The 144179-nt window shown below is 37.6% G+C and overlaps 2 protein-coding genes across 2 annotated transcripts; one reads left to right on the top strand and one right to left on the bottom strand.

Moving 5' to 3' along the window:
- Positions 1-40270: 40270 nt before the first annotated feature.
- TTC14 (tetratricopeptide repeat domain 14) lies at positions 40271-49569 on the top strand (the record flags this gene model as incomplete). The annotated part of the gene is made up of 12 exons (XM_080695694.1): positions 40271-40431; positions 40736-40860; positions 40962-41161; positions 42187-42271; positions 42463-42592; positions 42933-43088; positions 43506-43577; positions 44005-44124; positions 44228-44350; positions 46475-46592; positions 47512-47621; positions 48651-49569. 12 exons carry the CDS (start codon positions 40271-40273, stop codon positions 49567-49569), a joined length of 2319 nt encoding a protein of 772 aa, XP_080551820.1.
- Positions 49570-53243: 3674 nt separating this feature from the next.
- CCDC39 (coiled-coil domain 39 molecular ruler complex subunit) lies at positions 53244-141222 on the bottom strand (the record flags this gene model as incomplete). The annotated part of the gene is made up of 20 exons (XM_080696881.1): positions 53244-53400; positions 54835-54920; positions 55204-55383; positions 55506-55646; positions 57234-57340; positions 57750-57909; positions 62144-62267; positions 90289-90497; positions 95251-95388; positions 98293-98457; positions 100258-100452; positions 106649-106781; positions 107073-107176; positions 124036-124227; positions 126672-126800; positions 126893-126985; positions 127734-127892; positions 128964-129110; positions 130569-130688; positions 141133-141222. 20 exons carry the CDS (start codon positions 141220-141222, stop codon positions 53244-53246), a joined length of 2829 nt encoding a protein of 942 aa, XP_080553007.1.
- Positions 141223-144179: the final 2957 nt, after the last annotated feature.

Below are 144179 nucleotides of genomic sequence, written 5' to 3'. Positions count from 1 at the left end.
CCCCATCTGGCGTGCCCAGCCCGCGACCCCCGCCCAGAACCCAGCGTCTTACTGGGTCCGGTTTCTCCAGGGGTCTGGCGTGCTACGCGCAGTTCGGCAGGGGCCCAGAGTCCCGCGACCCGGGCCCCATTAGGCGTGCCCCGCCCGCGACCCCCGCCCAGAACCCAGCGTCTTACTGGGCCTGGTTTCTCCAGGGGTCTGGCGTGCTACGCGCAGTTCGGCCCGGGGCCCAGGGTCCCGCGACCCAGGCCCCGGCTTTTGTGCGCCGCGCGCGACCCCTGCCCAGAACCCAGCGTCTTACTGGGCCTGGTTTCTCCAGGGATCTGGCGTGCTACTCGCAGTTCTGCCTGGGGCCCAGAGTCCCGCGACCCGGGCCCCATCTGGCGTGCCCAGCCCGCGACCCCAGCCCAGAACCCAGCGTCTTACTTGGCCTGGTTTCTCCAGGGGTCTGGCGTGCTATGCGCAGTTCGGTCTGGGGCCCAGAGTCCCGCGACCCGGGCCCCATCTGGCGTGCCCAGCCCGCGACCCCCGCCCAGAACCCAGCGTCTTACTGGGTCTGGTTTCTCCAGGGGTCTGGCGTGCTACGCGCAGTTCGGCAGGGGCCCAGAGTCCCGCGACCCGGGCCCCATCTGGCGTGCCCAGCCCGCGACCCCCGCCCAGAACCCAGCGTCTTACTGGGTCCGGTTTCTCCAGGGGTCTGGCGTGCTACGCGCAGTTCGGCAGGGGCCCAGAGTCCCGCGACCCGGGCCCCATTAGGCGTGCCCCGCCCGCGACCCCCGCCCAGAACCCAGCGTCTTACTGGGCCTGGTTTCTCCAGGGGTCTGGCGTGCTACGCGCAGTTCGGCCCGGGGCCCAGGGTCCCGCGACCCAGGCCCCGGCTTTTGTGCGCCGCGCGCGACCCCTGCCCAGAACCCAGCGTCTTACTGGGCCTGGTTTCTCCAGGGATCTGGCGTGCTACTCGCAGTTCTGCCTGGGGCCCAGAGTCCCGCGACCCGGGCCCCATCTGGCGTGCCCAGCCCGCGACCCCAGCCCAGAACCCAGCGTCTTACTTGGCCTGGTTTCTCCAGGGGTCTGGCGTGCTATGCGCAGTTCGGTCTGGGGCCCAGAGTCCCGCGACCCGGGCCCCATCTATCATCTGCTTATTTTAATTAAGTTATTTATTTTTTAATATTAAGTTGTATTAGATTTTTCCATTTGCTACAACATGGAAGAGATGGAGGAGTTTGTGCTTAAGTGGAAAAAAGCCAGACACACACACACACACACACACACACACACACACACACACACACTGTATGATCTCAAAAAATCTATTTATTCAATGCAATCCCTATTAAAATACTACTTTTGTTCTTCACAAATCTAGAGAAATCAGTCCTGAAACTCATATGAAAAGACAATTTACACTGAAGAAATATAGCTTGGCAAAACATTAGCCCACAAAAAAAGTCACAGGCTAAAAAGAAATTATTTCACAAGAGAATTCTAGTGACCTTCCAAGACCAGATTATACCAATGCTTCTATGTTCCAAAGTAGAGGTGGGGAAAACAAAACTGCTTTACCAGTCCACCTAAAATCTCTCTAATTTGGCTTCATGTTCACAACTGTTTGAGTCCAGATCCTCCTCATAATCTCTTAGACTCCTTCTTCCTCCTCTTCCTCCTCCTCTTCCTCCTCCTCCTCCTCCTCCTCTTCCTCCTCCTTCTCCGTCTTCTTCTTCTTGTACACTGAAACTAGAATGAAATCTTTTTGAAAATAAAATCCTGACCACATCACTCCTCTATTTAAAATCCTTCAACAACTCTCTATTTACCCAGATATCTAAATTCTGAACTTTAATGGTATACAAAGTCCTTCAAGGATTGCTGCTTACTTTTTATTTTATTTTATTTTATTTTATTTTATTTATTTTTTGGTGGTGGTGGTACTGGGGTTCCTGGAAGCCCTTCTACCTCTGGGCTACACTCCCAGACCTTTTTTTATTTGGAAACAGGGTCTTTTAAGCCAGCACCGCTGGCTTCAACCCTGCTCGATCCTCCTGTCTCCGCCTCCCAAGCGCGGGGATTACAAGCATGTGCACCACACCCGGCTGCTTACTCTTTTAATCTAGCCTCCACCTGTCCTATGCCACAGGCATCCTAAGTTTCCACAAAGCCTTCAGTGTGCCATGTTGTCTCACGCCTCTGTGCTCGTTCTCCGTCTATCTGGAGTGCCTGCCCACACATTCTCCAGGCCCCAATATATCAGTTCTACTCACAATAATCCTTCAAGACTCAGTTTGTGTCACTGGCATCACTCTTTATATTTCTCATAAAACTTGCCACTCAGCACTGGGGTTGCTGAAAGAAACCAAAATGTTCTTGAAGAAATAAAAAGATAATACTTCAGTACATACAGTGTAATATCCAGTGATAAAGACAAAAATGAAGTATCAGGCTATGAAAAGTAATGGAAAAAGTTTAAATGAATATTATTAAGAGAAAAAGGAAATATGGAAGAGCTAGGTATTAAATAATTCCAAATACTGTATATGACATTTGGAAAATACAAAACTAAGGAACAGAAAAACTATCAGTGATTGCCAAGTTTAGAATAAAAGAAGAATGAAGAGATGAAACATATGGGATTTTTAGGGTGATGAAACTACTCTGCAAAATAGTATGAAATACATGACATTATGCATTTCTCAAAATTTATAGAACTTCAGCATCCAGAGTGAACCAAACTCTAATGTAAATTATAAATTTAGTTAATAAATCAATATTGGTTCATGTATAATAAGTTATACTATTGCAAGATGTTAATACTAGGGAAAAGAAGTAGGAGGAGGAGGCATATAGGAACTCTCTGTGCTATCTGCTAGCTTTTTCTGCAAATTTAAAACTGCACTAAAAAATAAAGTCTATTTTTATTGATATTCCTAATTCAAATTAACATAATTTTAAACTAACTTTTTTATTTTATATTTGTCTTTCTTTTTTCATATTGAAAATCATATTTCCTAATTTGCCAAAACACATATATTTACTTCCTTTTCCAAATTCATAAATAATTTCAAAATACTGTACTTTCAAAGTTGTATCAAAATTATTAATAACATTAAATCTACTGAAGTTTAAATTTCATTATTATTTTTTACAATTAAGATATACAAAGTATTCAGATGTACTGGTAATTGAAGTAGATAGGTGTAAAATTACAACTTGAAAAACTGGTAACAGATCAAATATACTCTGTCTACAAATCCAATATTAATTCAGTTCTTGTACATGTGGAGCTTAAGGGGCTTTTAGTACATCCAGATAGTTTCTTGTTTAAAAATATACTTTTATTGATGCATTGTAATCATACATTAAAGTGATATTCAAAGTCATATGAACAAACATAAACATGTCTTAGTGTGCTTCTCTTTGGATCTGACCCCACTACCCACCCCTCCCTGTGCGTAGCAGTGGTATTGATAATAATACTTTCATACATGGACACAGTATAATTTGAACTATTTCTTTCATCAGTTCTTCCTTTTCCCTTCCCCACCACCTTCCCTTTATCCCCTTCCACTATTCTACTGGCCACTCTCCTCAATTGTCTAAATCTCTTGTTTTGGATTTTCCACAGGTGAGAGAAAACATTCATAGTTTCTTTAGGAGGTATTATAGAATTCAAAAATAATATGGCTAAAAAGGTAATTCTAGAAAATATATTACAGAAAATTGAAGGTAAAAGAGAATAGATGTTTTTGTGGAGAAAACATTCACAGTATGAGACAGATCCTCCCAGTAATTTTGTGAGATAGCCAGGTAAGTAACTCTTTGAGACCTTGTTTTAGAATATTTAGCAACGTCAAATAACTAGCATGTGATGCAGCCAGGATTAAACCCCAGATTATAGCTATGACCACATTTTGCACACATTGCCTCTTTCTTCATTTAGTTCTCCAGTATCACTGACTTCTAAAATGCCCTAGTTTCTTAGACTGCCTGTGTTAAATACTTCACTTTTCTTAAATTAAATCACTTAAGATAGAAACTGTATCTTATTGCATTTTTATAACCAACAAAACCTAACAGAGCTCTATGCTGCGGGAGAAAAATAACTCCAAAGTAGATATGCATTAACTTTGAGTTTTTTCTTTATCTCAGAAAGTGAAATAGTTCTACCTGTTAACTTCCATAAACTGGATCACTAATTTCTGCTACAGAACTCTTACATAAGATTATTATTATAACATCTATTTTCTTTAATATTTTATTTGAAATATCTCTGAAGACTGGCACATATTTTCTAAATTTTTATTGCTGAAAGAGGTTAAGAAGAACTGTGCTATACGTATGACAGGGAACAATACATCTAGCTTGGTGTAGCGGCTTAGAGGGTTTTTTTCCTTAGGTCAGGTACAATTTTAAATATTTTGTTTGTTTATCACCATCAGTGGTTCAGAAAAATATAACAACCATATCTTTATTATTAGTTTTAACAGTTGTCCAAAATAAAACTGTGCTGTAAGCTGGGCATGTTGGTTCACACTTGTAATCCCAGTACTTGGGAGGTGGAGAAAGGAGGATCACGCAGGTTTGAAGGCAGCCTCAGCTACTTAGCAAGGTTCTCAGCAACTTAGTGAGACCCTGTCTCCAAATAAAATATAAAATAGGTCTGGGAGTGTAGCCCAGAGTTAAAAGACCCTGGATTCCATTCCCAGTACCACAAAAAATATAATAAAATTGTGCTGTAAAAAGCCAGAAAAGTTTAGATGAGGTGAGAAAGTAACTTATTGATTTATTAAAGTATTTCCAGTTCAAAGTATAAATAACATTTTGCTTCCTGTTGACTAATAAATATGCTCCATACCCTTGAACTGATATTTAATATCCATCATTGTTAATCTATTATATATTTTCAGTGTGATTATTTTAATATCATATCATTAACAAAGTTCATCAGTGTTCTTCAATTCAGATTAACTGAACAAAGGCTAATATGACAAAAAGTTTAAGTGATAAAACATCTCAAAATAATCTTAATACTTAAAATATACAAAGTAATAGCATGATACCTAGTTGAGTTCTTCATAAATTGTTTCAATTAATAAATTTTAAATTAGCATGTTTGCAGTTTTATCTTTCTGAAGTACAAAAAGACCCATAGAAGTTTGTTCTCATGAATAATTTTTAACATAAGCTTATGATTTTGCTAATAGTGTTAATTTCTTAGGAAACCTTTTTACATAGATGGTACAATAAAAAACGTTGAGCCTATCATGATGAGTATAGATGAATCATTCACTGAATACAGATGAATACTTGATTTGCATGCAATTTGTATGCATTTTTAATTTTTTTTTCAATTATTCAAAGAAATTCAAGTAGCACTTTTTCTAAGACCTGGAGACATGAAAACATAAATTCATGAGGACATGATGATGTTTACCTAGAGCTACTATGAAGTGTGTGTGTGTGTGTGTGTGTGTGTGTGTGTGTGTGTGTACGTGTGTGTATGGTACTGGGGTTGGAACCCAGAGGCTTTTCTACCTCCGGGCTATACTCCCAGACCTTTGTTATACTTTGTTTGGAAACAGGGTCTCACTAAGTTGCTGAGAGCATCACTAAGTAACTGAGGCTGGCTTCGAATCTTTGTGATCCTCCTGTCTCAGCCTCCAAGCACTGAGATTACAAGCATGTGCCACCACGCCCGGCAGGAAACTATGGATTATAAGGAAGGATGGTATTGTGGTTGCACTAAAGGATAAACTTTGGGAATGGTAAACTGAAAAGAATCCATATCTTAAAATGAGTACTATGTCATAAATCTCAACAATCCTCAATTCCCATCACCACTTTCTAAAATTCTGTGCATTGCAAAAAGTCTGAAAACGCCAGGTGGTGGAGCATTCTTGTAATACCCACGCTTGGGAGATGGAGACAGGAGGATCGCACAGGTTCAAAGCCAGCCTCACTCGCTTAAGAGACCCTGTTTCCAAATAAAATAGAAAATATGTCTGGGAGTGTAGCCCGGAGGTAGAAGTGTTCCATCCCCAGTACCAAAAAAAAAAAAAAGAAAAAGTCTGAAAACTTAGACAAATTTTATCAAGCAGTACACTATTCAAGTGGAAAATCTGATTATGTCTTTTTAAATTACTACATTTTTTATTTATTTTTAAAACTAAGGTGAATGAAATATGTATCAGTCTGGTCCCTGACAGAAAGAGGTAGTTCAAACTGGATAATTTAGAAGAATTCAAAGACTATTTATAAAGGTATAGAAAAGGTCAAGGAAAATCAAGGCGTAATGTTTTATCCCAGAGCCAGCAATAGTGAAAAGTATTACTCCCATAGGTTTGATGGTGTAAGAGAATAACTACTTAAACCTGGAGAGAAAATGGCACTTGACAGGATCAATAGCCTTTAGAATAGGGACTAGCTGACCTACTTTGATATGGCAGGAAGAGTTTATAGAAAATAAATTTCTAACCTACTCTGCTGGGAGATTTTATTGGCTAAACAAAACCAGAAGCCAATGAGTTTTTTTTATGTAGTCCATATAGGTCAGTCCCCTGGGACACAGAAATGATTGAAGAAAAAAGTGAATCTGAAAGGCAAATGGGAAATATATGGCATAGTGCTACTTTTTCAGGAAACAAAATTTAACTCAAATTTGTCTACACAAACAAGGGGATTTATTTACCTATGTATCTGAAAATTTAGAAATAGCTCTATCTTCATGTCCAGCTTGATTTCCCATCTCAATGGCTGTAAAAGCGACTCAGTATCTTTTCATTTCAGCTCTTCTCTTCCATGTAGACTTCACTCAGAGAAGAGTGAAGAAATTTCATTCCATGTGGCAGCAAGATATCTGATAGAAGTTTCAGCCTGAAGTCTTAAAAATAGCAAAATTAAGTAAAGTAATAAAATAATAAAAATAAAAGGTGTTATTTTAATAGTTATTTGGCTTGACTCTTACTAGCCTAAATCAAGTCCCCTGCCCATCCCAAAACCATAATTTATCACAGAAAATTAAATGGCATGATTGGCCTTTACAGAGTTGCATACCTATCTTTAAACTCAATAATATAGGCCATCCAAAATCCAATATCAGAGAATAGGAAAAACTTTCCTTTGAGGGAAATTTAGAGTACTGTTAAAAAAATTAGAAAAAAAATGAATGTTAGACTAACAAAGGAAAACAAATGACTATTAAGTTCTATTTAAAAGTCCTTACTTTCAATTATCTTTATGTTCAAGAATGTATGAATCTATAGGTTTGGTTTAAATAGTATTAGAAAGTATGGTAACAATTGCTACCTTCTGATTTCTACACTGTATACCAAAGAAACCATGAGTTATATAGTCTTACATGCACAAAACAGAGATGTCTGTATATAAATATATAACATTTCCCATAATGCAATAATTTGCTTTCCTGTGCCAATAAATACTTACATTAGCTTTCTAGAATTTATAAGCACATTTGCATAGCATAAGAATTCTCTCTAGGCTACTAACTCCAGAAAAACAAAGGCACCTATTTTTTTTTATTTTCTTTCCAAAGTATGAGTATAGAAGGATGAATTAATGAGTCAATTTGATGTTAACAATAAAATGACACTTTGTAATATTTTACTCTGAAAAGGCAATATTAATTTTTCTGAAATTAAATGGTTTCAAACACTAAAAAAAATCCCAAAGTCAGAAATTAAAGTAAAAAAAGAGACTCATGTTAATTTTAGAAACTTTAAGAGAAAACAAAGTTCAACTGACCCAAAACTAAATAGTATTTCAAATCAAATCATGAAGAAATGAAAGTCTATGTCCCAGGGAAATTGAACTATAATGAAGTGACAGAGTAAAACTGCTTTTCTTAACTAGGGACACTACACGATCTTTTTATTCATAGTGAATTTTATCAAGTAAGTGGCAAGGGGCTAATTAGGGCTGAGCCTTGATTTTTATTTTTGTTAAATCATTCTGAGTTTAGGAAAGAATAGCTTTAACCAGGTAAACATGGGATTCAGTTTTCTCAGATCCCACTGATAGGAGAAATGGTGATTTTTTTTAATTGCAGCTGTGTATATGCTGATAAGAGAAAGTGAAGTATCAAGTACTTAATCATCACATCTCTCAAATTAAACAGAACATTTATTTTAGCTCTCTACTGCATTTATTTACCTTTTACCTTTAATCTCAATAATGTAATTACCTATTAGTTTTCAAATTTCTTTTTTTTTTTTTTTTTTTTTTTTTTGGTGGTACTGGGGTTCCTGGAAGCCCCTCTACCTCCGGGCTACACTCCCAGACCTATTTTTACATTTTTTAAATTTGGAAACAGGGTCTCCAAAGCCAGCGCGGGCGGCTGGCTTCGAACCTGAGCTATCCTCCTGTCTCTGCCTCCCAAGCACGGGGATTACAAGCGTGCGCCACCACGCCCGGCTGTCTTTTTATTTTTTTTTTAATTTTCTTTTTCTTTTTTTTTTTTTTTTGCAGGTCTGGGGATGTAACCCAGGGGCATTCGACCTCCGAGCTACACCCCCTGCCCTAGTTTTTATTCTTTATTTTGAAACCGGGTCTCTGAGTTGCAGAGGGCTTCACTAAGTAGCTGAGGCTGTTCCCAAACCGCCATCCTCCAGGTCTCAGCCTCCTGAATGCTGGGATTACAAGTGTGCGCCACCACACCTGGCTAGTTTTCAAATTTCTTACCTACACAAAATGCATTAGCTTTTCATAGGTTTGCAGGATGGGTTTGTATTTATTTCTTTATACAAATAAGCACATCTCTAAAATTAACAAGTAATGTATCTGATGTTACATGCTTAGAGCAACTTGGGAGCAAAAAATCATTTTATTTTAGGCTGTTTAACAAGAAACAAACTGACATGTACCAAAATGAAAATTCAGTATTAATACTGCTTCCTCCCCGCCCCTTTCTCTTCTTTAGTTGTTGCTGAGATGAGGTACTTAAGTAAATTCCACTATGATATTCAGATAAAAGAGCTTTCCACTTTGTATCTCAATTGGTGTCATTCTTGGAAATTGGTTTCCTTGGAGATTATGTTTCCCCATTGTGTTTAAAATCAACTGGATGTAGTAGCACTTTCTTCTGATCTTTACCATCTTCCTTGGAGGTTTCCCAATCCCAATTAGGAAACCCTAATTTCCCAATTAGACTGAAAGACTAATAAGCATCCTACATGTCTGTTGATTTTTTTTTTCCTTCTAACCTATATTCTGTACCCTTTCTTTCTTCTGGAAATGTTCGCTGCTTTTTCACATACCTCTTAAAACTACAAAAGGTTCCTACACTGTCAGCAGACACTCACTGTGCCAAACCACACTTCTAGCATTTTCTGATTCAAGTTGCTATATTACAACCACAGTATTATAGGTAATCCTCTGAAAGCTAACTAGAGTTCTAGGGAAAGAGTATAAGGCCAAAGTGTAAACCCATCAGGACAAGAAAGAAGTAAGAAGCAATACACCTCCTCTTTTTGTACTTGCACCACAATTTATCCCAAGGTATAAACCTACAGGGAAAAAATGCTTTTCTTTTTCCTTGATTCCATATCCACTCCTACTATGAATCCTTATGCATTATTTATAATAACTTCTATATAAGTCCTGTCTGTTATCTCTATAATCTCATCTACCATTTCAGAATTATTTCTTTTGTTGGGACTTTCACCTGATTATGGTCCACATTTCTATGCTTTTAGTAGGACTAGTGACTTTTTTTTTTTTTTTGATGATACTGGGATTCCTGGAAACCCTTCTACCTCTGAGCTACACTCCCAGACCTATTTTTGTATCTTTATTTGGAAACAGGGTGTCTTAAGCCAGAGAGGCTGGCTTCAAACCTGCTCAATCCTCCTGTCTCTGCCTACCAAGCATGGGGATTGCAAGTGTGCAACACCAGGCCCGGCAGATGTGTGTGTGTGTGTGTGTGTGTGTGTGTGTGTGTGTGTGTGTGTGGTGGTGGTACTGGGGTTCCTGGAAACACTTCTACCTCTGGGCTACACTCCTAGACCTATTTTATATTTTTATTTGGAAACAGGGTCTCTTAAGCCAGCGAGGTGGGCTTTGAACCTGCGAGATCCTCCTGCCTCCACCTCCCAAGCACAGGGATTACAAGCGTGTGCCACCACGCCCAGAGACTAGTGACTTTTGATGGATGTTGAGACATCGTAAATTATATGGTTTCATGAGTTTTACGTATTTCTTTAAAGAGAGTTGGATTTTGTCCTGGCAATCAATTAATGTACTTGGTGATTAACTTGATCATTTTGAAACTTCTTTTTTGTTAATAAGGGTCTAGAGTAAAATTTACTCTAGAGGTTGTTTTAGCCCTTTTTCTTAAAATTAAAACTAAGAGTATGGACTTTGGAGGATCTCACATGGATTGCCTGAGCTTTTAACAAGGTCTTTCTACATGAGGTGGCCAGAATTCAAACCTCTATCATCTTGTCAGCTCTTAGCTTCCCAGTAGTTCTTCTTCCCCTAGGAGGTGTCTTTTGTCTACCCTTGTGGCATCTCATCCTATATATGTGTACTTTAGTATTCAGTCAAATACTCAAAGGGACACCTATGTAACTTTCTGAAGTTCTTGCTCTGCTTAACCTTCTCTAATTTTTCATTTAGCCCATTAACTCCAGTTGTTTAAACCTTCGTGTGCGTGTGTGTGTGTGTGTGTGTGTGTGTGTGTGTGTGTGTGTGTTACTAGGGATGGAACCTTGAGGCATTCTACCTCCAAGCTACACCCCAGCCCTATTTTTATCTTTATTTTGAAACAGGGTCTCACTAAGTTGCAAAGGGCCTTGCTAAGTAGCTGAGGCTTTCCTCAAACCATGATCATCCTAAGACTCCTGAATGCTGGAATTACAAGTGTGCACCACCATGCCCAGCAAGTATTTGTCTTCTTACTCTCAGAAAATCTGCCATGCTGTTTGGGTCCCACCTCTAGCAACATTATCTAATAAGTGCCTCTTATTGGCCAGAAAACTGGGCAATTATCTTTCCTCACATGATGGTGTTTAGTTTTGTTTATTATTGTTGGGATGTGGGGAGTTGAAATAGGTCTACAGAAATAGGAGTGAAATGGTTAATAGCAAAACTCTAAGCTTCTAGAATTAGAATTAATGTTTGACAGTTCAAAAAAGAAGTCACCTCAAGCCAATAACACATGCAAAATGAGGAAAATTTTTATTTAGAACTCAACATGGAAGTTATTTTTCAGAAGTCACAACAAAAAATAAGATATGTTCTTGAATTCTAGATCATTGAGGTAGCAAAATAAAAACATTATAATCTTAGAAAATGACCAGCTTAAAGTTCTTTAAATTAACCCAATTTTAAACCAGAAAATCAGGAGGCGGGACAAGATGGTGGCAGCCACCAAAATGAACATGCTTTCTTCAGACAAGCCCTGGACACCAGATTTTGGTTTAATACTTGATTGGGACAACTTAAGGAGACATTTCCAGCCATGATTTTCTACCTAGAATTCAGGAGAGAGAGTAGATAATGGCAGAATTAGAAGCAAAAGGACAATGAGGCGCCCACCACGCAAGAAAAGTGTTATCTATAAGAACACCCCAGAAGAGATTAGACAAAAGACCACTTCAGCTACGCATGCTAGGGACTCTTAACAGCACACCTTGTAAGAAAAATAATCCTGGTGTGGTGGAGGGTGCCTGGCAACACTGGGCAGGAAGCCGAACTGCGTGTCCCGGGAAGCTTAGCACAGGGACAGTAAGCCCTCCCACTGTGTCCCCAGAGCTCAGCCCAGGGACAGGAACCCCAGCCACGCGTCCAGAGAGCTCAGCACATGGGCGGGAAGTCCTCCCACGCATTCTGGGAGCTCAGCACATGGGTGGGAAGCCCAGCCACGCGTCTCAGGAGCTCAGCCCAAGGACAGGAAGCCCAGCCATGCATCCCGGGAGCTCAGGGCTCAGGCAGGGAGCCCTCCAGCATGTCCTGGGAGTTGGAAAGCCCAGCAGTGTGTGCTGGGAGCTCTCCGGCTGGAAGCCCAGCTACCATTACTCATGCTGGGGAATTTGGGACAATATGCTGTGTGAATAAGGTGCTCAGAAAAGAACCAAGAAGGCAGTGACAGCAGCAATGGTAGTATTGGGTAGAGGCAGAGATTCAATCCAAGCCACCTCATAAGTTTAAAGAAATACCCTCAAAGGTACACTGTTACTACCGCATATGCTAGGGAATTCTGGAAAACAAACTGTGTGGGAAAGGTGTTCAGGAGAGAACCGAGATGGCAGTGGAGGCAGCAGCGGTGGTGACCAGAATTTGGAGGGGCAGAAAGATCCAGTCCAGTCCACCTTGAATTTTTGAGGAAACCTCCCCAAAAGTAGACTGCTCCTGCAACACATGCTTGGGAATTCTAGACAACATGTTAAGTGGTAAAAGGGTTTGAAGAGTTACAGAGGGAGTCACTCATAGTTGGAATGGGCCACCATGCTGCGTGTTCTGGGAGTCATCAGCCCTCATGGCCACCGCGCTTCTCTGTGCACAGTGGGAGGCCAGGGTGCATGTGAAGCAGCAGAGTCTGCTCTCCGAAGTAAAGCTGTGGACCTCTGCCTTTGGAGGGAAGACAAAATTAATTGACACTAGATATTTGGGGTCACAGCTTTCACAAAAGACATATACTGCTCTCTCATATTTAAAAAAATTTTTAAATTTATTTTTTATTGGTGCAAAGAAAATACTTTTGTAGACATACATGCACACATCACCCAGTTAGCCCCTACCCGATCCCCACCCCGTTCCCTCCCCATCCCTCCTTCCCATGCTTGGCTTAGTGGTTGACATCTAGTTTTATAGCAATTTATCCAATATTAACGATGATAATCTCACATAACAGTTTCAATTTGTCTGATACCAAGCTTTTGATGACTTAAAGATAACATTTCAATATTTCTTTTTGCTTTCTTTCTTACCAGAGAATATTTTTTCTTTTTTTTTTTTTAGGTGAAACTATCATACATTTATTTATTTATTTTTCATAAAAAATCTATCCTGATATGGAATATGGACTCTAGATACCCAAAATAATCTCAAAGAAGAACAAAGCTAGAAGATATATATTTTCTGATTTCAAACCATATAAAGATACAATAATTGAAACAGTGTAGTACTGTTCTAAAGGCAGATATATAAACCATTTGAGTTAAATAAATTCTTCCATATATTGTCAAGTTATTTTTGACAAGGTTTCCATGAACATTTGGTGGAGGAAATACTAATCTTTTAACTAAATATTGTTGAAAAAGAATAATTACATGAAAAAGAATAAAATTGGACCCTTACCTAACACATATACAAATATTAACTCAAAATAGATAAAAGACCTAAATATAAATCTTAAGACTATAAACTTTTAGAAGAAAATCTGGGTCATAAAACCTCACAACATTGAAATTGGCAGTGATTTCTTGGATATGATTTTATTGGCACAGGCAACAGAAGAGTATACAAACTCCCTAAAAAATAAAAAAAATATTGTATATCCAAAGACAATGTAAACAGAGTTAAAAGTTACTGATAGAATGGGATAAAATATTTCCAAATGCTGTATCTGAAGGTATATTATTCCAACTAGAAATCCTAAAAATTAACAACAATAAAAGCAAACAATACAATTTAGAGATAGGTAAAAGACTAGCATAAATAATGAATCTCCACAGATAACCAATCTTAGTTGTCTGTTGGATGGAAAATCTTGTTTCTCTGGTTCTGGTGTGTGTTACCTATTTCTTCTTTGTAGTTAATCTCTTTGAGTATTTTCTCTAGCGCTGGTTTTGAAGACATAAATTCCTTCAGTTTCTGTTTGTCATGGAAGCTTCTTATTTCCCCATCTAATTTGAGAGAAAGTTTTCTGGGTAGTAAATTTTTGGCTGGAAGTTGTTTTCTTTCAGAGTTTGGAATATGTTATTCCAAGCCCTTCTGGCTCTCATGACTTGGTTTGGGAAGTCTGGAGTGATTCTAATTGGTTTGCCTCTGAATGTCACTTGGCCCTTTGTTTTTTTTGCCTTTAAGATTCTCTGCTTGGCTTCCACATTGGTCATTTTGACAATTATGTGGCGTGGGGATCCTCTTCTCTGATCCTCTCTAAAGGGAGTTCTATAAGTTTCCTGGAAAATTTTCTGCTATTACTTCCTTGAAAAGATTGTTGATCCCTTTGATTTCACCTTCTTTTCTCTCCTCTATTCCAATTATTCTTAGGTTAGCTCTCTTAAAATTTGCCCATATTTCTTCAATGTCAGATTCCTGCTGTCGGATTTTTTTTTTCTAAATTAGAAACTATGCGTTCATTTTTTGAATGATCATCTTCTAGGAGTGAGATTCTAGTCTCCATGTGGTCTAATCGGTTGTTTGTACTTTGAATTCAGGCCTTTACTTCATTAATTGCATCCTTTATCTCTCTTTGGCTCTCTCTGAATTCTTTTCAAAACACCTCTATTATTTCTACAGTTATTTTCCTTATTTGATCTTCTAGAAATCTCTGAATTTCTATTTTATCAGGTTCTGATGTTGTGGGGTTGTGGGCATTCATTGCTCCATTGTTATTCCTCTTTCCCATGATTTCGAGGGTTTGTGCCTTCTCTGGGTTCTTCCCTGGGTCACTATGACTTCACTTAAGGTGTTCTTGATCTCGAGTCTGTGGTATCTCAGTCACCACTACTCCTTTACTGGGTTGTATCGCAGAGTCTCAGACCCTGGGAGTCAATCGAGGCTGCTTTAAACGATGGGAGGGTGCCAGATTGGGCATTCTCCTATGGTGTGATATCTGTGCCACCACTACTCCCCCACTGGGTCAAGTTCCTGGAAGTACAGTACTGGGATTTCTCCTCTAGGGGCCACAATTTGACTCACTGTTGTTGAATGTGCAGATGGAGCTGTCGTGGACTCAGTGAATTCGCTGCTGCTGCCACCAGTAGCAATATGGCGCCACTGCCATGCCCTCGGCCGTGAGGCTGGCGTATTTCTTCTCTGGTTTTGAGCTCCACTCTGAGTCCCTGCAGGGTGTGCTGAGCCCAGTCTCTGGGAGCTTTAGATGTTCCCTGCGCCGAGAAATCTGCAGAATTCCTCCTGGCTGATCCGCAGTGGCTCACCTCGGCTCGCTGTCCACCGCTCCTCTCTGGAGCCTGGTGGGCAGTTGAGTGTGTTGGTCTAGTGCCGTCCGGTGAGCTTGCTGTTGCCGCTGGCAGTAAGGTGCTGCTGGCACATCCTCGGGTGTGAGGCCGGCGTATCTCCTCTGTGGCTCTGAGCTCCGTTATGAGTTCCCTTCCTCTCTGGAGCCTGGTGCTGCAAGGGAAAATGGAGCCCGCTGCTTCATACCATGGCTCCGGCTGCAGCACTGTGGTCTGGTTTCTGGTGTCTCGTTTTTCCAGCCTTCTTTTTCTCTGTCCCTTTAAATTACATTTTTTGTTTCTCTGCTGATGGTGTTTTCTGGCTATGAAAGGCACTGATTTTGTGGTAATAGAGACTGGTTGTTAGCGGGGCTCATAAGCCCCGCTTTTCTCCGTTGACATCTTCCCGGAAGTCTAAAAAAAAAAATTTAAAGAACTCCGGGTGAGGTGGCGCATGCTTGTAATCCCCATGCTAGGGAGGCAGAGACAGGGGGATCGCCCTGGTTCAAGGCCAGCTTCGCTGGCTTAAGAGACCCTGCTTCAAAATAAAAATACATTTTAAAGATAGGTCTCTGGGAGTGTAGCCTAGAGGTAGAAGGGTATCCAGAAACCCCAGTATCACCTAAAAAAAAAAAAAAGATAGAAACAGGGAACATCTGTAGATGACTTCCTCATAGTTACAAAGACCAGAGCCTGATACATAGCAAAGCCAGTGCCAGTTCTGGGGCCTCTGATGCCAGGATAGGAGCCTGCCAGGTGGCTAGGCCAGTGCAGGGACCAGTGAGGCTGGGATCAGAGGCTGCCAAGGGGTGAGGCCTGTGTTGGAACCAGTGAGGCCAGGATCAGAACCAGCCATGAGGCAATGGCGGAGCTGGGGCCTTCGAGGCCAGGATGGGAGCTTGCCAAGGGGTGAGGCTGGTGCTGGGGCCAGAAAGGCTGGAATCAGAGTATGCTGTGAGGCAAGGCCAGTGCTGGGGCCTCCAAGGCTGGGATCAAAGCTTGCCGAGGGGTGATGCTGGTGCCAGGGCCAGCGAGGCAGGGATCGGAGCCTGCCGTGAGGCAAGGCCAGTGCTAGGGCCTCCAAAGCCAGGAGTAGAGCCTGCTGAGGGGTGAGGCCAGTGCTGGGGCCTCCGAGCCTGGGATTGGAGCCTGCTGAGGGGTGAGGCCAGTGTCGGGGCCAGCGAGGCCAGGATTGGGGCCTGCCATGAGGCAAGGTCAGTGCTGGGGCCTCGGAGCCTGGAACCGAGGCCTGCTGAGGGGTGAGGACAGTGTCAGGGCCAGCGAGGCCAGGATCAAAGCCTGCTGTGCGGCAACTCCGATGCTGAGGCCTCGTAGGCTGGGATCATAACCTGCCTAGGGGTGAGGCCGGTGCTGGGGCCAGCGAATCCAGGAACAGAGCCTGCCATGAGGCAAGGCCAGTGCTGGGGCCTCTGAGGCTGGGATTGGAGCCTGCCAGTGGATGAGGCCAGTTCTGGGGCCAGCGAGGCTGGGATCGGAGCCTGCCATAAGGCATGGCTGGTGCTGGGGCCTCCAAGTGTGGGATCAGAGCCTGCCTTGTGGCAAGGCCGGTCCTGGGGCCAGCAAGGCCGGGATCAATGCCTACCATGTGGTGAGGCCATATCTGGAGCCAACAAGGCTGGAATAGGAGCTTGCCTTAAGGCAAAGCCTGTGCTGAGGCCTCCGAGGCTAGGATGGAGCCTGCCATGAGGCAAGGCCAGTACTGGAGGCAGCAAGGCCAGGATTAGAGTCTGCCAGGTGGCCAGACCAGTGCCGGGGGCCTCAAGAGTGGGATCAGAACTTTCAATGGGGCATACAAAGAGAAATATCACAGAAAAGGAAACAAAAAAAATTAAATGCTTTCCCTAATATTCAAAAACTAGGAAAAAGTGGGTAATAGGAGAAAATCTGATTGAAGAAGGGGCCCTATGGAGGAGCAATTAAGGTGACCAATCAGAGAGAATGGGATGGGGGAAGATGGAATCTTTTTATAACACATGATGTATGTAAACAAATATATCAAAGTTAATCACTAAATCAAGTATGGGATTGAGGGAGGGGGATGGAGTGGGATGGAGATTGGATAAGGAACAATTGGATGATGTGTACTTGGAAATCCTCACAAATCTTGTATTCTACTATGATGTTTGACTACAATACACCAATAAAAATATATTAAAATAATAAATACATAAAAATCTTGTTAAAAATAAATAAATAAACCAGAAAATCATAAAATCTCGTGTGTGTGTGTGTGTGTGTGTGTGTGTGTGTGTCTGTGTCTGTGTCTGTGTGTCTGTGTGTTTTACTAGAGATGGAACTCAGGAGCATTCTACCTGCAAGCTATACCCCCAGCTCTATTTTATTCTTTATTTTGAAACAGGGTCTCACTAAGTTGCAGAGGACCTCACAATTGCTGAGAGTAGCCACAAACCTGCAATCTTCCTATTTCAGCCTCCCAAGTATTGAGATTACAAGCATGCGCCACCACACCTGGCAAAATCTCTATAATTTATTATGTAACTCTAAGTTAGAAATAGAAAATGGCAATTGAGGGAAGCAGCAGCAGCACATCTCAGTCACTGTGAAACTCGGAACTCAATTGCTATGAAGGCAACTTCTTGACAAGAGAAAAATGCAACAAAAAAAAATTGAACGAAGCAGTGAAAAAATGGAAACACAGTAGAACAAAGCCAAATGACAGAATAGAGGATAGGAAAGTGTCCTGGGCATGCCTCACCTGGGTGAGCGGTGGTTGGCCACACCATTTTGGCTAGACCGTCCAGGACTGTTAGCACTGTGGACTCTAGAGACCCTCCCACCCCCCCACCCCCGCTGAAAAGAAGCCAACTGCTTGGTGTGAAGTAAAGAAGCCAACAACTTGATGTGAAGCCAGTGGCTGCAGATCTTCAACATCATAAGGATTTGATCCCATGCACCATGCTCAACAGAGATCAACTGCCCAGATGCCAGCCAGAACCTGCAGCAGTGGAGGCTGAGCCCACCTCATCCTCCAGAAATCCAGAGCAGCACTCAACAGTAAGTTAACTACTCTCTCCAGTGGGAGACTACCCAGCCATGGCCACAGGCAATCCCATTGCAGATGATAGACTCTCAGGGTATGAAACTTTGTGGTTCACCCCTGTGGAGGATGGATTGAAGACTGCTGTTGGAAATAGCAGAGGCACAGGAGAGACCCATAGTCTGCAGGGTGTAGCACCCTTGCAGGGCCTCTGGAAATTGCCACAGGATTCCCAGTTGTGGTACCTAGTGAGAAATCCGACCAACCCAACCCACTCTGTAGGAACAGAGTCCCACAGTTACACTGAACACCTACCACCTATATAGGCAGACACACACACACACACACACACACACACACACACACACCCCAGAGTTGAAAGCATGGAGCCCCACACTTACACTGGGTCTGACCTGCCACCTGCATAGAAAGAGAGAGACATGGGAACAAGCTCTGCAGAGAGTTCAGAAACCCAGGTATGCAGAAATAGAGGCACCAGCAGTACTCAGCACCTGCACTGACAGAGAGAGACACCAAGCCAGGATCTCAATGATTGTAGAAGATGCAAAAATGGGGCTGCAAACTGGCATCACTGCATAAGTTACAATGCAAATGAGAACACTTGGAACATACTTGAGAATCTACTATAGTGAGTGTACATTAAATGATTGAAATTATCCGTGCAAACATAGGAGAACTAGAGAGTCCAAGTCTGCTCTGTACTCATATATTTGCTGAATTTTTTTTATTGTTGTTCCTTTTTGTTTTGTTTTCTTTTGTTTTGTGGGTCTGGGGATGGAACCCAGGGGCATTCAACCTCCGAGCTACACCCCCTGCCCTATTTTTTATTCTTTATTTTGAAACCGGGTCTCACTGAGTTGCAGAGGGCCTCACTAAGTAGCTGAGGCTGTCGTTGAACCACGATCCTCCAGGTCTCAGCCTCCCGAATGCTGGGATTACAAGCATGCGCCACCATGCCCCACGTTGTTGTTCCTTTTTGTGCTTGATTGTTTACTCTCTTCTCCATCTCTTTTATAAGCCTCTCTCTTTGCTATCTACTTTCTTCCCTCCAACCCTTTTTTAAAAATTTCTTTTTGTTGTCTTGTATTAAATCCATTTTATATCATTATACCTAAATACTCTCCAATGGCTACTAGAATCCTCCTAATTATTCATTATCTCTAATCTCTACTATATTACCTTACTACACTCAAACTCTCATTACACTTGATCCTATCCTCTACTCTATTCCTGTACTCATTACCCCAGCTCCTCCCCCTTCACACAACCTTCACCATTAAATACACCACTTGCCCTGTACATATGAGGATTTAGACACTTCTAAATCCCTGCTGCTAAGATTCAACAAGAGAAGTGAACAACCAGAAATGATTGTCAGACACTAAAAACAAACTAACCTCAGCTGACAGAAAGATCTGCCCAACAGTCCACTCATTGAAGTTTAGAAATGTAGAGGGCACAACTGTTCTGCTCACACCTGAGCTGACTCCCTGTAATAGAAGTGACAGACAGAATGCCAGACCTTAACACCTGAAACCCATCAATGTCACTACTGCAGCAGATAGAAAGAGCCCCAAAATAACCACAACCCAGTACTAAGGTAAAACAACAGTGGGGTGATATGGGACACAGTTTTCAAGGTCAGCATCAAAGGGTGATAAATACACAAAAGAGATCAGACAAGACCTGAATAGTAGAGGATATTCAATTGTAAGACATACCTAGTGATAAATAGCTACCTCCACAATAAGCCCCAAATAACTCAACCAAAAGGTTTATAAAACAGATCAACAAATTCAGCAAAGTCTTTGGATACAAAATCAATCTTAAAAGACCATAAATTCGTTGAAAAAGAAATTCAGAAAACACTTCCACTCAGTATATCCCACAAAAGAATAAAATACTTAGGAATATACTTAATCAAGGAGGTAAATGATCTCTCCAAAGAAAGTTATAAAACATTTTAAAAAGAAATAGAAGAAGATTTTAGAATATGGAAAGATCTTCCATGTTCAAGGATAGGCAGAATAAATATCATCAAAATTGCCATTCTTCCAAAAGTGAACTTCAGATTCAATGCAATACTCAATAAATTACCAAGGTCATTCTTTACAGACATAAAAAAATCAGTTCTTAAATTTATTTAGAACAACAAAAGACCCATAATAGCCAAAGTAGTTCTTAGAAACAAGAACAATGCAGGAGGCATCACAATAACTGACTTCAAACTATACTACAAAAGCATAGTAATAAAAACAGCTTGGTATTGGCACAAAAACACAAAGACCCATGGAACAGAATAGAAGACTCAGAAAGAATCCACACGCTTATAGTCAATTGATTTTTGACAGAGGGGCCAAAAATATACACTGGATAAAAGATAGCCTATTCAACAAACAGTGTTGGCAAAACTGGTTGTCCATATGCAAAAAAAAAGGAAATCAATTCCATTTTCTCACCCTGAACAAGTGTCAATTCAAAATGGATAAAAGACTTAGAAATTAGACCATAGACCTCACAGTTATTTGAAGGGGGCATATGTATAATATTTCAACACATAGGCACAGGTAAAAATTTTCTTAACAAGATCCCAAAGGCATAAGAAATCAAAAGGAGGATCAATACCTGTGATTGCATTAAATGGAAGTGCTTCTGTGCAGAAAAATAACTATCAAGAGCCTCAACAAAGAGATAGCAGAATAGAACAAATTTTTTTGCCATCTACTCCTGATAGAGAACTAATATCTAGAATATATGGAGAACTCAATAACCTGCTAAGAAAACAAATAATCCAATCAAAAATGGGCAAGTGAACCAAATCGACACTTCAAAAATGAAATACAAATGGCCAATTAATGCCTAAAAATGTTCAACATCATTAGCAATCAAAGAGATGCAAATCAAAACTATCCTAAGATTTCACCAAACACCAATTAGAATGGCAATCATTAAAAACATAAATAGCAACAAATGCAGGCAAGGGTGTGGAGAAGTAAAAACTGTAATACATTGTGGATGGTATTGCAAATTATTGCAACCACTTTGGAAAACAGTATGGAAGATCCTCAGAATAATGGAAATCAATCTACCGTATGACCCAGAAATACCACTTCTGGGTATCTACTCAAAAGAATAGAAACCAAACTACCAGACTAATGCATTCATATCTGTTCCTAGCTGCATAATTCACAATTGCCAAAGTATGGAACCAGCCAAGAGTCCATCAACAGATGAATGGATTACAAAAATATGGGATATGTACACAATGGAATTTTACTCAGACATACAAAAAAAAAACCAATTACATCATTTACACATACATGGATGGAATTGAAGGACATTATGCTAAGTGAGATTAGTCAGTCACAAAAAAGTATGAAATCAAATGCTCTCTAATATGCAAAAGCTAGGAAGAAAATGGGACCTAAAAGAGACTCTAGAATAAGTAGATAAGTAAAGAAGGAGACCTAATTGAGGGAGAGAGGGAAGAGGAAGCACCCTAATACACATGGTCTATGTTCACAAACATGTCAAAGTCAATTCCTAAGCCAAACATAAGAAGGAGGAAGGGGGAGAAATTGAAGTATAAATTGTGGAAGGCTAAATAAGTGATGTGTGCATGTATGCTTCTACTACCCTGTACCTCCTTAAGATGTATGATTACAATGCACCAATTAAAAAAGTTAAAATGATGATTCAACTTGGACTGATATTGCATATGGACAAATATGGAATAATATAAACTAAATGATGTAGAAATTTTAAAACATAATTTCCTTTGAGGTAGAACAGAATAAATAATAAAGATAGGTAGAAAGGAGACAAAAGGAAGAAAAAGAAGAGTAGGCCTTTAATCTAAAAGCCTCATGCTAAAGTTTCTCAAAACTTCCCTCCCCAAGTCAGTGTTGTTGACACTTCTGCTCCCCAAGCCAATTTTTTCCATAGGTTTTCTATTCCCAAATTTCTGTGATATCTACAGAAAGACACACTTAAGATTATACTACAGAAAATTCACTTCTACAGAAGATTCACTTAAGATTTAAAGTTACTGTAAATTCATTCACTTAAGAAAATTACCCTGTGCAGTGTACAGATTAAGCAAAGGCATACAATATTTTAAGAAAACTATAATAATATAGGGTATATTCCAAACATCATTTATGAATCAGATAATAGACACACTGTCAAATAGACAAACCATCATAAACCCTCTTGTGATCACCAGACTGAAGTCATCCTCATATACTGCCCATGCCCACATCTCACAAAGTTTACTTTAAAACAAGAGCTTGAGACACCAAAGCAAAGCTCAGTTTCAGCACAGCCCACATTCTTCCTTGAATTTATACTCTGTTCTTTCCTGAATAAACCTCTGTTTATGCCTCTACCTGATACAACTTGAAATTCTTTTCTGTGATATTTGTCTAGGACCCTGTCATTCTGAGTTGAGAGCCTTCTCTGGTGACACCTTAACCTGTTTCTTATATAGCTTGGTTTTTAGCTGCATCATCATGGTGTTGTACTGCCCCAAATAGGATTCACTGTCTTAAAATATTGCATTGAAATAAAACCCAATATTGATGGCTAATTTTATATTTCCTCTTGGCTGGGCCATGGGGCCCAAATCTGTGGCCAAACATTATCCTGAATGTTTCTGTGGGGATGTTTTTGGAGATTATTATTTAAGTCAGGGGATTTTAAGTAAAGCAGATTGCACTCCATAATGTCAGTTGATGTCATCCAATCAGTTGAAGCCCAAATATAACACAAGATTGATCTCCCCCAAACAAGAGAAGTTCTGCCAGCAGGCAGCCTCCAGACTGCAGCATTAGCTCCTCCTTGGTCTTTAGCCTGTAAGGAAATCCCATGCATTATGACTTGTGAGCCTCCATAATCAAATGAACCACATCCATAAACTATCTATACTTAGTCACAAATACAATGAAATCAACAGCTGTTAACACAAGATAAAAAGGAAAAAATAAAATGAAAACCTGGAAATATAGAGTAAGCTGTAGGGGTGAAAAGATTATACATGTTTTTATGGCTATTAGATTATTAACTTATATATGTACTTACTTTAAAAAGAAATAATAAATAATCCTTCTGTAAAGTCAAATATTCTGAAGTACCCAGTCATCATGTTCCCTGTACCATTTTTTTTTTGTGGTACTGGGGTTCCTGGAAGCCCTTCTACCTCTGGGCTATACTCCCAGACCTATTTTATATTTTTTATTTGGAAACAGGGTCTCTTAAGCCAGAGAGGCTGGTTCCAAACCAGCGTGATCCTCCTGTCTCTGCCTCCCACGGGCAGGGATTACAAGCATGCGCCACCATGCCTGGTTTCCTGTACCTTTTTAAAAGCATTTCCATCTGCAATATGGACTACTTTGGGGAACAATGCTTTTGCTGCTATAATTTCTGAATGCCATGCTTTTTAGCATAAGTAACTTCTGAGCCAACAGATGATCCCATTTCCCAAAACAGGGGTTTATTTCCAGGTCCCCTCTCCATCCAACCTGTTAACTGAGCCTTGTTCATCCATAGAGACAACATCCTATATCCCATATCTTAATTCAGAATAAGTGCAATATCTGAGAAGATGGAGGTGGCCGTGGTCGCAGTGGCAGAAAAGGACATGCATTCCTCAGAGAAGCCCTGGACATCAGATTTTGATTTGATATCTGAGCGGGTCAACTTAAGGAGACATTTCCAGCTGTGACTGCCTACCTAGAATACAGGAGAGAGAGTGGATAATGGCAGAATTAGAAGCAAGATGACAAGGAGGCACCCGCCATGCAAGAAAAGTGATTTTTGGAAGAACAACCCAGAAGAGATTAGAGAAAAGACCACTTCAGCTGCACATCCTGGGGACTCTTAACAGCATACCTTGAAGGAACTCAGCAGAGAACCAGGAGGAAAGTGGCAGTGGCAGGGGCAGCGGAGGCCAGTATATGAGAGAGGCAGAGATCTGACCCAATTGGCAGTGGTGGCGGCAGCGGTGATGGCGACAGTGGTGGCAATGGCAGTGACTAGTACTTGGGATAGGCAGAGATCTGATGTGATATTTTGAAGAAATTGCCCCAAAGGCAGATTGCTACCACCACGCATGCTTAACAATTCTGGACTTTATCCCATGTAAGGAAGGATCTCAACAGAGAACCAGGAGGAAGGTGGTTGTGGCAGGGGTGGGGTTGGCCAGTATTTGGGAGAGGCAGAGATCCGACCCAACTGGCAGCAGCAATGGTGGTGGCAGCGGGAGCGGCTAGTACATGGGAGAGGCAGAGATATGACCCAATGCACCATAATATAAAAAAGTATAAAATAGGTCTGGGAGTGTAGCCTGGAGGTAGAAGGGTTTCCAGGAATCCCAGTACCACCAAAAAAAAAATTATTTTTAAAGAAATGTCCTCAAAGGTAGACGGCTACTGCCACACATGCTTGGGAGTTCTGAAAATCATACTGTTGGGGAAAGGTGTTCAGGAGAGATCCAAGATGGCGGTGGCAGCAGTGGTGCTGTTGGTGACCAGTATTTGGAGGGGCAGGCAGTTCCAGCCCAATCAGCCTTGAACTTTTGAGGAAATCCCACCAAAAGTAGATTGCTCCTGCCACACAAAATCGGGAATTCTGGACAACATGCCAAGTGGTAAAAGGGTTTGGGGGGTATCAGAGGGAGCCCTGCATAGCCAGGATGGGCTGCTATGCTGCGTGTTCTGGGAGACATCAGCCTTCATGGCCACCATGTTCCTCGGCACAGAGCGGGAGACCAGGGTACATGTGGAGCAGAGAGCCTGCTCTCCGAAGTGAAGCTGTGGACCTCTGCCTTTGGAAAGAAGACAAAATTCAGTGCCACTAGGTATTTGGGGTCCCAGCTTTTGCAAAAGACATGTACTACTTTCTCATATTTAAAAAAAAAATGGAAGAATGCTGGGTGTAATGGCACACACTTGTAATCCCCACACTTGGGAGGTGACACAGGTTCAAAGCCAGCCTTGCTGGCTAAAGAGAGCCTGTTTCCAAACAAAAATATAAAAATATAGGGCTGAGAGTGTAGTCAGGAGGTAGAAGGGTTTCCAGGAACTCCAGTACCATAAAAAAAGGAAGTAAAAAGGGAACATCTTTAAATAACCTACTCATAGTGACAAAGACAGGAACCCATGCACAGCAAGGCTGGTGCTGGGGCCTTTGAGGCCAGGATAGGAGCCTGCCATGTGGTGAGAACTGTGCTGGGGCCAGCGAGGCCAGGATAGGACCCTGCCTTAAGGCAAGGCCGGTTCTGGGGCCAGTGAGGCCAGGATAGGAGCCTGCCCAGAGGAAAGGCCAGTGCTCAGGCTTCTGAGGCCGGATTTGGAGCTGCCAAGGGGTGAGGCCGGTTCCGGGGCCAGTGAGGCCAGGATGGGAGCCTGCCATGAGGCAAGGCCAGTGCTGGAGCCTCCGAGGCCAGGATCAGAACCTGCCGAGGGAAGAGGCTGGTGCCGGGGCCAGTGAGGCTGGAATCAGAGCCTGCCATGAGGCAAGGCCGATGCTGGGGCCTCTGAGGCCAGGATCAGAGCCTGCCAAGGGCTGAGGCTGTGCTGGGACCAGCGAGGCCGGGATTGAATCCTGCTGTGAGGCAAGCCCGGTGCTGGGGCATCCAAGGCCAGGATCAGAGCCTGCCGAGGGGTGATGCCAGTGTTGGGGCCAGCGAGGCCAGGATCGTAGCCTGCCAAGGGGTGAGGCCGGTGCTGAGGCCAGCGAGACTGGAATCATAGCCTGCCATGTAGCAAGGCTTGTGCAGGGGCCTCCGAGGCCAGGATCGGAGCTTGCTGTAAGGCAAGGTTGGTGCTGGAGCCAGCAAGGCCTAGAACAGAGCCTGCCAGGTGGCGAGGCCTGTGCTGGGGTGTCCAAGAGTGGGATCAGAAATTACAATGCAGCATACACAGAGAAATATCACAGAAAATAAAAAATCAGATGCTTTCCCTAATATGCAAAAACTAGGAAGAAATGGGTTATTGGAGGAAATCTAATTGAAGAAAGGGCCCTATGGAGGAACAATTAAGGTGACTAATCAAAGGGGATGGAATGGGAGAAGATGGAATCTCTTTAGAGCACATGATGTACATAAATAAATATATCAAAATTAATCACTAAATCAAGCATGGGATCGAGGGAGAGGGAGGGAAGGGGATGGGGATCGGATAAAGGCTAATTGGATGATGTGTGCTTGTATACCCTCACAAGTCTTGTATTCCATTGAGATGTTTGACTACAATGCACCAATAAAAATATTTTTTAAAAAATAATAAGTGCAATATCTATGTATAAATTTTTGTATATAGTCATTCAACCATGTGCATTTAATGCCTGATAAGCACAAGGCACTGAGCTAGCTATTGGGTCATGAACAAGACAAAAATGGCCCTCTCTTCCTGGATCTTATTTAGTGGGAAACAAAGGTAATTAAGAAAATAAACCATGACAATATCATGATAGAAATAAATAGAATACCCTTAGAGAGAAGAGGTAAGACCTGAACACAAAGAGAAATGAAGGGCCTGGAGTAATATATTCCAAACTCTGAAAGAAAAAAACTTGCAGCCAATAATTACCCAGCCAGCAAAACTCTCTCTAATAATTAGAGATATAATTAGATGGGGAAATAAATATCTTCAATGACAAACAGAAAATGAAAGAATTTATATCTTCAAAACCAGCACTAAAAAAATATTCAAAGAGATTAACTGAGAAGAAATAAGTAATACATGCCAGAAGCAGAGAAACAAGAATTTCCATCAAACAAAAAATTAAGCAATGTAGAACAAACACTACATCAAACAGATGTTAAATTTCAATATGTTAGGAATTAAAAATCATCTCTAAATAATCACACTAAACATAAATGGCCACAACTTCCCAATGCAAAGACATAAAGTAACAAAATGGATTAAAAATCAGAATCCATCTATCTGCTGCCTATAAGAAACACACCTTACAAATGAAAATAATAATAAACAAAAAATGTTGGACAAGGTAATTTGATGTCAAAACACTCAGATAAGCAAGAGTAGCAACTATGATATCAGACAAGTTAGACTTCAAGTACAAGCTTATTAGAAGAGACAAAGCATGCCAGGCATGGTGGCACACGCTTGTAATCCCCGCGCTTGGGAGGCAGAGACAGGAGGATTGTGCAGGTTCAAAGCCAGTCATGCTGGCTTAAGAGACTCTGTTTCCAAATTTAAAAAAAATATGTAAAATAGGTCTGGAGTGTAGCCCAGAGGTAGAAGGGCTTCCAGGAACCCCAGTACCACAGAAGAAGAAGAAGAAGAAGAAGAAGAAGAAGAAGAAGAAGAAGAAGAAGAAGAAGAAGAAGAAGGAGGAGGAGGAGGAGGAGGAGGAGAAGGAGGAGGAGGAGGAGGAGGAGGAGGAGGAGGAGAAGAAGAAGAAGAAGAAGAAGAAGAAGAAGAAGAAGAAGAAGAAGAAGAAGAAGAAGAAACAAAGGTCATTTTTTACTGCTAAAAGGAACAATCCAACAAGAGAATATAATAATAGTCAGCATTTATGCCCAAAACAAAGGTGCAGCTTCTTTCATAAAACTCTTTGTGACATTAATTCACACATAAGTCCCAATACAATAATACTGGAAGACTTCAACACCCCTCTCACACCATTAGACTGAACATCTAGATAAAAGGTCAGTAAAGATGCCTCAGACCTAAAGAACACCATCAAACAAATGGACTTATTAAACACATACAGAGTATTCCACCCAACTTCAGCAGAATTCACATTTTTCTCAGCTGCTCATGGAACTTTCTCCAAAATAGATCACATCCTGGGACACCAAGTAAGCACTAGCAGATTTTTAAAAATGTGACATACTTCCCTGTGTTTTGTCAGACCATATAAAATGAAACTAGAAATAAACTATAAGAAGCCCAAGAGAAACCACATTAAGTATATAGGGACTGAACACCACGCTGCTGAATGCAGAATGGGTCACAAAAGAAATAAGGAGTGAAATGAAAAAAATTTCTAGAAACAAATGAAAATAGAAATACAACATATCAAAACCTCTGGGACACATTGAAGACAGTATTAAGAGGAAAATTCCTAGCACTGAGTGCCCATGTAAGAAAAACAAAAAATCATCAAATAACCTAATGGCAAACTTCAAAGCCCTTGAAAAACAGAAACAATCTAACCCCAAAGCCAATAGGAGATGGGAAATTATTAAAATCAGAGCAGAAATCAATAAAGTAGAAAATTTTAAAATATGCAGAAAATCAACCAAAACAAAACTGGTTTCTAAAAAATATTAACAAAATAGATAAACCACTAGCCAACATAACCAAAAAAAAAAGAGAGAGAGAGAGAGAGAATCAACTAAAATTATGAAGAGGTGAAAGAGGAGATATTTCCAATGACAGTGTAGAAATCAAAAGGTTTATAAGAAACTACTTTGAAAAACTATACCCCCAAAAAATGGAAAATCTGGAAGGAACTGAAATCTTTCCAGATAAATACAATCTTCCTAAACTGAGTCAAGAAGATATAGAAAATTTAAACCAAATAAAAGCAGCCAGGCATGGTGGAGCATACTTGTGATCTCAGCATTTGGGAGGCTGAGACAGGAGGATAGTGGTTCACAGACAGCCTCAGCTACTAGTGAGGCCCTATACAACTCTGTGAGATTCTGTTTCAAAATAAAGAATTAAAAAATTGGGCTGGGAGTATAGATAAGAGGTAGAATGCCCCTGGGTTCTATCCCAAGTACTTAAAAAAATCCCAAGAGCAATCAAATATATTGAAAGAGCAATAAAGAGCCTACCATCAAAAAAATCCCAGGACCAGATGGTTTCCCAAGTGAATTTTATAAAAACCTTTATAGGTTTTATAACCTATTTATTGTATACCAACAATAAATCCATTGAAAAAAATCAGAAAACACTGAGTGGAATATCCACTCAGGATATTCAATAAAAAAAATACTTAGGAATAAATTTAAGCAAGGAGGTAAAAGTCCTCTACAAAGAAAATTTTTAAAAAATTGAGAAAAGAAGTCAAAGAAGACCTTAGAAAATGGAAAGATCTTCCATGTTCACGGATAGGCAGAATAAATATAATCAAAATGGCTATACTTGAAAAGTGATCTACAGATTCAATGCAATACTTATTAAATTACCAACATTATTTTTTACAGACATAGAAAAATCAATCCTTAAATTTATTTGGAACAACAAAAAAACTAAAATATCAAAAGTAGTACTTAGCAACAAAAATCATGTAGGTTGAATCATGATACCTGACATCATTATTATTTTGGTGGTGTTACTGGGGTTCCTGGAAGCCCTTCAACCTCTGGACTACACTCCCAGACCTATTTTTATATTTTTATTTGGAAACAGGGTCTCTTAAGCCAGCAAGGCTGGCTTTGAACCAGCATGATCCTCCTGTCTCTGCCTCCCAAGCGCGGGGACTACAAGCATGCGCCACCATGCCCAGCTGATACCTGACTTTAAACTGTACTACAAAGCCATAGTAATATAAACAGCGTGGTAGTAGCACAAAAACACATACATAGACCAATGGAGAAAAATAGAAGACTTGGTAATTTTCAATTTTTCTTATGTGAGCACTCAGTGCTATGAATTTTCCTCTTAATATTGCCTTCAATGTGTTCCAGAAGTTTTGATATGTTGTATCTCTATTTTTGTTTGTTTCTAGAAATGTCTTGATTTCACACCTTACTTCTTTGATGACTCATTCTTCATTCAGCAGTGTGGTGTTCAGCCTCCACATGTTTATGTGGTTTCTCTTAGTCTTTTTATAAATGATTTCTAGTTTCATTCCATTATGGTCTAAAAAGACACAGGGAAGTATGTCACATTTTTTGAATTTGCTACTGCCCACTTTGTGTCCCAGGATGTGATCTATTTTGGAGAAGGTTCCATGAGCAGCTGAAAAAAAATGTGAACTCTTCTGTAGTTGAGTGGAATATTCTGGATGTGTTTAATAGGTCCATTTGTTTGATGGTGTTCTTTAGGTCTGAGGCATCTTTACTGACTTTTTTTTTTTGGTACTGGGATGGAACCCAGGGGTATTCTATCTCTGAGATATATTTTTTAATTCTTTATTTTGAAAACGGGTCTCACTGAGTTGCAAACAGCCTCACCTAAGTAGCTGAGGCTGGCCTCAAACCTGCAATCCTCCTGTCTCAGCTTTCCAAATGCTGGGATTACAAACATGCACCACCAAGCCCACTTCACTGACCTTTGGTCTAGAAGGTCAATCTAATGATGTGATAGAAATGTTGAGGTCTCTCAGTATTATTGTATTGGGATTTATGTGTGAGTTAATGTCACCAAGAGCTTGTTTTATGAAGGTAGTTGCACTTATGTTTGGTGCATAAATGTTGACTATCATTATTTTCTCTTGTTGGATTATTCCTTTTACCAGTAAAAAAAAAAATGACCTGCTTTCTTTCTTCTAATAATCTTGCACTTAAGTCTAACTTGTCTGATATCATGGTTGCTACTCCTGCTTGTCTTTAAGTTCCATTGGCATGGGTTACCTGCTCCAGCCCTTTACCTTAAGGTTGTTACTATCTTTGCTTATAAGGTGTGTTTTTTGCAGGCAATAGATAGATGGGTTCTGGTTTTTAATCCATGTTGCCACTTTATGTCTTTTTATTGGGGAATTGAGGCCATTTATGTCAAGTGTGATTATTGAGAGATGATTTTTAATTCCTAACATATTGAGATCCACTTTTGTTTGAGGTAGCGTTTGTTCTATTTTACCTAATTGTTTGCTATATGAAAATTCTTGTTTCTCTGGTTCTGTCACTTATTTCTTCTTTGCAGTTAATCTCTGAGTATTTTCTCTAGTACTGTTTTGGAAGACATAAATTCCTTCCGCTTCTGTTTGTCATGGAGGATTTTTATTTCCCTGTCTAGTTTGAGAGGTAGTTTTGCTGGGTAGAAAATTTTGGGCTGCAAGTTTTTTTTCTTTCAGAATTTGAAATATGCTACCCCAGGCCCTTCTGGCTTTCATGACTTGGTTTGGGAAATCTGTAGTGATTTTAATTGATTTGCCTCTGAATGTCACTTGGTCTTTTTTGTCGCCTTTAAGATTTTCTCCTTGGCTTCTACATTGGTCAGTTTGACTATTATGTGGCATGGTGAACCTTTTCTCTGATCCTAAAGGAGGTTCTATAAGTTTTTTGTACCTGTGTATTGACTTCTTGCTCTATGTTTGGAAAATTTTCTGATATTGCCTCTTTGAAAAGATTATTGATCTCCTTGGTTTCACTTTCTTTTCCCTATACTATGCCTATTATTCTTAGGTTAGCTCTTTTAAAATGGGCCCATACTTCTTTAATGTCCCATTCATGCTATCAAATTGCTTTTTCTAAATTATATACTATGCATTTGTTTTTGGAGTGATCATCTTCTATGAGTGAGATTCTATTCTCCATGTGGTCTAATCAATTGTTTATAGTTTGACTTGATGCCTTCACTTCAATGATTGCATCCTTTATTTCTTTAAGAGTCTCTCTAAATTCTTTTTGGAAGTCCTGTATTATCTCTACAGTTATTCCTGATTTCACTTTCTGGAAATTCCTGCAATTCTGTTTTATCAGGTTCTGTTACTGTGGTGTTGTGGGAGCTCATTGCTTCTTTGTTCTTCCTCCTTCTCATGATTTCAGAAGTTTGTATCTGTTGCTTTTGATAGATTTCTCTCAGTCTCTAGGTGTCAGATGGTATATACAAGGTCAAGTTGTACTGTATTCAATAGTGAAGGTTCCACAATGGGGGAAATGAAATTGTAAATGCAAGAATAGGGTAAAGCCACAGATAGGATCAAATAGAATGAGAGTATGGGTTTGGTAAGGTAGTAGAGAGTAGAAATTAGAGATAGTGAATATGTAGTGGTATTCTAGTAACAAATATAGAGTTTTTAGTAGAGTGATATGAAGTGGATTTAATAAAGAGAGGAAAAAGGAAGAATAACAAAAAGAAGGGTGATGAGAAGAAAGCAGGTATATTTAAGGGAAGAACATTGGGAGAGGGCTTGGGGAGAGAGTCAAAAAGCATGCATACACACTCACACACACACACACAAAAAGAACAAAAAAACCAGAACAACACCAACAACAAATTAATGTAACTCTACAGATATATAAATACTCAGAAGACTGGGCCTCTGAGGTCTCTCTCTGTGCAGACACCAATGCCACTGGAACTTTTCCTGCTGTAAGCCTGGTTCTCTATTCTTTCTCAGTCTATGCAGATGGCTGGTATCAGTGGGGTTGGATCTAGTATTAAATCCATGTCATCCTCCATGCTTTACACAGATGTGAAGTCTCAGTCTCTCCTTGCCTTCGTAGGTGTCAGATGCCTCTGAGGCCAAACTCAATGTAAGAGCATCTGTTCTCCACAGATAGGGTTGGTCTGGTATGTATTCTCCCCATTCACCATGATTAGGTGGTCCGTGGTGATTCTGAAGATCTTACTAGTTGTATCTGGTATTAATTGTAGGTCTCCTCCTACACTTTCCACTGATGCAAAGCCTAAGTCTGTTTGAGCCTCTGCTATGTCCAACAGCAGACTCCACCCCCACCTTTGGGTTGAACTGCAAAGTCTCAGACTCAGGGAGTTTATTGTGGCTACACAAGTGCCTGGGGGTTGCGGGGGGGCACCGCAATGAGTGTTCTCCCCAAGGGACAGTGGCTTCATTCATGGTGTTGCTGCGCACTGCTCTGGATCTCTGGTAGGTGTGGTAAACTTGGCCTCCACTGCTGTAAATTATAGACCCTCTCCCACCTTCTCTGGGTTGAACTACAAAGCCTCAGACCCAGGGCATTTATCATGGCTGCACAAGTCCCTGGTCGTGCCATTCTGTGCATTCTCACATGGGGACCGTGGCTTCACTTACATTGTTTTGTAGAAATGGTCTGGATCTCTGGAGGGCACGATGAGCTCAACCAGCACTGTTGCAAGTTGTAGCCAATGTTTGCACAGGAGTAACAGATGATCCACAATTCTGATGATCCACAGCTGCCCATTTCAAGCCCCTTGTTAATCTCTGGAGTCAGGTGCTGCAAGGCAAGATGGCACCAATGTGGTGCCCACTGCTGGAAGGTGGGCAGGTGTCCCTTCCCATGCTTTGGATCCTTAGATGGCACAGTGTGCTTGGCCACCACAGCTGGAAGCTGCAGCCCATGTTTGCATAAGAATAACTTATGGCTTACAACTCTGATTAGCTACAGCCACTCACTTCAGTCCCTTACCTGTTTTCCTGTTTGTCTCCGGAGTTGGGTGCAGTGAGGCATGTTGGCGCTGCATGCGGCGCCCACCACCACAAGGCAGGCAAGTTTCTTTTCTGCTCTCTGATCAGTCTTCTAACCTTTCTTTTCCTCCAGCCTTGTACCTATCATATTATTTCTCCACTGGTAGTATTTTCTGGCTTTGTAAAATGTTGTTTCCAAGGCAATGGAGATCAGGGGTCAGCAGGACTGATATGTGCTGCTTCCCTCATCACCATTTTCCCGGAAGTCTCTCTGATCAACTGCTCTCATTCTTTTTCTGTACTGGGTGTTGAACCCAGGAACATTCTACCTCCAAGCTACATACTCAGACTATTTTTATTCTTTCTTTGAAACAGGGTCTCACTAAATTATGAAGGGCCTCACTAAGTAGCTGAGGCTGTCCTTGAACCTGGATTCTCGTATCTCAGCCTTGCAAGTACTGGAATTACAAGTGTGTTCCACCACACTCAGCTTATACTCGTTTTTTAAAAATGTCTAAATGTAGGTATCAAAACAATCCAGAAATATTAAAATTTTAATTTTTCATGGTATAATCTTCTCATGTTCTTGGTTTTTTTTATAAAAAGTAAGAACTTAATAACTTACAAAGTGTGTGTGTGTTGTATGTGTATATGTGTGTATTTTTATGAGCAGTCATGATCAAGTACCATGAGGATCAGCATACTATATCACTATTGTACACATCTTTCAACGTTTCTTTATGATGAATTTATTCTGAAATATCTTCATTCAATTTCCTAGTCTTTTTTGTAAATAAAGACAAACATAAAAGAAATGCTAGCTGAGATCAGCACTACAGATGGTCACTACATATGGTCAAGCATTTGCATATCTCTAATAATATCACAAGCATCATAAGTGGTTTATGATGTATGTGTATCTCTACTCTGCCCCTCATGCTGGAGTTGTACAATGTTCAATCTGTCTTTGTTCAGAATCAACTAGTCTATATTGATAGTAATGGCACTAGTTTTTTTTTTAATCTCCTAGAGGAGATACTAAGTTAATGAATCCTAGGCAATGAGATATAAACTTATTTATATTCAAATAATATTCTCAAAATATTTACCAGTCACTAAAAGATAAAGTGATAGAGACACAATTATCCTAAAATAAATCTGTATGATAGATTATAATTGCCCTATCCCTGCATCCTTGTTTAGTTGTCAGGGTAAAAGATACAAAATCTGATACCACAATGATCTTATAGCACCCTCAAGTGGATTTAACTGACAGTGTTCTCATTTTTGAAGAGATGTGTTGTTCAGTGCTAGAAAAAAGACAAATGAGAATCGTTTCAAACAAAATCTACTGAAATGAATGGAAATGTACCAATTCTTATCATAAGGCCTATAGTTTGCCTCATTGTTCTAATAATGGGAATGGATTTTTGGCTGATTAGCTATACATTTCATTACTATTTCTCATATTTCCTTAAGTTATTTCAAAGTTATTTGGAATACAATTTTGAATCAAGTAAGCTATCAAACTAATATGGTATCAAAACTGTAATCTAAGCCTCTTACACTATGTGCTTAGGAATGAAACCAAATAGCTGCATTATTAGAAAAAAAGGTTCAAGGCTATCTTTGGATATGAACATAATAATGGATACTTGTAATAGGGTTCTCCAAAGAAACAGAATCATAGGAGATACACACACACACACACACACACACACACACACACACATCATGAGTAATTGGCTAACATGATTACATGATTAGTAGAATATTAGGGAGACTTAGAAGTCCTCTGATCTGCCATCCACAAGCTGGAGACTCAAAAAAGCTGGTAACATAATTCAGTCTGATTCCAAAGACCTGAGAATGAGGAGTTAACAATGTAAGGCTCAGTCTGAGGACAAGAAAGGATGAAATGAAATGTCCCTGCACATGCAGTAAGGCAAGAAAAAGGCACAAAGTTCTCCTTCCTCTGCCTACATTCTACTCAGGCTCCCAGTAGACTAAATGAATCCTATCTACACTGGGAGAACAATCTACTTTACTAAGTCCACCAATTCAAATTATAATCTCATTAAAAATGCTAATCTCATTTGAAAATATGTTCACAGACATGGCCAGAAACAATGTTTAACCAGCTATCTAGACATCCCCTACTGCAGTCAAATTGAAACTAAAAAAAATCACAATATCTTAAACATGAAATTTAAAAAAATAAAATATACATACATATATAAATATATACACATATATTTAAAGATTACATTCTTAAGGAACACTCAGGTAATCCTTCAAACTGCATGGCATGTAAGACACAAGTCCATATATATAATTAGACAACATGGATTCTAAAGCTAGTGTTTGAACAGCAAAACATGTATTAGCCTTTCCATATTTATTTCTTCTTTTATAAATGACAGAATAGAAAAGATAGAGGCTACAAGTTGGTGGGTTCTTAATGCATTAAGACTCTTGGTTCTAACCCAAAAATTTACTCAAGCTGGCTTTAACAACATAAGGGTATTTTTTTTCCTTCAGGAAAAATCAGAGAGGCTGCTAAAGAAGAAAAAGTTGGACAACTGACACTATTCAACGTCAAGACTTACTATAAAGGTACAATAATCAAGACTGTGGCATTGGTGAAAAATAGACAAATAGATCAATGAAACAAAATAGAGGACCTAAAAACAGATCCACATATGTACAGTCAACTCATCTTTGACAAAGGTAATATAGTAAAGATAATCTTTTCAACATATTACCATAGAACAACAGGACATCCAAGAGTAAAAAAAAAGTGAATCTATACAGACACCTCACACACTTCAGAAAGGTAGCTTAAAATGGATCATGAATGGAAATGTTAGAGCAAAAAAACATAAAACTCCAAGGAGGTAATATAAGAGAAACTCTAGATGATCCCAGTTTTGGCAATGGTGTTTTAGATACAATATTAAGGACTTGATCCATGATACCAAGAATAAGTTAGACCTCATTAAAATTAGAAGTTTCTATTGTAAAAAAGATACCATTAAGAAAACAAAGCAAAGACTTGATGAAGAAATGAGTTAAAATAATGCTATGTTAATATATGAACTTAATTAATGTTAATTTCAATATTATGTAGGAGGTGGGATCTAGAGAGAAATATACCAAGGATGCATGTTCTATGACTTCAAATTTTATTACGATGTATAATTATGGTGCCCCCCAAAAAGTATATTTTAAAAAAAGAATATAAAGAGATAAGCAAAGGCTGAGAAAAAATATTTACAAAATACATACACAAAGAATTCTTACAACTTAACAATAAGAAAACAATTAAAAATTTAAAATGGAGCAAAGAATTTTTTAAGGAAACCACTACCATACCAAAGAAAATGTACAGATGGTAAATAGTATATGATAAGATGTTCACATCATACATCATTAAGGAAATAAAACTTAAAACAACAATGAGATACCACTACACACCTGTTAGGACAGCCAAAATCCACAATTCAACAATACCAAATGCTGGTGATGGTGTGGAGCAACAGGAATCTTCACTTATTGTTGGTGGGAATGCAAATGGTATAGCCACTTTGGAGGACAGTGTGGTGCCTTGTAACAAAAATAAGCATTCTTACCATATGACTCAGTAATTGTACTCATTAATGTTTATGTTCATATAAAATCCTGAACATGGATGTTTAGAGCAGTTTTATTCATAACTGCCAAAATTTGGAATCAATTAAGATGCCCTATAGAGCCAGGCGTGGTGGTGCATGCTTGTAATCCCCGTGCTTGGGAGGCGGAGACAGGAGGATTGCACAGGTTCAAAGCCAGCCTCACTGGTCTAAGAGACCCTGTTTCCAAATGAAAATATAAAATAGGTCTGGGAGTGTAGCTCGGAGGTAGAAGGGTTTCCAGGAACCCCAGTACCACCAAAAAAAAAAAAAAAAAAAAAAAAGATGCCCTACAGTAAGTGAATGGATAAATAAACTGTGGTATATTCAGACAATGATATAGTATTCAACATTAACAATTGAGGCATCAAGCCATGAAATGACATGGAGGAAATTTAAATAAATACTGCTAAGTAAAAGAAGCCATTCTGAAAAGGCTACATGTATGAGTCCAACTATCTTATGAAAAAGGAACAACTGCAGAGACTTTAAATATTTAGTGGTTGTCAGGGTTTGGGGGATAAATAGACCTACTCTGGAAGATAGTATAATGACAAATGCATGCCATTATACATTTGTCCAAATCCATAGAATGTTCCACACAAAAGTAAATTTTGTGGTAAACTATGGAGTTTGAATGATATGAGGTGTAGGTTCATTAGTTGTAACAAATATACCATCCTGGTGGGGGATACTGGGGCAGGGTATGCATGTATAATCGTGGAGCATATACAGTAAATTTCTGTCCCTTCCACTCATTTTTTCTATGAACCTAAAATAGATCTAAAAATAAAATCTGTTGAGAAAAAAAGAATCATAAAAATTCTAAAAAATGAAAGGGACAAGTAACATAATATACTCCCTGGTGTCTTATTTGGTACCTACCTTCTCGAACAAACACACCTCATCTTTAACACTGAATAAGGATGAAGACTTGTTAAAATTATTTGCACTAGGATGGAGAACCAGAAAAAAAAGTGTCTACAAATACCTCTATAAAGTCATAGATTACTTGTATGCCCTTTATTTTAATATAAAAGGTTTTGAGGTTAAAAAAAGACTTTGTCTTTTGCAGATAAACTAGCAGCTGTACATGTTATTTTGGAAAACTTAGAAGATGCCAGAAAAGGTACATTGAGATATCCTGTTTTCCCCCTGCTTGATGTGGCTACCTTGCTTCAGCCAACTTTCTTTGCTGTTTGCTTAAATAAATCATGAATTTAATCTGTGTGTAGTGGGTATGTGCATGTGTGTGCACATGCAGAGAGGCAGCCAGGGGTTTCTTTTCACCAATCTGAAGCCCTTCTGAAATGACATGCCTACCTAATGAAAATGTCTATTATCTAAAATATCCGTCCCTGCCTCAATGTCACACTTGTAGTTTCCAGAATGTCCCCTCACATTTTCACACCTCAACTTTAATTACATTGTACCCTTGTGCTTGTCTTACCCTCTCATATCTTACACAAGCAACTCCTACTATCTCACTTCCCAGAGCAAAGTTACCTAAGTAGACACCCTAGCAAGTGTCTATTGCAATAGAACTTACCACTGTGCCATATTTCTTTCTTCTTCTGTCTACTCTATCACTAGGCTGTGAGCCACTAAACTATCAGAAGTTTTTTTTTTTAATCTTTGTATCTCCAGGGTCTAGAGTGTTTGTTTAAGAATGTACATACATTTATTTAGAAATGAATCACAATAGAGAGTGCCAGAAACCAAAAAAAAACATCAAAGGTCTGGTTCAGATGCCCTGCATATCCCAGTTCCCCCACCTCCATTATCACATTTCGCCTCCCATATATTTTTTTAACTATTTATATTGCTTAATCTGGAAGTTTCTTAGAAAAGATAAAAAGGTTTTAAGTAAAACAAAACATAAAAAGAGAAAAGAAATACTTCTGTGACCACCATGAGAAGAAACATATGTGAGACTAGTTTCTCCAGAAGAGAAACAAAATTAGTCTTCTCACTTCCACTGCTCGCCTCTTTGGGTCTTGCCAAAGACCTAGTGTTCTAACCCCTTCAAAAATCAAAGGATGTCTTTCCCAACAAAAAAGGAGTTCAAATACGCATGTAAGTATTATACAAATATAACAAATATGTAACATATATCACAGGAAGCCCTCTGTGTTGAAAGTGGTATTTAGGAAGTGAAGAACAAGGTTGTCTTTGATACCTAAGTAATGTGGCCACCTCCTCTTAAGTTCAACACTAACCAAAGTTAGAAAACCCTAACCCTACGTTTGAGTACACTTACTTAAAGATCATCTCTTCTGTCACTACTCTATGTACAAGAGCATCCAATAACTATTACTCTTAATAAGTGCTGCTTATTCTCTAAAAGGGAAAAGCGATTAAGTAGAAGTAGAATGGCATATCTATATCTCTAATACATTGAAGTTATTCTGATTTTTTTTTTTTTTTTAGGTGCTGGGAATGAAACCCAGGGGCATTCTACCCCCAAGCTACATCCCTAGCCCTATTTTTCCTATTTTTATTATTTTTTTATTTTGAAATAGAGTCTCAGTGAGTTGCAAAGAGCCTCATTAAGTTATTCTGAATTTTAAAAATTCTAAAGTTGCTAAACAGCAAAAGGGCTATGTGTGGCGAATACAACTTCAGTTGCTTAATTAAATATTAGTTTCCTTCCTTTCTTCTGCTCTTTTGCTAACCAAAAAAACTTTCCAGAGCAGCCGTTCTACTTTGATTATGTTCCAGATAATAGGTATGGATTTAACCAGCAGACTTGGGAAGAACTTTGTGCGACTCATTTGGGGCTCTCAGACACTAGCACTTAGAAGCTCTTTAATAGGATAATGATTTTTTGTCTTAGAGCTCGTGTTATTTCGACGTATTAACGACACCACGTAAGATTTAGAAGCCACTACTTGAACCTAATCAACCCTTACGTCGTTCGGGATATCCCTTCCGGCTTCCGTAGTCTCGCTGGGTCTCGCGAGAGCGAAGCTGAGCCGCGTCGCGCGGCCGCTGGGGGCCGCTCCAAAGCACTTCCGGCAGGCGACCATGGCAGTGCCTGTGATGTGGGGTTCCGGCGGCCGCTAGGCTGCTTCCCCAGCCTCCAGGGCCGCCGGCTTAAGTAGTGGTCACCGAGCGAGGCCTCGGCAGCCCCGGCCGCGGGCCCGCAAACCCTAGCCATGGACCGGGACCTTCTGCGGCAGTCGCTGAATTGCCACGGGCCGTCCTTGCTCTCCCTGCTCCGGAGCGAGCAGCAGGACAACCCGCACTTCCGGAGCCTCCTGGGGTCGGCTTCGGAGCCCGCCCGGGGCCCGCCGCCCCAGCCGCACCTCCAGGGCAGGTAAGGGCCCGCGCGCCGCCCGTGGGGGCCGCCCCGCCAGCGAGTGCGCTCCGCGCGGCAGCCTCGGTCTCCGGTCTCCGCGGCTCACACCCTTGGGGCTCGCGCGGCAGAACCCGGAGCCGTCGCCCGCTAGGTTTCCCCGCCCTGGGCGTTTTGGTTGGCAACTGAGGGCATTCCTGATTAAAACTTTTTCCGGAGGAGGGGAAGGGTCTGCAGTTTGGAATGATTTGGGCAACGACAGCAGACGTTTAGACAATAAAAAAGCTTTGCAGGTGAACTGACTTCCATAACTTTTCTTTTTAAGAAAAGAGAAGAGAGTTGACAACATTGAAATACAAAAGTTCATTTCCAAAAAGGCGGATCTGCTTTTTGCACTTTCCTGGAAATCAGATGCACCTGCAACTTCTGAAGTTAATGAAGACAATGAAGGTGAGTTTGGTCTAGACACCTTTTTTAAAATGGGTGGCATAGCAGTTTTATAAGTGAAACAGAAGTCAACAGCTTTGGTTAGTGATGTAAATTTTTTTCAGATCATTACGCAGTCATGCCACCTTTAGAGCAATTCATGGAGATACCCAGTATGGACCGGAGAGAGCTTTTTTTTCGCGATATTGAGCGTGGTGATATAGTGATTGGAAGGATTAGTTCCATTCGTGAATTTGGTTTTTTTATGGTGTTAATCTGTTTAGGAAGTGGCATCATGAGAGACATATCCCACTTAGAAATCACAGTAAGTTCCTCGCTTTTCATTTACGAGAATTATTTGTTTCAGTACAAACATTAAGTATTGAAAAATAAACTTGCTTTTGATTTTAAAAAATTAGTAAGAAATTTACAGCTTCTTTTCTGGTTTTGAAGGATTTGTGGGCTTTGGTTACAGGAGCAGTTTCCTTTTTTACATGTTCAAAGATAGTAGTGGACACGGTTAGGTTGATTGGCATTCTAGTCGTATGTCTTTTAATTGAACATATTGTTATTTACATATTGACAAGTATAAGAAATGTATGTACTTATGAGATATTTTGCAGTTGAATAGTCTTGAATATGAAACAGTGTGTCCCTTTAAAAGATTTGGTCTTTGCTGTCTGTCCATACAGATGGAAAGAAAGAAAAGAACTTTGGAAATTTAAAATTTTATATTTATTTAAATTCATGTACTTTATGGACAAAATGTACAGTTTTTGTTGTGTGGGAGGGTACTGGAATTTGGACCCAAAGGCATTTTACCTCTAAACTACACCCCCAGACCTTTTAAAATTTTTGTTTTGAAACAAGATTGTTAGGTTCCGAGGCTGTTCTTGAACCTGTGATCCTCCTGTCTTTGCAAGTACTAAGACTATGGGTGTGTGCCATAACACCTGGCTTAATTTTATTCTTTATTGGGTTCCTAAAATGAATGGAAAGTTTCATGAGATTTTATCTTTTGATCTGAACAAGAAAATAGGTTTATTGTTTTGAGACACAGAAATTACATATAACTAAAATCCTTACTTAAATTTAGACTTCAGCTAAACCACGTTCATCAACAGATGGATAGATAAGAAAGTATGGTATATATGCACAGTGAAATATTACTCAGCCTTGTAAAAAGTAGGATACTGTTATGTGTGATAACATAGATGGAACTAAAGGGCACATATATTATTAAGCCAGGCATAAAAGAGCTGTGATTGTTTCTTAATGTTCCTAATATAAAAGATACTATTCTCACCAAAGAGTGAAATGATTGGTTTTTTCAAATACTTGTTATTGTAGGCTCTTTGTCCATTAAGAGATGTGCCTTCTCATAGTAACCACGGAGATCCTTTGTCATATTACCAAACTGGTGACATCATTCGAGGTGACTATTTTTATCATATGCATTTTCATTTTTTCATTACATCACAGTTATTAAATTTATTTTTTATTCATTTTGAAGATGTAATAGGTGTAGTATTTAGAAAGAATTGCATATTTTTTATAAAATTTAAGTATTTTGTGTTGGTTTATGTTTTCTTACTAATCAGAATAGTTCTTTTTTTTTTTTTTAAGCTGGAATCAAGGATATTGATAGATATCATGAAAAGCTTGCAGTGTCTCTTTATAGCTCATCTCTTCCACCACACCTATCTGGTATTCAACTAGGTGTAATTACTTCTGAAGAGCTTCCTTTGTACTACAGGTATTTTTCTACTATTTTAACAATAGCTCATTATAAGTTTCTTGGATCAAAGTAAGCAAATATTGTCAAACTAAGTTTCTTGAATCAAAGTAAGCAAATATTGTCAGACTTCTGACAAAAAATCTGGAATTTCAATTTATTTGTAAAATGTGTTCATCTTATTTTCTAACCCTTAATTTACTTCAGATTTGGTAGGAAGAAATACTATTAAAGTTCCTCACCTTCATATATAAAAATGGCATGAGTATTTAAGCCTTACATGATAGTTATTTAATAAAATGAGCTGTGCTAATTATTTTATTCATTCTTATATTTTTGTATGTGTGGGTTTTATTTTAAGGAAAAGCATTGAACTAAATAGCAATTCTTTGGAATCCTATGAAAATATCATGCAGAGCTCTCTGGGATTTGTTAATCCAGGAGTGGTTGAATTCCTTCTAGAAAAACTAGGAATCGATGAATCTAATCCACCATCTTTAATGAGAGGCCTACAAAGGTATGGTTGTTCCTTATATTGTCCTTAGATGGTAAGGGGAAATGGTGCTAAGTTCAGAGGCTGAATAACTGAGGAGTATATTTGACCATGGTAAAGCTAGCAATGGACATATGCCAAAGAGTAAATGAACTGGGTGATCCATTACTTTCAGTACTGAACTCTCATCAATCATTAAATGAATGTACCATTTGACCAAGTTAGAGAAGCATACAGATAGTTTTTTATAATTATTTAGTACATAGACTTAAGAAATATACTGTTTAATAGTAGTATTCATTTCTGACAGTTAAAAGATTTTGCTCTGTATACAGATTTCTTATTTGGGATTCATTCAGTGGTGATTGCCTATATTTCAGGTGAAGCTAAGTATAGTTATTTGAAAAGTATTTACAGTCTGACATTTATTTTCTTTAATAGCAAAAGTTTTTCTGAAGATGATTTTGCTTCTGCATTAAGGAAAAAACAATCTGCATCTTGGGCTTTAAAATGGTAGGAAGATATTTTATTTCAACAACTGCATTGTCTAGTGTAAAATGTTAGTGTAAATCAAGCATTCTTATTTCAGCATTAAGACCATACTTTGTTTATACATGAATTAAAATAAGACCTTTTGTCATCAGCTTTTTTTTTATAGATACTATGTTTAGGTTGTAAACAAAACAGACAAGTTTTATTTAGAATTTTTAATTTTTTTCAAAATTATTTTGTGTTATTACCTCTGCCAAATCTGCATTTCATAAATATTTGTTATGAAAGTAGCAAAAGGCAGAAAGTGTTTCTTGGGTCTATTGAGAATATTTTGACAACTAAATATTTGCCAAATTTGGAGACATTTGCTTTTAAAAATTTATGCACATTGACATCTTATTTTGATACTTTGTGAAATGTTTGTGATGCTTACAAATATATTTTGTAGTGTGAAGATTGGAGTTGATTATTTTAAGGTTGGGCGCCATGTGGATGCTATGAATGAATACAATAAAGCTCTGGAAATAGACAAACAAAATGTGGAAGCTTTGGTAGCTCGTGGAGCATTGTAAGTAAATTGTGGATTTTAAGGAATGTTTACAAGGTACGTGTGAAAACGATTTATAAACAGATATGGTTAAATTTGTCTTAATTATATTTAATGTCTCTAGATATGCAACAAAAGGAAGTCTGAACAAAGCAATAGAAGATTTTGAGCTTGCATTAGAAAACTGTCCAACTCATAGGAATGCAAGGAAATACCTCTGCCAAACACTTGTCGAAAGAGGAGGACAGTAAGTATTGGATTTTGTTCAGTGGAGGAGGTCTAAGTCTGAGCCAACTATTATGAATTCTTGACCTTTACCTAAGGAAACGGTGCCTTTAGTTACTCAGTCCAGAAGACATTTCAATTTTATTTTTTTTTTATTTTTATTTTTATTTTTTATTTTTGGTGGTACTGGGGTTCCTATTAGCCCTTCTACCTTCGGGCTACACTCCCAGACCTATTTTATACTTTTTATTTGGAAACAGGATCTCTTAAGCCAGCAAGGCTGGCTCTGAACCAGCACGATCCTCCTGTCTCCGCCTCCCAAGCACGGGGATTACAAGCATGTGCCACCACGCCCAGCTGAAAATATTTTTAAATGTAGTCATTTTAAATTTTTAACTGTTTTCAACCTTATTATTGCTTTTTTTTTTATGATTGGAGATTTTGATGTCTCAAGTTCATTGCTCTGAATATTCCCACTACATAGAAATGTAAATTGAAAAGTACAAGAAATTATTGAAGTATTCTTTTTGGAAAACTTATTAGAGATTTTGTTGTAATAATGAATGTATTTTAGTTCATTGTATCTTTCTAATAGTATAATGTCAGAAATCTGAATTGTTTTGTAGTTGTGAATAAGCTTTTGCTGTTTTATTCAGTTTGTAATATAGCTCTATCCAGTAAAATCCACAAGCTCAGATTAAATAGTAGAGTAAAAACATAATATTTGAGATACTGGCTGGCATAGTAGTTGTATTGCAAGTATTTAATGACTAACAGACTAATTTATAGAGCATGTTGATGAAATGTAATAATTTAAATATAATTTTATAATAGCCTGTTTTAATAATTTAGACTAGTTTGTGATTAATAGCACCTTTTCCTACTACAGTTTTTTAAAAAGTTTTTTTAGTACTAGATATTGAAACCCAGAGGCATTCTACCTTCAAACTATATACCCCCACCCTCCACCCCTGCCATTTTATTTTATATTTTGAAATGGTCTTGCTAGGTCATTGAGGTTTTGCTGTGTTGCTAAAGCTAGCCTCAAAACCTGTGATCTCCGATCTCAGTTTCCTGAGTACTGGAATAACATACCTGGTGATTAATCTCTTTCCTGTTTCATGAATTTCCCTAGTCAGTCCTTTTGGTATGATCATTTCAGTTAGGATTATCTTAAATTCCAAACTTAAGAGATCTTGCAATACTTATTTTGAACTCATATGAACTTCTAATTAGGTTTGAAGCTGCTTTTTATTTATTCACTAGGTAGATAGCTAGTAGCTAGCTGCCAAGGTGTGGTTTTCTCATTACCTATGTATTACTGTCTTAACTGAGTAAATGGCTACTTCAACTAGTTGTCTAAGCCAAAAGGATATGATCTTTGATTTGTCCTTTACTCCCCACACCCATTTTTCTGGTGCAAAATTGATCCCAATGTTTTTTGGGTTTTGTTTTTTTATTTTTGGTTCTGGAAATGGAACCCAGGAATGTTCTACCTTTGAGCTACATCTCAAGTCAGATTTTTTGTTCTTTATTTTGAAACAGGGTCTCACTGAGTTGAAAAGGGCCTCATTAAGTAGTAGCTGAGACTGTCCATGAACCGTGATCCTCCTGTTTCAGCTTCCAAAATGTTGGGATTACAAGTGTGCACCACCACGCCCAGCTTGATCCCAGTGTTTTACAGTACTTTTTCTTTCTATGAACTAAAAATTATCTTGTAAAGTCCTTTTACTATTTTATATCCAAACTTTCTAATTTTGTTTTTTGGCAGAATAGACTTGTGAGTTTTAATGATTATTCTATCTACAACTGATTGTATGTATATTGATAAATTATATATATATGACGATATATATGTTTTGGTATTTCCAAAGACATTTAACAGTGGGCTTTCTACGGAAATTTTTAGAAATGCCCAGTTAAATAGGTATTTCCCTGTATTTTATATTAAAAGTGCCAGTGCTATAGTTACTAGTAATGGACTTTTATTTATGTAGTCTCTTTACCAGGTAAATCACAGTAAGAAACATTATTTAGGTACTCTTCATTTTGGAAAATAATTTGTCATATAAATCTGTGACTTAACTGTATATTTGGATACTTTCGTCATTTTTACAAAAATGCTAACTCTTTCTTTAAAATTTAGGTTAGAAGAAGAAGAAAAGTTTTTAAATGCTGAGAGTTACTATAAGAAAGCTTTGACCTTGGATGAGACATTTACAGATGCAGAGGATGCTTTGCAGAAACTTCATAAATACATGCAGGTGATTCTTTATTTCCTCTTAGAAATTGTAATAATATTTAAAACTAATGCCAAAACATAATTTTCTTCTGGGGAAAACTGGATTACTTAAGTAAAGCATTATGAAAGGTCTCCTTTTTGATAAAACTTTTCTAATTGGGTTTGACATTGTTTTATAGTGTTTTCTTTTTTGTTTGTAAAAATAGTAAAAATAGCCCTGAAAGGAAATTTTAACCTTAATTCAGTACAAGACTTTGAAAACTATTCATCATAGTATGTTTAATTTAATGGATCTAAAATTTTCAGTATTGCTACTATAATTGAGCTAATTATAAAACTTTTTTGAGACATTTTAGTCAGCCCTTTCCTGTAATACTGATGATGATGTTTTCTCATGCATTTTCTTCTGACTTGGACCATTGCTGCTGTGTCTGTGACATCTGGTGCTGCTCATCCCCATCCACAAACTGGAAAATGATACCTTATGTAATCATGCATCCAACTGGGCTGTGCTATTTTTAAAATGGTTTGTATTTGAACATGGTGATTTCCCCCACCACAATTCACCTTAATGGAATGTCTTTAATTTGTAAAAATTGTGTCCTTTTTCAATATTTTAAAATAATTTTTGTCATGTTTTATATTTTTGCCTTTATTGCACTGTGGGTCATTGGTACCACTGCAATGGCGTCCCCTTTTTTCATGGGATACCAACTGCAATATGGTCCTCAATACTGTTCTGGCCATTCCAATGATTAATGCCAAACATCTGTATGACTAATTTTTTATGTTAAAAAAATACTTGCTTAATGCTGGCTGTATGGTGATTTGGTTATACTAAATTGGGTTTCTGGTTGGGGGCGGTGGTCTTTTGAATACTGGATTTTGTATATTCTGCTATTTTTAACGTGTGGTTTTTTCCGATATCTGGGTTCTAAAAGAAATCTTTGGAATTAAGAGAAAAACAAGCTGAAAAGGAAGAAAAGCAGAAAACAAAGAAAATAGAAACAAGTGCAGAAAAGTTGCGTAAGCTCTTAAAAGAGGAGAAAAGGTAAACTATAATATTCAGTATTTTTTAACTTAAAGCAACTACTGAGTTGAACCCAAAGTGCCATATGGAAGCAAAGTAAGTAAAAAAAAAAAAGTATTTCAAGTGATAATGTCTGTTAGGAATTTTCAGCAAGTATGTATTTGGCATATTTTTTCTATAAAAGAAATTAAGCAAAGTAGAATCTAAGGCTAAAATTCTGTTAAAAAATATTAAACAGCCAGGCGTGGTGGCGCATGCTTGTACTCCCAGCATTCAGGAGGCTGAGACTGGAAGATCGCAGTTTGAGGACAGCCTCAACTACTTAGGCCCTCCGCAAATTAGTGAGAGCCTGTTTCAAAATAATGAATAAAAAATAGGGCAGGGGGTGTAGCTCAGAGGTTGAATGCCGCTGGGTTCCATCCCCAGACCAACCAAAAGAACTAACCTTAGAATTAAAATAGAGAATACGTTGTTTTAATTATCCATATGTTAGGGAGAACTGTTTTAGAACTAGAGCAGTGGTTCTTAAGTAAGAATGGTTTTCTTCCCTAAAAGACATTTGTCAATGTCTGGAGATATTTTGGTTGTCATAACTGGTGGCTCTCTACTAGCATCTAGTAGTTAGAGGTCAAAGATGCTGTGAGACATCGTGCACTGCTCAGGACAGCCCCACCTTTCAACAAAGAACTATTTGGCCCAGAATACAAGTAGTGTTAGAGTCAAGAAACAATGAAACTAGACATAGATAAAAACTTGAATTTTCTCCGTATATGTTTAGGTAGTATTAAATTTTTAATTTAGTGTTGGAAAACTACTATGTCTTTCAGAAATGATGGATTTGCTTACAGTGGTACCTGTCTCCACAGGTATTTTTCCCAAAAGGCACACTAAATGATAAAAATGGATCTTGTAACTGAGGTTGTTGTTGTCATTTATCTGAACCACAGCTTATAGGGAATTTATAAGGGAAACAAAATGGGATCAGAATCTTTATGGATAATTTGGTAACATCTTCGTATTTAACATGAGTTAACTACATTTAATTTTTAGGCTAAAGAAGAAAAAAAGAAAGTCCTCTTCTTCCTCTTCAAGTGTTTCTTCTGCTGATGAATCGGTTTCTTCCTCATCTTCTTCCTCTTCTGGTCACAAAAGGCATAAGAAAAGAAAGAGGAACCGTTCAGAGTCTTCTCGAAGTTCCAAAAGGCATTCATCTAGGGCATCCTCGAGTCAGATAGATCATAATAGGAAAGATGAGTCCTACCCAGTTCCAACAAATACTTCGGCATCTTTTCTTAACCAAAAACAAGAAGTGGAAAAACTGCTGGAAAAGCAGGATAAGTTACAATATCAAAAAACACAGGTAAAAGAGAAAGACAGATGCTCACTCTTTTCATCTTCAGTTGAAATACCAGAAGATTTTGGAGGTAGGTCTGAAGATCCAAGAGATTTTTACAATAGCTATAAAACCCAGGCAGGTAGTAGCAAAACAGAAAAGCCATATAAGTCAGAAAGACATTTTTCAAGTAGAAGAAATTCCTCAGATTCCTTCTATAGAAACTCAGAGGACAAGATTAAAATGTATGGTTATAAGAGATTTGAAAAGGACATAGAGGGAAGAAAGGAACACTATAGAAGGTGGGAGTCAAGTTCCATGAAGTATTCCACTTCACCAGCAAGTTCAGACTACTCTTGGAAATCAGCTGAAAAACACAAAAAATACACTTATTCTGGATCACGTGGTTCTAGTAGGCATGAGCAAAGATGCCAGGTAACTACAAATGAAGGAGAATATGAAAGAGGGGACAACTCTGGGGAAGATAACAAAACAGAGGTTCCAGAAGAAGATGGACTAAGTAGCAAAGAGCAGACGGAAAACAGAGTTAAAAAAAATTTACCTCAAAACTTACTCAATATTTTTAATCAAATAGCTGAATTTGAGAAAGAAAAAGGAAATAAGCCTAAAAATTAATATGCCAAGAAAATTTGCACTAAATGCTCAATAAAAGTTAACAGTTCAGTGCTGAAATACCCGCTCCTAAAATTATTTATAGATTTACAGAAACCTCAATTTTTGTTTCAGTTGATGATCTCCGTGTCACAGCTTGAAGTTTTAGTCTTTTTTATGTATATGTTTATGTACAGTATCTTTCTTATTTTAACAATTTAAACTTCTTTACCTAAAGATAATTTTCTGAAAACATTGTTTCTTCATTGTGTTACAGTATACATGATGGGCCCACATTCTCTTGCTGTAGAAAAAGATTTGTGTTAAGCATTTGGATCATTTTTATCAAAAATTACTATATTCTTCTGTTCAATTAAAAGCCCTCAACTTTTGAAAGAGATTATATGTTTGAATGTTTCTTGAGCATCGTTTTATATCTATCACTTGTTTATTTTTGCAGTTTTATTTAGAATGATAGAGACTATGTCTTAATTTGCCTTTAGAGCCCAATATAATTAGAGGTGGTTTATTATTGGATTCTACCCAGCTTAACAAATACCTTAGGAATAAGGTGAAAGTTGTTTAGAAGCCTGTTTTGCTTATTTCTCCACTATTTTTTTATTTATTGCTATATTATAACCCTAAGAAATTTTTGCTTTTAATACTAGCAAGATACTTAGAGACTGTATTCAAGGCATGAATAGATCTGAGTAGAAAAATACGAGTGGCAGAGATACATAGTATGGATCTGGTTTTCTGGGTATAGGAAATTCTTCTAGTATTACAAAGTGATTGGGAATGTTTTTATAGCCTAAGGTTGGCCTGCATTTCTACTTCCTTGTTATCACTTCTCCCTTATTGTCATTTTTCTCAGGATTTGAATAAATGGCTAGAAGTCTCGAGCAGAGCTCAATTTACTCAAAATATATTCTAGCAGCTAAGAGCTAAAAAAGGGAAGAAACTTTGATTTAAAGTTTCCCAAAATCACTGAAAATGATACAAGATACTTTTAGGAGATACTGATAGGATTCATAAGGGTAGGGCTTATTAATTTTAGAACCTTTCTAATTTATGATTCTAGAAGCTATAAATGCACTGGTCTCTTAATCCTGTCACTGGTGATACAGGATGGATATAGTACAACAGGTGAGTAGATGGATATCTGCCTACAAAGTTCTAAAGAGAATAGATAGAAGAAAAGGAGACTGGCTGTTGTTCTGTCTTAAGAGTTCTTGATGCCAGTAAATTATTACAGTTTTTAATACTGGTGTAGACTGTGGCCTTCAAGTTTTAGTAATGAAAATATAAAATGGTTAAGAGTCATGGATAATGGTAATAAAAATAGCATTAGTTTTTACACCAAGAAACTTAAAAGTATCAGTTCTAGTATTATCCCTCCAATGTCCTACATAATCATATTTCCCCCCCATGCCAAAGAGTGAAAACTACCTCTTGGCATAGCTCTTGACCCTTGGGAATCCCTAGTATAGCTTACAGTCATACACATACCATATTATTATGAGCTGGGTATAGTGGTATATACCTATAATCCCAGTACCTGGAGGCTGAGATGGGAGAATTGCAGGTTCAAGGCCAATCTTAGCAATTTAGTAGGATCCTGTTTCAAAATAAAAAGTAGAAGCTGGGCGTGGTGGCCCATGCTTGTAATCCAGTACTTACGAGGCTGAGACAAGAGGATCACGTAGGTCTGAAGCCAGCCTTAGCTACTTAGGCTCTAAGCAACTTAGACCCTGTTTCCAAATAAAATAGATTGGTCTGGGATTGTAGCCCAGAGGTATGAGGCCTGTGGGTTCCATCCCCAGTACCACAAAAAAATACTCTTTAATTAAAAATAGGGCTATAGGTCTAGCTCAGGTAGAATCCTCTGGGTTTAATCTCCAGTACCAAAAAATTATGATAGTGCCTTATTTGTAGTCTGCCTGAATTTAGAAATTTTGTCTCCTAGGGCATTTAAGCAGAATGCACACACCAGTTTCTAAGGGTGTGGTTAGGAATCCCATCACAGCAAAAGTTTGGGAGGGATATAAATTGTCAAGAATCCCTAGTTACATCCTCAGCAATTTTTCTTACCATCAGTATGTGTAGTTTGTACATACCCAGGCTGGCTTTGTTTTGGACTTCCATCAGCAGAAAAGGCATGATTTTTGGATGTTAGGTGGAACTCCAGGTTTGAAGGGGTACTGATTTCCTGGTCTCCCCATTTAGCATTATTATACTGAAGTGAGAACTAAAAGTTCAACATAAGCTTATTTGTTGGCCTAAGAACCTAATCATTACACAAATACTGTGCTAGGCTCCAGGTAATGACTCAGAGTACAAGCACTGTGTCAGGACCTGTGTGTTTTGTTTATATTAACCAGTTATTTCAGCAACTTGTGATGTAGATAACTTCATATCTCTATAAGGGTTATGAGAAAGCATAGAGAAGTCCTGCCCCAGGTCACAGAGCTAGTAAGATGTAATTCCTGCCTTCTTCATAGAACATGTTTCAGGTTCCAGGTAATTTACAAAATAATATATAGTTGGGAGTAAGAACTTTGGTAAACAAAATGATCAAGTTAAATCAGTTTTTAGCTCTTATAAATTTCATCCATTAGAGTAGTGTTTAAGCTCAAAACTGTCCACCTTTTCTTATCATTAGACTTTACTCCTATGCCTTTTCCTGACTATTTTTAAAACAAAGTAATAGTCAGGAGAAACATTTACTATGACTACTGCTTTTCAGAAATAACTGAATAATGGTTCTAAGATGACAGTTGTAATGAATATTTTTCAGTGTTTGAAGGAGACACCATTTACATATATATATTCTAACACATTTATTTGAAATCTAGTTTTATATTTCACACTCTATTCCAAGAGTTCAAAGTGTTGGACACAAAGTAGTAACTAGGAAACCAATTCTAAATCTGGTTTTTTGATGTAAATTTATGGAATTCTGATTCTATGCAAATCAGATCATATCTAGCTTTCTAAATTGTTTAAATCAAGAATATTTCAAAAATTTATTATTTATCCTTGGTTGACTATATCTTCAGAGCAAAATAGTGATTTCTTTCGAGATGAGAGTGCAGTATCTTTTAGAAATTTAAACTACATTTCTTTTTGACAGCAGTTTCTCATCAGTTTTCTTGGAGAGGGATATATGTAATGCTATCTTTTGGTTGCAAATTAATACCAAAAGAATGAACTGCTCTAACAGATTTATTTTTCCCTAAAGTATGGGAAATTCATTTCTTTGAATAATGATAACAACATTGGGAACTTCTGAGGCAAATAAAAATTTTCTTACTGTGATTGTAATGAATCTTCAGAAATTTCTCCCTGAAAGATTCTTTGTCATTAGAAATGTTTAGTTTCATGAAACAATGAAGTGGACTATTATCTAATACTACAGACATCAAAATTACAGTGTAAAACACCACTGTCCATATGCTTCTACTAAATGTAACCTTGTGAAGAATCTGCTATTACTATTTTCTCTATGAATAAAATAGGAAGATTACTTTCTTGTTTTGCTTTACAAACTACCAATTTTTACAGTTTCCACTGGATAAAAATTTATTGTCATTTTGTATTTCTTAATACTATTTCAGTAGGCATTTATATCATTATTATATGTGACTGTTAGAAAGTATCTTTTTGTGTTTAAAACTAGTTTGAAGAGATTAAAATCCTCACTTGGTGCCCTTTTTGCTTTTACTATTACTAGAGCTACTACTAGCACTAGTTGGCCTAGAAGTGGTGGCTACTGGTAAAGAGTCTGGGAGGCTGAGCTCTACTACTTTAATTGACGTCTGAGAAGCAGAAGTACTTGTGGAACTCTTGCTTGACCTACAGGGGGAAAAAATAAATTATTAGAAATTTAATGCAAACTTTAGATTTAACACAGATTCCCTCTTAATAACAAAAGACTATAAAAAGTACTCATTTAATAGTGTTAATGTTTATGGTCATTAGTAGATATCAAAATTAATAAGTAAACAGTTTCAATAAGTAGTTTAATAAAGGTTTCTATGTAAGAAAAATGTTTTCTGCTTGCTATCGTCTGGATCTGGAAGTCCCCAAAGGTTCCTGTGTTGAACCTTTCATTGGCTTGACCCCCAGAGCAGCAGTATTCAAAAGTGAGGCTTTGGGGAAGTGATTGGATCATGAGGGCCAAACCTCATTGGTGGATTTATCCATTAAGGGATTCATAGCTGAATGGCCTCTCAGAAGGGGATGGAAACCAGGAAGTGGGCACAATTGAAGGGAGAAGGTCCATGGGAGCATGCCACTTTCTGCTTCCCAGCTCACCAGGAAGTGAACAGCCTTATTCTGCCACACACCCTCCACTAGTATGCTCTGCCTTGTCACAGGCCTCAAAGCAATGCAGCCAGCTGACTATGAACTAAAACCTCAAAACTTTAAGACAGAATAATGTCTCCCATAAATTGTGTTTCCTCAGGTATTTCTCATAGCAACAAAAAGCTGACTTACAACTACAATATATTTCTTAGTGTTGGAAGCATTATACATTAAAACTTTGCAAGGCAAAGTGCTTTGAAAAATACTCAAAATGATAGCTAATGTAATGGTAAGCTGAGAGGATAATGAGGTGTGTTAACAGGGATAAAATTGTGGAGTTATTTGAAAAATAGCTATATGATTTCATTTTAGGTATATTTCATGACTATATAAGGAAGTGTAAGTAGCAATATAATATATTTATGTAGAAGCAGGTTTTTTAATACATAAATCCTATCTCTTGGGGCCACTGTTTATTCTTGAAATCTCTACATGGACTAATGGAAAGTAATAAATATCTGCTGATGGTAGAAGATTGGAAATTCTAAAATCAGGGCCATCAATAATTTGGTTTTGCTAACAAAGCAAGTATCTCTAGTGATAGAATTCTGGTTAACAACTACAGAAGAAAAAAGATTCCTCCTTAGCAAAATGAAATACCATAAATGCTGATTATATAAAAGTTCACAAATGCAGTTTTAATCACAAAAATCATACTCCACATGTCTATGCATCTAGGTTGCCTTTTATGGTTTAAAAAGATTTCTCCTAACTTGGGGTCCACCCCACATGATAGCTCTTTTGGGAGGATTCACCCCAAATGCTAGCTTTTCATAGGATAAAACAGTTCACACTGCTGTATCCTACGAAAATAGCTGTTAGTACACTGCTAGTCCAGCAGCTATGGTGATACAGAAGTGATTGAATTCACTTTGATTAGCAGCATTGAGAACTGAGATACTGTATTAGTCTGCCACTTACCTTGCTGATAACAGCGAAGTCTGTGAAGGAGATCTAGAGCTCTGATTATTGCTTTTGGTGCCAGCTTTAGGTAGTTCTAACCCATTCTGGAAGAATATTTAATAGCAATTAGTCCTACTACATTTTAGAAGAAAAATATTTTAATTACATTTCACTTTATGATGAATGACAAATTTTTTATTTTCATGAAGTGTTCAAGAAATAAGGCTGGAGGTGTAGCTCAGTGGCAGAGCATTTACCTAGCATGTACAAAACTCTACATTGAATCCCCAGCACTGCTAAAAAGAGAATGAGAGAGTAGGGAAGGGAGGGAGAGAAAGAATACAGGAGAGAGAAAATAAACAAATGTATTAGAAGATACTGCATTACCTGCTGGAAGTATGTTTGAAGGATAATACCAATCTCAGCATTTTCTTCTATGACACTAACTAACATTTCATCAATGACCTTGTGAAACTCTTTCACTTCTCTGAGTTTAATGTCTTGTTCTTCTAGTGTTTCATCTTTAGTTCCTTTCAAAAGACGGATTTCTTTTGTGAGTCTTGCACACTGTTGGTAAATAATAGTCAATTATTATATAAACCTACTCCCAAAGATAAAGGAGGATTTGGGCTTATCATTTAAGACTTAAAAAATCATATTACAGATTAGTTTTAAAAAGATACAAATACCTGTTTAGTTACTCTCTCTAATTTTGGTTTTTGCTCCTCAGTTTCTCTACGTAGTTGAAATGAATAAGCTTGCTTCTCTGATAATTTTTCTTTGACATTACTTGATAAATGTTCTATAACTTCTAAAGTATTTCCCATGCTCTGCAGAAAAAGTATTAAATATACTTATTAAGAATAAAAACTGACTTATTTGCTGTTGTCATGTATTTATTTCATTTATTTTTCTGTAATACATTATTGGTGGATAATAACTATAATGGTCTTATGGATTAAGCTTTGTATATAATTCTACTGACAAGTATTTTCATGGTACTTTAGGAAAAGTAAACAATGACCATTGAAATGCAATTTGTGTGTGTGTTACTGGTGATTCAAATTGGGAAATACCTCCAAGCTACACTCCTAGTCCTATATTTATTTTGAAACTGGGTCTCACTTGCAGAGGCTGTCCTTGAACCTGCAATCCTACTGTCTCAGCCTCCCAAGTATTGGAATTATAGGTGTGCTCCACCACACCTGGTTTGAAATGCAATTTTCAGTGCCGGGCGTGGTGGCGCACGCTTGTAATCCCCACGCTTGGGAGTCGGAGACAGGAGGATCACGCAGGTTTGAAGCCAGCCATGCTGGCTTAAGAGACCCTGTTTCCAAATTTAAAAAAATATAAAAATAGGTCTGGGAGTGTAGCCCGGAGGTAGAAGGGCTTCCAGGAACCCCAGAACCACATAAATAAATAAATTAATTAATTAATTAATTAATGCAATTTTCAAAGATTTACAATTTATATCATCTGTTCCTTTGGCTTTATTTGTAAAATAAATAAGTTTTTACATAGGGCCTACTTAAAAAGTGCATTTTTTGCCAGCATAATAGCCCAGTAATACCAGCTATGCAGGAGGCTGAGGCACAAGGATCACAAATTCAAGGCCACCTGAGCAACATGGCAAAACCCTGTCCAAATATAAAGGACTGGGACTATTACACAGTGGTAGAGTGCCCCTATGCTCCATCCCCAGTACCACCACAAAAAAAAAAAAAACTGCATTGTTTTTTCTTTTCAATGATTTGCTTTAGTGGTGTATGTGTGTGTTGTTTGTTTCAGTACTGTGGATTGAACCCAAGGCCTCACAGGTGCTAATAAACTGTATATTTTTAGTACCTACTTTCTACTAGATTATTTTTATCTTGTAAAAGCTTTATATTGCTGGGGGTGGTGGTACACACTTGTAATCCCAGCACTTGGAAGGCTGAGACAGAAGGATCACACAGTTTTGAAGCCAGCCTTGGGTACTTAGTAAGGCTCTCAGCAACTTAGACCCTATTTCCAAATAAAGTATAAAAAGTAGGTCTGGGAGTATAGCCCAGAGGTGGAAAAGTCCCTGGGTTCCACCGAAGTACCACAAAAAAATATAAGCTTTATATTAAGAATCGATTTAATATGATGTAAAGGAATTAAGTAAATTTTATTATATAAGGGCTAGTGGATAGATCCTAATTTGCTAGATATGATCCATCAACTAATAACAAATAAGTGTCAGTGCTTAGCAATGGAATTTTCATTAATCACTTAGTACTTTGATCACTTGTTTTTCTTTCCTTTAAATGAGACTCATGTCTACTTAGCTAAGGAGACTGTAAATAACTCTCTTTGTGTGGGATCAGAGATAACAGTAGTTCTAGTAATTGTTGAATTTTACTGAGGGTTTATTCTGAAGGGTCTATGGAATTTACCTGGATGTCTTCTTGAAGTTCTCTGATTTGTCTTTGTTTGTATCTGTATTTTTCATCGGCAGCTCTTTTCTGCTCTTCTAGCTGAATTTTTAGTTCATATTCATCACCTAAAATTCAGAAGATTTTTAGTTTAAATATACTATGTAGAACAGTATATGATGGTAGAATGCAATTTTAAAATATTCTGTACATTAAACTTATAACATGTTTTGTTGTAAAAGGTTAACTTCCTTATATCTACTTGAGGAAATACAGTGTGGCCACATAAAATCCTTTTTGGGGGGGTTTGGCCAACAATATATTGCAATTTTTCATATTTGAAATTAATTTTCTAAAGAAGTGATATACCAATAGAATCAACAGTGTAAATAACAGCAGGCCAGTTACAAAAAAGTAGGAAAGAAGGATGACTGATTTTTCTGAATTAAAACACTGTACATAATGCCTTATGGTGTTCCTTTCCAAATGAATAACTATATATCTTTCATTGAATATATTTTAATAATTCCTACATACTAGATGGAGTCACTTTTTTGAAAGATTGTTTGTAATTGTTGTTGCAGCTGTTCAGCACTTGCAAGGTGTTTTCCAGAGCATAGATTTCCTTTTCAGCCCTGTTGATCTTAGCATCCAAACTGTCACCTTCCCTTTGAAGTTCTTCTTTTTCTTGAGCAGCCTATGAAGTACAGAACAGAACTAGTTAAATAAAGTTATGGGAAAAAATGTCTGTCTCTGAAGAAGAAAATAGCTGACTTGCAACAATATCAGTTTACCTTAGGGTATATAGATGGTATCAGGCATTTATTGCCAGTATATTTAGAAGACCAAGAACTCAGGCCTTCAAAATATGACACATAGGATTAAAAAAAGAGAGAGAAAATCATGATGGAAATGTAATAACTAACCAAAGCTTACATGAACTCTTCATAAAAAAGCTAAGCAGGTTCAGTTTTACTGAGAAAAGAAATGGAGTTAACTAGAGTATTAAATCAGAAGAATGATTAGTCTTCTGATGACACATTGGTCTAAAAGAGATTCAGAAACACTTTCTCATTTTAAGTCTTAGGAAGGAGTAAAAAGGCATAGCCAGAAGGTATGAATTTAGGTATATCCAGAAAAGTAAGAATTTCCTATGTATGTTTTACCATAATTTAAAAAAATAATTTTTGAAAAACATTATTTTAATAAATGTGACTAGAAAACACAAAATCCATGAATTACTAAAAACCCAAATTCTCTTTGTGAGTGCACATATTCAAATACCTTTTGCTGGGGTAATTCTGTTATTGGGCTCTTTTCTACAGTTCTCCCTAAACAATTTCAAAAGACTTCTTAGATTAAAAGTTGACAACATGCAGAAGTATTTTAAATGGGCCAGAAAAAAATCCCTTGTTAGACAAAATCAACTAGTAATTCATTTTTATTTGTTTAATTCCTAGGTACAGGTATTCAAACCAGAATGTAGTCAATGATAAAGATAAATTTTATTAATGTTTCAGACCTTAACATTTTCACTGGTATTTGTTTTACTATGCTTCAAAACATGGGTTACACAGTTTTATAACAAGTATTACATAATTTAAAATGCTTAGCCACAAAGAAATAGTAAATATTTGAGGGGAAAGATATGCTTACTCTGATTTGAACATTGTACAATATAGGCATGTATGGAAACATATTACTCCTTAAATATGTATAATTTTCATGTGTCAAAGCTTAGCAACGAAAAAGGTAAAAATTGTTAGATTAGTTATATCTAGAAACAGCAACCATTTCACTTGAAGTATAATAGTATAGTGGGAGAGAGAGCAGGAATGAATCAAAACAGCTAGAAATTAGTCATGGATTGAGCACCAGTGAGCTTCAGCACACTAGTAATTCACCTCCCTTTATAGAGCTTAATTTCTTCATTTTCCAAATGAAGTCAAATTTGTTCATCCTATACAAATTCCTGATCTAATTCCACATATACTTTGAAGTTCTAAAGTTAGTCCATGTTTCTAAATTGGAATTTATATAATGTATATTTTCTTGAAACATAACTTTCTAACATTTCAAAGCATTTTCAAGTACCTCAATTGGACAGTTTCACTAGAATATGGCCACAACTAGACTGTTTTCTTATAAAGACTAAGAGGAACTTAGAGATAAAATTTGAAAAATGCTAGATTGATAAGAGGAAAACAATATTGTATAGGTCCCACAGACCAGAAGCTACTGCATGACCAAAATATGGGGGGGGGGCCTATGGGTTGAACTGTGTCTATGGTACGAAAATATGTTGACGTCCTAATCTCCAGTGACTTTAGTCTTTACAGATATGTTTATGATGAGGTGATGAAGTCATTAAAGTGAGCCCTAATCCAATATAAATGGTGTACTTGTAAAGATGAGAAACTTGAGCACAAACCTACACAGAAGACTATGAATCTATGCAGAGATGTAGTAAAAGCACTATGTAAAGATGAAGGCAGAGGAACACCAAAGATGCCAGTGAATCACTAGAAGATAGGAGAGAGGCACAGAACAGATTTTCCTTCACAGCCCCAGAATAAACCAACCCTTGCCAACACCTTCATCTTGGACTTCTAGATTCCAGAGTATGAGATCTGATATTTCTGTTGCTTAAACCATTTAGCTTATGATCCTTTGTTATGGCAGCCCTAAGAAACTTATTAATAAGAGGATCAATAACCTTTTTATTCAAAGGACCAGTTATAAAATATTTAAGATATTATGGACCATTCAGTCTATGTTGAAACTACCTACCTGCCATTGTAGCATGAAAACACCAAAGACAATACATAAATAAGTTTATGTATTATGTCTTACAGTACTAATTTACAAAACAAGCAGTGGGCAGCATATGGTTAGGGTCTACTTTGCTGACCTCTGATTTACAACATGCAGAAAAGTTGTTAGCACTGAAACCAAATTCCTCTTATCCAGAATTGTATGATATATAAGATATATATGTATCCATCCAGAAAGATCCTTTTGTGAAGAATTGTAAGAAGGATAAGGAAGGGAAATGATTTTGAGCTGACTAAATTTAAATACTAAATCTACCACACTCAAAATCAGAAACACTGTAAAAAACAAAAGTTAACTTCTAATTATCAAGCTTAAGTTTTTCCTAGCAGTAGAAGTGCTAATATATTATTTTCAAAGGTTAAAAATTATTCTCATATGAATATAAAATGAATATGTGCCAGCTTACTAATGAAGGAACCAACTGATTGCCTTAATCCATCTAATATGCTCACTATATAATATTTATCCACATCTTTCACTGTGGACAGAAGAATATTCTTACTCATGTAAAGCTTGCTTGTCTTCTTAATTAGACTAGTAAGCAGCATCAGTGCAATAACAATGATGATACCTAATATTTATTGAGGGTTCACTTTGTGCCAGACACTGTCCTATGGGCTTTGCATATATTTTCTCATTTACTTTCCTAGGAAAGATAATATTGTCATCCTCATTTTGCAAGTGAGGAAAAAGGCCCCTGGTGGCTAAATAGAATATTCAATATCACCTAATTAGGCAATGGCAAAAAAATAGGATATGGACAAAGGCATTCTCAACACCAGCATACATAAGTAACCCATCACAGCTCTGTTGGTAGACAAACTTTATTGAAATCGCAAGATATACCATACTCCCAACATCTAAAAAATGAGAGCCCACCTCTTACCCTATGTAATCTTTTTAAACCTGAGAGGAGAAATGTTTTGTTAATATTAGGTAGAAGTTTGGGGTTATAAGAAAGGTTTAAGATTTAGGGCTGCTTTTCCATAGGTAAGGCAGACTCTCCACAGGTGCAGTTGCAAACATGCCACACTCAGTGTATGTGTGAAGGACAAACTTGAGAAGGGCTCTGGAAGAAAACTGGGGGTCTTAAGGAGATAGAAGCTGGAGCAAGCATCCACAAAGACCATCCTCTGAAGGACTGAATCTCTCATTGGGAACATTCAGAATTTGGAGATTCAAACCTTCAAAGGATGGTCCTTGTGGATGTTCCCTCCAACCTCCCACTTCTGTCCACATGTGGTAGAAAAAGTGAGTCAAAGTTATCACTTTCCTTCCTTTTTTGAAGTGTTTTGAGTAATTTATCATACCTTTCTATAAATAAAATCACACCTGTTCAAGGTATTTTCTACACGGGAAAGATGAATTTAACAGTACTTGGAAAGTACTGATTGCTTCTGGATTTTCTCATGAATTCTTCAGTAAAGGTAACTATGGGATGGCAGATAACTCTCAAACAGAAAGAAAGAAGCTTCACCTAATCTGTCTGTCTCTTGTATGGTATGAGGGGAGGGAACAGCCCTCTTTCTCTCTGGACTAGTGCTAAGCAGAACTGCAGTGATCAACTGGAGCTTAATATGCAGAGGTGGTGTATAGCTCCAGAAAATGACAAGGTCCACGATTTGGCATTGGAGAGGGTGTTTATAGTGAAATCAAACCTTGAGGTGTGAACAAGTCAAAAATATGTGGAAAGCACCTGGAATGATAATATGTCTTATGAGTATGTCTAAATAAGAAAAATGATACTACAGAAATGAGAGCCAAAAGAAATAGACAAGGAATGGTCAAGTAGAATGACCAGAACTCAAAGAGGAAGGACTTGGGAGTGAGTCAGCAGTAGGCTTGGGAACCCAGCAGGCAGTGCCTTGACCTCATGGACTGGAGTTTTATAGAACTGTTAGTGCTTCAGCAATTCCATATAACAATCACTGTGTTGGTTCTTACTAAGTACAATAGTTAGGGGCAATAAGTAAATAATATAGTTGCCATATTTCATGGAAGACATTTTCTATTTTTGGCTCTTAAGGATTACCACAAATGAGTTAATAAAGACATGATATATCATGCTATCACAATTGCAAATTAGTTATGATTACCTTTATTACATAATAGGCTTGTGTTTTCTCCTCTTCTCCTTCAGGAGGCAGCATGACAACAGTAAGAATTTCATATCTATTTTTCAGCTTGTCAATTTTACTTAGCCGATCATGAAACTCAGCACTAATATAAAGAGAAAAAATAAAGAACTATCAAGTGCTCTATTTTTTATTGGTACATTGTAATTCTACATCTTGATGAAGTTCAGGGTGATAGAGGCATAAATATACACAGTACTCATTGAGGACCCCCCACTTCCCACCTACTCCCCCACCCACACCAACCACTTCAGCACAGTTTGGGCTGGCTCCAATAAGTTTGTGTATGTACATCATGTCTATTGAAGTGCTTTCCTCTTTAAGTCTTCCTCTCCCTCCTTATTTCCCTCAGGTCCCTTCTTTCACTCCACTAAGGTTTCTCCTCCTATGTCTAAAAAACTTCTGTGTTTCAATTTCTCCCAGATTCAGCATGAGAGGGAGGACATCTAACCTTTCACTTTTTTTGACTGACTAATCTCACTTAGCATAATATTCTCAAGTTTCATTCATTTCCCTTGCAAATGACAAACTTTTGCTTTTTATGAATGAGCAAAATTCCATTGTGTATATATCTCATATGTTTGTAATCTATTCATCTGTTGATAGATATCACAGGTGGTTTCACAGATTGGCAATTATGATTTGTGCAGCTAGATATGTATTCATTACTATGGTAGTTGAGTTTTGATTATTTTGGGTAGATACCCAGGAATGGAATAGCTGGGTCAGAGTCAGTTCACTCTCATTCTTCTAAGAATCCTCCACACTATTTTGCAATGTGATTGTGCAAATTTTCAATCACACCAACAATGTATCAGAGTTCCTACTTCTCCATATCCTCACCAGCATTTATTATTGTTTGTGTTTTTAATAATTGCCATTCTAACCATAAATCCTCTGAAAAAGAAATCTAGAAAATATTTCCATTCACAATAACCTCAAAAGCATAAAATACTTAGGAATATATCTAACCAGGAAGAAAAAGATCTCTCTCTACAAGGAAAACTACAAAACACTAAAGAAAGAAATTGAAGATCTTAGAAGATGGAAGGATCTCTTATGCTCTTGGATAGCAGAATAAATGTCATCAAAATGGCCATCTTTTTAAAAGTATTATACATATTCAATGCAATCCTCATTAAAATACCATGGTCATTCTTGTCATTCTTCACAGATACAGATAAATCAGTCCTTAAGTTCATTTGGAACAACAAAAAAATCTAGAATAGCCAAAGTAGTTCTCAGCAATAAGTGATTCTTATTGCAGGAGGCATCACGATACCCTACTCCAAGCTATACTACAGAGACATAGTAATAAAAACAACATGGTATTGGCACAAAAATAGACACATAGACCAACAGAGAAGAATAAAAGATTCAGAAACAAATCCACACACACCCAGTTGATTTTTGACAAAGGGGCCAAAAACCTATACTGGAAAGAAGATAGCCTATTCAACAAATGGTATTGGCAAAACTGGTTATCCATATGCAGAAAAATGGAAATAAATCCTACTTTCTCACCCTGCACAAGAGTCAAATCAAGATGGATCAAAAACCTAAAAAATTAGCCTAGAAACTTTGCAGTTACTTGAAGAGGGTATAGGATCAACACTCCAACATATAGGCACAGGTAAAAAAAATTGTCAACAAGACACCAAAGGCAGAAGAAATGCAAACAAGAACTAATACATAGAATTGAATTATACTGAAGAGCTTCTGTGCAGCAAAATAACTGATAAAGAGCCTCAAGAGAGAGCCAAGAGAATTAGAGATCTTTGCCAGCTACTTCTCTGATAAAGGACTAATATCTAGAATACACAGAAAACTTAAAAAACTCACTGCCAAAAAATAACCCAATCAAAAATGTACAAGTGAATTGGATAGAAATTTTATAAAAGAATACATATGACTAATAAATATATGAAAAAATGTTCAAAATCATTAGCAATCAGAGAGATGTAAATCAAAACTACCCTAAGATTATCATGCGCTCTTATTGAAGACATTTGGATTTGTATTACTATTTAACTAAAGCAGGTTAACTGTGTTCTCACTTTTTAAGTCAATAATTCGGTGTGAAGGATCTCAGTATTTACCTACTTGAAGGCTAGCAAGTTAGCAAGCCATGCTTTCATGGATCCAGTCAGAAGACCTAAGATTTTTGTAGCAGAAGCAAAGGACATTTTTACTCATGGAATGGAAGCTATATGAACTTCTTGTTTGACTGCTTCCCCTTGCTTTTCCCCTCCCTCGAAACTCCTGTCCCATGGGGCTCAGGTGGATGCTATACAAACACAATATGTTTATGTCAGCTGAGGAACCTCCAGTTTGGGCAACACAAATATTTTCTAATGGTTCTCAGGAAGGTGATATGACTTTTGCTTTCTGAGGCTGTTTGTTATGCAAAGATCTTTAAAAAGACAGAACATGGCAGTCAGTATGTTTGTCCTTTGTCAGGTATGTGGAACTACAAAAAGCTCATGGGGTATTGTCTCCAGACATTTAGATTCAGAATCTTCAATTGTTAGTTGCTTTTTTATTTTATTTCAACAAATTTATATTTCATGAGCTGAGCTAATTTTAGAACTTATTTTATAATAATACTAGAAATACTAATATGTGCATAATAATATGGAGAATAATGCATTTGCTGCTAAAACCTCATGAAAGTAAGACATCCAACCATAATGAAAGAATATGTTCAACCTACCAGTTTTCTTGCCCTTATAAAAAACTGATGGCTAAATTTATTTAGTAGCAGAAGTTACAGTTTTTATTATTTTTATTGTAACTATTGTTTCATTGGAAAACATTTACTCATCCTTCATGTGACCATGAATGACTCACTAGCCTTCAACTTAAGATATCAGACTAAGAAAAAATATATCTTTCCTCCTTTCTGAAATAGAAAATATTTTAAAAAGGCATAATAACTCTGGGAATAAGATTTTTTTCATGAACTCATGGACAAATGGAAAAATGATGGTAGGAAATTAACATAAAAAATAAGCCAGGTGTGGTGGCTCATGCTTGTAACCCCAGCATTCGGGAGGCTGAGACCAGAGGATCACGGTTCACGGATAGCCTCAGCTACTTAGTGAGGGCCATCACAACTCAGTAAGACCCTGTTTCAAAATAAATAAAAAATTGGGCAAGGGGTATAGTTCGGAGGTAAAATGTCTCTGGATTACAGCCCCAAGCCCGCAAAAACAAACAAACAAAAAATAGATGCACTCATGGAAGATTATTACAGCAGCAAGAACCAATGTCCACCAAAGAAGTCTGGGAAAAATAGAAAAATTCAAACTCAATAATAACAAATAAAGGACTTCTGGGAACATGGCAACTGAGGGAAGCAGCACATATTAGTTCTGCTGACACTCAATTTCTATTGCTGTGAAAACAGCATTCTGACAAAAGAAAGAAAACAACATAGTAAATTTATGAACACAAGTGAAAAGTGGCAGAAAAAAAAGCTAAAAGGAAGATCAAAAAGCAGAAAAATACCCTGCCTCCAAAGGCTGTGGCCATGGGTGTCATCTTGCCTTATCACGCTAGACTGCCAGAGACCCACAGGAAAAAAGCCAACAATTTGAAACAAAGTAAGTGGCTGCTGCCAAACAGAATTGTAAGCTGTCAGTTTCTCCTGTACAAACACCGGCTACAACTTGCAGCAGTGGTAGTAAGCTCACCATGTCCTCCAGAGACCCAGAGCAGCACTCAACAATGCTTTAAGTGAACCTTAAAGCATTTCACATCCCTGTGAAAGACTTCACAACACAGACATATGGACTTGCACATCCAGCAATAAACTTGCAGGGTCAGAGACTTTATAGTTCAATTGGCAAAGGTGGGAGTGGACTCTGCTTTTGGATATAGTGAGGTTCAGAGAGACTCAGGCTCCATATTGGTGGAAAACATGGAGGGAGACCTAAGCTTAACACTAGATCCAGTCCCACTGATACTGGCCATCTGCACAAACTGAGAGAGACTCAAAGAACCAGGATTGCAGCAGGAAAGGTGCCAGTGACATTCAGTATCTGCAGAGAGAGACTACAAAGACCGAGTCGGCTGAGTATTCATATATTTGTAGGGTTGCATTACGGTGTTGTTGTTTTGTTTGGTTGTTGTTTTTTTATTGTGTGTGTGTGTGTGCTTGTTTGCTCTCTTCCCCACCCCTTTCACAAACATTTTATATTGTACATACCAACTTTTTTCTCTCCATCCTTTTTTCTTCTCTTTTTCTTGTATTACATCTAACTTTATACCACTATACTACTCTACATTGGTTACTAGCTTCTACTACATATTATCTCTAATATCACTATATACTACCTTACCAAATGCATACCCTCATTCTATTCCATCCTATCTGTGGCTTTACCCTATTCCTGCATTTATGAGTTCACTTTTCTCCTTACTCAACCTTCACTGTTGAATACAACACAACATATCCTTGTATTTATATCAGCTGACATCTACAAAAGCAACATATACAAACTTCTGATCAGGAGAAGAAATAAAAAGAAAGCAATAAGCTCCCACAAACCCAAAGTGACAGAACCTGACAATACAGAATGGCAGAGATTGCCAGAAGGACATATCAGAAATTTAACAGTAAAAATTATACAAGGTTTCCAAAAAGAATTTAGAGAGAGTCTGAAAGAAATAAAAGATGCAAGGCATGATGGAAAATCCTCTAATCCCAGCATTTAGGAGGCTGAGACAGGAAGATTGCAGTTTGTGGATAGCCTCAGCTACTTAGTGAGGCCCTTTGAAACTCAATGAGACCCTGTTACAAAATTAAAAATTAAAAAATAGGGCTTGGGGGGTATAGCTGGGAGGGAGAATGCCCCTGGTAACATCCCCAGTACCACAAAAAAGAGAAAAGAAATAAAAAATGCAATCATTGAAGTGAAGAGTCAATAAAAACTATAAACAATAGATTAGACCACATGGAGAATAGAATCTTGCTCTAAGAAGATGATCACTCCAAAAATGAACACATAGCATATATTTAGAAAGAAAAAATTAGCATGAATTGGATATTAAAGAAATATGGGCTCGGTCAGGGGAGGAAGATGGCGACGGAGTAAAGCAGCTTTTATCAGCACCCCTGACACTTGATCTCCATAGTGGCAAAAATAATGCCTTACAGAGTCAGAAACTACTATCAATAGAGAAATAAAAGCTATAAATACAAAAGACAGAAAAAAGGAAGACTAGAATAACCTGAGAAGCAAAAAAGAAAGCAGCCCACCATGGCGGGGGCCACTGTGCCAACACCACCTTGCCTAACAGAATCAGACTCCAGGGAGGAAAAGGAAAGGAGCTGAAGCGACCAGATGCAGTCCAAGTGGATGTAATTCAGCAGTTCATTCAGCACAAAGATTATCTAAACGTTTCAGCTGCCAAGCCCATCACAATCTCCAGGGATTCTGGTTTGGGCAGAGCTCAAACCAGAAGAGAGATATGCCAGCCTTACAGTCGAGGGTGTGGCAGTGATGCCATATTTCCAGCAAGCCAGTGAGTTGACCACACCCATGAAAGCTCCAGAAAAAGCACCAGCAGAGCACCACTACAATCTTAAGTGAAATGGTAGTCCCTACAGGAGAAATCCCAGCATTGCATCCACAGGGACTCAACCAGCTTTGATAAACTCTCTGGGTCTGAGTTCTTGTGGTTCAAGGCAGTGCAGGAATAGGGGTGGCAGAAATTATTATACCCTAATCGCAGTTCCCTGAAGGAAAGCTCCCAGCCCAGTGACCTCAGAGTCTGGCGCAGCTGCAACAAACTCACTTGGTCTGAGACTTTGCGATATAACTCTGGGAAGGAATGGTGGCAGCAGAGATAACCACACCCCCCAGAGATTCAGAGCACAATAAGTGAAGTCCTGGTAAACAGAAGAAACTAGAGAAGGTAGGAGTGGGATCTGCTGTTGATCATATCAGAAGCCCAGACAGACTCAGGCTCAGACCAGTGGAAAGTGCAGGGGGAATCTTATGCTTAATTCTAAACCCAATAAGCAGGATTGTTGGGAATATCACAGACATTCCAATTGTGGGGAACAGGAAGAAGTCAGAATAACCCATCCCTAACTGTGTAGAACTGAGAGCCTTACATCGAGTTTAGTCTCAGAGGCATACGCTGCCAACAGAGGCAGGAAAATAACTGGGCTTTAAGTCTGTGGAAAGTGTGGAGAGTGACCTTCACTCAATGTTAATTCCAACCCAATTGATATTGTCCATCTTCATAGACTGAAAAGACTCAGAGAACCAGACTCACAGAGGAAAAGGTCACTGTAGCAATCAGTATCTACATGAAGATAGACTGCTGAATTTGTTTGTAGTGTCACATCAATTCATTGATCAGATTATTTGGGTTTTTTTATTCTTTTTTTTTTGTGTGTGTGTGTGTGTATACCTGATTGCTTTTTTGATTTTTTTTTTGGGGGGGAAGGGGTTTGTGGGTCTTTTGTTTTGTTTTGTTTTGTATTGATGATTTTTCTTTTGCTTTGTTTTTGTTGTTTTTTTAACCCTCATACCAAGTACTCTCCCAAGCTTCTTCCCTTATACAAATCTACTCTCACCTCTCTCTCATCTATCTTTTCTCTTCTTTGTATTGCTCCCTAGTCCTGTATTGAATACAATTTGTATCACTATACCAGAAACTATACATTGGTTACTAGAATTCTACTACACTGATACTATCTCTAATCTCTAGTATATACTACTTTAACACACTCAAATACTCATACTATTTGACTCTATCTGACTTACCCTATTCCATTTGCTTCCTCTCTTCCCTCTTACTCAACCTTCACTGTAGATCACAACCTGCCCTTGAATATACCAGCTGACAACTAGAAACTGAAAAAAATCTACCAAAAGCAACAGGTACAAACTTCTGAAATCATGGGAAAGAGAAACAACAACAGAGTAATGAGCTCCCAGAATTCCACAACAACAGGATCTGATAACACAGAAATGCAGAGATTTCCAGAAGATCAAATCAGGAACAAAACTATAGAAATAATTCAGGATTTTAGAAAAGAATTTAAAGAGAGTCTGAAAGAAATAAAGGATGAAATCATTGAAGTAAAGGCATCAATTCAAACTATAAACAATCGAATAGGCCACATGAATAGAATCTCGCTCCTAGAAGACGATCACTTCACAAACGAATGCATAATTTATAACTTAAAAAAATCAGCAGGAATCTGACATTGAAGAAATATGGGCCCATTTTAAGAGAGCTAACCTAAGAATAATCGGAATAGAGGAGGAAAAAGAAGGTGAAACCAAAGGGATCAATAATATTTTCAAAGAAATAATAGCAGAAAACTTTGCAAACATAGAGCAAGAAGTTGATACACAGGTTGAAGAAACTTACAGAACTCCTTTTAGACAAGATCCAAGAAAGGTTCCCCAGGCCACAAAATTATCAAAATGACCAATGTAGAAGCTAAAGAGAGAATTTCTGTGTGTGTGTGTGTGTGTGTGTGTGTGTGTGTGTGTTACTGGGGGTGGAACCCAGAGGCTTTCTACCTCCGGGCTATACTCCCAGACCTATTTTATATTTTATTTTGAGACAGGGTCTCACTAAATTGCTGAAAGCCTCACTAAGTAGCTGAGACTGGCTTCAAACCTGTGTGATCCTCCTGTCTCAGCCTCCCAAGCGTGGGGATTAAAGAGAGAATATTAAAGGCAACAAAAATAAAAGGCCAAGTGACATTCAGAGGCAAATGAATTAGAATCACTCCAGACTTCCCAAACCAAGTCATGAAAGCCAGGATGGCCTGGAGTAACACATTCCAAACTCTGAAAGAAAACAGCTTCAGCCAAAAATTTCCTACCCAGCAAAACTATCTTTCAAGTTAGATGGAGAAATAAGAAGCTTCCATGACAAACAGAAGCTGAAGGAATTTATGTCTTCAAAACCAGTGCTAGAGAAAACACTCAAAGAGATTAACTCCAAAAAAAAAATAGTAATACATGCCAGAACCAGAGAAAAATACTTTTATCCAACAGACAACTAAGCAAAAAACAAACAAACAGTATTTCAAACTGAAATAAAATCTTAACATGATAGGAATTAAAAATCATCTCTCGATAGACTTCCGAGAAGATGGCGACTGAGAAAAGCGGGGCTTAAGAGCCCCGCTAACAACAAATCTCCATTACTACAAAATCAGCGCCTTTCAAAGCCAGAAAACAACATCACCAGAGAAACAAAAAAAATCACCAGGCTCCAGAGAGAAAGCGGACTGAGAACAGAGCCACAGAGGAGATCCTCACGCCCGAGGACGCGGCTTCATGCCTGAGGACGCGGCAGCAGCGCCATACTGCCGGCAGCACCGGCGAATTCACGGGACGGCCACAGCAAGCCGAGGGGAGCCTCTGCGGAACAGCCAGGCGGGATTTCTCGGCGCAGAGGGCATCTAAAGCTTCCAGTGGCTGAGCTCAGCACACGCTGCAGGGATTCAGAGTGGAAATCAAAACCAAGAAAAAAACACCAGCCCCATAGCCGAGGGCGTAGCAGTGGCAACATATTGCCACCGAATTCAGTACAGCTACATCTGCGTACTCAAGAACAGTGAGTCAAATTGCGGGCCACAGCGGAGAAATCCCAGTACTGTACTCACTGGGACTTGACCCAGTGGGAGAGGGGCGGTGGCAGTGATATCACACCATAGGAGAACGTGCAACCTGGCACCCCCCACAGTCTAAAGCAGCCTCTATCGACTCTCTGGGTCAGAGACTCTGTGATACAACCCAGTAAAGGAGTAGTGGGGTCTGAGATACTACTTACTCAAGTTCCAGAGCACCTTAAGTGAAGTCATAGTGACCCAAGGGAAGAACCCTGAGAAGGCACAAACTTCCAAAATCATGGGAAAGAGGAATAATACTGGAGCAATGAATGCTCACAACCCCACAACATCAGAACCTGATAAAACAGAAAATCAGAGATTTCTAGAAGATCAAATCAGGAAAATAACTGTAGAAATAATAAAGGTGCTTCGAAAAGAACTCAGAGAGAGCCAAAAAGAGATAAAGGATGCAATTAATGAAGTAAAGGCCTCAATTCAAAGCACAAACAACTGATTAGAACACATGGAGAACAGAATCTCGCTCTTAGAAGATGATCATTCCAAAAATGAACGCATAGTTTCTAATCTAGAAAAAAATATCCGACAGCAGGAATCTGATATTGAAGAAATATGGGCCCATTTTAAGAGAGCTAATCTAAGAATAATTGGAATAGAGGAGGGAAAAGAAAGTGAAACCAAAGGGATCAACAATCTCTTCAAGGAAGTAATAGCAGAAAATTTTCCAGACATAGAGCAAGAGGTCGATACGCAGGTCCAGGAAACGTATAGAACTCCCTTTAGACAGGATCGGAGAAGAGGATCCCCACGCCACATAATTGTCAAAATGACCAATGTCATTTTGCCAAGCAGAGAATCTTAAAGGCAACAAAAACAAAGGGCCAAGTGACATTCAGAGGCAAACCAATTAGAATCACTCCAGACTTCTCAAACCAAGTTATGAGAGCCAGAAGGGCTTGGAGTAACATATTCCCAATTTTGAAAGAAAACAACTTCCAGCCAAAAATTTCCTACCCAGCAAAACTTTTTATCAAATTAGATGGAGAAATAAGAAGATTCCATGACAAACAGAAACGGAAGGAATTTATGTCTTCAAAACCAGCACTAGAGAAAATACTCAAAGAGATTAACTACAAAGAAGAAATAGGTAACACACATCAGAACTAGAGAAACATGACTTTCCATCCAACAGACAACTAAGATTGGTTATCTGTGGAGATTCATTATTTATGTTAGTCTTTTACCTATCTCTAAAGGGTATTGTTTGCCTTTATTGTTGTTAATTTTTAGGATTTCTAGTTGGAATATTAATATACCTTCAGATATAGCATTTGGAAATACTTTATCCCATTCTATTAGTAACTGTTAACTCTGTTTACATTGTCTTTGGATATACAATATGTTTTTTATTTTTTAGGGAGTTTGTATACTCTTCTGTTGCCTGTGCCATTGAAATCATAACCAAGAAATCACTGCCAATTTCAATGTTGTGATGCTTTATGACCCAGATTTTCTCCTAAAAGTTTATAGTCTTAAGATTTATATTTAGGTCTTTTATCTATTTTGAGTTAATACCTGTATATGGGATTAGGTAAGGGTCCAATTTTATTCTTTTCCATGTAATTATTATTTTTCAACAATATTTAGTTAAAAGATTAGTATTTCCCCCACAAATGTTTGTGGAAACCTTGTCAAAAATAACTTGACAATATAGGGAAGAATTTAGCTCTAGGCTTTTATTTAACTCCAATGGTTTATATATCTGCCTTTAGAATAGTACTACACTGTTTCAATTATTGTAGCTTTATATGGCTTGAAATCAGAAAATATACATCTTCTAGCTTTGTTCTTTTTCAAGATCGTTGTGGGTACCTAGAGTCCATAGTCCATATTAGGATAGATTTTTTTTCTGAAAAATAAATATATAAATATATGATAGTTTCACCTAAAAAATAGAAAAAATAGATTCTCTGGTAAGAAAGAAAGCAAAAAGAAATATTGAAATGTTATCTTTAAGTCATCAAAAGCTTGGTATCAGACAAATGAAACTATTATGTGAGATTATGATTTTTAATTTTGGATAAATTGCTATAATACTAGATGTCAATCACTAAGCCAAGCATGGGAGGGAGGGATAGGGAGAGAATGGGGTGGGGATCGGGTGGGGGCTGACTGGGCAATGTGTGCATGTATGTCTACAAAAGTATGTATCCCACTATGATGTATGAATACAGTGCACCAATTAAAAATTAAAAAAAAGTTAAAAAAAAAATAAAAATAAATAAAAAAAATAAAAATCATCTCTCAATAATCACACTAAATGTAAATGGCTTCAATTCCCTGATAAAAAGACATGAAGTGGCAAAATGGGTTAAAATACAAAACCCATCTATCAGCTGCTTGCAAGAAACACACCTTACAAGTAAAGATAGAAACAAACTTAAAGGGCTGGAGCAAGGTAATCCATGCCAATAGAACTTGAAGGCAAGCAGGAGTAGCAACTATGATATCAGACAAGTTAGATTTCAAGCCAAGGCTAATTAGAAAAGACAAAGAAGGTCAATTTTTACTGGTAAAAGGAACAATCCAAGAAGAGAAAATAAAAATAATCAACATTTGTGTCCCAAATATAGGTACAGCTACTTTCATAAAACAAACACTCTGTGACATTAAACCACACATAAATCCCAATACAATAATACTGGGAGACTTCAACAACCCTCTCACACCATTAGACAGATTATCTAGACAAAAGGTCAGTAAAGATGCCTCAGAACTAAAAAACATCATTAATCAAATGGACCTGTTGGATACATATAGAATATTTCACCCAACTACAGCAGAGTACACATTTTTCTCAGCTGCTCACAGAACCTTCTTCAAAATAGATCACATCCTGGGGCACAAAATGAGCACTAGAAAATTCAAAAAATATAACATACTTCCATTTGTCTTTTCAGACCATAATGGAATGAAGTTAGAAATCAAATATAAAAAGACCCAAAGAAACCACATGAACATGTGGAGGCTGAACACCACAGTTCTGATTGAAGAATGTGTCATAGAAGATGTAAGAGGTGAAATAAAAAAAATTTCTAGAAACAAATGAAAATAAAGACACGACATATCAAAACCTCTGGGAAACTTTGAAGGCAGTATTAAGAGGAAAATTTATAGCATTGAGTGCTCACATAAGAAAAACGGAAAATCATTAAATAACCTAATGATACACCACAAAGCCGTTGAAAAACAGGAACAATCTAACCCCAAAGCCAGTAGAAGGCAGGAAATTATTAAAATCAGAACAGAAATTAACAAAGGAGAGAATAAAAAAAATACAGAAAATCAACAAAACCAAAAGTTGGTTTCTTGTAAAAATTAATAAGATCGACAAACCACTAGCTAACCTAACTAAGAAAAAGAGAGAATCAACCCAAATTATGAAGATAACGGATGAAAGAGGAGACAATACTACTAACAGCGCAGAAATCCATAGGATTATCAGAAACTACTTTGAAAAACTATATTTCCAACAAAATGGAAAATCTGGAGGAAACTGACAACTTTCTAGATAAATACAACATTCCTAAACTGAGTCAAGAAGATATAGAACACTTAAACCAACCAATAACAATAAAAAACTGAAACAGCAATAAAGAGCCTACCATCAAAGAAAAGCCCAGAAACAGAAGGTTTCCCAAGTGAATTCTATAAAACCTTTATAGAAGAAATAATACCAATACTCCTCAATCTATTTTGTGAAATAGAAATAAAACGGAATTCTCCAAATACATTCTATGAAGGCAACATCACATTAATACCAAAAAACAAAGATAGTTCAAGGAAGAAGAACTACAGGCCTATATCTTTGATGAATTTGGATGCAAAACTGCTAAACAAAATACTAGCAACATGCATTCAAAAACACATAAAGAAAATCATACACCATGACCAAGTAGGGTTCATCGCTGGGATGCAGGGCTAGTTCAACTTACAAAATTCAGTACATGTAATTCATCATATAACAGAACCAAAGACAAAAATCACATAATCATTTCAAAAGATGCTGAAAAAGCATTTGATAAAATCCAACATCCATGTATGATAAAAGCACTGCAGAGAATTGGAATAGAAGGAACGTATCTCAACATCATAAAGGCAATTTACAATAAGCCCACAGCCAACATCATACTAAATGGGGAAAAACTTCAAGAATTCCCCCCCAAAACAGGGACAAGGATATCCATTATCACACTTCTCTTCAATATAATACTAGAGACTCTAGCCAGAGCAATAAGGCAAGAAAAGGAAATTAAAGGAGTACAAATAGAAATCAAAGTAGTACAAAGAAGAACTCAAACATTCACTATTTGCAGATGACATGATACTATATTTAGAAAAACCAACAAACTCAACCAAAAGGCTTATAGAACTGGTCAACAAATTCAGCCAAGTGTCTGGATACAAAGTCAATCTTAAAAAATCAGCTTTTCTGTACACCAACCATAAATCCACTGAAAAAGAGATCCAGAAAACACTTCGACTCAGGATCACCCACAAAAAAATAAAATAAAATACTTAGGAATAAACTTAACCAAGGAGGTAAAAGATCTCTACAAAGAAAATGATAAAACACTGGAAAAAGAAATTGAATAAGATCTTAGAAGATGGAAAGATCTTCCATGTTCATGGATAATAGAATAATTTTTTTTTTTTTTTTTTTTTTTTTTTTTTGCGGGTCTGGGGGTGGAACCCAGGGGCATTCGACTTCCAAGCTACACTCCCTGCCCTATTTTTTTTTATTCTTTATTTTGAAAGCAGGTCTCACTGAGTTGCAGAGAGCCTCACTTATTAGCTGAGGCTGTCCGCGAACCGCGATCCTCCGCTCTCAACCTCCCAAATGCTGGGATTACAAGCGTGCACCACTACGCCCAGCTAGAATAAATATTATTAAAATTGCCATTCTTCCAAAAGTGATCTACAGATTCAATGCAATGCCCATTAAACTACCAAGATTCCTCACAGACATAGAAAAATCATTCCTTAAATTTATTTGTAATAAGAAAAGGGCTTAAAGTAGAAGAGCTAAAGTAGTTCTCAGCAACAAAAACCATGTAGGAGGAATCACAATCCCTGACTTTAAACTATATTACAAAGCCATTGTAATAAAAAAAACAGCATGGTACTGGCACAAAAAAACAGATACATAGACCAGTGGAGCAGAATAGAAGGCCCAGAAACAAGTCCACAAACTTTCAGCCAATTTAGCAATAAGGCAAGAAAAGGAAATTAAAGGAGTACAAATAGAAATCAAAGTAGTACAAAGAAGAACTCAAACATTCACTATTTGCAGATGACATGATACTATATTTAGAAAAACCAACAAACTCAACCAAAAGGCTTATAGAACTGGTCAACAAATTCAGCCAAGTGTCTGGATACAAAGTCAATCTTAAAAAATCAGCTTTTCTGTACACCAACCATAAATCCACCGAAAAAGATGAAAGGGCACAACAAACCAAAAGGCAAATCAATGTGTGGGATTGCATGAAATTGAAGAGCTTCTGTACAGCAAAGGAAACTGTCAAGAACCTCAATTGAGAGCCAAAAGAATGGGAGAAGATTTTTGCCACCTACCCTTCCGATAGAGCACTAATATCTAAAATATATAGAGAACTCAAGAAACTCAACACTAAAAAAAAAATCATCCAATCAAAAAATGGGCAAGTGAACTAAATAGACACTTCATGAAAGAAGAAATTCAAATGGCCAATAAATGCATGAAAAAATGCTCAACATCATTGGCAATCAGAGATGTAAATCAAAACTACCCTGAGATTTCACCTAACTCCAACTAGAATGGCAATCATTCAAAACATAAACAAAAACAAATGCTGGTGAGAATGTGGAGAAGTGGGAACTCTAAAACATTGTTGGTGGGATTGCAAATTAGTGCAACCACTTTGGAAAACAGTATGGAGAATCTTCAGAAGAATGGGAACAAATTTACCATTTGATCCAGCAATACCACTTCTGGGTATCTACCCAAAAGAAAAAACCAAACTACCAAATTAATGCATGTGTATCTATGTTCATAGCTGCACAATTCACCATAGCCAAACTATGGAACTAGCCAAGATGTCCATCAACAGATGAATGGATTACAAAACTGTGGGATGTGTACACAATGGAATTTTACTCAGCCACAAAAAAATATACAATTATGGTATTTTCAGGGAAATGGATGGATCTTGAGGATATTATGCTAAGTGAGATTAGTCAGTCACAAAAAGTAAGGAATCAGATGCTTTCCCTAATATGTGAAAGCTAGGGTAAATGGGGTCATAGGAGGAACTCCAGGTGAAAAAGGAGATCCTATAGAGGAGCGAATAAGGCAACCTAATGGTGGGGATGATAGGTGGGGAGAGGAAAACGCTTTAAAGCACATGATGTACTTATTCATATCGAAGTCAACCACTAAACCAAGCATGTGAGGGAGGGATGGGGAGGGAGTGAGGGGGGGACTGGGTGGGGACTGGCTGGTTGATGTGTGCGTTTATGCCTACACAAGTTTTTTACCCCATTATGATGTATAAATACAATCCACCAATAAAAAAATTAAAAATAAATAAATAAATAAAAAATGTAAATAAAAATGGGCTCATCTTAAAAGAGCTAACCTGCCGAGACCACCTGCTTTCTCTTGGCATCTGCGTAAAGACCACCCACGCAGCTAATCGGCAGGATCTCAACACAAGAAATAAGCCCCGAGAGAGGGTGTGGTCTCTGGCCAAAGTACTCCCCCACTTTTAGATATTCTTTCATAACTATTATTCTTTTGGTAATGATTCTTTTAACTCTCCACACGAATTGCTCCGGTGGTGTAAGACCAGGACTGTAAGAGAAACTGAGTCTGTGGAAAATAAACTTTCTGGTAATTTGTCTAAGCCTCTAAATGTCCTCGGCTTTGTTCAAATGGTAATAAAATCTAGTTAGAATTTAGATGCAGTGGCAGCATTCCAGTCAATAATTACAAACGCAGATTTCCCCTCTATCTCTGACCTTCATCCTAATCACTAACTTACAACAAAAGCCCTAGAAGGGAGGCAACCCGGTGCCTCTATTTACCCCTCTCTTTGTGATACTGCCCAGATACAGGAAGACAAATGTTGGGCATGACATCAAAGCAACCTAGTTTATGAGCAGCTAACACTGCCCAATACAATGGAGCTGAAGGCTAGGAAGATTCTTGACCTTTACACCCAGTATGAGCCCTGCCTGAGGCAGGGAGGTGCCACGTGGCTAAGAAAAGGATATTGCAAAGGGTCTGGGACAGGAATATGGATTATTTATAAGATGAATAGGTTTCTAATAAGCCTATTGTTTGAGGAAAAGTGTTCAGCAGCTAAGAAAATACATCTGACAACTAAATCTAAAAACTTCATGGTATTTTTGGTGTTTATCTGCCAAACTGTGTTGTGAGTTTGCTTAAGCTTTCAGATTTTAGAAGGCAAGGCGGGCGACACCTGGGAGAACTCCATCACATCCACCTGCATCACCACATCTCCCCATGCCTGCCATATGGACTAAGCCCTAAAGATGGAAAGTTCCAAAAAAGTTAAAGAAGATTCCATGAGAGGCCTCCAAGCCCTGGGTGTGCCCATTTCTTCTGGAATTTGCCCTTTAGAACTGCCTGTCTGCAAGATCCGGAGAAGATCCAAGCTAATCTCTTGAATGCCAGACTAGTTTTTTTTACCTTTGTTTACATGTTATTCACTATTGTTTTACAGTGATTGCACTCCCCTCTTTTCTCTTATTATTAACCTCACTGGTGAAGGGTATAAATTTTCTGGGTTCTTGTAATAAAGTATCAATAGCTCAAGAAGCTTTTGTCCATGTCAGATTCTTTCCAGAAGTGCCGTAAATAGGAACTTAAAGAAATTTATTTCCTAGAAGGGAAAGAATTGCTGCAGATAAGCGGCTGCAGAATGGGACTCAAATCCTCGCCCATCTTTTCTGAGATAATTCGATCGTGAGTGGACTCATGGCCATTTCGATTGAGCAGTCTGCGGCACTAACCTTAGAATAATAGGCATAGAAGAGGGAATAGAAGGTGGAACAAAAAAATCAACAATCTTATCAAAGAATTAATATTAGAAAAATAACCAAACATAGTAAAAGAGGTTGATACACAGATACAGGAAACTTACAGCACCCCCTTTACACAAAATCAGAGAAAAGGATCACCATACCACATAAGAGTCAAACTGACCAATGTAGAAGCCAAAAAGAGAATATTAAAGGCAACAAAAACAAAAGGCCAAGTGACATTCAGAGGCAAACCAATTAGAATCACTCCAGACTTCTCAAATCAAGTCATGAAGGCCAGAAGGACCTGGCTTTCAAACACTGAAAGAAAACAACTTGCAGCCAAAAATTTCCTACCCAGAAAAACTATCTCTCAAATTTGACGAGGAAATAAAAGTCTTTCATGACAAACAGAAACTGAAAGAATTTATATCTTCTAAATTAGGACTAGAGAAAATACTGCAAAGAAGAAATAATTAATACACACCAGAACCAGAGAAACAAGAATTTCAATCAAGCCGGGCATGGTGGTGCATGCTTGTAATCCCCACACTTTGGAGGCTGAGACAGGAGGATCGCATGGGTTCTAAGCCAGCCTCAGCTACTTAGTGAGGCTTTCAGCAACTTAGTGAGACCCTGTTTCCAAATAAAAAATATGAAAAAAAGGTCTGAGAGTATAGCCTAGAGGTAGAAAGCCTCTGGGTTCCACTCCCAGTAACACACACACACACACACACACACACACACACAGAATTTCAATCAAGCAAACAACTATGCAAAGTAGAACAAATACTACCTCAAACCGATATTAAAACAAATATTAGGAATTAAAAATCATCTCTAAATAATCACACTGAACATAAATGGCCTCAACTCCCCAGTAAAAAGACATAAGGTGGTAAAACTGATTAGAAAACAGAATCCATTTATCAGCTGCCTGCAAGAAACACACCATCCAAGTAAAGATAGTAACAAAATAAAGAAAAAGAGCTGGAACAAGATAATATATGCCAATAAAATTCAAAGAAAAGCAGGAGTAGCAACTATGATATCTGACAAGTTAGACTTCAAGCCCAATCTTATCAGAAGAGACAAAAGAAGTCATTTTTTCTAGTAAAACAAACAATCCAGCAAAAGGAAATAATGATAGTCAACATTTATGCTCCATAGATGCAGCTACTTTCATAAAACAAACTCTTTGTGACATTAAGTCACACATAAATCCCAATACAATAATACTGGAAGACTTCAACACCCTTCTCACACCAAAAGACCCATCTTCTAGACTAAAAGTCAGTAAAGATGCCTTAGATGTAAATAATACCATTAACCTAATGGACCTATTAGACACATATAAAATATTCTAACTAACTTTAGCAGAGTTCCTATTTTTCTCAGCTGCTCATGGAACCTTTGCCAAAATACATCACACCATGGGCCACAAAGTGAGCACTAGCAAATTCAAAAATATAACATACTCCTTTGTGTCTTTTCAGACCACAATCAAATGAAACTAGAAATCAACTATAAAAAGACCCAGAGAAACCACATAAACATGTGAAGACAAAACACCACACTGCTGAACAAGGAATGGGTCATAGAAATAAATAATGGGTCAAAAAATAAAAAGTGAAATCAAGAAATTCCTAGAAACAAAGGAAGATAGAGATATAACATATCAAAACTTCTGGGATGCCTTAAAGGCAGTAAGAGGAAAATTTATAGCACTAAGTGCCCACATAAGAAAAGCAGAAAATCCCCAAATAAAAACACTAATTACACACCTCACAGCCCTTAAAAAAACAGGAACAATCTAACCACAAAGTCAGTAGATTGAAATCAGAACAGAAATCAAAGTAGAGAATTTAAAAATACAGATAATCAACAAAACCAAGTTCTGGGAAGATGGTAACCAAAAAAGCAGCATTTATGAGTCTTCCTAACACTCAATCTCTATTGCCACAAAATCGGTGCTTTTCATAGCCAGAAAACACTATCAGCAGAGAAATAAAAAAAATGTAAACACAAGGGACAGAGAAAAAGAAGTCTAGAAGAACAACCAGAGACCAGAAAAAAAACAACCCGCAATGCGGCAGCATGTCGGCGCCATCTTCCCTCACAGCACCAGGTTCCAGAGAAGAAAAGTAAATAAGGAGCTGAAGGGAGCAGCTGCAGATCATTCAGGTGTAACTCAGCAGTTCTTCCAGCGCAAAGAACATCTAAAACTCCCAGTGGACAAGATCACCATGCCTTCCAGGGATTCAAAACGGAGTCAAAACCAGAAAAGAAATACACCAGCCTCACAGCCGAGGGCGTGACAGCAGCTCCATATTGCCAGCAGTGGCGGCGAGTTCACCAGGCTCCCAACAGCTCAAGATAGGTGCATGCAATAACCATAAGTGAAATTGCAGCCCCTACAGGAGAAATCCCAGCACTGCAATGCCCAGGGACTTGCGCAGCTTTGATAATCTCCCTTGGTCTGAAATTTTACAGACCAACCCAGTGAAGGAGTAGTGGTGGCAGAGATACCACACCATAGTCGCAGCTCCCTGTGGGAAAATGCTCATCCCAGCACCCCCACAGTCTCGTGCAGCCTCAATTAACTCCCTGGGTCTAAGACTTTATGACACAACCCAGTAAAGGAGTAGTAGCGGCTGAGATTACCACAAACTTGAGATCCAGAGCACCCTAAGTAAAGTCGTGGTGACCCGGGGAAAAAAACAGAGAAGGCACAAACTTCTGAAATCATGGGAAAGAGGAACAACAATAGAGCAATGAATGCCCACAACCCCATAATATCAGAACCTGATAACACAGAAATTCAGAGATCTCCAGAAGATCAAATCAGGAATATATCTGTAGAAATAATACAGGACTTTCTAAAAGAATTTAGAGAGACTCTAAAAGAAATAAAGGAAGCAATCACTGAAGTAAAGGCATCAATTCAAACTATAAACAATCGAATAGACCACATGAATAGACTCTTGCTCCTAGAAGACGATCACTTCACAAACGAATGCATAATTTATAACTTATAAAATCAGCAGGAATCTGACATTGAAGAAATATGGGCCCATTTTAAGAGAGCTAACCTAAGAATAATCAGAATAGAGGAGGGAAAAGAAGATGAAACCAAAGGGATCAATAATATCTTCAAAAAAATGATAGCAGAAAATTTTCCAAACATAGAGCAAGAGGTCAACACATAGGTCCAGGAAACATATAAAATTATTTGGAATATTAATATACCTTCAGATATAGCATTTGGAAATATTTTATCCCATTCTATCAGTAACTTTTAATTCTGTTTGCATTGTCTTTGGATGTACAATATTTTTATTTTTTATGAAGTTTTATTCTCTTGTTGCCTGTGCCTTTGGAATCATATCTAAGAAATCACTACCAATTTCAGTGTTGTGAAGTTTTATGAGTCAGGTTTTCTTCTAAAAGTTTATAGTCTTAAGATTTACATTTAGGTCTTTTATCTATTTTGAGTTAATATTTGTAATAGGTGTTAGGTAAGGGTTCAATTTTATGCCTTTTCATGTAATTGTTATTTTTCAACAATATTTAGAGAAAAGATTATTATTTCCTTTACCAAATGTTCTTGGAAACCTTGTAAAAAATAACTTGACTATATATGGAAGAATTTATTTCTAGGCTTTTTATTTTACTCCACTGGTTTATATATCTGCCTTTATAGCAGTACTACACTGTTTCAATTATTGTTGCTTTATAAGGTTTGAAATCAGAAATTGTACATCTTCTAGCTGTGTTCTTTCTCAAGATTGTTTTGGGTGTTTAGAGTTCATATTTCATGTTATGACAGATTTTTTCTGAAAATAAAGAAATAAGTAAATGTATAAAAATAAAATAAAGTTGGAATTGAACACCAAAAAAAAAAAATTAATGCAATCACTTCAGAAAACAGTATGGAAAATCCTGAGAAGAAGGAAAACAAACTTACCATATGACCCAGCAATACCACCTCTGGCTATCTACCAAAAAGAATAAAAACCAAAATACCAAACTAATGCATGAGCAACCATGTTCATAGATGCATAATTCACCATTGCCAAACTGTGGAACCAGCCAAGATGTCCTTCAACAGATTAGTAGATTACAAAACTCTGGGATGTGTACACAGTGGAATTTTCCTAGCCACAAAGGAGAACAAAATTATGGCATTTGCAGTGAAATGTCACAAAAAATAAGAAATCAGATGCTTTCCCTAATGTGTAAAAACTAGGGAGAAATGGTTAACAGGAGGAACTCTAGGTGAAGAAGAGATCCTACAGAGGAGCAATTAAAGTGACCTATCTGAGGGGATGGGAGGGGGGAAGAGGGAAATTCTTTAAAGCAAATGATGTACTTAAACAAACATATCAAAGTTAATCAGGAAACCAAGCATGGGAAGGAGGGAGAGGGAGGATAGGGGTTAGGGAGTGAGTAAGGGCTGATTGGGTGATGTGTGCATGTATATCTCAAGTTTGTTTTATCCTATTAAGAAGTATGACTACAATGTACCAATAAAAATTTATTAATAAATAAATAAATAAGAAAAAGAAAAAAATCAAGAGCTGATTTCCCCAAAAATAACAAAATAGAAAAACCACTAGCCAACTTAACAAAAAAAGAGAAAGAATCCAAATTACAAAGATTAGAGATGAAAAAGGAGATATTATCAACAACAATGTAGAAATCCAGAGGATTATAAAACAATTACTTTGAAAAACTGTACTCCAACAAAATAGAAAATCTAGAAGAAACTGACAACTTTCTAGATAAGTACAACCTTCATAAACTGAGTCAAGAAGATATAGAAAATTTAAACCAACCAAGAGCAATCAAAGAAATTGAAGCAGCAATAAAGAGCTTACCATCAAACAAAATCCCAGGACCAGATGGTTTCCCAAGTTAATTTTATAAAACCTTTATAGAAGAGTTAATCCTAATAACTCCTCAATCTATTTAATGAAATAGAAAAAAGCAAGACTCTCCCAAATATATTTTGTGATGCCAATATTAATACCAAAACAAAATAAAGACAGCTCAATGAAAGAAAACTAAAGGCCTCTATCTTAGACACAAAACTTCTAGACAAAATACTAGCAATATGCATTCCAAACCACATCAAGAAAATCATACACTATAACCAAGTAGGGTTCTTACCAGGATGCAAGGCTGGTTCAACATACAAAAATCAGTCCATGTAATTCATCACATAAACAGAATTAAAGACAAAAATCACACAATCATTTCAATAGACAATGAAAAAGTATTTGACAAAATCCAACACCCATTTATGCCAAAAACACTGCAGAGAATCAGAAAAGAAGGAATATACCTCAGCATCATAAAGGCAATATATAATAGGCCAAAGTCAACATCATATTAAATGGAAAAAAACTACAAGAATTCCCCGTAAAAACAGGAACAAAACAAGGATGTCCATTATCACCACTTCTTTTCAGTATAATTTTTGAGACTCTAGCCACAGAAATAAGACAATTTAAAAAATAAAATAGTACAAATAGGAAAAAAAAACCCTAAAACTATCGCTATTTGCAGATGACATGATACTATACTTAGAACACCCAACAAACTCAACAAAAGGCTTATAGAACTAATCAAAAAATTCAGCAAAGTGTCTGAATACAAAATCAATCATAAAAAATCAGGAGCTTTCCTGTACGCTAATAATAAATCCACTAAAAAAGAAATCTAGAAAACATTTCCACTCAGGATATTGAACAAAAACAAAAAAACACTTAGAAATAAACTTATCCAAGGAGGTAAAAGACCTCTACAAAAAAATTATAAAATATTGAAAAAAGAAATCGAAGAAGATGGAAAGAATTTTATTGTTCTTGGTTAGGCAGAATAAATCTCATCAAAATAGCCATACTTCTAAAAGTGATCTACAGATTCAATGCAACACTCATTAAATTACCAAGGTCATTCCTCACAGATATAGAAGAAAATCAGTCTTTAAATTCATTTCAAACAACAACAACAAAAAAAAAAAACCAGAATAGCTAAAATAGTTCTCAGCAACAAAAACCATGCAGGAAGAATCACAATACCTGGCATTAAAGTATACTACAAAGCCATAGTAATAAAAACAGCATGATACTGGCACAAAGACAGATACATAGAACAGAATAGAAGACTCAACAAATCTGCACACTTACAGCCAAATATTTTGGACAAAGGGGCCAAAAACATACATTTAAAAAAAGCCTCTTCAACAAATGGTATAACTGGCTAACTATATGCAGAAAAATAAAAATTAAACCCACTTTTTCACCCTGTACTAGAGTCAATTCAAGATGGATCAAAGACTTGAAAATTAAACCTTACGGCTTCTTGAAGAGGGCATAGGTCATACCCTGAAACACATAGACACAGGTAAAACTTTCTCAACAAGACCCCCAAAATACAAGAAACTAAAAGGTGGATCCGTATGTGGGATTAGACTAAAATAATGAGCTTCTGTAAAGCAAAGGAAATTATCAAGAACCTCAACAGAGAGCCAACAGAATGAGAGAAATTTTTTGCCAATTATTCCTCCCATAGAGGACTGATATCTAGAATATACAGAGAACTCAAGAAACTCAGCACTAAGAAAACAATAACCCAATTAAAAAAATGGGCAAGGGAACTAAATACACTTCACAAAAGAAAAAATTCAAATGGCCAATAAATGCATGAAAAAATATTCAACATCACTAGCAGAGGTATGCAAATCAAAACTACCCTGAGATTTCACCTAACTCCAACTAGAATGGTAATCATTCAAAACATAAACAACAACAAATGTTGGCAAGGATGTGAAGAAGTGGGAACTCTAATACATTGTTGGTGAGATTTCAAATTAGTGCAACCACATTGGAAAACAGTTTGGAGGATCCTCAGAAGAATGGAAACAAACCTACCATATGATACAGCAATACCACTTCTGAATATCTACCCAAAGAATGGAAACCAAACTACCAAACTAATGCATGTGTATCTATGTTCATAGCTGCACAATTCACCACTGCTAAACTATGGAACCAGCCAATATGTCCATCAACAGATGAATGGATTACAAAGCTATGGAAAATTTACACAGTAGAATTTTACTCAGCCATAAAGAAAAGCACAATTACATCATTTACAGGGAAATTGAAGGAACTTGAGACCATTATGCTAAGTGAGATTAGTCAGTCACAAAAAATAAGAAATCAGATGCTTTCCCCAACATGCAAAAGCTAGGAAGAAAGTGGGACAAAAGAGGAACTCTAGACAAAGAAGGAGAAACTAAAAATGAGCAAATAAGGCAACCTAACTAGGGGGATCGGGAGGGGTGAAAATGGAAATCCTCTAATTAGATGATGTAAATTCACAAACATATCAAAGTCAATCACTAAGCCAAACATGAGAAGGAAGGAGAAGGGAAGGGATGGGTGGGAACTGGGTATGGGCTAAATAAGTGATGTGTGCATGAATGCTTCTACCATCTTGTACTCCATTAAGATGTATGACTACATGCACTAATAAAAAAAACCATTTTGAAGTAAAAAAAGAAAATGAAAAAATAATTTTTGTTTTGAACTTAAAAATACCACAAAACAATTAAAACCAAAGTGTATATTTTAGAACTAAGGTAAAATAAAATTTCATAAACTAATGAAAGGCAGGGAGGACAAAAGTATGAGCACATGTCAATTTTTTAATATTTCTTGAAGAGTTCAATATATACCTATCATACGGTCCATCAATTCCTGTCCTAGATACTTATCCAGGAAAAAAAGAAAATATATGTTCATGCCAACAACACATATATTCACAACAGCTTTGTTTATAATAGCTTAAAACTGGAAACAAGTTGAATGCCCATTTTTAGCAGATATATATATATATATATATATATATATATATATATTAGTATAACTATAGTAAATATAAACAGTAAACAGCAAATGCAGCAATGACAAGCCAGAGTTAGCAAAACATTTTAGCCACCACCCATTTTTGCATAGCCCATAGCAAAGAATAGCTTTTACATTTTTAAATAATTATAAAAAGTTATTTCACCAAGAATAAAAATAAAATGTCAGTGCTCATAAAGTTTTATTTGGACACAGCTATGCTCGTTTATTTACTTATTTCTGTGGCTACTTTCACTCCACAATAGCAGAGTTGAGTTATTGAAAACAAGACCATATGGCCTGCAAAGTACTATAATCTTTACTATCTAATGATTACATTAGATAGTAAAATGTGCCAGCCTCTGATTAAAAGGAATTGTATTATTTATTTACATAACATCAGTGAGTCTCAAAATAAATATGCTGAATAAAAATAAAATTCATTACATTTTTAATTCTGACATGGAATTAATGGATTCCATTCATATAAAATTCTAAAAATGTAATTTAAAATATGGATAAAAACAAATTAATAGTTTTCTGTGAGCCAGACGTGGTGGCGCATGCTTGTAATCACAGCATTTGGGAGGCTGAGACCTGGAGGATCGTGGTTTGCAGACAGCCTCAGCTACTAAGTGAGGCCCTCTGCAACTCAATGAGACCCGGTTTCAAAAAATAAAGAATAAAAAATAGGGCAGGGACTGTACCTCAGAGGTCAAATGCCCCTGGGTTCCGAACATCCCCAGACCTGCAAAAATAAATAAATAAATAAATTAATTAATTAATTAAATTGAAAAAAAACATAGTTTTCTGTAGAGGATGGAGGAAGGGCCTGGAGAGGAAATTTGTGAGGGTCATGATGTGTTAACTAGAATGTGGTGATGATTACTCAGCTATATATTGAAACTGTACACTTTATTATTTATTTATTTATTTATACATGTTTTGGTGGTACTGGGGGTGGAACCCAGAGGCTTTCTACCTCCGGGCTATACTCCCAGAACTATTTTATATTTTATTTGGAAACAGGGTCTCGCTAAGTTGCTGAGAGCCTCATTAAGTAGCTGAGGCTGGCTTCGAACCTGCGCGATCTTCCTGTCTCAGCCTCCCAAGCGCGGGGATTACAAGCGTGCGCCACCACGCCCAGCGAAACTGTACACTTTAAATACATAGTACTTACTATAGCTCAATTTTACCTCAAAAAATTGTTTCTTTAAAATTAAAATTCAGCCGGGCGTGGTGGCGCACGCTTGTAATCCCCACGCTTGGGAGGCAGAGACAGGAGGATCATGCAGGTTCGAAGCCAGCCAGTCGTGCTGGCTTAGGAGACCCTGTTTCCAAATAAAAACGTATAAAATAGGTCTGGGAGTGTAACCCAGAAGTAGAAGGGTTTCCAGGAATCCCAGTACCACCAAAAAAATAAATAAAATAAAAATTAAATTAAATTAAATTAAAATTGAATAAAGACAACAAGAGGCAGGAAAGGCAAAAAATAAAAAGGAACATATGGCAACATCAAATATGGGGGGACTTCAGCTAAACGAGTACTTAAAAATTGTATCCATTAAAGCAGAAAATTAATAAACTACATATCTTGAGAAGTTAAAAAATGCACATTAAAACCGACAAAAGAAGAGAAATTAGTAAAGATGAACTCAGTAGTTAATTAAAGCCGGGCGTGGTGGCGCGTGCTTGTAATCCCTGCACTTGAGACAGGAGGATCGCGCAGGTTGGAAGCCACCCACGCTGGCTTAAGAGACCCTGTTTCCAAAAATAAAATAGGTCTGGGAAGGTAGCCCGGAGGTAGAAGGGCTTCCAGGAACCCCAGTACCACCAAAAAAAAAAAAAAAAAAAAAAAAAGAACTTAAGAACTTAATACACAATAGAAAATATCAAGAAGAGTTGATTCTTTTAAAATACTGACAAAACCAATCAATTTCTAATAAGACTTATCCCACCCAAAAGAAACAAGACACAAATAAAAAATATCAAGACTGAAAAAGGACCGTCTCCATAAATACAACTATTGAATGATAAATATTATAACTTTATTGCAATAATTTAAAATTTTGAAGGAAATGAATAAAATTTCCCAGGAAAAAAATATAATTTTCTAAAATTGAATTAAATAGGACTACAAAATCTGCATTGTTCTATAGCCAATAAATAAATGGCCCCAATGATTGAAAACCTTCTCCCATAGATAACTCCAGGCTTCTAATGGCTTTACCAATCAGGTCTTTGAAAATTCAACATATCTGTAATCCTACTCTTTTAAAAACTTACCCAGAATACTGAAAAATGAGAAACACATAAATCACTTTACAAAGATAGACATAACCATAACAACTTGATAACCTAAAAAATAGCTGTAGAGCAAGAGGAATTGCTGGCATGAGCATACATGTAAAACCTGCATTTTATCAAAGAAAATCCAGGTTTACACAAAAGACAATATGTGGCAGAAAAAGTTGTATTTATTCCAGGAATATAAGGTTGTTATAACATTGAAAAAAATTGATCAATGCTGGGCATGATGGCCTATTATCCCAGTACTTAGGATCAAAGGTTTGAAACCAGCCTCAGCAATTTAGCAAGATGCTCAGTAACTTAGCAAGACCATGTTTCCAAATAAAAACTAAAATAGGAGCCAGGCAAGGTGGTGCACACTTGTAATCCCAGTACTTGGGAGGTTGAGACAGGAAGATCATAGGTTTATGGCCAGCCTCAGCTACTTAGTGAGAGCCTCCGCTACTCTGTGAGACCATGTTTCAAAATAAAGAAGAAAATAGGGCTGGGGTATATAGCTCAAAGATACAATGCCCCTGGGTTCAATCCCCAATACCTCAAAAATTAAAAATTAAAAATTAAATAAAAGGGGCTGGGACTGTAGCTTGGAGGTAGAATGGCCCTGGGTTCAGGCCTCACACACACACACACACACACACACACACACACACACACACACACAGATGAATAAAATACCTAGAAATTTAGACTCTACAGATGTATTGTTAGTATTAATTAGAGTTTTAGTAAGATTGTTGAATATTTATTATATAGAAATTAACTGTTGCTACATACCAACAGCAAACAAAAAATGACGAGAAAATAACATTGATAATAACATAATAAAACACATGGCCAGGAATAATCATTTCAAAGATACACAAAACTTCTACAGAAAAATTTCTTCAATTAATGCAGCTATACAAGGAAAAACTCTTTATTAGACTCTTACCATATATTATACACAAAACCTATTCCAAGAGGATTGATGACATTAATGTAAAAGAGAGAATCTAATGAAGATCAACCAAAGGAAAGAACCCTAGACTTATGGTTATAATATGCCCTATATCTTATATTAAAAGCCTTTTCAAATAAATAAGAAAAAATAGCATGCAGCATGGAGGGCGCAGGCAGCTCTCTGACATAACCCCTGCAACTCTTTTCAAGATTCTTCAGCAGTATTTTAAAACTCTAATTACCTTACATTTTGTCGTTCCTGGTCAACATATCTTATTTGTGACATAAGCATTGCTTTGTGAACATTAATTTCTTCAGTTCGCTCTTCCATAGCTGTACATAACTGCTGTTTCCTTTTCTCCAGGGAAAGAACTTCTTCTGCCTTACTGTGAAGCATTTCTCGAGTCCGTTTAACTTCAAGTTTTAAGAGATTGTCCTCTATCATCAAATCCTATCAACACAGCAAAATGTTAAAATATTGAAGTAATTATTTTTATATCAAAACAAAACTGTTTCCCGTTTTATTGCTATAAAAGTCAAATTTAGGGTCGGGTGTGATGGTGCACACTTGTAGTCTCAGCATTCAGGAAGAGAAAACCAGAGGATGGCGGTTTGCAGACAACCTCAGAGACTTAGTGAGACCCTGTTTCAACAGAGGTAGAATGCCCCTGGGTTTCGTCCTCAATACTGAAAAAAAAAAAAAAAAAAAAAAAAAAAAAAAGTCAAACCAAAGAATATGTCTTTTTTTGCGGGGCGTATTGGCGCACATTTGTAATCCCAGTGCTTGGGAGGCTGAGACAGGAGGATCACACAGGTTTGATGCCAGCCTCAGCTACTTAGTGAGGCTCTCAGCAACTTAAGAGACCCTGTTTCCAAATAAAATATAAAATAGTTCTGGGAGTATAACCCGGAGGTAGAAAGCCTCTGGGTTCCACCCCTAGTACCACCAAAAAAAAGTGCCTTTTTGTAATGACCATTGACTAAAGCATTAACTGGGGTTAAATCTGATATATATATATAATATAATAGATTTATATATATTATATATTATATATGTTTATATATTATATATAATAGATTTAACCAGATTTATTTATTTATTAATAGATTTAATCAAAGTCATGATTCTACTTTTTCTTTTTTAAAAGAGTTTACAAAGAAGAAGATCCTCTATAGGAGCAAATAAGGTGACCTAACTGAGGGGATGGGAAGGGGGAGGAGGGAAACTCTCTAAACCACATGATGTACTTAAACAAACATATCAAACTCAATCACTAAGCCAACATGAAAAGGAGGGATGAGGAGGGAATGGGATGGGGATCGGGTACGGGCTAACTGGATGATATGTGTCTCCACAAGTCTTTTATCCCATTAAAATATATGACTACAATGCACCAATAAAAATTTTAAAAAGAGTTTATATCTCTTACAAATTGTACTTTATAATTCAATTTTATGTCCAAGCTTTACAAAAAAAAAGACATTATTCCTAAAATCAAAACAAAAATATCCAGAAAACTTATAAAAATCCCATGGACAAAAATTTTTAGACTCTCTCACAATATAATGTGGAAACACATTTTTATTTTGAAATGATTCAGTCATACTTAATGACATATGAGTAAAAAATTAATGAACTTTCAGAAATAAAGCATAGAAAAAAGCACTCCAGAATATAAGAATCTACCATTTCATAAACATAGCGCTTCATTAGAGAAAGACCAAGTCCCTAACATGTACAAAAATATATTCCAGATGAATAAAAAAACCTAATATAAAAATTAATTTAAAAATCACAATATTTTCTTAGTGTAAAAAATAAGCTTCTAGGTATAAAAATTAAATAGAAAAAATCCTAAGTTTAATGCATAAGAAAAGGTTTTATGTAAAAAGCACAATAAAAATTTATGGGCAAATGGTGAAAATATTGACAATGTTTATGAGACAATATTTTTACATATGAAAACATTTTACAAAACAATTAAAAATATGAACCTTCCTCCAGACATGGTGGCACACACCTGTTATCCCAGCATTTGGGAGGCTGAGACAGGAGGACTGCAGGACTGAAGGTGCAACTCAGTAGTAGAATACATGCTGAGCATGGTGGCACATGCCTGTATTCCCAGTACGAGAGAGGCCAAGACAGGAGGATCACAGATTTGAAATCAGCTTCAGCAACTTCACAAAACTCAGCAACTCAGTAAGACCCTGTTTTCAAATAAAAACAAAGGAATGGAGATGTAGCTTGGGAGTAGAATATCCCTGGGTTCAATCCCAGTACCAAAAGAAAAAAAGCTAAAACACACCTGGGTTCAATCGCCATTAATTTATATATTATATGAGGAAATTATGCTATTATGGTGTACACACAATGAAATTTTATTCAATCATAAAAGAACACAATCATATAATCTGCAGAAAAATGGACAGAACTAAAAAATGTTATGCTAAGTGAAATTAGCCAGTCACAGAAAGTGAAGGATGTGTATGTGGCACTAGGGATTAACCTATGAGCATTTCACCTCTGAGCAATACTCCCAGCCCTATTTTATTTTTTTGTCTTGAAATAAGATCTCACTAAGTTGCTGAGAATCTAAGTTGCTGAGGCTGGCCTCAAACCTGTGAACCTCCTGTCTCAGCCTCCCAACCTGGGATTTGGGGCATGCAATACCACTTCTAGTTTAAAAAAATATTCTTTTTTTGAACCATAATAATACAGCTAGAAATCTATCCCAAGGAATTAACTGACCTACCATATAATGACATCTGTGCACTGTACATGTCAGTACTATGTACAAGAACCAAATATTGAAAATAAACACATACCAAAAAAATAGAAGATGCTTAAATAAAGTACAATAATGGCATTCAATGTATTGGTTGGAAGTCTTTGATAATTATTGTTAAAAAGTAGTTAATGTTGCTGGGAGTAGTAGTGATCCCCAAGCTTGGGAGGCAGAGACAGAAGGACCACGAAGGTTCAAAGCCAGCCTCGCTGGTTTAAGAAACCTTGTTTCCAAATAAAATAGAAAATAGGTCTGGGAGTTTAGCCTGGAGGTAGAAGAGTTCCATCCCCCCTGTACCACCAAAAAAAAAAAAAAAAAGTAGTTATGTATTAGGAAATGTACAATAGATTTAAGGATTTAGACCCCGGGAGGGTGAGCAGGCATGGGTGGGGCTCCCTTAGGCGATAACCCCCCACCCCCGACCCCAGGAGGGTGGGTGGGAGTGAGCGGGCACCCTTAGGAGACCCCCCCACCCGGAAGGCCCTGACCCCGGGCGGGTGGGCAGGCACAGGCAGGGCACCCTTGGGTGACCCCCCTTCCACCCAGGAAGAAAAAAATTTTTTTCACTGCTACTGAGTGCCTGATCCCACATCCTCCCCAAACCACACATACTCTCTTCTCTTATTTAAAAAAAAAGGGGGGGGACAAAAAAAGAAAAATATTCGAGAGGGGTTAAGACAGCCCCCGGCAGCAGCTAGAATATTGGAGATGCAGACAAAACATATCTATCTGAACTGGAACTTTTGGAAAAATTCCCCGCGAAGGAGGACTGCTGCTTCTCTACATCATTAAGAATCCTGGACACCACCTGTAAGGAGAGAGTCTAGCGGAGACATAGGAGGAAGGCGGTGGTGGCAACAGTGGCCGAGATGGCGGTGGAGACTTGTCTTTGGGAAAGGCAGACATCTGATTCAACCCACCCTGATCCTCTGAAGAAATTACCCCAAAGGTCAAATGCTACTGTTGCGCATGCTTAGGAACACTGGACATTATGTGGTATGGGAAAAGAGCTTGAGAAAGATTTGAAACGGTGGAGGCAGTTGCATTGGCAGCAGCAAGTACTCAGGGGAGGCAGAGATCTGACGTAATACACCTGGAACTTTTGAAGAAATTACCTCAGAGGCAGAATACTACCACCACGCACCCTTGGGAACATGGGACAACCTGCTGGGTGAAGAGGGTGCTCAGATCAGAGCCTGCCAAGGGGTGAGTCCGGTGCTGGGGCCAACAAGGCTGGGAACAGAGCCTGCTGTGAGGCAAGACCGCTACTCAGGCCTCCGAGGCTGGGAACGGAGTCTGCAGAGGGGTTAGGCCAGTCCTGGGATCAGCGAGGCCAGGATCAGAGCCTGCTGTGAAGCAAGGCCAGTGCTGGGGCCTCCGAGGCTGAGATCAGAGCCTGCCAAGGGGTTAGGCCAGTACCGGGGCCATCAAGTCTGGGATTGGAGCCTGCTGTGAGGCAAGGCCCGTGCTGGGGCCTCCGAGGCCAGGATCAGACTCTGCCGAGAGGTAAGGCCAGTGCCGGGGCCAGTGAAGCCAGGATTGGAAACTGCTGTGAGGCAAGGACGGAGCTGGGACTTGCAAGACCAGGATAGGAGCCTGCTGAGGGATTAGGCTGGTGCCAGGGTCAGTGAGGCCGGGATCAGAGCCTGTCATGAGGCTAGGCCAGTGCTGGGGCCTCTGAGGCCGGGAGAGGAGCCAGCCGAGGGGTTAGTTCGGTGCGGGGGCCAGCAAGGCCAGAATCAGGGCCTCCCATGAGGCAATGCCAGTGCTGGAGCCAGCAAGGTTGGGATCAGAGTCCTCCAGGTGACCAGGCCACTACTGGGGCCGTCAAGAGTGGGATTGGAACTTGCAACGTGGCATGCACAGAGAAATAGCACAGAAAATAAAATCTAGATGCTTCCCCTAATTAGCAAGAATTAGGAGGAAAGGGGTTGAGTAGTAGGAAGGGCCCTATTGAGAAGCAATTAAGGTGACCAATCAGAGGGGAGGGGATGGGGGAGGATGGACTCTCTTTAAAACTCATGAGGTGCGTAAACAATTATATCAAAGATAATCACCAGTTAAGTGTGGGATCGAGGGAGGGGGAGGGAATGGTATGGCAATTGGATGAGGGCTTATCAGATGATATGTGCTTGTATATCCTCTCAAGTCTTGTGTTCCAAAGTGATGTATGATTACAAAAAATAATAATAAATGCCACCAAAAAATAAAAAAATTAAAATTAAAATTAAAAAAAGATTTAAGGATTTAAAAGACAATATAAAAACCAATTTTCTTTAAAAAACTGGAAGAAAATAATAGTTTTAACACATTATCATCGTGGATACAGTGACCATAATGATTTATTCTTCACTATATTCTACAACTAACATAAAAACAAATTTTAAAGCTACATTTGCATGCAATTTTTCGCACCTGTTTTAAAGCTTTGGCTTTACTAAGTTCTTTCTCTGAGCTGTCAATGAAAAGGCTTAATTCATTTACTTTAGTCATGAGGGACTCTTTTTCATCACAGTTTTTACTGTTTGACTTCTTGATGAAGTAAAGATCATTCTGTAAAAAAGGGAAAAAGATATATAAAAATCTTTATAGTAATAAGATAGTTTAATCTTTCTCATGCCATGTTTCATATAATATATGTTGACATTCACATAAGAACATTTTCATTTTTATTGTCCATTTATGTTTTGGGTTTAGTCTGAGTTCAATAGTTCTATGAGTTCAATAGTTCTAGGAAATACTAGACATGGTTTCAGTTAAACCAGTCATGCAGAGCTCACCATTCATTAGAAGGGAGTATACATTTAGTTCTTTACAGGGATCACCACTCCCATTCTGGAATTTATTGTTTGATTCTATGCAAGTTCAAGATGCTAGTCTTGAACTTGCTTTCTCAGACTAGCAATGTTCAAACACTGCTAGTCTGAGAAAACAGAGGTCCTAAGTATAACCTCTGGAATTGGATGGCCTTACTTACATATTCGCCATGTGATACTGGTAAGCAACCCACTCCTCTGTTTTTTCATTTCTAAAACAGATATAAGAACAATCCCTACATCCCTCAGTTGTTGAGAAGGTTAAAGAAGTTCTTGTCAAAGAGTGTGTCCAATAGTGCTTGAAATGTCAATTGCTGTTACTAATACAAATATAATTACATGTTTCTAGAGAGAAAAATAGTTGATAAGATCTAATTCCATCACATGCATAAGTAGGTGATACATATCCAGAGGCCAATTTTCTGGTTTAATACCAGTTTGTTTCCTTCTTCCTACTCAAAACCCAGAAGAAGACCTCTCTCTCTTTCTTTCTCTCTCTCTCTCTCTCTCTCTCTCTCTCTCTCTCTCTCTCTCTCTCTCTCTCTTTGTCATTGCCTTATTTTTTTAAATATCAGGTCCTAAGATCACAGCAAGATATTGAGATAACTTTTTGGCATAATATGTGATTTAATAAAATTAAATGTGGAACAAAAATATCAAAATTTAACATGATTTTTAAATCTGAAAAATTACTTTCTATTTTGTAAAATAAATGCAGTGACATGGGAAAGGGTATATAGACCAACTTTACAATATGATATTAATATTGAGAAAAGAAAACCTTCATTAAGTTAACTAGCTTTTTTTATTTGCACTTCTATCAATTCATCTCTCTATTATAACCAAATTTGGGATCAGTATAAGTACTTGCCAATAGTATAAGAAAAGGAGCAATCAGAGTAGTTAAAAGGAAAGAACTAGAAGCCTCCCCATCTAGCGAAACAGACACTATCCTGGCCAGGGTCAAGAACTATGTTCAGGTACACAAATCATTACCTCTTGTTCTATAGCATGAATATTCTCATATTCTAAATAATCAAACAACACCCTTTATTCAGTATCTACTAAAATCAGTATGCTAATATATACACTGCTTCTAGTTCTTCTAAAAATTCCCTAAAATAATGTTAAATATTTTCCCTTCCATTTAATAGACGAGTAAGCTAAGGCTTAAGAAAAGTTAAAGTAGTTGTAGTGGTATAGCACTGACACGAAAAACCAGTTTTATTTTATATAAAACTATGTGTTCTTTTCCAGTGAGCCAAAGTAATGGGTTTCAGAAATATTTATTCATCTACAAATGACTCCAACCAATATTTTGTCATTAAAGAAGAACTTAAGTGGCATCTCATCTTTTGCTGCCTTTGAAGAACTCAGGGCAATCCCACATATAACCACTAGAGGACACTCGTCACTAGTAATCCAGATGCAACATTTAAACCCTGCCAGGCCCTCACCAGGGTCAGGTCCACACTTCCACTCTCTCACTCTTACACTCTAGTTAAATTTTAGCATGCGTTTGATATATAAATATAATAAAATTCCTAACTATGAAGAATGCTCTCACAATACTAGCTGAGTGGAGTCATTTGAAATAGTGCAACTAAGCAATCAGTGGAATAACAATGGATGATTCACAAAGGCTACTTCTTTTAGATGGCTTTTCAGAAATAAAGAGCAATCAAGTTATTATAGAAGAAAACTAGAGTTTACCAAGTGATAAGTAGTGTTCTCTTTAAGTATATTTTAAAGTCAAATAGACCAAGAATCAAATCCCAATTCTCTCTGTATTTGCTGTGTAACCTTGAACAAGTTACTTAATTTGTGAAAGAAAGAGAAAGAAAGAAAGAAAGAAAGAAAGAAAGAAAAAGAAAGAAAGAAAGAAAGAAAGAAAGAAAGAAAGAAAGAAAGAGAAAGAGAGAGAGAAAGAAAGGAGCCAGGCGTGGTGGTGCACCCTTGTAATCCCAGCATTTGGGAGGCTGAGACCAGAGGAGCGGACAGCCTCAGCTACTTAGTGAGGCCCTCTGCAACTTAGTGAGACCCTCCCTGTTTCAAAATAAAGAATAAAAAATAGGGCAAGGGGTGTAGCTTGGAGGTCAAATGCCTCTGAGTTCCATCCCCAGACCTGCAAAAGAAAAGGAAAGAAAGAAAGAAATAGTATCTCCCTTACAAGATATAAGGATTAAACGAAATACTAGAGGTATGTAACACAATATTTAGTGCACAGTACATGTTTACTTAATCAATGGAAACATTACGTTCGATAGTATAGAAATGTGAACCTTTGTTTAAATATTTGTTATGGCTGGGTGTGGTAGCACACACTTGTAATTCCAGCATTCGGGAGGCTGAGACGGGAGGATCGCAGTTTGCGGACAGCCTTGGCTACTTAGTGAGGCCCTCTGCAACTCAGTGAGACCCTGTTTCAAAAAAAAAAAAAGAATAAAAAATAGGGAACGGGGTGTAGCTCGGAGGTCGAATGCCCCTGGGTTCCATCCCCAGACCCGCAAAATAAATAAATATATATTTGTTATATATACCCTGGTAATCACCCTACCACAGTAGTACTGGGAGCCTGCTGACTTAAAACAAAATGACAACTAGGAAACTGGAAACATAACAAGTCTTTTGGCTAAATTACATGAAGCTTCTTGATCTGTGTCTCCAAGAGGTTAAATGTAGACTTTTTCTCTTCCACTGACTTCTTAAGTTCAATAATTTTTGCTTCAAGGGCTTGTTTTTCTTCTGAATTAATCTCTCCCTTTAACCGTGACATTCTTCGCTCCACTTGTTGAATATAAAAATCCTGTTATGGTAAAGAGAAACAAACAGTTAAGCATCTCTGCAAATATAAAAATACAGTGAATAATTTCTTATGAATCGGTCCTGAGCAACATCATTTAATAAAGTCACTTTGGTCCTTTGGTAATTCATAATAAAATCTTTAAGGGAAAATAGAACAAACTATTCTTCAACAATTAGAGTGCATGTCAGTGACACAGAAGACATCTGAAAATATAACAACATATATCATCATATTTTCCTAGCCTTTGTAAATCCACTGGATTTACATGGACATGAATTTTCTCAAGAATCAAAAGAAAAATTCACAAAGAGATATGAATGATTCAAAATGATAAACTTCTAGCTGGGTGTGGTGGCGCACACTTGTAATCCCCGCGCTTGGGAGGCAGAGACAGGAGGATCGCACTGGTTTGAAGCCAGCCACGCTGGCGTAAGAGACCCTGTTTCCAAATAAAAATATAAAATAGAGCCAGGCGTGGTGGCGCACGCTTGTAATCCCCGCGCTTGGGAGGCGGAGACAGGAGGATCGCGCAGGTTCGAAGCCAGCCACGCTGGCGTAAGAGACTCTGTTTCAAAAATATAAAATAGGTCTGGGAGTGTAGCCAAGAGGAAGAAGGGTTTCCAGGAACCCCAGTATCACCAAATAAATAAATAAATAAATAAATAAATAAATAAATGTCTAATTAAGTATTTTAAATACTATAACTAAACATAGGTAATTTTGAGAAACTAAGAATATATATTACATGAGGAAATTAAGATGTAGAGAAGATGTTATAAAATTTACATGAATATCATGATTATGCATAATTATAATACACCAATAAAGTTTTTTAATCTAGCTAGGTATGGTAGCACACACCCATAATCCCAGTATTTGGGAGGCTGAGACAGCAGGATCACAAATTTAAGGCCAGCCTCATCTCCAGTACCCAAAAGAGAAAATCATTATATACCAAATTATACTGACAATCAGTGCTGTGGTATGCAGGTGGGAAAGGGTAATTCAGCTTGCTGGTCAGCGGGTCACTTTTAAAGATTTCAGACTAAACAAGCCATATAATCTCAAAACATCTTCAATTACATGGGCCTGTTGGTTCCTAACTGTAATCCAGGTACTTGGGAGAGTGAGACAGGAGGGTTGCAGGTTTGAGGCCAGCCTCAGCAATTTAGCAAGGTTCTCAGTAAATTAGCAAGACCCTGTTTCAAAATTAAAATTAAAATAGGGTTGGGGCTCTAGCTCAGAGGTAGAATATCCCTGGGGTTCAATCCCCAGTACCCCCAAAAGAACTATTTAATCTAAAAACAAGTAAATAAAAATAAGTTAACATGAATATATATATATATATATATATATATATATTTTTTTTTTTTTTTTTTTTTTTTTTAACTAGAGAAAAACTGAAAAATAATTTTCACTCAATTGGCCTGGGGTGGGTAGGAATATGTCTGTTTGCAAAGAAGAATCAATAAAATTCTTCTGTTTTTCTGAATCAGTTTTTCTGGGTTGGGGTATCTCATGACTTTTGTTTTACTCTGGGTCAAGTTGCTACAAGTCCTTTCTAAACATGGTTTTCCCTCACTAGAGTTTGCCTCTCATCTCGCCTGTTCATTCCAGAGAAAAAATATAGCTGTTAAGACTCCACTGTCCTGCTACTGACTTAGCAGGCTCTCCCCCCCGGGCCATCTTTCCATCCTTCCAAAGGAGCACTTAGAAAGGTCTGGTCTCGCAGATACTGGGCATCTCAACGTCACAACTATAACAAGCCGACAAGGAAACATTCCCAAGAGAAACACCTGCCTGACTGTACATAATCTCTTGCTGCTTCAGGGTTTCAAAGTCCAGCTTTTGTAGCTGGTGGTTGAGGTGCTTCAGCGAGGAGCGCGTGCCTTCGATCTCTGACACGATGGCTTTTTCCCTCATGGTCTCGCTCTGCAGCTCTTGAACTTTCTTAAACAGCACGTCTTTCACTATGTTCAGCTGAATCTGCACTTCCTGGTAATCAGAGAGACAGTGAGTTAATAAGACCAATATCTCAGAACACTGTGTAAACATAGTGGTTAGATACAGAGTGAAGACCACGTGTGTTAATGTTTAGAGTTGATGGGAATAACTCCCGAAGGTTGTAATCTCATCAGTGGATGAAACCATTGTGATTGGTTTTTTGGGTGGTCACCTAGGCACGCAAGTGTGTCTGGAGCAAGTGGGTCTCAGCAGGTGTGGCCTTAGGGACTGTGCTTTTGTCTTTGAATTCCCTTGCTAGCTGGCTTTCTTGGTTCCAGCCTCTAGTGTGTAAGGGAGAGCCCTTGCTCTATCCCTCTTTATGCTCCCTGCTACCATGTCCTGAAATCCACAAACCCAGCCTCACATGAACTGAACCCTGAATCACCAAAATCTGTGAGAAAATAAATCTTCCTCCAAGTTGTGTGGTAAGATTTTTTTTTGGATTATAGCAGTGAGAATGTTGACCCAGACAATAAACATTATAATTTAGGCGTTCCTAGATATACTTGAAACCCTACTGACAGCCCCTGAGAATATAAAGCTCCAGCCACAGTTTCAACAAATTCTAAACATTTATTATGGTCTAGTCTAGTAGACTAGATTCATAGTTTTCTATTCCTGTTTCATGTACCTCATTCTATCATCTTAATTCTATTCCACACTGCTCTAGCCTCAGAACTAGGCCACTTAACTAGTTTCCTCAGAAAATAACATCCACTGGAGATGTGAAGTCTGGAGTCTTGAGGATGTAAGAGGGAAAAAAAATTCATCACCCAATCTTTTGGGGGGCATCATCAAGTGGTGAACAGGTAAATGTTTAATCATGAGTTTCCAGTGAATGGGGAGTTAGGGAAAGACTAACTCCCAATCTTGGCCAATTTTAAGCTACTAAAATGATTCTACTAAATGCAATGGAAAGAGATACACAGAAGAAGATCATTATGTAGTATTTCCAGCATACAAATATAAAAGGTGTGATTTTAACCTTAAGAACACACATAATAGTAAATTATAGTAAAAATAATCTGGAAGTGATGAATGCTACTATTTATAATATAACTTGTTTAATTATAAGTCTATATAATTTGATTTTTAATCATAGCTGTGTTTGACAGCCAACATTTAAAAAATCCTGAGGATTTAACTAATGGCTTTTGATGGCTGGCAGTGGCTCACCTCAACACAGTATTGGCATACCCCTCACTCATAGTTTGCATCTAGGTAGCCTTTCATATGCATTCCTCTAGGAGATAGAAACATGTCTTCCATTTCTATTGCTCCTCTCAGAGGCAAACTTAACACTGAAATTTTTTCACCATGTACTCTAGGATTCAGGTTGATCTATCAGGCCAAGATAAATTGGATTTCATCTTTTCTTTTTTGCAGGGCATTCTACCTCGGAGCCACACCCCAGCCCTATTTTTTTATTCTTTATTTTAAAACAGGGTCTCATTGAGTTGCAAAAAGCCTCATTAAGTTGTAGCTGAGGTTGTCCTCGAACCATAATCCTCCTGTCTCAGCTTCTCAAATGCTAGGATTACAATCATGCACCACCTTCCCAGCTGGAATTAATCATTTTAAATACTAAAATAATTTACCTTTGCATTCTTATACCCAGGAAAGCATATTTTATTTTGGAAACCAATGAATCTCAAGATGAAACAAAAGAAGCCTATGATTGGCACATTTAAATCTTCACAGAGTAAGACAGAGCTGATAATCAATGCATTCTTTATCATATGATAGAATATTTCAGTGCCAGGCATGGTGGTGTATGCCTGTAATCCCAGCACTTGGGAGGTTGAGACAGGAGGATCACACAGGTTCATAGCCAGCCTCAGCTACTTAGTGAGGCTCTCAGCACCTTAGTGAGACCCTGTTTCTGAATAAATTATAAAATAGGGCTGAGGTATAGGCCAGAGGTAGAAAGCCCCTGGGTTCCACCCCCCAGTACCACAAAAAAAAAAAAAAAAAAAAAGAATATTTCATTTGGGTATAAGACCTTCTCAAAGGTTGCCTGGCAGGGTTTTAAAGTAATTCTTTTGTAGTAAATAACACAGTGTATCTCAAAAAAAATGTAGTGTTAAGCTTTTTCTAATAAAATAAAAGCTAAATGCAATGAAAACCAACATAATGAACACAGTTTTACTAGAACACCATAAGTACATCTGCTGCTGACCCTTTTACTTTCTAATTCAACTAATTTCTCCAAAAATGTCATCTTTTTTATTCTCTATGATCAGAAGGGTTATTTCATATGAATTTCCTTATCCTTACAAATTTCTAGTAGGTTCTAATTTTGTGTCATCTCATGTAGGCATGAAAAAATTAAGGGGAAAAAAAAACGAGCATTTGGTTTGAGGGTGTTTGCTTGCTTGCTTGCTTTTGTTTCTATTTTGGTTTTTGATACTAGGGATTGACCCCAGAGGCATTCTAGCTCTAGATATACTACCAGCCCTTATTTTTATTTTTGTTTTTGAAACAGGGTTTCACTAAGTTGATGAGAATCTGCATAAGTTGCTGAAGCTGTTCTCAAACCTGTGATCCTTCTGTCTCAGCCTCCCAAGTACTGGGATTATAGGTTTGTACCATCACACCCAGCAGAAGTTTTCTGTTGTTGTTGTTGTAGTAGTTGTTGTTGCTGTTGTTGTTTTTAATAATGTTGTATTATTTGAACTCAAATACTACTCATGTGAAGATTGCTGCATGACTACATACTCATAAGTTTTGTAGCACACTGAGGAAGCTGGATTCCATCCAAATGTAAGTAAAGACATATTTTATATAAGCCTCACAAAATGTTCAGTAATTTTGCCTTCATCTTCAGCTGTCCCTACTTTACTCCACTCTCTACCTTCTCTGACCCTTCAAAAAAAAAAAAAAGTAAAAGCAAAATGTAATTCCTACAGTGTCATACTTTGAAATTCTTAAAGAGAAAATGTTGAAACAGTCTTTTCCAGTTTCTCAAAAATTGATTTTACTGTTACGAACACACCAGATATTGGGGTAGAAAAAGATGCCAATAAAGTGATACATTTCCGAGTCCACTTGCCCCCAAAATGGTAACAGATTGTGAAGAATTAGAGGTAGTAGATGAGAATCAAATAAAAATAATGAATGTAAAGGTCATCAGAGGAATCTGATTACAAACAAAATAAAATCATAATCAGGTAGAAATCAGCTATAAAGCAGGGACATTTTTCAAGAAATGTAGATGATGGTAGAAACACACACAGTAGGTACTGGGAGGGAACAGAATCCAGGGCACAGGATAAGGGATACCTCTAAAAGCATCAAAGAGACTTCCGGGAAGATGGCGACCTAGAAAAGCAGGGGGTAAGAGCCCCGGTAACAACCAATCTCCATTACCACAAAATCAGCGCCTTTCATAGCCAGAAAACACCATCACCAGAGAAACAAAAAAATCACCAGGCTCCAGATAGAAAGCAGACTGAGAACAGAGCTCAGAGCCACAGAGGAGATATACCTGCCTCACGCCCGAGGATGCGGCAGCAGCGCCATACAGCCGGCGGTAGTGGCAAATTCACCGGACGGCTACAGCAAGCCGAGGTGAGCCGCTGCAGAACAGCCAGGCAGGAACTTTCGGCGCAGGGAGCATCTAAAGCTCCCAGTGGCTGAGCTCAGCACACGCTGCAGGGACTCAGAGTGGAACCCAAAACCAGAAAAGAAAAAATACGCCAGCCTCACGGCCGAGGGCATAACAGCGGCACCATATTGCCACCGGTGGCAGCAGCAGTGAATTCACCGAGTCCAGTACAGCTACATCTGCGTACTCAAGAACAGTGAGTCAAATTGCGGGCCACAGAGGAGAAATCCCAGTACTGTACTCCCTGGGACTTGACCCAGTGGGGGAGTGGTGGTAGCAGAGATATCACACCATAGGAGAACGTGCAATCTGGCACCCCCCATAGTCTAAAGCAGCCTCTATCGACTCCCTGGGTCGGAGACTCTGTGATACAACCCAGTAAAGGAGTAGTGGGGTCAGAGATACTACAGACTCGCGATCCAGAGCAACTTAAGTGAAGTCATAGTGACCCAAGGGAAGAACACAGAGAAGGCACAAACTTCCGAAATCATGGGAAAGAGGAATAACACTGGAGCAATGAATGCTCAAAACCCCACAACATGAGAACCTGATAAAACAGAAAATCAGAGATTTCTAGAAGATCAAATCAGGAAAATAACTGTAGAAATAATAGAGGTGCTTCAAAAAGAATTCAGAGAGAGCCAAAAAGAGATAAAGGATGCAATTAATGAAGTAAAGGCCTCAATTCAAAGCATGAACAACCAATTAGACCACATGGAGAACAGAATCTCGCTCTTAGAAGATGATCATTCCAAAAATGAACGCATAGTTTCTAATCTAGAAAAAAATATCCAACAGCAGGAATCTGACATTGAAGAAATATGGGCCCATTTCAAGAGAGCTAACCTAAGAATAATTGGAATAGAGGAGGGAAAAGAAAGTGAAAACAAAGGGATCAACAATCTCTTCAAGGAAGTAATAGCAGAAAATTTTCCAAACATAGAGCAAGAGGTTGATACACAGGTCCAGGAAACTTATAGAACTCCCTTTAGACAGGATCAGAGAAGAGGATCCCCATGCCACATAATTGTCAAAATGACTAATGTGGAAGTCAAGCAGAGAATCTTAAAGGCAACAAAAACAAAGGGCCAAGTGACATTCAGAGGCAAACCAATTAGAATCACTCCAGACTTCCCAAACCAAGTCATGAGAGCCAGAAGGGCTTGGAGTAACATATTCCAAACTCTGAAAGAAAACAACTTCCAGCCAAAAATTTCCTACCCAGCAAAACTTTCTATCAAATTAGATGTAAAAATAAGAAGCTTCCATGACAAACAGAAACTGAAGGAATTTATGTCTTCAAAACCAGCGCTAGAGAAAATACTCAAGGAAGAAATAGGTAACACACACCAGAACCAGAGAAACAAGATTTTCCATCCAACAGACAACTAAGATTGGTTATCTGTGGAGATTCATTATTTATGTTAGTCCTTTACCTATCTCTAAATTGTATTGTTCGCCTTTATTGTTGTTAATTTTTAGGATGTCTAGTTGGAATATTAATATACCTTCAGATATAGCATTTGGAAATATTTTATCCCATTCTATTAGTAACTTTTAACTCTGTTTACATTGTCTTTGGATATACAATTTTTTTTTATTTTTTAGGGAGTTTGTATACCCTTCTGTTGCCTGTGCCATTGAAATCATACCCAAGAAATCACTGCCAATTTCAATGTTGTGAGGTTTTATGATCCAGATTTTCTTCTAAAAGTTTATAGTCTTAAGATTTATATTTAGGTCTTTTATCTCTTTTTAGTTAATATTTGTATATGTGTTAGGTAAGGGTCCAATTTTATTCTTTTCCATGTAAGTATTATTTTTCAACAATATTTAGTTAAAATATTATTATTTCTACCACCAAATGTTCGTGGAAACCTTGTCAAAAATAACTTGACAATATAGGGAAGAATTTAGTTGTAGGCTTGTAATTAAATCCAATGGTTCATATATCTGCCTTTAGAACAGTACTACACTGTTTCAATTATTGTAGCTTTATATGGTTTGAAATAAAAAATATATATCTTCTAGCTTTGTTCTTTTTCAAGATCGTTTTGGGTATCTAGAGTCCATGTTCCATATTAGGATAGATTTTTTTCTGAAAAATAAATATATAAATATATGATAGTTTCACCTAAAAAAATAGAAAAAAATGTTCTCTGATAAGAAAGAAAGCAAAAAGAAATACTGAAATTTTATCTTTAAGTTATCAAAGCTTGGTATCAGACAAATGAAACTGTTATTAAAATTATCATTTTTAATTTTTGATAAATTGCTATAATACTAGATGTCAACCACTAAGCCAAGCATGGGAAGGAGGGATGGGAGAGAATGGGGTGGGGATCGGGTGGGGGCTGACTGGGCGATGTGTGCATGTATGTCTACAAAAGTTTGTATCCGACTAAGATGTATGAATATAGTGCACCAATAAAAAAATTAAAAATTAAAAAATAAAAGCATCTAAGATAAATGCTGAAGTGGTGTGAGGCCTCCTACCAGACTTCCCAGTCCTCCTATTCCAAGAGTCTAGTTAAGTCACTTGTGCAAAGTTTGCTATGATTTTTTAAAAGTAAACTTTACCTTTACACCTTTTTCTTCCTCCTTTAGCATGTCTTCCAGATTAGTAGCTCTTTCTTCTACAGACATGGTTTTCTCAGTTATCAGGCATAATTTCTTTTTTACAGCCTGATTATGATTTTTAATTTTTTGTAACCTAAACAGGGTTATTGAAGAAAAAGAAAGAAAACAGGCCCAAAAGTATTTAATACAAAGAACAGTTTACCCTAAAATTTCATTATATAATTTGAAGACTTCTTTTCCTACAAGCCTTTTTCTTATTACTATATATCTAATATACTATAAAACATTGCTTTGTAATGAAAAAGCCAGTAATGTAGTAGTAATTACTCTTCAATTATTTACCAAAATTAATCTTGAGCATTTCATACTTTCCTAGAGTTAGCAAAAAAAACCCATAAATATATGCAAATAGCTTTTTTCTTACCTTGCTGTTTCATTGCGAATGTCTTCCTTTATTTTTGAAATATCCTTCCTCAAAGCTTCTAAATCACTGGAAGTTCTATTCACAGTGGCTTTTAAAGAATCCAGCTATTTATCAGTTAACAGACAAAAATTATTTCTTTATTGCTTATAAATTTATTTCATTTCTGAGAAGTTCTACTCTGCACTTTAAGTTCTAACCTATATTATAGCCATAAAAACAGTAACTTTTTACTAAGAACAGGATCAGAGGGAGGGAAGACAGAGGAGAATAAGAAAATACTGGGAAAGGAAATTGATCAAATTATGTTATATACATGTACAAGTATCACAATGAATCCTGCTATTATATATAATTATAATATCTCAATAAAACCATAAAACACCTAATTTATTTATTTTACTGATTCTATCAAGTTTTAAATGGGAGAACTTCTGGGAAGATGGCGACGGAGGAAAGCGGCACTTACAAGTCCCGCTAACAATCCAATTCTACTAGCACAAAAGCAGCGGCTTTCAGAGCCAGAAAACACCACCAGCAAAGAAATAAAAACGGTAAATACAAGGGACAGAGAAAAAGGGCTGGAAAAACAAGACACCAGAAAAAAACCAGCCCGAAGTGCCGCACCTGCGCAGCGCGGAGCGGCCAGAGCCGCAGCGCGGAACGGCCAGAGCGGCCGGAGTGGCCGGAGTGGCCGGAGTGGCCAGACCTGCGGTGCAGAGCAGCCGGAGCCGCGGTTCAGAGCAGGTGAGCGGAGCAGCCAGAACAGCCGGAGCAGCCAGAGCTGCAGCGCGGATTGGCTGGAGCAGCGGCGCGGAGTGGCCGGAGCCGCGGAGCGAAGAAGCTGGAGCAGCCAGAGCGGAGCAGCCAGAACAGCTGAGTGGAGTGGCCAGAGCAGCCGAGCAAAGCGGCCAGAGCAGCCGGAGCAGCCAGAGCCACGTCGCGGAACGGCCGAAGCAGCCGGAGTGGCCAGACCCGCGGTGCAGAGCAGCCAAAGACGCGGTGCAGAGCAGCCGGAGCAGCCGGAGTGGCCAGAGCTGTGGTATGGAGCAGCCAGAGCCATGGCGCAGAGCGGGCGGAGCGGCGTGGCCTACATCTCCCCTAGCAGCACCAGGCTCCAGAGAGGAGGGAGACTCAAAAGAGAGCTCAAATCCAGAGAGGAAGTACTCTGGCCTCATGGCCTAGGATGCAGAAGCAGCGTCTTACTGCTGGCGGCAGCGGCGAGTTCACCGGACGGCCCTAGACCAACCCACTCAACCAGCCACCAGGCGCCTGAGAGGAGGGGTGGACAGCGAGCCGAGGTGAGCAGGTGCTGAACAGCTGGGCGGCAGTCAGCAGTTTTGTTGGTGCAGGGAACATGTAAAGCTCCCAAGGGCCGGGCACAGCACAACTGGCAAGGACTCAGAGTGGAGTTCAAAACCAGAGAAGAATACGCCGCATCACGGCCGAGGGCGTGGCAGTGGTGCCATATTGCCAGTGGCGGCAGCAGCAAATCCAGCGAGTTCACTACAGCTCCATCAGCGCACTCAACAACCGTGAGTCAAAATGCGGCCCCTAGGGGAGAAATCCCAGTACTGCACTCCCAGGGACTTGCGCAGATAGTCTCCCTGGGTTGGAGATTTTAGAAGTGCAGCTCAGTGGGGGAGTGGCAGTGGCAGAGATATCATACCATAGTCACAACTCCCCACTGGAGATCTCCCAACTTGGCACCCCCCACGGTCTAAGCAGCCTTGATTGACTCCCTGGGTCTGAGACTTTGTGATACAACCCAGTAAAGGAGTAGTGGTGACTGAGATACCACAGACTCAAGATCCAGAGCATCTTAAGTGAACTCGTAGTGACTCAGGGAAGAACCCAGAGAAGGCACAAACTTCCAAAATCATGGGAAAGAGAAATAACAATGGAGCAGTGAATGCCAACAACCCCACAACATCAGAATCTGATAACACAGAAATCCAAAGATCTCTAGAAGATCAAATTAGGAAAATAACTTTAGAAATAATAGAGGACTTTCAAAAAGAATTTAGAGAGAGTCAAAAAGAGATAAAGGATGCAATTAATGAAGTAAAGGCCTCAATTCAAAGCATAAACAACAGATTAGACCACATGGAGAATAGAATCTCGCTTCTTGAAGATGATCATTCTAAATATGAATGCATAGTTTCTAATTTAGAAAAAAACCCGACAGCAGGAATCTGACATTGAAGAAATATGGGCCCATTTCAAGAGAGCTAACCTAAGAATAATTGGAATAGAGGAGGGAAAAGAAGGTGAAACCAAAGGGATCAACAATCTCTTCAAGGAAGTAATAGCAGAAAATTTTCCAAACATAGAGCAAGAGGTCGATACACAGGTCCAGGAAACTTATAGAACTCCCTTTAGACAGGATCAGAGAAGAGGATCCCCACACCACATAATTGTCAAAATGACTAATGTGGAAACCAAGCAGAGAATCTTAAAGGCAACAAAAACAAAAGGCCACGTGACATACAGAGGCAAACCAATTAGAATCACTCCAGACTTCCCAAACCAAGTTATGAAAGCCAGAAGGGCTTGGAGTACATATTCCAAACTCTGAAAGAAAACAACTTCCAGCCAAAAATTTCCTACCCAGCAAAACTATCCATCAAATCAGATGGGGAAATAAGAAGCTTCCATGACAAACAGCAACTGAAGGAATTTATGTCTTCAAAACCAGCGCTAGAGAAAATACTCAAGGAGATTAACTGCAAAGAGGAAATGGGTAATACACGCCAGAACCAAAGCAACAAGAATTCCCATCCAGCAGACAACTAAGCAAAGAAGAATAAACAGTATCTCAAACAGAAATAAGATCTTAACATGTTGGGAATTAAAAATTATCTCTCTATAATCACACTGAATGTAAACTGCCTCAACTCCCCAATAAAAAGACATAAAGTGGCAAAATGGATTAAAAGCCAGAATCCATCCATCTGCTGCTTACAAGAAACACACCTTACAAGTAAAGATAGGAACAAACTCAAGGTAAAGGGTTGGAGCAAGGTAATCCATGCTAATGGTACTCGAAGACAAGCAGCAGTAGCAACCATGATATCAGACAAGTTAGACTTCAAACCCAAACTTATTAGAAGAGACAAAGAAGGTCACATTTTACTGGTAAAAAGGAATAGTCCAGCAAGAGGAAATAACAATAATCAACATCTATGCCCCAAACATAGGGGCAGCTACTTTCATAAATCAAACTCTTTGTGACATGAAGTCACACATAAATCCCAACACAATAATACTGGGAGACTTCAACACACCTCTAACAATACTAGACGGATCTTCCAGACAAAGGGTCAGTAAAGATGTCTCAGAACTAAAGAACACCATTAACCAAATGGACCTGTTGGACACATATAGAATATTTCACCCAACTACAGCAGAGTTTACATTTTTCTCAGCTGCTCATGGAACCTTCTCCAAAATAGATCACATCCTGGGACACAAAATGAGCACTAGCAAATTTAAAAAATGTTACATACTTCCCTGTGTCATTTCAGACCATAATGGAATGAAACTAGAAATCAACTATAAGAAGACCCAGAGAAACAACATAAACATGTGGAGACTGAACACCACACTTCTGAATGAAGAATGGGTCATAGAAGATGTAAGAGGTGAAATCAAGAAATTTCTAGAAACAAATGAAAATAAAGAAACAACATATCAAAACCTCTGGGACACTTTGAAGGCAGTATTGAGGAAAATTTATAGCACTGAGTGCTCACATAAGAAAAACAGAAAATCTTCAAATAAATAGCCTTATGACACACCTCAAAGCCCTTGAAAATCAGGAACAATTGAACCCCAAAGCCAGCAGAAGACGGGAAATTATTAAAATTAGAGCAGAAATTAATGAAATCGAGAATTAAAAAACAATACAGAAAATCAACAAAACCAAAAGCTGGTTTCTTGAAAAAATTAACAAGATTGATAAACCACTAGCCAACCTAACTAAAAAAAAGAGAGAATCAAGCCAAATTATGAAGATAAGGGATGAAAAAGGAGACATTACTACTGACAGCGTAGAAATCCAGAGGATTATCAGAAACTACTTTGAAAAACTATACTCCAACAAAATGGAAAATTTGGAGGAAATTGACAACTTCCTAGATAAATACAACCTTCCTAAACTGAGTCAAGAAGATATAGAACACTTAAACCAACCAATAACAATCAAAGAGATTGAAATAGCAATAAAGAGCTTACCATCAAAGAAAAGCCCAGGACCAGATGGTTTCCCAAGTGAATTCTATAAAACCTTTATAGGAGAACTAATCCCAATACTACTCAAACTATTTCGGGAAATAGAAAAAACCGGGACTCTCCCAAATACATTCTATGAAGCCAACATCACACTAATACCCAAACCAAATAAAGACAGTTCAAAGAAGGAAAACTACAGGCCTATATCTCTGATGAACTTGGATGCAAAACTATTAAACAAAATACTAGCAACACGCATTCAAAACCACATCAAGAAAATCATTCACCATGACCAGGTAGGGTTCATCCCAGGGATGCAAGGCTGGTTCAATATATGAAAATCAATCCATGTAATTCATCATATAAACAGAATCAAAGACAAAAACCACATGATCATCTCAATAGATGCTGAAAAAGCATTTGATAAAATTCAACATCCATTTATGATAAAAACACTGCAGAGAATTGGAATAGAAGCAACATATCTCAACATTATTAAGGCAATCTACAATAAGCCCACTGCCAACATCATATTAAATGGGGAAAAACTTCAAGAATTCCCCCTAACAACTGGAACGAGACAAGGATGTCCACTATCACCACTTCTCTTCAATATAGTACTAGAGACTCTAGCCAGAGCAATAAGGCAAGAAAATGAAATCAAAGGAGCACAAATAGGAAAAGAAGAACTCAAGCTTTCACTATTTGCAGATGACATGATACTATATTTAGAAAACCCAACAAACTCAACCAAAAGGCTTATAGAACTCAACAAATTCAGCAAGGTATCTGGATACAAAATCAATCTTAAAAAATCAGAAGCTTTCCTGTACACCAACCATAAATCCACTGAAAAAGAAATTCAGAAAACACTTCCACTCAGGATCTCCCACAAAAAAATAAAATACCTAGGAATAAACTTGACCAAGGAGGTAAAAGATCTCTACAAAGAAAATTATAAAACACTGAAAAAAGATATCGAAGAAGATATTAGAAGATGGAAAGACCTTCCATGTTCATGGATTGGCAGAATAAATATCATTAAAATGGCCATCCTCCCAAAAGTGATCTACAGATCTAATGCAATGCCCATTAAACTACCAAGATCATTCCTCACAGACATAGAAAAATCAGTCCTTAAATTTATCTGGAATAACAAAAAGCCCAGAATACCCAAGGTAGTTCTCAGCAACAAAAACCACGCAGGAGGAATCACAATACCTGACTTTAAACTATACTACAAAGCCATTGTAATATAAACAGCATGGTACTGGCAAAAGAACAGATATATAGACCAATGGAGCAGAATAGAAGACCCAGAAACAAGTCCACACACTTTCAGCCAATTGATTTTTGACAAAGAGGCCAAAAACATACACTGGAAAAAAGATAGCCTCTTCAACAAATGGTGTTGGCAACCATATGCAGAAAATTGGATGTTAATCCCACTTTTTCACCCTGTACAAAAGTCAACTCACAATGGATCAAAGACTTGGAAATTAAACCAGAGACTTTGAAGCTCCTTGAAGAGGGCATAGGTCCAACACTACAACACATAGGCACAGACAAACATTTCCTCAACAAGACCCCAAAGGCACAACAAATTAAAAGGAGAATCAATACATGGGATTGCATGAAACTGAAGAGCTTCTGTTCAGCAAAGGAAACTATCAAGAATCTCAATCGAGAGCCAACAGAATGGGAGAAGATTTTTGCCACCTACACCACTGATAGAGGACTAATATCTAGAATATACAGAGAACTCAAGAAACTCAACACTAAGAAAACAAAGCATCCAATAACAAAATGGGCAAATGAACTAAATAGACACTTCACAAAAGAAGAAATTCAAATGGCCAATAAATGCATGAAAAAATGCTCAACATCACTGGCAATCAGAGAGATGCAAATCAAAACTACCCTGAGATTTCACCTAACTCCAACTAGAATGGCCATCATTCAAAACACAAACAACAATAGATGCTGGCGAGGATGTGGAGAAGTGGGAACTCTAAGACATTGTTGGTGGGATTGCAAATTAGTGCAACCACTTTGGAAAACACTATGGAGAATCCTCACAAGAATGGGAACAAATCTACCATTTGATCCAGCAATACCACTGTTGGGTATCTACCCAAAAGAAAAGAAACCAAACTACCAAACTAATGCATGTGTATCTATGTTCATAGCTGCACAATTCACCATAGCCAAACTATGGAACCAGCCAAGATGTCCATCAACAGATGAATGGATTACAAAACTGTGGGATATGTACACAATGGAATTTTACTCAGCCATCAAAAAAAACTCAATTACATCATTTTCAGGGAAATGGATGGAACTGGAGGACATTATGCTAAGTGAGATTAGTCAGGCACAAAAAATAAGAAATCAGATGCTTTCCCTAATATGTGAGAGTTAGGGAGAAAAGAGGAGCAAACAAGACAACCTAAAGAAGGAGAAACGAGGGGGGAAGAGGAAAATCTCTGAAGCTCACAATGTACTTAAACATATCGAAGTCAATCACTAAGCCAAGCAAGGGAGGGAGGGACGGGAAGGGAATGGGGTGGGATTTGGGTAGGGGTTAAATCAGCGATGAGTACATGTTTGTACACACAAGTTTTTTACCCCAATAAGTTGTATGAATATAATGCATCAATACAAAAAATTTTTTAAAAAGTTTTAAATGGTTTGTTTTGTGATACTAGCAAATTATAAAGATCTGCATATATGTGTTGAAAGTAAACACTGAAATGTCAAATATTATTAGAACTGCTAATAAAGAATGCATCACAAGATCCAAAGTAAATTAATTTCTGCAAAGTATTCATGAAAATCATTCAAAGTTTAGTAGATTTGGAAATTTTAAAGAAATTTTCTTTGTGTCCTCAACAGTTATCTTCATCAGAGAAACCTTTGCAAAAAACCTTAGGACTCCATAAAAAAATATTTGAACCACTAAATAAATTCAGTAAAGTTATAAGATATAAAATGAACATTCAAAAACCAGCTAAATTATATATGCTAAAAATAAACTATATGAGCTGGGCATGATGGCACACACTTGTAATACCAGAATTCGAGAGGCTGAGACAGAAGAAATGCAGTTTGTAAATAGCCTCAGCTACGTAGTGAGGCCGTTTACAATGCAGTGAGACCCTTTTTCAAAATAAAGAATAAAAAATAGGGCAGGGGGTGTAGCTTGGAGACAGAATGTCCCTGGATTCCATCCCCAGCACCACAAATAAAATAAAATAAAATAAAAATAAACTATATGAAAAATAGGTCTTTTAAAATCCCATTAACAATACAAAAAACAAGAATAAAATACTTAGGAATAAATTTAATCAAGGAAGTGAAAGATCTGCCCAGTAAAAACTATAAAAGCTGATGAAGAAGCTGGGCATGGTTTCGCACACTTGTAATCCCTGCGCTTGGGAGGCGGAGATAGGAGGATCGCACAGGTTTGAAGCCAGCCACGCTGGCTTAAGAGACCCTGTTTCCAAATAAAAATATAAAAAATAGGTGTCTGGTGTCTGGGAGTGTAGCCCAGAGATAGAAGAGTTTCCAGGAACCTCAGTACCACCAAAAAAATAAATAAAATAAAATAAAATAAAATGCTGATGAAGAAAACTGTTGAGGACACAAATAAATGAATATATATATATATATATATATATATATATATATATATATATATCATGTTTATAGACTGGAGGAAACAATACCATCAAAACATTCATACTACCCAAAGTAGATTTAATACAATCCCTATCAAAATTCCAATGTTATTTTTTACACAAGTAGAAAAACAATACTAAAACTCATATGAAACTACAAAAAAGCTCAAATAGCTAAAGCAATCTTGAGCAAGAAAAGCAAAGCTGGAGGAACCACCTCTTGAGTTTAAACTATATTATGTATAATATATTACAAGGCTATACTTATCAAAACAATATGATACTGGCATAAAAACAGAGATGGAACAGAATAAGGATCCCAGAAATAAATACACACATATGTAGTGAATGCCCCTAGGTTCAATCCCTAGTTCCCCTCCCCAACAAAAAAAATAAATTAAATAAAAGCTGAGTAGTATTCAACCAAGTGATTTTCTTTTTTCTTTCTTTCTTTCTTTCTTTTTTTTTTTTTTTTTGTAGTACTGGGGATGGAACCCTTCTACCTCTGGGCTCCACTCCCAAACCTATTTTATATTTTATTTGGAAAAAGGGTCTCTTAAGCCAGCAAGACTGGCCTCAAACCTGCGCGATCCTCCTGTCTCCACCTCCCAAGCACGGGAATTACAAACGTGTGCCACCATGCCCAGCTCAACCAAGTAATTTTCAACCAAGGTGCCAAGAATTCACAATGGAAGGACAGACTCTTCCATAAATGTCAATGGGAAAACTGGACATCCACAAGTAAAAGAAAAACATGAGATTAAAAATACACACACATACACACACACACACACACACACACACACACACACACACACACACATTCAAAATGGATTACAGGCTTAGATATAAGATCTAGCACTATAAATTCTTAAAATAAAGTCTAAGAAGCTCCCTGACATTGGTTTCTACAATAAGCAAAAGATCTGAATAGATACTTTTTCTAGAGAAGCTATTAAATTATCAATAAATATAAGAAAAAAATACTCAGCAAGGTGCAGTGGTGCATGCTTGTGGTCCCAGCATTTAGGAGGCTGAGACAGGAGGGTTGAGGTTCACAGACAGCCTCAGCTACTTAGTGAGGCCCTTTGCAACTCATTGAGATCCTGTTTCAAAATAAAGAATAAAAAATATGGCTGGAGGTATAGCTTGGAGGTAGAATGCCCCTGGGTTCCATCCTGAGTACCACAAAAAAAAAAAAAAAAAGCTCAACATCACTTACCATCAAGAAAATGTAAACCAAAAAGATAATAAGTATTGGCAAGGATGTAGAGAAAATAGAATCCTCAAACAGTACCGATGGGAATATAAATTATTATAACCATTATAAAAATAACAGTATGGAGGTTCCTCAAAAAATTAAAAATAGAACTACAATATCATTCAATAATCCCACTTCTGTATATAGACCCCCAGTAAATAAAATCAGTGTGCTGAAGAAATGTGTAGATTCCCATGTTAATTTCAGTATGATTCATAACAGCCAACCCAGAGAAACAAGTATCCATGAACAGATAAGTACATAAAGAAAATGTAATATTGATGTACATACATACTCATTATGGAGTACTACTCAGATTTTATTAATTTTTTGGAGGGAGGGGAACTGGGGATTGAACCCAGAGGAATCCTACCTCTGAGCTACAACCCAGTCCTATTTTTATTCTTAATTTTGAAACAGTGTCTCACTAAGTTGCAGAGGGTCTCACTAAGCTGCTAAAGCTGGCCACAAACCTGCAATCCTCATGCCTCAGCCTCCCAAGTACTGGGATTACAAGTGTGTGCCACCATACATTACTCTACTCAGCATTTATTTATTTATTTATTTATTTATTTATTTATTTATTTATTTTGGTGGCACTGGGGTTCCTGGAAACCCTTCTACTTCTGGGCTACACTCCCAGACCTATTTTTTTTTATACTTTTTTAAAATTTGGAAACAGGGTCTTTTAAGCCAGCGTGGCTCCGCCTCCCAAGCATGGGGATTACAAGCGTGAGCTACCATGCCCAGCTCTACTCAGTTTTTAAAAAGAAGAAAATTAGTTGCCTATAATTCCAGTACTTGGAAGGCTGAGACAGGAGGATCACAAGTTCAAGACCAGCCTCACAGCAACATACCAAGACTCTTAATAACCTATTGAGAGACCTTATTTCAAAAACAAAAAATAATAAAATAGGGCTGGGGTGTAGCTCAGAGGTAAAATTCCCCTGGGTTCAATACCCAGTATTAAAAAAAATAAAATCCTGCAATTTGCAATAACATAGATAATCCTTGAAGGCATTATGCTAAATGAAATAATCAATACACAGAAAGACAGACCTCTGGGAAGATGGTGACCTAGGGAAGCAGCATATATCATATATATATGCTGACACTTAATCTCTATCTCCATGAAAAGAGTGTCTTGACAAGAGAAAGAAACCAGCATAAATTTGAACAGAGCACCGATAACTGAAAGGCAGCAAAAAAGAAAGGTAGAAGGCAAAACAGAGAGCAGAAAAGTACCCCACCAACCTCCAATGGCTGAGGCTAAAGGGGCCATGGTGGTTCCATATTGCCTCACCATACCAGGACTTCTGGCACTGCTGCCTCCAGAGATACCCAGCAAAAAAGTCAACAAGTTGATGCAAAGTAAGTGGCTGAGACTCATTGGAATTTTAAGCGGTCGGCTCCTCCTGCATGGATCCCAGCTACAATTTTCAGCAGTGGCAGCCAAGCTGACTGCATCCTCCAGAGATACAGAGCAGTGTTCAGCAACACTGTAAATGAACCCACAGTCCCCGAGGGAGACAGCCTGATGAGGTCACAGGGAGTCGCACAGCAAGGAATAGACTCACAGTGTCTGACACTTTTCGTTCACTCTGTTAAAGGTGGGGGTGGAGTCTGCTGTAGGACAAAGGAAAGGCACATATTAGCAGACAGCTCCTAGGGCCAATAAGGCAAAAAGGCCTACAGTCTCCAGGATGCAGGGCCTTAGTAGGGTCTCTGGAGATCACCACAGACCACTCAATTGTGGTGACCAGGGAGAAGTCAGACCAAACCATCCCTAGCTGTGGATAACATGGACTACTACTTGCACACTGGGTATGCCCCAGAAACACCTGCAATTTATGCAGGCCAGGAGAAACATGGGCTCAGCATCAGTGGAAAATGTGAATACCTGCACTTAACACTAGAGATCCAGCCCCAGTAATACCATTTGCCTGTGTAGACTGAAGAATCTCAGAGAAAGGTCCCTTTTGAGAGCTCAGAGACCCAGGTTTGCAGCAGAAAAGGTGCTGGCAGCACTCAGGGTCTGCATAGAGAGAGAGACATAGGCCAGGGTCCCAATCATTGAAAGAGACCAAAAAGTGGGACCATAAACTGAGATCATTACTATAGGTTACAGAGCAAATGAGAGTGCTTGGAACATGCTCGAAAACCTATTATAGAATGTGAACCTTAAATGGCTGAACGAATCCACACAGACCCAGGAGGACTGCAGAAACCAAGTTGGCTCAGTATTTATATATTTGTAGGGTTGTTTTGTTTTATTATTGTTTTGTTTTTGTTATTTTGTATATCTGCTTCTTTATTTGCTCTCTTCCCTGCCCCTTTTACATGCTTATTCCCCTGTTCTAGATATCTACTGTCTTCTCTCCACCACTTTTCTTTTTTTCTTTTTTTCTTTTCTTTGTCATGTATTAAATCTACTTTATATCACAATACTACTTCATCACTTTCCTAATCACTCAACCTTCAACACTGAATACAACACACCTTGCCCTTGTATATACCAGCTGACACCTAGAGAGTGAAAGCTATCAAAAGCAACAAAGATACAAACTTAAGAAAACTGAAATCATGAGGAGGAAAAACAAGAAAGCAATGATCTCCCACAACCCCTCAATATCAGAACCCCACAACAGAGAATTGCAGAGATTGCCAGAAGGACAAATCATAAATTTAACAGTAGAAATGATACAGAATTTTTAAAAAGAATTTAGAGAGAGCCCTAAAAAATAAAGAAACAAATTAACAAAGAATCTGACACCCTGAACAGAAATCAAAAAGAAGCTCTGAAGAAAGTGAAAGATTCAATCATTGAAGTGAAGGCATCAATACAAACTATAAACAATAGATTAGACCATGTGGAGAATGGAATCTTGATTTTAGAAGATGATCACTACAAAATTGAACATATAGCATATAATTTAGAAAAAAACAATTTGACAAGATAGATAAACTATGAGCCAACTTAACCAAAAAGAGAGAGAGAATCAACCCATATTTCAAAGATAAGAGATTAAAAAGGAGATATTACCAATGACAGTACAGAAATCCAGAGGATTATCAGAAACTACTTTGAACAACTATGCTCCAACAAAATAGAAAATCTGGAAGAAACCAACGACTTTCTAGATAGATACAACCTTCCTAAACTGAGTCAAAAAGATATAAAAAATTTAAACCAACCAATAGCAATCAAAGAGATTGAAGTAGCAATAAAGAGCCTACCATCAAACAAAAGCCCAGGACCAGATGGTTTTCCAAGTAAATTTTATAAAACCTTTATAGAAGAGCTAATCTTGATAGTCCTCAATCTATGTCATGAAATAGAAAAAAAATAGGACTCTCCCAAATACATTCTATGAAGCCAAAATCACATTAATATCAAAACCAGATAAAGACAGCTCAAAGAAAGAAAACTAAAGGCCTATATCATTGATGAACTTAGACTTAAAACTGCTAAACAAAATACTAGCAACACACATTCAAAAACACATCAAGAACCACAAAAGACAGCTGACAGATGGGACAAAAATTTTGCCAACTATTCCTCTGATAGAGGACTAATATCTAGAATAAACAGAAAATTCAAGAAACTCAGCACAAAGAAAACAATTAACCCAATCATAAAATGGGCAAGTGAACTAAATAGTCACTTCACAAAAGAAGAAACTCAAATGGCCAATAAATGTGTGAAAAACTGTTCAATATCACTAGCAATCAGAGAGATGCAAATAAAAACTATCCTGAAATTTCACCTACCTCCAACTATGTGACTCTAATGGCAATCATTAGAAACACAAACAACAACAAATGCTAGTGAGGATGTGGAGAAGTGGGAACTCTAATACATTGTTGGTGGGATTGCAAATTAGTGAAAACCCTATGAAAAACAGTAGGGAAAATCCTCAGAAAAATGGAAACCAAGCCGGGCGTGGTGGCGCACGCTTGTAATCCCAGCATTCAGGAGGCTGAGACCTGGAGGATCACGGTTCGCGGACAGCCTCAGCTACTTAGTGAGGCCCTCTGCAACTCAGTGAGACCTGGTTTCAAAATAAAGAATAAAAAATAGGGCAGGGGGTGTAGCTCGGAGGCCAAATGCCCCTGGGTTCCATCCCCAGACCAGAAAAAAAATAAAAATAAAGAAAGAAAGAAAAATGGGAACCAACCTACCACATTATTTAGTAATACCACTTACGGTATTTCCAAAAGAATGGAAATCAAACTAATGCATGCATTATCTATGTTCACAGATACACAATTTACATTGCTAAACTATGAAACCATCCAAATTGTCTATCAACTGATGAATGGATTACAAAACTATGGATATATACACAATGAAATTTTACTCAGCCATAAAGAAGAACAAAATTACATCATTTGGGGGAAATAAATGGAATTGGAGAACATTATGCTAACTGAGATTGGTCAGTCACAAAAAGTAAAAAATTGGATGTTCTCCTAATATATGGAAGCCAGGTAGAAAAAGGATCATAGAAGCAACTCTAGACAAAGAAGGAGAAAGTATAGATGAGCAAATAAGGCGACCTAACTGAGGGGATGGGGTGGAGAGAGAGGAAAATTACCCAATGTACATGATGTACATTCATAAACATGTCAAAGTCAATCACTAAGCCAAATATGAAAAAGACGGAGGGGGAGGAAAGGATGGAAATTGGGAAAGGGGTAAATGAGTGATGTGTGCATATATGTCTCCACCATCTTGTACTCCATTAAGATATATGAATATAATGCACTGATAAAAAAAATTTAAAAGACACAGAAAAACAAATACTGCATGATATCACTTATACATGGAATCTAAAAAAATCCAACTCACATTAACAAATGATAGAATGGTATTTTCAAGGGCTAGATATTGGCTAAATGGTATAAGTGTTCAGTTTTAATATGAATGTTTTGTAAATGTAAAGTAAAATATATTAACAATAATTTATTACTTACTTGAAATTTGTCAAAAGAGTAAATCTCAAGTACTCTTACCACATACATACAAAATATGACAGTTAGGCAACGTGGTGGGTATGTTAACTAGCATGATTGTGGTTATAATTTCACATTGTATATACTATCAAAACACCACATTTTTTTGTTTTTGTTTTTTGTGGGTTTGGGGATGGAACCCAGAGGCATTTGACCTCTAAGCCACACCCCCTGCCCTATTTATTATTCTTTTTATTTTGAAACAAGGTCTCACAAAGTTGCAGAGGGCCTCACTAAGTAGCTACGGTTGTCCGCAAACCACGATCCTCCCGTCTCAGCCTCCTGAATGCTGGGATTACAAGTGTGCGCCACCACGCCCGGCTAAAAACCACATTTTATACACTAAACATATAACATTTTATCAATCATACCTCAAAAAAGCCATCAAAAGATGTGTACTTTAAAAAAACATACTTCTACAATCTATTAAGGATAATTAAGAGTAACCATCACAATATAAAACAGAGGCTTATGCATAAAATATTTAAAAATTTAATCATTCCCTTCTAAACAAAACTTGTATATAAAACTTTTCAGTAATGTTATTTAAAATAGCTTTAAAAACTGGAAATAGTCCAAATATCTATCAAGCAATGAATGAATAAACCATGAGTTACATACATAAAATAAAATATTATTCTGTATAAAAAGGAATGAAGTACTGATATATGCTGTAAAATGGATGGACCTTCAAAGTATTGTGCAAAAGAACCCAGATAAGCAGAGCACAATAATGCATGCCTGTAATCCTAGTTCTTGGGAGGCTAAGACAGGATGATGACAGGTTTTCAGACAGCTTCAACAATTTAGTGAGACACTCAGGAACTTTTTGAGACTTTGTTTCAAAATAAAATAATAAAAATGCTGGGATGTATCTTGAAGGTAGAATGCCTCTAGGGTCATCCCCAATGCCTCCCCCAAAAAGAAGTCAGACAAAAAAGCTACATATGATATAATGTGGTTTATATGAAATGTACAGAATAAGCAAATCTCTACTGACAGAAAGTAGATTAGTAGCTGTTAGGGGTTCAGAGAAGGAAAGAATAGATAGTGACTGCTAATGAAAATGGGTTTCTTTTGGGGGTGACAAAAACATTCTAAAATTAAATAGTGGTGCTGATTCCACAACTCTGTGAACATAATTAAAACTACTAAATTGTAAATGTTTAAAAAAGATTAATTATGGCATGGGAATTATATCTCAATAATTAAATCATGAATGAAGGAAAGAATCAATCAATCTCTGTTCTTTCCTGTAATTGCTTTAAGCCCTGATTTATTTATTTATTTATTTTATTATAATTTTTTTTTGGTGGTACTGAGGTTCCTGGAAACCCTTCTACCTCCGGGGTACATTCCCAGACCTATTTTTATATTTTTTATTTGGAAACAGGGTCTCTTAAGCCAGCAAGGCTGGCTTCGAACCTGCGGGATCCTCCTGTCTCCGCCTCCCAAGCGTGGGGATTACAAGTGTGCGCCACCACGCCTGGCGCCCTGAAATTTTTAAGAATAAGTTATTATCCAGGGGGAAACTCACCAAGTGCTGTATGCATGTATGTCCCTATTACTCTGAACTACATTATAATGCAAAACTACAATGTACCAATAAAAGTGTATGTTAAAAAAGAATGAGCTATCAGGAGTGACATCTTTGGATAATATGGTATCAACACAGAAATGTTATGAAAAATCACTTTACTGCTAACTATGGAACTACTTACTATCTATGAAATAGCCTAGTTGGAACATATACCTACAAAAGAAGAAAAAGACAAGGCCAGAAGATTTTTGTCTTCTGTATCAAGAAACTTCATAATCACATTAGCCTACTTACAGATGGAAATATTATCATTGAACAAAGTGAGAAACTGAACTTAAGCACATAGCTCCAGTAGAATGTGAGTTAAAATTATACAAATACATGTAACATTAAAAAGGCACTTCAAATTATCATTCATAATTCTGGATCAATGTTCATCTTCACATTTGCCTGTTTTCTTGTCATTATGATTTCCCATCTAGATCACTGGAACCCACATAGTCTCGGGTCTCTTATACAGCACTATATACAATGGACAGAGGGGCACTGCACAAGCCCAGGAGAGAGCCTCTCACACATCCAGAGATGGGAATGGCACTGGCTGGTACCTCGCCATGCAAGAGCTCAGTGGGAGTATCCAAAAAGTTCCATTAAAAAGATCGTTTTTCAAGGGGGGCGTAGTGGCGCAGGCTTGTAATCCCCGCGATTGGGAAGCGGAGACAGGAGGATCCCGCAGGTTCAAAGCCAGCTAGCGCTGGCTTAAGAGACCCTGTTTCCAAATAAAAATACATTAAAAAAAAATAGGTCTGGGAGTATAGCCCGGAAGTAGAAGGGTTTCCAGGAACCCCAGTAACCACCAAAAAAAAAAAAAAAAAAATCTTTTTTCCCCTACATCTTAAAAAGATGTAGGAAAAAACTAGAAAGTAGTTCTTTTATTTTTGTTTGTTTGTTTTGTTTTGTGTTTTGTGTTTTTTTTTGTTGTTGTTTTTTGTTTTTTTGGTGGTACTGGGGTTCCTGGAAGCCCTTCTACCTCCGGGCTACACTCCCAGGCCTATTTTTATATTTCTTTTATTTGGAAACAAGGGTCTCTTAAACCAGCGCTGCTGGCTTCGGACCTGCGTGATTCTCCTGTTTCTGCCTCTCAAGTGCGGGAATTACAAGCATGCCCAACCACGCCCGGCAAAAGCAGTTCTTTTAATCAAAAGAAAGGATTTATTATTTTTGTAGTTGACATACCTCATCCTTCAGCTGATTTCTACTAGCTTCATATTGCTGATATTCCGTTCTACATTTTAAAACTTTACGGTCAGCAGCAGAAATCCTTTTCTCATACTCTAGGTTATTCCCGATCTCACTTTCCAGAAACTTGATCTTTTCTTTAACCAAATTTTCTTTTTCTCTTATTTCCTGCTTTATCTTTGCTAATGCCTAAGATTGAAACAAATATGTTTACTTATATATTTAATATAACATAACTAAACTAAAAATTCCATTTTTATTTTCTATTACATTCAGTTTGTACTTAACAAAACATTTAGAGAACATTTTTAAAGATGTTTGTGTGAATAAAAATACTAACATACTACACAACAATATCTATAAACTCATTTGGTTAAAGGTCTCTATTTCTTTCATTTATCTGGAACTTTGCTAAAGATATGGGCAAAACAGTTGAACCTTTATACATGAAGGAAAACACCTAAAAAATGCAATAGTGTTAAATATTTTTCATATAGAAATGAGTCTTAATGAAATTTTCCAAATATTTCACAGACTACTTTTTCATCCTTCAAAAACAACAATATTTGTTTTCACTAGAATCTCATTATTTATGGCCTTTGCTGGTCTTACAGATATAAGCGGAATATACAAAGTGCAGGAATGGAAAGGTGCGCAAAGTACTATGGGAACAAAGAAATGATGAATTCTACCCACAGTAATTACTAGAAGACTCTACCCAAGAGGCACACTCAGGTCAGACACATAATCATGAATGGAGATGCATAAAGGTTCTAATGTGATTAAAGTATAGGCAGAAGGTCAGGGATGGGAAGGAAAAGTAGGATATAGATAAAAAGAATAAGGCTGGAAAAGTAGGGTTTAGGACCAAATTATCAGGAAATTCAGGTACCATTTTTTTTGTATGTGTGGAACTGGGGATTGAACCCAAGGGCATTCTACCTCTGAGCTATACCCCCAGCCCTATTTTTTATTCTTAATTTTGAAACAGGGTCTCACTGAGTTGCAGAAGGTCTCACTAAGTTGCTGAGGCTGGCCGCGAACCTGCAATCCTCCTGTCTCAGCCTCCCAAGTACTGGGATTACAAGCATACACCACCACACCCAGCATCAGATACCATTTTTAAAGAAGGTCAACCACCCCCATCCCTTTCTACTTTTATTTTTTGTTTTGAAACAGGGTCTTTCTAGGTTTCTGAGAGTTTCACAAAGTTACTGAGGCTGACCCCAAATCTGTGGTCCTCCTGTTTCAGCTTCCCAAGTACTGGGATTATAGGCATGTGCCACCATGCCCAGCAGAGGATCAACTTTTAAGCACTGTGCAACAAAAACAATTTTAAAGCTGGGGAATATAAAGATTAGATGAAGTTTTACAAGTCAATAGATATGATAAATTAGAAGAAAATTTATTCTAATACTATTTCTTTAAGTTTTCCCAAATAGGATCCTACTAAAAAGTGAATCCTAGGAGACTGGGAAGGAGATATGTATTCTGAAATAAATAAAAATTTTAAATGCTGCATGTAATATTGTATATATTGGCAAATTAAAGGAATATGGGTTGGAGATGTAATGTCCTTATTAAAAGATATTTTAAATGTATCTAATATCATATTCTCATGTTATTTGTAATAATTAACATGCTACAATTGTAGCATTCTGTATAGTCATTGTGCTCATTCAACAAAAGACATGTCAAAGCTTCCTACATTTAATGTTTCAAATGATGATTGTACATTCCTGCATTATTTTGATCTTCCTACCACTTCGGCAGATGCTTTAATACCTATTTTCACATTAATATTTTTAACAGTGCTATTTATGTTAGGTTTTAATATAGGTGATGTTTATAAATAATTCTTCAAGTTTTCTCCAGTGGAAAAGCATAGTAGGAAAATAGTTTTCTTTTCTAAATATTCTTTTGAAAAACAATTTCAGAATTGTATGATCAGACTCTTGCCAAGCAAGCACTGAGGTGGACATTGTTGTGGAAGAAGAGAAACAAAAAGAGTGCAATTTCAGTTGGAGAAGATCAAAATATGACACCCCAAAATATGCTACCTCAGCTCATTGGCATCTTAAATTAAAGGTACTTGAAAAATAGCAAATCTCAAGATGGGTACTCTAACTTTTTCCTCCTATTAAAACCCCTATGTGGCCATGCATGGTGGCGCACGCTTATAATCCCTGCGCTTGGGAGGCTGAGACAGGAGGATCGCACAGGTCGAAGCCTCAGCTACTTAGTGAGGCTCTCAGCAACTTAGTGAGACCCTGTTTCCAAATAAAATACAAAATAGGTCTGGGAGTACAGCCCAGAGGTAGAAAGCCCCTGAGTTCCACCCCGAGTAGCAACAAAAAATAAAAATAAAAAAATAAAAAATAATAAAACTCCTATGTGAAAGGGTACCCTTCCTGTGCCAGGAGAACGACATTTATAGCATTATAATGCTATAAGAAAATAAACTTCATAAAATCATACTTCTAAATGGATATTGAATCAACTTTGAAAAACACTTACCAAAACTATTAAATCCTATGGCAAAAGTGACTTTCAAATAATCATGATATATATTTAAAATAAGGAGTTCAATACATAGAGACACAGCGAACATTACAAAAACCAAAGTTCTTTACCAAAGCACCATTATCTATGTCCCGATCTCTCTTCTGCATCTGATCTATTGTATTCTCCCACTGTTGAATGAGTTCTTGTCGTTCATTATGAATCTTACGAAAATCTTGTGCTGCTTTGTCCAATTCTAACTGTCAGAGAGCAAATAACATTTCTGTGAATTTGAGTACTTTTGCAAACATCACTTGAAAAACTAAGAAATGAAAATCTTCATTAAACCAACCTGTGCACTTAGAGTCTCTGTTAGTTCATTGTCAAGCACCTTTCTTCTCTGATTGCATTCCAGAGTCAGTCTTTCTATTTGCAGGGTCAGTGTCTATGATGTGATTACAAGCAAAATATTTATAACTTTCATCTTAGTAATTTAAAAGCTGTTAGCTTATCCAACATTAGTATTTTTACATTATTTTGATTAATTTATTTGATATCTAAACCAACTATAAAATAATATTTTCCTGATCTTTTAACCTCAAAGTGCTAATTTATTTGCACAAAGCTTCATAAAAATCCAGTTTTTTCTAAAATGAATTTAATACTTCTTAAATTAGAAAAATGAAGTCCTAATCTGCCACTTGAAAATACTTAAAATAATACATTTGGTATTTAACCAACTAGAAACTAGCATGTTTTATAATAATGTGTTAGTATTGCCAGATATAAGTGGATCTTAAGTGATGATTATGATAACATATCAGTCTATAGCACTAGAGTCACAAGTCAGTAAAAACTATAATATTCAAGTTGTACTTGAGACAAAATAGATAAAATATTAGTAAATAGTTCTAGTATAAAATTTTCTCTTATGAAATATTTCAAGAACTAAAGTAGGGTTTCTTAACCTAATGTTCATTGCTTCCTAATTGGTCAAAGGAGAATCTGTACAAGTTATGTGGGTATTTCAGTACAGTCATTTTTCTAAGGAAAGGTTACCTGGCTTTATTAAATTCTCAAAGAAGTCCCTGATCTTGCTTTAAAAATCAGTGAATACATTTTTAGGCTAAAAAAACAGGTGAAAAACTACAGGACCAGATAAAAACTAACAATTATAATTCATAATTTCTCACCCTAATTTTATTATCATCTTGTTGTGCATATTTCTGAAGAGTGAGGGCATCACTATCTTTATGAGCTGATTCTTCTAACCAGGCCTCCAATGCTTGCTGGTCCCAGTTCATTTGACATTTCAAACCATCCAGTTTTTGAGTAGCTTTAAATATGCCATTCTAATTGTCCAGAAGTATGAGAGAAAGGAAGATTAGAAAGCATTACATACTATACAAACTAAAATAAAATATAACATTATATACAACAGTCATATTAAGAAATCTTGTCCCTATCTTCTAAATATTTATTTCATATTTAATTAAACCTTTATTTTTAATTCCTCCTTTGTGAAAGAGATGATTATGCAAAGCCGAAAATAGTAGAAAATGAGCCAAAGTTGAGCCTAAGTTGCTCCACAAAGCTACCCCCAAAGTACATACACAATCTTAGTTAAAATAAAGTACTTGATATGCTAACTAAAACCCACAACAAGTTCCCTTCAGTCCCATTTCCAATCATATGTGGATGTATCTTATATAGAAATTTTGAAAGTACTTCTAACTGAAATAAATATGATAAAATAATTTAAAAACTGTAAATTTAGTCATTTAACAAATTGACATTCATAAAAGACAAGAGAATAATATATAAACAAATTTAACAGGTGTATAATCATATTACATATCTAAATATTACATTATAAAATTATAATAATATACATGAAAGTATATATGTTCACACACGTTTTCCATAATATGCATATATATGCATGTAATAGAATCAGAATTTGAAAAGAGCTCCCAAATCAAGTAACTAAAAACTAAAGAAATAGGCTAAACTAGCTAAATATTAGTCACAAAAGTGACTAATATGAAAGGTAAAAATTTTCAATGAATTTCAGAACTAAAACTGATATGGTTGTTAAAAATATAACACTTATGTATTAATTATGCTTAATATTTTATAAGTTATTACAGGCAGCCAACATGAGACTTTACACATAGAAAGTCTCAATAAGTAACTGATGAATAATGAAGGAAAATGTAATATTCTATAATTGTTTAATTTAAACCATAACACTATGCCCATTTGTTGTCATAAAACAAAAACAAAAACAAAAAAGATGGAAGTAAATGCGAAGAAACAGTGAAAGCCTTGCCTATCCAGAAAAAAAAAAAAAAAAAAACAGTGCTACTTTGGTGAAACAGAAAGTGCAATGGCAAAATTTTAGGTAACACTTCAACACATACTTCCTTATCATTTTTCCTTTCCCGTATTGAATCCATCTCATTTTCTAGTCGTTTGATTTCATCTTTCACTCGTCCCAGTTCTCTCTGAGCAATGGCCTTAAAATGTTCTTCACTTTCAATCTCATGTTCCCTTGCTTTATAAAGAGACTGCAGAAAAATATACAAAGTATAAATACTTTTTAAATTTTAATATTGTGAAATATTAATAATAATTCATTAGGTAGACAAACTTTCTACAAGATGCTTACGTAAGTACAATGACCTGCACTGCTCTGAAGCCTATACCATTTTAGACTGTGAATTCAGTGTATTGGTACAGCTCAGTAATGTAAGTTATTCAATGAACTGTTAGAAAAATTGTCGGCACATTTCATATACTATGTTGATCTAGAAAAACTACAGAAAACCAAATTTATTTATAAGCTGAGACTTAAAAGCTAAAACTCACTACTTATCTATAAATAACAACTACTGATTAAAAATGATTGGAAATGATTGTAAAGCCGGGCGTGGTGGCTTATGCTTGTAATCCCAGCATTCAGGAGGCTGAGACCGGAGGATCGTGGTTCACGGACAGCCTCAGCTACTTAGTGAGGCCCTCTGAAACTTTGTGAGACCCTGTTTCAAAACAAAGAATAAAAAACAGGGCAGGAGGTCAAATACACTTGGGTTTCATCCCCAGACCCACAAAATAAAATTAATAATAATAATAATAATAATAATTGGGAAGTGGAATGTTAATATTGAACTGATCACATATTCATTAGGCTGACCATGAACTTGCGATTCTCCTTTCTCAACCTCCCAAATGCTGGGATTACAAGCGTGTGCCAACATGCCTGCCTCCCTTAGTATTATTTTTAAAAGTTCATTAATTGTGTAATTTTCTAATAGATTAGCTATTTACCTATACTGATTATAAAGTGCTTTTAAAAATGTCTTTGTTAAGCCAGGCATGGTGGTGTATGCTAGTAATCCCATACTTGGAAAGCTGAGACAGGAGAATCATAGGTTTGAGACCAGCCTCAGCAACTTAGTGAGGTCCTGTACAACTTAGTGAGAACCTGTTTCAAAATATAGTAGAGCTGGGCGTGTTGCTTAGAGGTAGAATGCTGTTCAATATAGAGTATGGCTTAATCCCTAGAACCACAAAACAATTTAATTCTTGAGCTATAAAATACTATAATGCTATCACAGTAACTAAAGTGTAGGAATGATCTGCTTCCATTCAAAACGGCCCAGTGGGTTGTGCTGACAAAGTTACAAGGAAACACATGCTACTATGCATTATATTAGCTATATTTCTGCTTATAGCCATCATTTCTCACTGTCATCATCATATTAATCTGCTGCTTAGCATTATATTAGGTTGTTTCATATCTCCTTTGGTAGAAATTAACTTTTGTTTAAAATTAGTAGCAGTAGTTCTGCCAAGCCTTTTTCTGTCTACTTAGAGGTTATGGGTTATGTTCACAATAGTTAGATTCTAAAGTTCTTGATTACATCTCTGAAATAAAATCACAGATACAAATATGCTGTGACATGTTCCATGACTACACATGAAAATTTATGATATGATCCACATAAATTTTGATATTACTGTACCTGTGTAAATGAGAATTCTTGGTTAACATTTTTGAAATGAGAAGTCATAGCATTAATTCGATCTTCATAGTCACGTAGATGATCTCGCAAACTTGATCTTTCATTCTGTAGCTTTGATAACTGTAAATAATAAATACTGTAATTAACCAAAGTCCTATCAAGCTTTACCATAGTGGGCTGGCAGTGTAGCTCAGTGGCAGAGCACTTGCCTAGCATGAAGGTAGCCCTAGGTTTGATTTCTGGATGTGATCTCTAGTAGCTCCAAAAAAAAATTTTTTTTTTATTCAGAGGGACTGAGGATAATAATAATAGGGCAATTGTCTAGCATGTATAAAACCCTGAGTTTGATTCTAGTGCTACAAAAGTAAATAAATAAATAAATAAATAGTTTTATCTTGCTAAAGGACCTAAAATCAAAAGAAAACTAAATCTTCATATATGTTGTGTTTTAGTTTCAGTTGTGATAACAAAAGCACAAGACTGGCTAGGTATGGTGGCACATGCTTGTAATCTCAACATTTGGGAGGCTGAGACAGGAGGATCATGGTTCGAGGACAGCCTCAGCTACTTAGTGAAGCCCTTTGCAAATCAGTGAGACCCTGTTTCAAAATAAAGAATAAGGCAGGGCATGGTGGCACAGGCTTGTAATCCCCCCGCTTGGGAGGCGGAGACAGGAGGGTCGTGCAAGTTCGATGCCAGCCTCGCTGGCTTAAGAGACCCTGTTTCCAAATAAAAATATAAAATAGGTCTAGTATAGCCCGAGTGTAGCCTGAAGGTAGAAGGGTTTTGGGAACCTCAGTACTGCCAAAATAAATAAATAAATAAATAAATAAATAAATAAATAAATAAATAAATAAATAATAAAATAGAACTGGGGATATAGCTCAGAGGTAGAATGCCCCTGGGTTCAATCCCCAGTACCCCCCCAAAAAAAAAAAACCAGACTGGGTAACTTAAAGAACAAGTACTTATGTCTGAAAGGTTGTTTGTTTGTTTGTTTCTGTACTGAGGATTTATCCCAGGGCATTCTACGTCTGAGCTACACCCCCAGAACTATTTTTTATTCTTTATTTTGAATAGGGTCTAAGTCGGACCTCACCAAGTAGCTGAGGCTGGCCACGAACCTGTGACTCTCATGTCTCAGCCTCCCAAGTACTGGGATTACAAGCATGAGCCACCACGCCCAGCTTATTCCTGACAGTTTTAAAGTCCAAGATTGAGGTGCTGACCAATTTGGTTTCCAGTGAGAGCCCTCTTCCTAATTTGCAAACAGATGCCTTCTTACTGTATCTTCCCATGGCAGAAAGAAACATCATCTCTCTCTTGTCTCTTCTATGGATGCACTAATCTCATTCACAAGGGGTCCACTTTCATGACTTAGTTACTTCCCAAAGGCCCTACTTCCAAATACCATTACACTGGGGATTAAAACTTTACTATATGGATTTTGGGAGGACATAAACATTCAGTACACAACATTTTGCTTCTTTAAATTTCCATAAGAACTTCAAAAATCTACTCATTTTAAAATATAAAATAGTGTTGAAGATTATTGTGGGAAAATTATCACCATGTTACACAGAACTAAAATTACTCGTAGACTTAGCAGGATCCACAGCTGAAGTGCATTTTTCATATAGCAGTACTACATATACTTATAAACCAAAAGTATGATTCTATACTAGAATCTAACTAATCCAAAAGATGACTTGAGTGAAAAAGAATATGCTCAGAGCTATAACAAAAGCACAGAGCAGAGAACATATATTTGAGTAGTAACTAGATACCAGGCATGATTCTTCTTTCTATTTGAGATGGAGAATATTTAGACTAAGCGTATCAGAATAGCTCTTATGTGCTTAGAAGGTGCTTATTAATACATTTTGCTTACTTTGAATTAGAAGCCCTAATAGAAAAAAGTACAAATTTTTTTTGGGGGGGAGTTTAATCTCTTTTTATTTTTATTTTCTTTTGTATTTTTTTTATTGGTGCACTGTATTCATACATCATAGTGGGATACAAACTTTTGTAGACATACATGCACACATCGCCCAGGCAGCCCCCACCCGATCCCCACCCCATTCCCTCCCCATCCCTCCTTCTCATGCTTGGCTTAGTGGTTGCCATCTAGTATTATAGCAATTTATCCAAAATTAAAAATGATAATCTCACATAACAGTTTCATTTGTCTGATACCAAGCTTTTGATGACTTAAAGATAACATTTCAATATTTCTTTTTGCTTTCTTTCTTACCAGAGAATATTTTTTTTCTGTTTTTTTTAGGTGAAACGATCATATATTTATATATTTATTTTTCAGAAAAAAATCTATCCTAATATGGAATATGGATTCTAGATACCCAAAACGATCTTGAAAAAGAACAAAGCTAGAAGATATATATTTTCTGATTTCAAACCATATAAAGCTACAATAATTGAAACAGTGTAGTACTGTTCTAAAGGCAGATATATAAACCATTGGAGTTAAATACAAGCCTAGAACTAAATTCTTCCCTAAATTATCAAGTTATTTTTGACAAGGTTTCCACGAACATTTGGTGGTGGAAATAATAATCTTTTAACTAAATATTGTTGAAAAATAATAATTACATGAAAAAGAATAAAATTAGACCCTTACCTAATCCCATATACAAGTATTAACTCAAAATAGATAAGAGACCTAAATATAAATCTTAAGACTATAAACTTTTAGAAGAAAATATGGGTCATAAAACCTCACAAAATTGAAATTGGCAGTGATTTCTTCGATATGATTTCATTGGCACAGGCAACAGAAGGGTATACAAACTCCCTAAAAAATAAAAATTGTATATCCAAAGACAATGTAAACAGAGTTAAAAGTTACTAATAGAATGGGATAAAATATTTCCAAATGCTATATCTGAAGGTATATTAATATTCCAACTAGAAATCCTAAAAATTAACAACAATAAAGGCAAACAATACAATTTAGAGATAGGTAAAAGACTAACATAAATAATGAATCTCCACAGATAACCAATCTTAGTTGTCTGTTGGATGGAATATCATGTTTCTCTGGTTCTGGTGTGTGTTACCTATTTCTTCTTTGTAGTTAATCTCTTTGAGTATTTTCTCTAGCGCTGGTTTTGAAGACATAAATTCCTTCCATTTCTGTTTGTCATGGAAGCTTCTTATTTTTACATCTAATTTGATAAAAAGTTTTGCTGGGTAGGAAATTTTTGGCTGGAAGTTGTTTTCTTTCAGATTTTGGAATATGTTACTCCAAGCCCTTCTGGCTCTCATGACTTGGTTTGGGAAGTCTGGAGTGATTCTAATTGGTTTGCCTCTGAATGTCACTTGGCCCTTTGTTTTTGTTGCCTTTAAGATTCTCTGCTTGGCTTCCACAGTGGTCATTTTGACAATTATGTGGCGTGGGGATCCTCTTCTATGATCCTGTCTAAAGGGAGTTCTATAAGTTTCCTGGATCTGTGTATCAACCTCTTGCTCTATATTTGGAAATTTTTCTGCTATTACTTCCTTGAAGAGATTGTTGATCCCTTTGGTATCACTTTATTTTCCCTCCTCTATTCCAATTATTCTTAGGTTAGCTCTCTTAAAATGGGCCCATATTTCTTCAATGTCAGATTCCTGCTGTTGGATATTTTTTTCTAGATTAGAAACTATGCGTTCATTTTTGGAATGATCATCTTCTAAGAGCGAGATTCTGTTCTCCATGTGGTCTAATCGGTAGTGCTTTGAATTGAGGCCTTTATGTCATTAATTGCATCCTTTATCTCTTTTTGGCTCTCTCTGAGTTCTTTTCGAAGCACCTCTATTATTTCTACAGTTATTTTCCTGATTTGATCTTCTAGAAATCTCTGATTTTCTGTTTTATCAGGTTCTCATGTTGTGGGGTTGTGGGCATTCATTGCTCCAGTGTTATTCCTCTTTCCCATGATTTCAGAAGTTTGTGCCTTCTCTGGGTTCTTCCCTTGGGTCACTATGACTTCACTTAAGGTGTTCTGGATCTTGAGTCTGTAATAACTCAGACCCCACTACTCCTTTACTGGGTTGTATCACAGAGTCTCCGACCCAGGGAGTCGATAGAGGCTGCTTTAAACTATGGGGGATGCCAGGTTGCACGTTCTCCTATGGTGTGATATCTCCGCCACCACCACTCCCCCACTGGGTCAAGTCCCAGGAAGTACAGTACTGGGATTTCTCCTCTGTGGCCCGCAATTTGACTCACTGTTCTTGAGTTCGCAGATGTAGCTGTACTGGACTCGTTGAATTCGCTGCTGCTGCCGCCGGTGGCAATATGGCGCCGCTGCTACGCCCTCAGCTGTGAGGCTGGCTTATTTCTTCTTGGTTTTGAGTTCCACTCTGAGTGCCTGCAGCGTGTGCTGAGCTCAGCCACTGGGAGCTTTAGATGTTCCCTGTGCCTGGCTGTTCCGCAGCGGCTCACCTCGGCTTGCTGTAGCCGTCCGGTGAACTCGCCACTGCCACCGGCAGTATGGCGCTGCTGCCGCGTCCTCAGGCGTGAGGCCGGTGTATCTCCTCTGTGGCTCTGAGCTCTGTTCTCAGTCCGCTTTCTCTCTGGAGCCTGGTGATTTTTTTGTTTCTATGGTGATGGTGTTTTCTGGCTATGAAAGGCGCGGATTTTGTGGTAATGGAGATTGGTTGTTAGCGGGGTTCTTAAGCCCCGCTTTTCTTGGTCGCCATCTTCCCGGAAGTCTAATCAAAAAGTACAAATATTAAACAAACAAATAAACCTTTAAGAAAATACAAGATCGATTCTCAGGACCTTTAGAATATGTCACACCTCAAAGCAGTATAAAAGCTCAACAAAGCAAAAAAATGCGTCCTTATAGTCTACTTCTACTTCTTCTACTTCTTGTTTTCTTTTGTTTTGTTTTGTTTTGTTTTTTCCTGGTACTGCGGATTGAACCCAGGGGTGTTTTATCTCCGAGCTATACCACCAGCCCTATTTTTTATTCTTTATTTTTTAAACAGAGTCTCACTAATTGCAAAGGGCCCCCTAAGTAGCTGAGGCTGGCTATGAGCCCGGATCTTCATGTCTCAGTCTCCCAAGTATTGGAATTATAAACTCGCACCACCACACTTGGCTTCCTTATAGTCTTGAGCTACAGTTAAGAAAGCTCAGGGCACCTCCCCCGGGTATACAACACAAGCCACTGAAATATGGAAGAAAATGTCAGTTAATATTAAATATTCCTTTTTAGTATTATGGTGATTATATTTGTTTCACAAGATTTTATTTATATTATTTGTTAGCTCTTTTATTGATTTTACTTATTTTAATTCCCTCTTTTGTTTGTCCTGCTTTGCTTTTAATTACTAAAATTAGCTTGGTTTCTTCTTGTCTTATTGATCTAATAATATAAGGCTATACATTTTCTCTAAGTATGTAACATTATTGTTTCCCATGAATCTAAATATGAAACAGTTTCCTTGTACTGTTTTCTAAAAGGAGATTTTAAAAATCTGCTTTTAAGTGTATAGTTCTGTGGAATTAAATAAATTGATTTTTTCCCTTTAAATTTCTCTTTGATATAAGGTCTACCCAGGAATATATTTTGAGAAACATGCCTAAGTATTTGAGATAGAGAATAATTTTTAGTTATTTCAAAAATATCTAAAAAGCCAGGCATGGTGGCCCACGCTTGTAATCCCAACGCTTAGGAGGCTGAGACAGGAGGATTGCACAGGTTCAAAGCCAGCCTCAGCTACTTAGTGAGGTGTTCAGCAACTTAGTGAGACTCTAGTTCCAAATAAAATATAGAATAGGTCTAGGAGTGTAGCCCAGGGGTAGAAATCCCTGGGTTCCATCCCTAGTACCACAAAAAATTAAAATATTTTAAAATTATTTATTATAAATTATATTGTGTAGAGTCAGAGAATGTGGCCTATGAAATTTCTTTTTGTATAACATTTTAGGGATTATACATTTTTTTAATTGTGTCAAACATAAATAACATAAAATTTTCCACTTTAACTTTCTTCTCCCCCTCCCCCATACTGAAGATTAATCTCAGGAGCTAATTATACTTCTGAGTTACACCCTCAGTCCTCCTTCCCCTTTTGTGCTTGTGTTTTGTTTTGGTTTGGTTTTTGCAGTACTGTGGATAGAATCCAGAACATTCTACCTCCAAGCTATACCTCCAGCCCTATTTTTTATTTTTTTTATTTTGAACCAAGTTCTCACTAAGATATGGAAGGCCTCACTAAGTAGCTGAGGCTGGCTGCCAACCTGTAATCCTCCTGTCTCAGCATCCCAAGTACTGGGAATACAAGCATGCGTCACCATGCCCAGCTCCTCCCCCTTTTTTGAAACAGGGTCTTGCTAAATTGTTGAGACAGGCCTCAAGCCAGAGATCTTCCTTTCTCAGCCTCCCAAGTACTGGAACTACAGGTGTGCACCACCATGCCCAGCCATTTTAACACTTTTTAAATGTATTTCTGTAGAATTAATACATTCATACTATTTTGAAAGTTTTATCAGCTTCCACCTCTAGAACTTTTTCATCTTCCTCAAGTGAACATGTGTACTAATTAAACACTAACTCTCCATTCCCCTGAGTCCCGGCAACACCATTCTACTTTCTGTCTCTACGAATCTGACTACTCAAGGCATCTTATATAAGATGTGTTCTCTGTATTTATTTTTATTGTATTATTCATATTCTTTATATTCTTATTTTTGTCTATTGGAGCTATCTACCTCTAAGGAGGTCCTTAATGAAGTATCTAACTATAACTGTATTGTTTCAATAGTTATGTTGTGTTGTTTGCAACACACAGCTTTATGACTTTATTTTTTGCTTTTCTTTAAAAAAAATTATTTATTTATTTTATTGATACACACTGTAGTCATACATCTTAATGGGGCTTTATGACTTTTATTTGGTTCACCAGTCATGCCTTTTATCATTTCATAATGCCTCCATAATAAAAATTCTTCTTTTTTAATGAAAGCACAATGATTCACTCTTATGAATTAACAAGTTCTTCTCCATAGAATTCCCAAAATGTATTGCTTTTTTATTAAATAGAAGATAATATATAAGAATCACCAGACATTTGTTGAAAACATGCATCATGTGAGGGATAACAAAACAAACGATCCTAGAGGAAACATGTAATTCAGGACACAATAGACAATAATTACATACACATCCACAAATATATAAATGAACAAACACAAACATAGAAACTGGAAATTATACCAACTACTCCTCTGATAAAGGACTAATATCTAGAATATACAGAGAACTCAAAACACTCAGCACTAAGAAAACAATAACCCAATCAAAAAATGGACACGTGAACTAAATAAACACTTCACAAAAGAATGGTCAATAATGTATTTAAAAAGTGCTCAACATCATTAGCAATCAGAGATATGCAAATCAAAACTACCCTGAGATTTCAAACTACCTCCAACTAGAATGGCAATCATTCAAAACACAAATAACAACAAATGCTGGTGAGGATGTGGAGAAGTGGGAACTCTAATATATTATTGGTAGGGTTGCAAATTAGTGTAACCACTTTGGAAAATGGTATGGAGGAATCTCAGAACAATGGAAACAAACCTACCATATGATCCAGCAATACCACTTCTGGGTATCTACCCAAAAGAATGAAAACCAAACTACCGACCTAATATATCCATATTTATGTGCATAGCTGCACAATTCACAATTGCCAAAGTATGGAACCAGCCAAGATGTCCATCAACAGATGAATGGATTACAAAACTATGGAATATATACACAATGGAATTTTACTCAGCTATAAAGCAGAACAAAATTGAATCATTTGCAGAGAAATGGATGGAACTGGAGAACATTATGCTAATTGAGATTGGTCAGTCACAAAAAAATAAGAAATTGATGCTCTCCCTAATATATGGAAGCTAGGGAGAAAATGAGTTATAGGAGGAACTCTAGGTGAAGAAGGAGAAACCCTAGATGAGCAAATAATGCGACCTAACTGAGGAGGATGGGAGGGCAGAAGAGGGAAATCCCCTAATGTACATGATGTACATTCACAAACTTATCAAAGTCAATCACTAAGCCAAAGATGAGAAGGAGGGAGGAAGGAGGGAATGGGGTGGGGATTGGGGAAGGGATAAATATGTAATGTGTTCATGTATGCCTCTACTATCTTAGACTCCATTAAATTGTACGACTACAATGCACCAATTAAAAAAAATCTAAAAAAAGAAACTAGAAATTAAACTGTACTATTAAAACAAGACAATGTTGCTACACAAATGCACAAGCAAAGAACTTAAAATATAGCTGCCAAAATAAGATATTCAATGAAAAGATAAAATTATAAACACTTTCAGAGATTACTTTTTAAAGATAATCTATTAAGCCAGGCATGGTGGCGCACGCTTGTAATCCCCGCACTTGGGAGGCTGAGACAGGAGGATCGCACAGGTTCGAAGCCAGCCTCAGCTACTTAGTGAGGTTCTCAGCAACTTAGTGAGGCCCTGTTTCCAAATAAAATATAAAAATAGGTCTGGGAGTATAGCCCGAAGGTAGAAAGCCTCTGGGTTCCACCCCCAGTACCACACGCACACACACAAAAAAGATAATCTATTAAGAAATGGACAAAAGACCAATATCAGATTACTCTCCAAAAACACTACTAGAAGATAAAAGTACAATTTATTCTTAATTCTGGGAAAAATATATTTTCAAACTAGAATCCTATAATCAGTGAAACTACTATCAAATATGAAGGTATAATATGACATTTTCTGGAATTCAGGGATTCAGAGTGCTTATCTCCTACCTAGTCTTCTTCAGAAGACACAAGAAAATATTCCATCAAAATAAGGAAATAATTCAAAAAAGAAGGTATATGACCTAGGAGATAGCATCTCAAACAAGCAGAGATATAAAGAGAATCTCCAATTCTCAGGAAATGGGCGAGTTGTGGGGAAATCAGTCCATAATAGAAAACACAAGGCTCCAAAGGTCAGGGAGGGCAAGGCAAGGGAGCAATGGAGTATCTTGAAGATCTGACATTCAGATTTAAGGTGTATAAACTTAAAGTACAAAACAGACGGGCAATTGAGAATGCAAGGAACCAAAAGCATAAGATTAGGAGCCCACTGTGAAACAACCATGGAAGGGTAAAATCCAACCAGCCGAGGGATGAATCGAAATGAAAAAGTCAAGAAAACACAGAGTAAATGTGACAACATAAAAATAATAAAACCATTATTTTAACATGGGAAACAAAGATATGAAAAAATATAAGAGTACTAATTTCTTCGTCTTTAAAAGAAGGGAGTCACAGTCGGGCATAGTAGTGCACACCTGTAATCCCAGTACTTGGGAGGCCAAGACAAGAGGACTACAGTTCAAGGCCACCCACAGCAACATAGAGAGATTCTCAGCAACCTAGAGAGACCTGTTTCAATATGAAAAGTAGAAAAGGGCTGGAGTGTAGCTCATAGGTAGAATGCCTCTGTGTTCAATCCCTAGTACCAAAAGATAAAATCAGGGAGTCAATCAGTACTGTCTATAAGTGAAGCAACTTTTAAAAACAATAATTAATAGCCGGGCATGGTGGCGCACGCTTGTAATCCCCGCGCTTGGGAGGCAGAGACAGGAGGATCACGCAGGTTCAAAGCCAGCCTCAGCAACTTAGTGAGACCCTGTTTCCAAACAAGGTATAAAAAAAAATTAGGTCTGGGAGTATACCCCAGAGGTAGAAAAGCCCCTGGGTTCAATCCCCAGTGCCATAAAAAAAAAAAAAATTGCTAAGCTAGTTGCAATTATTTTTTTAACGAGTGTTCTGAATTGTAGTTGATGTAAGGTGGTCCTTACAACGTAAATGATCCTCACTTTGAAACTTCTAACCTGAATATTTTACATTCTTCTTGGAATGTTCCTCGAATCTCAAGTTACTTTCAGTTTTAAACATCATAGGCAGAAACACAAAATCAACCAGATGTGTTTTGTTGACAAAGACGCGCAAATAACGGTTGCTAGGCAAACCTCAGAGATCACTTTCCAAGCTGCGTTAAATTTCTTTGTGTGGGGGGTTGGGGGAGTTCTGGGAATTGAATACAGAGGCATTCTACCTCCAAGTTATACCCCCAGACCCACTTTATTCTTTATTTTGAAACAGGGTATCACTAAGTTGTGGAGGGCTTCATTAAGTTGCTGAGGCTGGCCACGAACCTGCGATTCTTCTGTCTCAGCCTTCCAAGAACTGGAATTACAAGCGTGCGCCTCCACGCCCGACTGTGTTTAATTTCAAGAAAAGGCGCGCGAGAGGCTTTCCCCTCCTGCCTAGGCAGCTAGAAATGAATCTGGGTTTTATATTCCTGAGTAGCTACTACAGTTTCAAAATGCTTAATTTTTAAAGGGGCAGGCAGAGGGAGGTAGGCAGATGGCATGGGGAATATTATAAAGGGTGAGACTGGGAAAGGAAAGGAGGGGGAGATATCGTAGTGCTGCCGAACCAAAACCCAAAACAAAATAAAAAAACTCGCAGCCAACAGACCCTCCAGGTCACCTTCACCTGATCTCACCTCATCTTCCAGAGCCTTGTTCTCTTTGTTGGCCACTGGGATGGCAAACCCATCCTCCCAGTGCAGTTCCGCCAGGAATTCACTGCTCATGGCAAACTCGTGGAGAGCAGAACAGAAGTCTGCCTTCTGGTACTGAGGACGAGCAGCAACCCAGTCGGATAGAAGCACAGCTAAAGTTGTCCCGGAGCCCTAGCAACGGTCCGGCGTCCCTAGTTACCAAACAGGAAGCGCTTAGAGCCAGAGGCGGAACTTCCTGTTTGGGATTCTCTCCTTCCCACCGCAGTATCTTTCTCTGTACCGCGCAGGAAAGTGAAGCATCTTCTTCCTACCCTGGTTCCCTGGGACTACAAGAAGCCGACAGGACTTTGCAAATGAACATCGCTCGAGTCGCTGCCCCAGGGCTCCGGTGTAAAGTTTGTGGCCCTAGGAGCCGAACGACCACAGAGTCCTGGATGGAGCTATGCTGCTTAGCTAACTGCCTAGTGAAGAGCTAACAACCATAAAATCGGTCTTTACTAGTGGCGTTTGATGATTTGTTAAGGATTTTAGCTAAGACCATAGGTGAAAGTAGACCGAGGTAGACTGGTATTTGGAAACAGTTCACTCTGTAGAATCACCCTGGATAATCCGATCTTCCTTTCTGAATCTCATGGCCTTCCAGGTCCAGCTGCCCCATTGCAGAACTCCTAACTGACCTCATAGGGTGAAGGGCTCAGAGACTGCAAACTTGTTGCACAGGGTATGGTGGTACCTCCAGAACACTCCTATGTTTTTGTTTTTTTGTTTGTTTGTTTTTTTGTTTTGCTTTTTTGTTTTGTTTTGTTTTTTGTTTGGGGTTTTTTTTTTTTTTTACATTTTCATTATTAAAATTAAAGATGTGGAATATCCCATGAAAACCTGTATTTCCTTCTCTTGAAAAAGGCTAGATGACAGCCTACGTTATCAAAAGCCAGGCAGGGTGGCAAAGGCCTGTAATTCAAGTATTTGGGAAACTGAGAGTAAGATCTGCATATTGGAGGCCAGCCTCATCAATTTAGCGAGACCATATTTCAAAATAAAAGGGATTGAGGTGTACTTCAGTGGTAAATGCTCCTGGATTCAAGCCTTAATATTATGAAGTGTGTGTGTGTGTGTGTGTGTGTGTGTGTGTGTGTGTGTGTGTGTGATGACCTCTTTAGATCTGCAAGTGAATTAATGAATTTCACCAATTTACTAAATTTTAATTACCTGCTTGGCATGGGTACGCATTTGAATTATGGTCTCTGTTGTATTGCTTCTCAGATCTAGAAAGGAAAAAGCAGTCCGTTAATCTAATTCTTTCATTTTCTTTCATTTTCTAGATAAGTAAACAGGCTCCCTGAATTGAAGCAATTTAAAGTATGCATTGTGAGCGTAAATTAATTTTGCATATCCAATAAACAATTGTAAATTTTTCCTAGAACTTAAATGTATGTAGGAAGAGAAAAGAAAGTACAAAGAACCAAAATACATATCACCTTGAATTAACATTCATATTTTGACAAGTTAGCTTTATCTAGATCCTATATCATTTGCCCAAGTATTTTAAAGTAAATCACAGATATTCACACCTGTTCTCTAATACAAACACACTATTAATCTGTCACATCTAACAATTCTTCAGTATCACCTAATAGCCTTCTTATTCATATACCTTTTCTTTTTCGCAGGACTGGAGATGGAACCCAAGGGCTTTCTACCCCCTAGCTACACCCCCGGCCCTATTTTTTAATCTTTATTTTGAAACAGGATCTCACTGAGTTGCATAGGGCCTCACTAAGTAGCTGAGACTGTCCACCAACCACGATCCTCCTGTTTCAGCCTCCCAAATACTGGGATTACAAGTGTGTGCCACCACGCCCGGCTCATATGCCTTTTTATAGTTGGTTTGTTACTGTATTTTTGTGTTATATTTTGTTTTTGCTTTTACGATACTGTGGATTGAGTCCAGGCATGCTCTACTACTGAGCTACATCCTCAACCCTTTTCTTATTTTGAGACTGAGTCTCACTAAATTATGGAGGCTAATCTCAAAATTGTAAGCCACTTGTCTCTGCCTCCTCCAGAGTAGTGGGACTAGGCCACCATGCCAGGCCAATTTGTTACTATTTTTTTTAATTCTCATTTAATAGCTTTGCCTCTCTGCACCTATATTTTTTCCACAAATTTAATCTTGTGGATCTAAAAATTGTGTCTTTAAAGATTAGATTTATGCATTTTACTCATATAAAGATTTATGCATAAAACTCAGAATGTCTCTGAGTTTTAGCTAGAATACCCATGTAGTTTCCAAATCCCACAGTACTGACAAAATAGTATCTCTGCACCTCCCCCTCCTCACCACAACATTCTATATCAATGTGTGTGTGTGTGTGTGTGTGTGTGTGTGTGTGTGTGTGTGTGTTACTGAGGGTGGAACTCAGCAGCTTTTCTACCTCCGGGCTATACTCCCAGACCTACTTTTTATATTTTATTTGGAAACAGGGTCTCACTAAGGTGATGAGAGCCTCATTAAGTAGCTGAGGCTGGCTTTGAACCTGTGCAATCCTCCTGTCTCAGCCTCCCAAGCACTGGGATTACAAACATGTGGCACCAAGCCCAGCTTATACAATGTTTAAATCTCAAATGTGACTAGGAAGGAAGCCTCAGTTTGTCGAGAGAATTTTGATCTTCATAGAATAATGGAATTTTAGAACTCAAATACCTTATGGAAGATCATCACTTATACTAATTTAGTCATTCCTAGTAATGAAGATGGTAGTCTCTATGTTAAAATGGCACTTAGTTATTTATCCTTGAAATCTGCTATAGCAAAGATGCTTTTTTAAAAAGTTACTAGAATTATTACTGCCCATGTACCTTAAATACTGTTAATTTCCCATCCCAGTTTCTAATGTGAGTATTGAGAAACTGCCTTTGTCTATGCCAGAAGATTGATTTGGCCCATGCATGACTACCACAGTCTTCTATGGCATTTTCTTATGCTTCATGGCAAGACATCTAGCAGCCACAGCCCTGCAAAGAATCTC

The sequence above is a fragment of the Muscardinus avellanarius genome (genome assembly GCF_963383645.1).
Source record: "Muscardinus avellanarius genome assembly, chromosome: 5".
Classification (NCBI taxonomy): domain Eukaryota; kingdom Metazoa; phylum Chordata; class Mammalia; order Rodentia; family Gliridae; genus Muscardinus; species Muscardinus avellanarius.
This window is presented reverse-complemented; position numbering and strand designations above follow the sequence as displayed.